This window comes from Ochotona curzoniae, unplaced genomic scaffold, assembly GCF_017591425.1.
Source record: "Ochotona curzoniae isolate NIBS_2020 unplaced genomic scaffold, NIBS_Ocur_1.0 scaffold_4701, whole genome shotgun sequence".
Lineage (NCBI taxonomy): Eukaryota > Metazoa > Chordata > Mammalia > Lagomorpha > Ochotonidae > Ochotona > Ochotona curzoniae.
In genome coordinates, this window is record NW_024467122.1 from 19,222,700 (window position 1) to 19,366,878 (window position 144,179).

Here is a 144,179-nt window from a genome sequence, read left to right on the forward strand (position 1 = left end):
AGATCAGCTCAGCTTTGGTCATTGTAGCCATTTGGGGAGTGAAACAGCAGATGGGAGATCTTCCTATCTTGTTTTCTCTCTGAAAATCTGCCTTTTCCTAATAATAATAATAATAATAAATCTTCTTGAAAAATAATAAATTGCTTTGGCAATTAATTTCAAATAATGTGTTCATTCTGCCCCATTATTAATATCCAAACACTGCCTTATAGCAATATAATGATTTCAGTTTGAACATAATAATAGGTCATTGCAGTGTTCTGGGAATTATTTTAGAACTTTAACTGCATGTACTAAAATGGGCTGGCATCATGTCACGGCAAGTTAAGCCACTGCCTGACATGCTGGCTAGTTTGAGTTGTGGTTGTTCCATTTCAATACAGCTCACTACTAAATCACTTGAAAAAGCTACAGAAGATGAACCAAGTGCTTGGGCCTCTGTGAGCCACATAGGAAACCCAAAAGAAGTCCCAGGCTCCTGGTTTTGGCCTGGCACAGCCCTAGCTGTTGTGGTTATTTGAGGAGTGAATCAGCAGGTGGGAACTCTATCTTGCTTTCCCTTCCCTTCTCCCTCTGTAGCTCTACCTTTAAAGAATATTTTGTGGGGCCTGGCGTGATAGCCTAGTGGCTGAAGTCCTCGCCTTAAATGCATCAGGATCCCATTTAGGTGCCTGTTTTAATCCCAGCTGCCCCTGCATTGCATCCAGCTTCCTGCTTGTGGCCTGGGAAGGCAGTCAAGGAGGGCCCAAAGCTTTGGGACCCAGAAGAAGCTCCTGGCTCCTAGATTCAGATCAGCTGAGCTCCAGCCATTGTGGCTGCCTGGGGAGTGAATCACTGGATGGAAGATCTTCCTCTCTTATCTCTCCTCCTCTCTGTATATCTGACTTTCCAACAAAATAAATAAATCTTTTTTAAAAAAAGAATATTTTGTGACATAGAAGTAAGCTTATGATTTAGTTGTAATATCAAATAAATAACAGGATGTAATATCAAATAAATAACATCTACCCACAATTGAAAGCTAAAAGATTCATTTATGGATATACAATAAAGCCTGGAAATAAATGCAATAAATGTTGAGGGTGATTAGCTCTAGATCGTAGAGTAATATGTGGCTTTTGTCTTCTTCTTTGTTCTTTTTCTTTATTGTCTTACGTATTGCCTTAATAATCAAGAAGCCAGAAAAGCAATCTCCACTGAATGGAACAACAGCTCTTTAGAGGGAAATGACTGAGTCCACATCTAGGGCAGCATCCACATCTCTTTGTTCCAGAATGAAAAAAACGCTCAAGGACAAATTGTGTAAGGTCAGAAGGTCACAGGAACCAAGACTCTCTCACAGGCCACGTCTGGAACAACTACTACATCAGATGTAACCATGAGTGTAACCAACCACAACATATTGAATGATATTGATGGGGAGAGTAAGAGAAGGGAGGAAGAGACAAAAAGAGGACACACTGGGTAACAGATGTGGACATGATGATAGTTAGGAAAGAAGCTGTTTGCAACTCCAACATAGTCATCCATTATGCTAAGCACCAGTAGATGCTGAAACTATCAGGTGAAAAACCAAATGAGGACCAGATAACATTACAGTATTCAAACTTATCTACTGCAGACAGGAAGTTGTTGTAACGAGGGAGAGATGTGATCTTAGCCAGGTAAGAACATAAGGTACTGAAATATTGTAAAGAAACGTAAGGGAGCTGAGAAACGTAGCCACTGGGACAGGCTCTGGGAGCTAAGGAGCGGAACCACTGGCTTAGATTTCTTATTTACAAATCTTTAAGTACTAACTTATTTAAGCATATATAAAGTATTTCTTTTAAAGAGTTAACCTAAAGAGGAGAAAATGATGAGAATTCTGTGACTACAATGGTTTTCATTGTTTGGGGTCTAAGGCTGAATTCGCTGAGGTCAGAACACTGAATACTGGTCTTCTCAAGGGCAGGTTGATCAGACTCTGGTAGGCGCAGGTTCCAAGAAACAGTGGGTGGTGGGACCAGGGGAGGGGAAGTACAGAATGGAGGAAATTCAAGAGACAGCAGGAGGGGAAATGGACTTTGCCTATGTTGTCACACAGTCATAATGGGTTTGGATGCAGTCAAGTGTTAATTCCAGTGTGGTCAAACATCCTGTGGTTTGTACTATTTTGTGTCCTCTTTAAGAAAGCAATTCCTGCCTACCTATTCTAAGCAGTATTATCAGCACTTCTGATAATACTGACATGTTGTGAGACCTTTGCGAAAGTGAAAAACTGTCACTTCAAAGATGACACGTGAATTCTCTTTTCCCTACAGCTTTCTAACTTCCTTGGACCAAAGGCCGAGTTGTTAAGAGAATACATCAATTGAGGCTTTTGTTTGTTTGTTTTGTGGTGGTGGAAAGGGAAGCTTTCTTGGGGTAATCTGAAGGAGCTTCCCAGCAAGTTGGAATGAGGGGGAAATAGTCTTGGTGTTTTGACCCAGCAATGTCTCCTTGGAGGCAAGAACAGTACAGCCCTGGTGTTTGCTGATTTGTCATGGAACTAAGGGCTAAATACCAACCCAGGGTTACAGAACACAGCACAGCTGCTTTGTCCCTTCTACTTGAATTGTGATCCACCGACCAACAGGTCAGCTCACCTGAAAACTGTCTAGTCTGTACTGGCTAGGTTAGAGTCGGCAAAGAGCATCCCAGGTAGCTGTCACATTAACTGAAGCCAGAGACGTGCAGTCTTTACCCAGGAAAAAGCCACGGCAGGGACAAACCTCAGCAACTTGACCTTCTCCAAGTGCAGCAGTTTTCCTGGTCTGTTGCCTGGCCTGTTGGATGCACCTGGAGAGCTTTTAAAACTCATTGCTGGACCCAGCGTGGTAACCTACTGGCTAAAGCCTCACCTTGAATGTGCCAGGAACCCATACGGGTACTGGTTCGTGTCCTGGCTGCTCCACTTCCCATCCAGTAAACTGTTTGTGGCCTGGGAAAGCAGTAGAGATTGGCCCAAGACCTTGGGACCCTGTATCCAAATGGGAAACCCAGAACAAGCTCCTGGCTCCTGGCTTCGGATTGGCTCAGCTTCTGCCATTGTAGCCACTTGGGAAGTGAACCAACAGACAAAAGATCTTTCTCTCTTTCTCTCCTTCTTTTTGTAAATCTGACTTTCCAATAAAAATAAATAAATCTTAAAAAAAAAAACTCATTTTGCCTCTTCCCTCCCCTATCCCCAAAGTCCTGATGTGAATAGTCTGTGGGGAAGGTTTCTTTCTTTCCTTCTTAAAAAAAAAAAAAAAAAAAAGATTTATTTTATCTTTTATTGGGAAGGCAGGTAGAGAGAGAAGGAGATAGAGAGAGAAAGATCTGTCAGTTGGTTCATACCACAAGTGGCTGTAATGGCCAGAGGTAAGCTGATATGAAGCCAGGAGCTTCTATGTCTCTCACATGGGTAGTGGGTGCAAGATCTGAAGGTCTTGGACCATCCTTTACTGCTTTCCCAGGCCACAAGCAGGAGGCTGGAGGCGAGGACTTTATCCATTAGGATATGACACCGACACCGGGCTCATGCGGGGAAGGTTTCTTTTTTTTTTTTTTTAAAGATTTATTTTTATTATTTTTTTATTGGAAAGGCGGATAGGCTGATATACAGAGAGGAAGATCTTCAGTCCGATGATTCACTCCCCAAGTGAGTGCAACGGCCAATGCTATGCTGATCCGAAGCCAGGAGACCAGAGCCTCTTCCGGCAGGGTCCCAAAGCTTTGGGCCGTCCTCGACTGCTTTCCCAGGCCACAGGTAGGGAGCTGGATGGGAAGTGGGGCTGCCGGGATTAGAACCGGCACCCATATGGTGCCGGGCGTGCAAGGCGAGGACCTTAACCACTTGCGCCACCGTGCCGGGCCCTGCGGGGAAGGTTTCTAAGGCTCCTCAGGTGATGCCATTGTTCCCTCAAGGTTGGGAAGCACATCTCTGCAGACCCTGTACATTAGTAATGGTTTCAGGCGCGTTAAGACGAATCCAAGCAATTGTGGCTTGGTAACTTGCAGTTCTCAAACTTCACTGTACAATTGATTATTTAGTGGAGAATTAAAAGAAAAAAAATCCCCATGTCCAAACTGTGTCCCAAAGGATGGTGACTTAACTGGCACAGGATGTAATTTGGTGACAGGTATTTCCAGCTTGCTTCAGCAGCTCAGTATTGTTAACCAGTACCTACTCCTTCTGTGTTCCATTGAATTCCCAGGCCCACAGCAGCTAGGCTGCCACACGCCTTAAAGCCTAAAAGAAAGTGTGTGCCATTTGGGGGTTGGCCTGTGAAATTTCTCAGGTGTGCTTCTTTGTGCTCTTTCCCTCTTCTTGGGGACCGCTCACCCCGTGAGTTCTTATTGCGGGATGTGAAGAAAACCCAACCCTAGCTGTGAGGTGAAAGCAACAATCATGAGAAGGTTTGTATTAATTGGACATTTCGCCTTTTACCCAAAGCAGGCATCAGGCACCATCTCTCTCTATGCAGCAGTGCTAATGTGCAAGCATCTTCATGTCCACTTCACAGTTGAGGGTGCTTACACATAGCAAGCTTTGCTGACTGGCCTGGCCAGTCACATAGCTAGAGGCAGAACAGATTAAAATTGGGTTTTTCTTATTTCAATCCCTGGGCTCTTAGCAACACACCACGTGTCCTCCCATAATTTTTGGAAGAATGTTCCACAGTTGGAAAAAATCAAGAGTTGGTAGAGCCTGAAGTGAAGGCAGCAAACATCTGTGCTCTGAAGCCTGGCTGTTTGATGCTGCATTCACTGGCTTGCAGCATGGTAATTTTCAATGGCATCTTTTCAGCTCAGCAATCAGGCCAGCTCCTTCTTTCTCACATCTGCTCTGCACGTCCATGCGTCTGCTCTATATGCTACTGTCATGTTGGTTTTCCTAAAAATCCATCTTTTTATGTCACCTCCATCCTCAGACAGCATCAGAGCCTCCCTAGTTAGAGTTCAGATTCCTGAAGGTCCTTCCCACCCAATCTTTTCCTACACAGTTTCCTTTTCCAACCAGATATGTTCATGCATCCATCTTCACTGAGCCATATCCTTTCAGGGTAAGAAGGAACTTTGTCAAATAATTCTATAAGCATCTGTACCAGGTAACTATACATGTCTTACACAACAAAATACCCACAAAGTGTCTTACAGCAAACTGAATTGTCATATTCCACAATTCTGGGGGTGACCAGGTGGTTCCTCATGTGGCACCATAACTATGTGCCAGGCTACACCAGAAGGCCACCAACGCCTGCCTTACATCATGAGGCTCTTTGTGCCATCAGTTGTGAAGAGTTTGTGATGTGTCTCATTCTCCTGAGGTTCTCTGCACATCGTCTCCCCTGGACTTAGTTCCCCCTGGCTTGCAAAAGGGGAGGAGCGTGAGGTATTAGCTCTCTGAAAACTTGGGCCAAAAACTAGTACACTTCTGTTATGTTCCATTGACCACAGCAAGTCACTAAGGCCAGCCAAGATGGCATACACCTCTTGAAGGGAGGATAGACAAGCAGGTTATGTTAGATTATTCCTTACAGACTTCTTTCCCATCCTCTCTCCATCTCCACCCAATATTTTTATCAGTATAGTCATGGTACAGTGGTTAAAGAGTAGGCTGTAAGGCTGCACTTCTCTAGGTTTGAATCCCAGCATTACTCCTCAGCTGCTCTTTGAACTCTAGCAAGTTACCAAATTTGTCTATGGCTCCATGGGTTCAACTGGAAATAAAGGACAAAAGTAAACCTTGCCGGATAAGGCTGTTGTATGAATTAAATGAACCAACACACAGTGTTGGAACAGGACTTTATAAATGCTATCTTTGTTAAGGTTTGGTTGATCTAATTCTTAGCTGTGCAGACCACAAAGGTGCCAGATAAGGCCTAGGGTTTAGGCTCCAGGGCCAGGACGAGTTTGGAGAAAGGATACATACAATCCCTAAGGAGTAACCCAGATCCCCAAATTCCTCGACTAAGTTGATTACATGAGGAACTGCTAGGTCAGGGTTGGGGAGCAGGTGTGTAAGTTCTTCCTCAGCTTCTGAAATGGTTCTTCTTAAGAGCAAACCCTGTATCTGTTGAGTTAGAGCCCCATGTCTTGTGCCATGTAAGGCACTCTCAGACTCTTTTGGGGTTCTACCTGGCTTAGAAGTGCTGCAGTTTCATCCTAGCAAGCCTTGAGACCCTAATACAAAAACATTTTTTTTTTCTTATCAGGACACTTTTCAATTCCAAAGAAGACATCTATAACCCCAGCTTTTCTGAGGATTCTGGATCCTGGCAGTCCTGGTCTTGGCCCAGAGCCTGCTCAGCAGTGAAGAGCAGTGATTTCCAGCACCACGACTGGGGCAGAGGCCCCAGCAGCTCCGCTACTCATGGAAGGGCACGTGGCCCAGAGCACACAGCCCACGTGGCAGCTATGAGCCGAGTGCAGAGCTCTGAGGGCCTTGCAGCTCTCCCTCTCCGATCATTAGTCATATTCTGCGGCCTCTGAGTCTTGTTTTCCAGTTTCATTTGTCTTGTTTCATGAACAGGTTAATCATTGCTCTTGCTAAGAGAGAGGAAGCAAAAACATGATTTAGGTCTACCCAGAGGCAGAGAGAAATCATACTAACACATTAGGTCAGATGTTTCTTTGGGGGCAAGATTGCTATTAGTCTGCCATAATTCATTTGAAAGTTCTGTAATAAGCTCTCCTGCCTTTATTTATTCTTTGTTTTTGCAGCATAAAAATATGCAAAGTGTGGTCTGGGAGCTGAAAGCGGTATGCAGAGCTTAGGCCTAATATTTGGAAATGAATTTAGTTTGTGTCCCTACTGGATTCAATTCGATCTGTGTATTTTTGGAGTACTGAGTATGTCTCAAGTTCTGTGATGAAGGGGATTCAGGAAAAACAAGTGCTTCCTGAGTTCAGCCTTGACAAGCCCAGATTTCTTCCAGTCCCTGGCAGGCATGGTCTTGGTCCTCAATGTCTTCTCGTAGCTCTATGAGATGGCAAGCTCCCAGACATGAGGAGGAATACATGCAAGCCTGAGACAGCCTAGTGACATGAAAGAGCACCGTGGGGTCACCATTCAGGGCAGCAATTAAGCTGTAACTAGGGATGCCTGATCCATGATATCAGAGTGCCTGGACTTGAGTGCTGGCTGTGCTTCTAATTCTTGCTTTCGGCTCATGTTCACCCTGGGGGCAGCAGGTGATGGCTCAACTTGAGTCCCTGCTGGCCATGTGGGAGAGTGAAGGTTGAATTCCAGGTTCCTGGCTTCAGTGTGGTCCAGCCTTGGCTATGGTGGACATTTGGGAAGTGAACCAGTGGAAAGAAAATCTTGCTCTGACTCTATCTCTGTCTGCCTTTCATCTAAAAAATTACTTCATGTTATTTTTTTAAAATGAAATACTCTGCAATGTGGAGAGTGGAGCTGCGCCTCAAAGATGGCGCTTGTTGATCATTGCTTCGGGCACAAAGGTGGCAAACAGTTACTGAGAAGTTACTGAGGATTGAGCCGAGCACGCAGGGAAGCTACGTGACCTAAGTCATGATTGGAGTGCTTGCCGCATGATGTGAGGAGCTGTGTATGGATTGGTTTGTGTAATGTAAAAAAAGTTGTGGGTAAAAAAGAGTTAAAAGAGGAGATTCCCCTAGCGCTAGGCTGTAGCTGCTTTCGCTTTGCTGCAATAAATCTTACAACTGTTGTAACTGTTTTGCCACTACCCTTGAAGTCACCAGTAATAAATCTTACAAAGAATCTTTACCGTATCGGGGTCTTGCTTGCGGGACAAGGGACCCCAATACTGCAAGGGGTGAGTATTAAGGTGTTGAGGTTAAGATGCTGCTCGGGATGTCTGTATCCCACACTGGAGTGCATGGTTTGAGACCTGGGCTCTGCTTCTGATCCAATTTCCTATCAATACAGAACTTAGGAGGCAGCAGGGATTGGCTCATGGACTTAGGCCCCTGCCACCTATGTGGGGGACACAGATGGAATTACAGGCTCCTATTGGGTCATTCTGACTCATTGTGGGCATTTGAGGAGTGAAACAGTAGAAGGGAGATCTCTCTGTGTCTCAATTTTTCTGTTTCTCAAAAACACTGAAATAAAACAGGAACAACCAGGCTCAGCTAGGTGTGGTGTGGCATGTACACATGTGCTCCTGCTGTCTTACCAATTTCCACAACCTGGAGGGAGCCTGGCCTGGGTTCCTTCTCAGGACTAGCTCCGCCACGCTCAGCTGTGCAACTCCAGCAACTTCCTGACAATCTGTGGTCCGGTTTCCTCATCTGTGCATGGACATGAGTTACACCCACCTCATGGCGTAGTTGTGCAGATTAAACAAAGGTGAAATTCTCAGACTCACCAGGTCATCGGTGCCATCTAAGCTCTGGCCTATAGACTTGCTGCTGTGTTGATGGATGCAGAGGGAGTAAGTGCAGCACCACCTAGGCGGTTTTATGGGAGAGGAAGAGCTCAGCCACCTGCAGGGACAAGCGGGAGCCCTTGGAGTTCTCCAGCCTCTGCTGGCTTTTCAGCCAGATGTGGCAGATGGAAGAGGAGGGACCAAAGATTTGCTTGAACCCATCTCTGCTGGCCCTGTAGACACTTGCCTGGAGTTCCAGCAGGGTTTGACTTGGTTTACCATTGTTCTTGCCAAATACTGCTTCCCTTTAAATGTAGGATAGGCAGTGCTTGGAAGGAATAGCTGGTTATTCCCTCCTCTGTGAAGGGACCTGCAGCATTCTGAACTCTTGGGGGCACTAGTTTCAAATGGCATTTTAATTTAAGAGAGAGCCCACTTCCCACCTACTGGTTCACTACCCAAATGTCCCCAACAGCCAGAACTGGGCTGAATCACCCAAAGCTGGGAGATCTGCCACTTCATACAGCTTCCATGTGAGAAGCGGGAATTTGATCTCTTGAGTCATCACTGCTGTCTCCCAGGACCTGTATATATGGGAAGCTGGAATTACATCAGATCCCCTGAGAAGGGACACTGACATCTTAACCACAAGGCCAAACACCTGCCCCTAATATTTTTTTAAATGGCTTGACTTTCTGATAACCTGGACCATGGTGTTTCCTCCTGCAGACATCATGAGTCCTCTGGGGGTACAAGCTGGGCCTTCCTTGCTTGGGATTCTATATGGTTGAAATGAGGCAAAAAGTACTTTGCTTGCATCACTGACAAATTCAGTACTTGGAAGAGCAGGCTGATACAGTCCAGATCTTGAGAATGTTACACTCTCAATCCTGAGTGGGATTTCAGGTCCTTCCAGGAACCCGATGGGAGGCCTGAGCACACAGTAAGATCTGCACACCACTCTTCATTTCAGACACTGGCACTGGGTAGGGCACAGAGGCCTCTACCTGCCTGGATGGAATGATGGCAGCCCACACTGGCTCCCTACAAAGGCACAACACTTCCTTAAGAATGTATTGATTGATTCCATGTCTGAGAGGCCATCAAGTGATGCAATGGCCTTCTCAGTCACCGAGCTGTGCCTGTAACCTGCAGCCAGGAGCAGGTGCTTCAGATGATCCTCCTGTGAGCCTATGACGCTGAGAACCGTCTCCACTTTGCTACATGAGACAGGCAATTCACCATCCCTACAGAAAATATCACAAGGAGGGGGAAGACACTCAGATCCCTCTTGGATTTAAGATCTTTCTGGAAATGTCTCTGCTTAAGCAAGTCTTGTAAGTCAACACAGAAGTCTGGAAGTAGTTTCATATTGAGAGTGTGTCATCCAGTCCTTCCTACTGCCCCAGGCCAGTGGGGATTAAGATCACAGAAAGGATTTCAGAGAAACATGAGGGACAAGACAAATCTCATTAACAAATCGAAGCATAACCCATTTGCTAAATGCTCTTTGGGGGCTGCAGGCTGCAGAGCAGTGTTGCTCAACCCTGCCTGTATGATCAGAATCCATTTTTCCTGTTTGTTTTTATTTTTACTTTTTGTTGAGATACAAGATACACCCCATGGAATGTGCTAACGTTAGGTTTGCAGCTTGCTGAATTTTTATCAGGGCACTAATCCGTGTGTACCAGGGCGTCCAGCATCTTGTGGCTCTTTTTGGAGAACTCCTTCTGACTTCTAGTCCCATGGACAAATGTTGCTTTTGAACTTCACATAAATATGAATAGAAAAGGGAGGACTTGTGTTATTTTCTAATTCCATTTTCCTATTAACCTTTTGAAATCCTCTTCATACAAAATGTGCTGTTATGTATATCTGAATGTACATTTTGATGAGTATGTCTGTGTGATTGTCAATGTTGTATATGTAAGTATAGTAGCTGCTACTTTAATATTACACACACACACACACACACACACACACACACACACACACACAATGTGCTGCATGCACTCCAAACATAGCATATATGACTGTTTCTCAGTATACCATGAGTGAACTTTTGGCTTGTTTCTCTTTTTAGCTATTATGAATAAAGCTTTTGTCAGTAATCTTGTTATATGTCTCCTGATATCCTAGACACCCAATTCTCTTGCATATATATCAAGGAGTGAAACTGCTGGGTTCTAAGAAGACACGTTTATCTTTAGTCAATATTGACATTTTCCAAAAATTGCTCTATCAATTTAAAATTCTACCAATTACATATGAATTCCAATTTGCTCACATATTCTTCTCTAATTATTGTATTATCCAACTGAAAAAAAAGAACACTTACAGAGCTTTTATAAACTTCTATGAAAGAGAGAGAGAGAGAGGGAAAGAGATGGATCTTTTTTTGTTAAAAATTTACTTATTTTTATTGGGAATTCAGATATACAGAGAGGAGGAGAGACAGAGAGGAAGATCTTCTGTCTGATGATTCACTCCCCAAGTGATTCCAACAGCCAGAGATGAGCCAGGAGCCTCCCCCAGAGTTTTCCACATGGGTACAGGGTCCCAAGGCCCTAGGCCATCCTTGGCTGCCTTCCCAGGCCACAAGCAGGGAGCTGGACAGGAAACAGGGCCACTGGGACACAACTGGAACCCATATGGAATCTTGGTGCATGCAAGATGAGAACCTCTTAGGCCACTGCTCTGAGCCTGAGAGAGATGGCTCTTACATCCACTGGTTCACTTCCCAAATGGTCACCATGGCCAGAGCTGGCCCAATCTGAAGCAAGGAGCCAAAAACTTCATCCCAGTCTCCCAGTGGGTGCAGGAGCCTAAGCACTTAGGTTATCCTCCACTGCTTTCCCATGCACATCAGCAGGAAGCTGGATCATAAGTGGTGCAGCTCAGACACCAACTGGGACCTATGTGGAATTCTGGCATCACTAGCAGCAGCTTCAACTGCCACTTCACAGTGTCATCCCCAACAACTCTGTTCATTTGCCTGCACCGTGCAAAGTCCTCCCACTAACCCAGACTGCCTGTGCCTCTTCCTAGAGGCAACTGGGCTGGTGAGTTTCATGTTTTGTGTACATCCTCCTAAAATGTTTCTGAGCATATTATACAAAGGTACTTCAGAAGCTTTGTGGAAAATTGGCATTAAAAGATAGGTTTATTTTAGTGAAAAACTATTTTGAAATCTATGCATAAATTTTATATCCTTTGCCTATGGATGCCAGTTCAAATCCAGCTGTTCTACTTATGATCTAGCTCCCTGCTAATGGCCTTGGAAGGCACAGGAGGCTATCCCAAGTGCTTGGGCCCCCATCCTTATGTGAGAGAACAGGAAGACACACTGGCTCCTGGCTTTGAATAAGCCCTTTTGGGAATGAACCACCTCTAGCTCTCTGTAATTCTTCCTTTCAAATGAAATAAAATAAATCTTTAAAAAATTGCATGCAGGGTATATTGAGTGAAGCTTTCAAAGAACCCATGTATTGATTTGGATTCTTTCTACTGCAAATGTTAGTAAACCTTTCGTATACCATCTTAAAGTTTTAAAAGAAAACATCAAAAACATTAACATTTCTATAACTAGGTCATTTAGTTCTGATTTCAGGTACAGTTAGATCCAAAACAATTAAATGCTAAGTCTTGGCTTCCTATATCTCTTAGCTCTTTTCTTATCAAGCCCATTCCTTCTATAGTAGCAAGATGCAGCATTTCTTCACCTTAACACTTTATCCCACAATACCTAAGTTGCCACTATTTTCTTCTCACCTCTCACCTTCTCAGCATTTCCTGGGATTTACCCATCTCACTGATCTGAATGGTGCGACACACACATCTTTGACATAATCAGTGTGGTCAGAGAAGATGGCAGATGTTGATCAACTCAGTCACTATCACTATAGACCAAGACTAGGCCATTTTAATAACATTCATGGCAAAACAGGTACATGAATTTCCAAGAAGAAAATCAAATGAACATTGTCCAGAGAGTATAATGATTAACAATTCATGTCCTGTGTAGTTACCAAAATCCATTCAAGAAAGCAAGTTATGGGTAGGCTTAGGGGTTACGAGTACATCCCACATTGGCAGGTCTAGATTTGAGTCCCAGCTCCACTCCCAATTCTAGCTTCTTGTTAATGAGCACCCTGGGAGGCAGCAGTGACGGCTTAAGTATCAGACATCTGTCATTCATGTGGGAGACCTGGATTGAGTTCCTGGCTTCCCCTCTGGCTGTTGATGGCATTTTGTGTATCAAAAGAAAGAGGGAAACAAGAGAAAAGAGATGGGGAAAAGAAAGAGGCAAAGAGGGCCCAGTTCAGTGGCCTAATGGCTAAAGTCCTTGCCTTGCACATGCCGGGATCCCATACGGGTGCTTGTTCAAATCCTGGAAGTCTCACTTCCCACCCAGCTCCCTGCTTGTGGCCTGGGAAAGCAGTCAAGGACGGCCCAAAGCCTTGGGACCCTGCACCTTCATGCAGACCTGGAAGAGGCTCCTGGCTCCTGGTTTCAAAATGCTCAGCTCTGGCCATTGTGGCTGCTTGGGGAGTGAATCACCATACGGAAGACCTTCCTTTTTGTCTCTCCTCTTCTTTGTATATCTGGCTTTCTAATAAAAAAATAAAATAAATCTTTAATAACAACAAAAAAGAAAGAAAGAAAAAGAGGAAAAGAGGGAGGGAAGGAAGAAAGACTAAGAGGGAGGAAGAATAGAATAGCAAGCTCCAGCCCTCTGGCTGACAGGTTTTCCCAAGGAATCTGTACTAAGCTCCCCAGGCTTGTGTAACATTTAGGGCTAATTGTCTTCCTTTCTCTGATCTTAGCAGTAAGAAAATGGAAGATACTCTTGAGGCAGCAGAGCTGGGGGTGGGGTGGGAAGGGGGTGGGAAGGATAGCTCTGAGCATGTTCTCCAAGACAAAATGCTGCCCTCCAAATCGCAGGCCTCATTCTCCAACCCAGAAACCAATCTGAGGAATGTTATTTGGTCCTTGGTTAATAGGCTCTCTGAAGCGGTGGGATTGGGCTAGCTTCCTTACTAGCTGTCCTTTGGGACCCAGACTCTAGTATGCTGTACCACCAAATTATGTTAAGGATTCCACCTGGAGTCCCATTTAGCAGAAACCAGAGAAGCTGCTGGGCACCATTTGCTAGGGCCTGTTCTCTCCAAAGGACAATCATTAGGAGATTTTGGGATCACCAGTGCTGGGTAAGATCGTGTAACTGAGCAAAGCAAAACTGGCTTGAGGTTTATCTGAAGCATCTCAGCCAGGCGTCCCTTCTTCACTCTTGGAATGGCTCTAAAACTGTAGGGAATTTACGGCTGGTCATCAAAATGGCTTCGTTCTTACTTCTATCTACCATTCATGACCATTATAATGGGTTTTTAACTAAAACTGGGGCAGAACTCCTACTGGTCTATCCAGATTGATAGATAACTTCTATTTTGGGAGAACAAAAGTGGTAATAGAATTGGAAAATGATGTGTATACTACAAACTTACGTGAAGCACACAAACTTATTTTTGTCTCAGGATATTCATGGTAGACATAACCTAATCCAATGGTCTTGACTACTATTATGGTCACTATCATGTAAATCTCTGCCTTTTTTTTTTCTACCACAAGAACAGTGTCTTCTTGTTGTCTTTTAAGAATACTTATTTATTTTGAAAGTCATAGTTACAGAGATAGATGTTTTTCATCCATTGGTCCACTTCCCAGGTGACCACAACAACTGGGGTTGGGTCAAGCTGAAGGCAGGGGCCAGGGCTTCATCTGGGTCTCCTGTGTGGGTGCACAGGCCCAAATACTTGGTTCATCCTCTACTGCTTTCCCAGATCATTAGCAGGGATCTGCCTCAGAAGCAGAGCAGCCTGAACATGAGCTGGCACCCACAGGGGATTCCAGCATCACAGGCTGGACCTCTACCCAGCCCCACTCCACTCCTATTTTTACACCAACATAGGTTTTTATAAAAGTATTGTTGCTTTCTAACAGCAGCAAAGTGTGTTCAGCCTATTGTCTATCTTGGTTTTCCTTGTCCCAGAGACCAGATCCAGGTCGTCCAAGGAGCTCTGGTTTCCTTTAGTGGAATGGGAAGGAGAGAGATGGATCAGACTATGGGAGCAATGCTTTCTTCAGGACTTAACTGTCTGCAGAAGTGACAGAACCAAAGCAAGCAAGTACCACAACTGGAGACATTTAGCAAGGCCTAGAGAAGAAATGTCACTTGTTCTGCCTGGGGTGGGAGTTGCTATTGGCAGCCAGCAGCTAGAGGCCAGGGATGTTGCAAGACATTTTGCAATTCACAGGTCAGCTACCACCACAAAGAATTACCTGCTCCAAATGTGAGCAGTGATGCCATTGGGAAACTTTGCCACAACACGTAAACTCCTGTTGAGGCTTTCCATCTACCTGCTCTCATCCCTTCTCTTGGTCTCTTTAAAATGTTTTATAACATAAGTAAGCTTCCAACCCTTTCATGCATATTCATACATGGGTTTAATATGTATGTACTGCTCTCAGCCTTGACGTGTTGTGTTGTGTATAATCTTGTGTTTGAATTACAGTGCTAGTCAGGGCTACAGATTTCAGCTCGCACTCCATTAAAGAACATTTGTGGTACACTGGTGGCTCCAGTCTCCTGGGTTTGAGTGTGACAAATAGTATCATAAGTAGAATGCAGCCATTTGGTAGAAGAACGTGCATGGAATGTGTGCTTGCCAGGGTCTCTCTCCTTCTCCTTCCTCCTTTCTACCCTCAATCACACGTCTGGCAGCGAATCCCAAACAGTGTCGAGGACTGAATGTGCTACCTGGGACTATCAGAAGGTGGCTTTCAGTTGTTTCAGTGCAGGTTATCATGAATCTACACTCAGCTAAGATTCTACACCTAAACCTACCATTTTCAACTAAATATAGGTTTAATCATTAAGCACGAGGAGGCGTACAAGACAGAGGAGGGCAGAGACACAGAAAGACACATTCACATATACACAGAAAGAATGATATTCCATCTTTTATTTCATTCTCCAAATACTTGCAATAGCCAGGACTGTACCAGGCTGAAGCCAGGAGCCAAGAACTCAGTTCAGGTCTCCAACACAATTGACATGGATGAATTAAACCCTTGGTCCACTATCCATACCCTCTAAGGTCTGCTAAAACACTTGTTTACACAGTCTTATAATGATTAATTTGATCAATATTTCAAAATTGCCTAGTACTGGAGCTGGCATGATTGCTCAACTGGCTAATCATCTACCTGCTAGTGCCAGCATCCCATATGGGTGCCAGATCATATCCCAGCTGCTCTACTTCCCTTCAAACTCCCTGTTTGTGACCCAGAAAAGCAGTAGAACAAGCTCCTAGCTCCTGGCTTCGGATTGGCTCAGCTCTGGCCATTGTAGCCACTTGAGGAGTAAAATAACAGATGGAAGATCTTTATATCTCTGAAATATCTGCCTTTCCAATAAAAATAAATAAATCTTTGAAACTGCCTAGTTCTTCCATTAATAAAGGGACACAAAGCTGCTACCTTCCCTGGCTCATGCTATAGCTCAGAGGAGCGGCAGGAAGCACTGGTCTCAGGCCCCATTTCTAAAAACTTTCAATTAACTAACCGTGGCTGGCAGGCTGCCTCTCAAACGTCTTTGCCTCCTTCTCTCTGGTTGCTTTTCCAACCCACAGGTCACTAAAGCCTGCTGTGAGACAAAAGCTATTCACTCCCTAAAAGTCAAGGGAAATATAAAAAATGAAATCAGTGATTAAGGAAAGAAGTTAATGAATACAGTCATTTTGACTTAATTATTTAAAGTCCAGTTTTTTTTTCCCCTCCAGCAACCCTGAAAACATACTATTCTTCAGCTGTCTGAATTATGCTGAGGTCTGTCATTTTTCATTGATGAATTTACATCTCTGACTTGCAGAAAGGGAAGAAATGGCAAGAATCTGGAAGGATTCATACAGGAACTAGAATGTGCTGACACACAGACTCTGCATACACTCCTTCAAGTCAGCCTCTTGAATATTAGCAGTGTGAGTTTTTTTTCCAAGCATGCAATTGTAACCATTCTTTTAAATACACAATTATCTTGATGAACAATGTTCTTAATCTTATTATTTTTTATGTCCCATTCCCCCCATTTTATCCATGTAATGCATACAGTTTATTAACAGTACATATGCCCACACTGTCATACTACCATCCCCACCATCCATCTCCAGGACTTCTTCATCTCCCTGAACTGAAACCCAGGGCCCATTTAACAGTAAATTCCAAGTACCCATCCCTGCAACCCTGGACACCCAGCATTCTCCTTTCTGACTACAAATGTCACTAATCCAGGTATTACCAATCCGAGGAATCATGCAGGATTTGTTCAACTGGGGCTGGCTTAACTCACTCAGAAAAACGTCATCAAGGTTCATTCATGTGGAAATGCCTTAGACTGCCTTCCCCCTTCACGTGGATCCATAGTCGGCTTTATGCATTCACTACAGCTTGTGTTCTCCATTCATCTGCCCGTGGACATCTGGGCTGCTTCAGTCTTTTGGTTACAGTAAATAAGGCAGCAAGAAACATGGTTGTGCAAGCATCTGCCTGAGGCTCTGCTTTCACTTCCGTTGGGTATAGACCCGGAAAGACCTAATCACAGCTAATTCCATGGCTAAGTTGTTGAGGAACTGTCACGCTGCATTTCCTCAATAATGGCACCATTTTACCTTCCCTCCAGCAACGTGCAGCATGAGCACACACTTTAAAACTCATCAGCTCTGAATAGCTTTTGTATCAATCACCCGACCTCAGAGCCTGCATCCATCTACACACGTATTTACAAATCCAGCCATCCTTAAACAACAAAGTATTTAATAGCAGGAACGGGAGACCCAAAAGAGAAACAAAAACTGGGACTTGAGAGAAAGAGAGAAACTTTTGGAAACAGTCACTGCTCCCCAAGGCAGCCATGGTCTCAGACTCAACTCCAGGCAGTAATGTTTAACTAAGTGGTTGATTCAAGGCCAATTGGTAAACTCCTTGAAGTCTTGATTTTTGCCGCTGTATCATGGAATGAACCAGCTCCTGTCAAGGTTGTCAGGAGTTCCTGCCTGTAGGCTGCTTAGCAGGTGCCCCCACGGCAGCTGCAGAAACAGAACACTCCACTCTCAGCCTCAATCCAGCAGCCACAGGATGACAAAGAAAGGAAGGAAGATGGAAAGAAGCTAAGAAAATGAGACAGAGGAGAGAAAAGTGGGGGGATGTGGGAGGAACTCTGGGCTATCCTGAGCTGCCCCAGGAGGAGCTGAGGACCCCATTAGAGCAAAGGGCAGAAGTCCTGGGGACCTGCCCCTGGTCTCTTGGGAGAAGACTTTTCTCACATAGAACAAACCACATGTTCTAGTGACTCCTGGGGTGTTAAACTTTCTGCAAAATCAAGAGAATGAATACACGTAGCTGAAATATGGGGTAATTTTCTTAAAAGCAAAAGCTCTGTGGTTTAGCAAATGAAGACTGCAGGAAAAACTAACAGGACAGACCACCCCCTCCAATTCATGCTGCCTTGTTGCTCCTCCCTTCCACTCTGCCCCGTGGGTTTTTTTTGTTTTTGTTTTTTGACAACTCTGACACCTGTTCCAAATGTGTAACCAAGTGATCTCTAAGAGGGCAGAGCAGCTGGGGCAGTACCAGATGTTCTAGTGATCACCAGCTCCCAGATTAAGGCTTACATTAAGAACCTGAGAAGCTGTCACATGTACCCTGCTCCAATGCCATAAAAACTGGCGACTTGGACATGCTCGTGGGATTTAGAATCCTGCTTCCTTCAACACACTCAAGTAGGGATAAACTCCAGAGCCAGGCTGATGCCTCCAACAACAATTCTCCCAGCAGCCATCCATGAGAAAAGCAGACAGAGTGAAGAACCACTTGCCCCCATCTGGACAAGAACCACCGCCCACCTGGAACCACCTGGACAAGAACCACCCGCCCACCTGGAACCACCTGGACAAAAACCACTGCCCTCCTGGAACCACCTGGACAAGAACCACCGCCCACCTGGAACCACCTGGAACAGCTTTCCTCGCCTTTAGGTTGCCTTTCTGTCCTGGATGCCACATATAATAACCTTCCTGCTCAGGCAAAAGGGTCCCTTTCTGGAAGTGTAAATTGACATATACTGGCTGTACAAACTTAGTAGATTGGTTTTACTGGTAGAAGAAATCTTAATTAAGCAGCTGCTTTGAAATAAGGAAGAGAAATAAATCAGTTTCCAATTTTTCACCTTCTCACCAGCCATATTGACGTCAATGAAGTAATTTTTTTTTTTTCATTTTAACAGATGCCATTAGTTTTCCCAGCAGGTGCATTTCCAAAATGTTGATGAAGTCAAGCGATGTCTCACACAGGAGATCCCTGGGAGCTTCTGCTTGGAAACACCAACACACCCCAGGTTTGGTAGCTCTGTCTGGATGAGGACATGATGGGATTTACTGGAAGTGTGTGTGTGTGTGTGTGTGTGTGTGTGTGTGTTCTGTTCAGAATGAAGAATTATACAAAAGCAACTGATATCATCCATGAGAATGAAAATTTCAGAATTTAAATACTCATGTGCAGTAACCCCGCTAATTCAGAGGATGGAGGGGCTGTCTTGGCAGTGTTTACCAAGGCAGTCACAGGAGCATGTAAGACTATTTTAAAAGGGAGGAACAGGACCATGCTCATGTCGGGCTAGCTTCAGAGAAGGCATGGGATTTGGGATCAAAAGGTCTTGGTTTGATGGTCTGCCATATCAAACTGGGATGTAACAGTTGGCATTTGACTCAAAATTCTTGCCTGAAGTAATCAAAAATTTAGAAAGAAATGAAACAACTTTTTAAAAATTCGGGCATAAGAAGGCAAAATTCTGTGACTTTGGTGGTTAAATGAAACGCGCCTCATTATCTATGTGGAGTCAACATGATCCTAAATAAAATTTCTGAAGTGTTTTTTTTTTTTTGCGTGTGGAAGTTGATGGATTTCTGGCATTTTTATATATATGAAAGGCACTGAGATTAGCCAACAAATAAACATTAAAATATAATGGCAGCTTTGAAGAGAATCTACTTGATTTTAGGACTGTATGAAGTTACATTAATCAGAAGGGTCCGAAGTGTAGCCTAGTGGCTAAATCCTTGCCTTTGCATGCCTGGGATCTCATAAGGGCACCAGTTCACATCCTGGACGCTCCACTTCCCAGCCAGCTCCCTGCTTGTGACCTGGGAAAGCAGTCAAGGACGGCCCAAAGCCTTGGGACCCTGCACCCGTGTGGGAGACCCGGAAAAAGTTCCTGGTTCCTGGCTTCGGATCAGCACAGCTTTTGCCATTGCGGCCAGTTGGGAAGTGACTCATTGGATGGAAGGTCTTCCTCTCTGTCTCTCCTCTTCTCTGTATATCTGACTTTGTAATAAAAATAAATAAATCTTTAAAAATATTTGTTGAATATCCATTCCCCAAGTACAAATACTTCCTTTTATTTAATCTTAGTTCTGTTCATTATTCTATTTGTTTATGCAAATATCATCCTTTCTGACTAATGTAGTTTTTTTTAAAGATTTATTTATTTTTATTGGAAAGTCAGATATACAGAGGGGAGGAGAGACAGAGAGGAAGATCTTCCATCCGATGATTCACTCCCCAAGTGACCACAACGGCTGGAACTGCGCCAATCCGAAGCCAGGATCCAGGAACCTCTTGTGGGTCTCCCATGTGGGTGCAGGGTTCCAAAGCTTTGGGCCATCTCGACTGCTTTCCCAGGCCACAAGCAGGGAGCTGGATGGGAAGTGGAGCTGCTGGCATTAGAACCGGCGCCCATATGGGATCCCAGCGCATTCAAGGCAAGGTCTTTAGCCACTAGGCCACGTCACCGGGCCCTCAACAAAGTTTTAAAAGAAATTCAATGGCGAGAGAACAGTCTTCAACAAATATCTGTGAAAGCTAGATAATAATTTCCAGAAAATAAAGAAAAATTAGCTTTAAAACACATAGATTAACCAATATGGAACACAGGTGTAGCTATGCAATTTCTAGAATACACAAATTACAACCTAGCTTTTGTGGGTTAGGCAAAGACCTCTTAGATATGGCAGTGAAAACATGACCCATAGGAAAAACGTTTGATAAACTGAGTTTCTTTAACATTGAGGACTTTCACTTTTCAGAAGACACCAATAAGAAAATGAGGAGCATTTTGCCTGGTGGTTGAGACACCTGCCACGATGTCTGCATCCACTTCCGGCCCCTGTGCTGCATCCTTGGCTCGGTCCCTGACTCCAGCCTCCCGCCAAAGCAGGCCCCAAGAGGCAATTGGGATGACTCAAGTCTCTTGATTCCTGTCACTCTTTGGGGGGACTTGGGTTGAGCCCCCAGATTGCAGGTGCAGCCCCAGCCCAGCCCAGGCTTTAACAGGCCAGCATATGGGAGCTTGGTTTTTGTCTGCTGCTGTCTGCCCACCATTCCTAAGCCTCTCAAATAAATACAATTTTACAAAAGAGAAAAATAGACAATCTACAGAACAAAAGGTAATTCAACTGATGAAATATATATCTAAAATGTAGATAGAACTCATAAAAATTCAATAATAAGCAAATAATCTATGTTTTAAAAATTGGCCAAAGATTTGAACAGATGCCATTTAAATAGATACATGGAAGCTAATGAACACACGAGACATTTAGCATGGTTAGTCATTCAGCAAATGCGGATTGAAACCACAATGACATCCCGGCACACAGCTGTCTGAATGTCTGAAGTGGAAGAGAATGACTGGACCAAGTGTTGGCGTGGAGGGAGAGAAACTGAGACTTCCAGGCACTGCTAATAGGTAACGTGGTGACCACTTTGGAAAAGCACTTCATACACATATGCTTATCATGTAACTGACACATTCCGTCTCTAAGTTTGTACTCCCCAAAGAAATGAAAGCTCTTCTCATCACAAATGCTGGCCTATCAGTGTTCACAGACACTTTCTCAGGATCACTCCAGAAGACAAATGCAGCCGATCTGTCAGTCGCCACAGGGCTGGTTCCAGAACCCCTCCGCCTCCCCCCAAGATACCAAATGTGCAATACTCAAATAACATTTTCATACAACTCACCCAATCCTCTCATGTCTTTTAAGTCATCTTTAAATTCAGATAGTCCCCAACATAATGCATTTGGAAAACGGCAAGGTGGAAACCATGCATTCAGCTGCAGGCAGAAGTGTGGCAGGTGTCATGGCGTTTTCCACTCACAGCTGGCAGATCTGGTGCAGAGGGAGCGCACGGTTAGGGAGGGCTGACTGTAACCCTAACAGCCACCATCAAGGGAACGGGTGAATGCCATGGCACAGCAATATGGAAAGAATATTCCTCAGAAATAAAAAAAAGGAACAGACCACCTGTACACAAAAGAACATGAATATCAGAATTATATTGCGTGAACGAAGCCAGATCAAAAGGGTACAGAGGCGTTCTGTATGTTCCTATTGCTATAACATCGTGTAAGACGAAACACAGGGACTGGTTACAGTGATTGCCTGGCAATGGAGTGCTGACGAGGCCGAAGGGAGCAGATGGGGAAAGAGGAAGTGGATGGGATAACGGATGTGTCCATTATCTGGGTTGTGGTTGTGCTTTCAGTCTTACAGTAACATGTATATGCGATTTGGTGCTTTAAATATACACAGTCCACTCTATGTCCATTGCACTTTCAATAACACTAGACAAGAAAAAGGCCTGGACTCAAGGCCTGAACGTGGCATCTCAAGCACCTTCCTTCAGGTCATGGGGCCTGAGCTCTCTCAGGGGTCAAACAGGGGCAGTTGCACTGAACATCTCCCAGGGCAGCTGGCTCAGGGGGAGACCCTGGCAGCGGTAGCTCTCTGAAGGGCAGCCCATCCAGGACATAGGGAACAGCCATCTCCCCCAACTTATGAATTCCTCTACAAAACAGCAAGGTTCTCGTCTTGCCCTCTAGGCTGTAGCTCTTGTCTTCAGAAATCAAAGCGCGTGATTTTTGAGGCTAACATTGTAAAGAGTCAGGTAGAAAAAAGGAAAAAAAAAAAAAAAAGACACATCCCTGCAGGATGCAGGGGGCATGGCTGTTGCCATGGCGGCTCTCTGGCACACGGTGGCGCACCACGCTTGTTTCAGGACAGAGGAAAGTCAGGCAGGGGGAGTGTGGGATCTGGCCTGCTTCAAATCAACTGAAAACGTGTTTATTTTACAAAGTTGCCTCCCTCACTCCTAAAATGGTAAGAATAAAGCAAAGGGCACGGAAGGAGACTCAGCAGCTGGGCGGGGGCGACTCCGGAGGGCTATTTGCAAGCTGCAGGCCTTGCTTTCTCTAGGTGTTGAGCTTGTGCACGGCTGCCTTCCTCCCGGCTCACGTTCTTGTTGGAGCTCAAAACTCCAAAAAAAAAAAAGAGCTATGCGAGAGGTGTCTGCCCTTGACCCCAAACAGGCTTTTATAATTCCCCAGTTCCTCTTCCTCCGAAACATCAACGGGCGTGGCCCTTCCCCATCGCTGCCCGCGTTCCTGGCCGTTGCATGTCCACCGCAGACCTTACTGGGGTCACCGTAAGACCAGTGTTGGGAGTGGACTTCCACCCCAACCCTCCTCGTAGTCCCACCTCTCAGCTCTGCCTCCAGGGAGCCCTCTGCTGGCGGGAGCCTTCACATTCTCTCTCAAGGAATCAGTTTACAAAGGAGGGGTATGTTACCGCAGACACGTGAAACTTAGTCTCAGAGCAGAGAACCCGGACTGGTGGTGGTGGTGGTGGCGGTGGCAGCGGTGGTGGTTTGATGGGAGGTTGAGTGCTGTGCTGTGGAGACTGGGGGGAGGCGTGCCGGTCGCCGTACGATGGGCAGTGCTAACTTTGCTAGGCGAAAGGGTGAAAAGTGGACCGACAGGTGGGGGCTCTGGAGGGCCTCGTGGCTGGTGATGCTAGCACGGGTTCTACAGCTATCATGCCATGACTTAGCAGATACGGAGCCTTGAACCAAAGATCTGATCTTTATAAGCACACAGAGTTCTTCATCTGCAAACAGCTTCCCTACTGACCGCAGCCTCCCACTCCTGGGCACCCTGGGCGAGGCGGTGATGGCTCACGTGCCACACCCCTGGGAGTCCGGGAACCAGAGCTCTGCTGCCCACTTTGGCCTGGCCTAGCGCGCCCTCTGGTGGTCATTCAGGGAATGAAGTTGCACAAAGGAGTCCGCTGTCTTTTTGCCCCTTCTCTGCCTTTCAAAAACAGGTGCAACACATGCAGGCATGCATAATGACAAGACCCTCCTTCTCTCTGTCCTTCTTCTCGTCACGTTTCCTTGGGCAAAATGCAGAAACGCAGCTACAGATTCACAGGTGGAAGGGAGCTGGCAGGATGAGCTCAGGAAAGGAGTAAGCCTGTGGGATGTGCACACATTACATGGCCTGGCAACACAGCCTGTGCAGAGTGAGGTTTATTAGGGAACAACTCACGCTCTGTCCTGCCTCTTCTCATAATCACAGTCCACCTGTCCCCAATTCTCATCCTTGCACACTCAGAAACGACTGACTTCTAACCAGCAGAGGTCAGGCTGCAGTTAGGCATGGCAGTGGCTCCAAGCAGGGCTGGGGCCACGCACACATGGCAGCCACGAAGACTCCTCCAGCCCAGCCCACGGGTAGAGACATGGCACAGCTACACCCCAGGCCATCTGCAGTTTGGTGGCATACCCAAAGGAAACCGTTCCCTATTTCATCAGCATCACGTGGCTGGATGCACAAGGGGAGCTAAGGAAAAATCTGATGCCTGGCTCTGTAGTTGCGGTGGTCCATGCTGGGGCTTGTGGGTGATGTTTGAGAATCTGCCTTTGAGGCAACTGCTGGGAGCAGTTCTGAGGCAGGTGGCACAAGCCTATCCTTGGGGTGGATGACACAGGAAACAGGCATCAAGTCCTGGGCAGTCCTGGAGCAGAGCAGTGCAGCTGTGCCTAGCCATGTAACAAACACCCCAGCCAGTGCCAAGCTGGCAGGGTCTCACTGCCCTTGGCAGGTTGAAGGCCATGGCCAGCTGGCCCTGCCGTCTGGATTCCCTTCGTGCTTGGTGTGCCTTCTGGTTGGTCCTTTCTGAACACGGGCTTTCAGATTCCACCCCGCTTTGATGTGGCTCTGTCAGCATTCTGACACTCCCCAAATGGCATCCTGAGGTAAGCCGCAGTTGAGCTGAGTGCTCGGGAGGATCCTTGCTTGTTGTCTGTTGCTGGTGCTAATACACCATCCAGGGCACAGGTGTGCCAAGCAGCTGGCTGGGAACGGTGGGGATGAACCATGACCTTTACCCTTCACGCTTAGTGTGGGCTGCAGCTGTGTCCAGAACTACTGAGAAGCACACGCCTCAGAATCGGAGCAGACCTTCTCTTCCTCCCAGCAGCTGATACAACCTCATTCATTCATCACAAATTCACCAAGGACCTGTGGTGCCCCAGCCATGTTCTCAGAGCTCTGATGAAGGGGTTCAGTGAGATGGACATGGTCCCCAAGTGCAAGGCAGGCAATCCTTGGGATAACCAGGAAATGGATTCACAGACTCAGGGGACAGGAGGTCATGACTGCTGCCGAGTGCAAGTGAGCCAGGTCATGGGGTGGCAATGGAGGAGGGCAGCTGTAGAAGCTTCACTCATCACTGCACATGGTTTGGGCATCTTTCCCATGCCAGGTGTTGTGCTGCTTCTTGGGAACCTGCCCACGTGAAGTTTACAGCCTGCACAATTCTTCAACGAGAATTTTCTGCTGATCCTCCATTTGTTAATTTCCTTGGTTTGTTGTTTCTTCTCCTCCTCCTCTCCTCCTTCTACTTCTCAGATCTCTTTTGGGTTTGGGATTGGAGCAGTCTTGGTTGGTCCCTTCTGAGCAGCAACAAGTCTGTGAGCCTTTGACCTTGGGGCTGAATCCATCACCGGTCCCCTGGCTTGCCTTTCCTGCCATCCCGAGTGCAAGATGTGCAGGTGTGTGCACCTGCTGCCTCTCACTGCCAGGCCTTGGGGTTGGTCTTCTATTCCACTTTTTGTCCTTAGTCCCCAGAGATCTGTGGCTGAAACTGGAGTCCGCTCCATCCACCCCAAGTGCCAGGTGGAGCCACTGAGTGAGTGTTTCAACAAGGCTTTGGGTTACCAGACACCCATCTGCTGGCTGCTCTCGGCGAGGAAATGGAAACCAGATCGCTCGCGTGGGGCCTGAGCCCACATCTCCCCTGTGGGTGTGGAGAAAGGCACCCTCACCTTCTGGCATCCTTGCTTCCAACAACACCCTTTCCATGAATATTCCAGCAAGCCCCTCAGAACAGCCTGTGTGCGTGGCCAGGGGGTGCCCACATCCAGAGGAACCACAGCCTCTCTCTCACCTTCCACCTCCTGAGCACCCACAGCCCTGTCCCTTCAAGACCCATTCCCTAGCCACTTCTCCCCACACAAGCTACCAGCCTCCCACTGCCACCTGCTTCCCTTCATTGGCCATTTTCTCTCCACAATTTCCAGGAACTCGGAGTTCTTAACAGGATTTCATGCTAGTGATGGAAATAATTTCTATGTTTTTATTTAAAAAGCGCGTTTTAAAAAATCAAGGTAATACATCTACACAGCTTTTGAGAAAAATAGCAATTTCCTGTCCCTTTGCTCTCTGAACATTTGCACTTTGAGGTTTTAGAAGTTTTCACATCCATATTGCTTCATAATTCCACATCCTGGCTTTCCATGCTTTTCTTGTTGGGCATATCATGTATCCTTTTTCTGTAATGAAAAATGAGCATGTGGCGTTTTCATACCCAGCCCCTCTCTTCTATTACTCTACACAGCAGTGCCTCCTCTCCTAATACTTAGCTTGTGGTGTGTGTGTGTGTGTGTGTGTGTGTGTGTGTGTGTGTGTAGTGAGGTAGAAGGGAGGTGGTCCAGAACCCCCAAGAGCAGAATTTGCTCAAGGCTCTTAGGAAAAATGGTGCCAAACCTGTACATAATCCACAGACTTTCCCTTGTATACTTAAAAAAAAAAGCAAAATGAAGATTTATTTATTTTTATTACAAAGTCAGATATACAGAGAGGAGGAGAGACAGAAAGGAAGATCTTCTGTGCAATGATTCACTCCCAAGTGATTCCAACAGCCGGCACTGCACTGATCTGAAGCTGGGAGCCAGGAGCTCTTCCTGGTCTCCCACGCGGGGTGCAGGGTCCCAAAGCTTTGGGCTGTCCTTGACTGCTTTCCCAGGCCACAAGCAGGGAGCTGGATGGCAAGCAGGGCTGCTGGGATTAGAACTGGCGACCGTGTGGGATCCCGGCGCATTCAAGGCAAGGACTTTAGCCGCTAGGCCACCGCGCCTGGCCCTCCCTTGTATACTCTTAAGCACCTTTAGGTCACTGGTTCTATGGTTGGCATAAGGAGTGTAAGCTGTTATAATTTTATACTCTTTAGGGAATACTGACAAGAAGAAAAGGTCTTGTGTGCACCCTACACAGTTCTTTTTCTTCTTTTTTTTTCCCCCAAATTATTTCCACCCATGGTTGACTGGATCTCCTGGTGCAGAATATGAGACTGGGGAGGGCTGACCAAATATGCTTTTCTTTCAGTCTTTCGTTCCCAGAGTTCTCAATGCTTGTTGGCTCAGTTTTTCTACATCATCAGTTCCCATGTGTTTCCCAAAAATCTCTCTTTTTTCAAAACAAACAAACAAACAAAAAAACCCAGAAGAGTCTGTTCTTTTTCTGTCCCATTTAAAAATTCTGCTAGGACGTGTCCTCAGCTGTCCTTATTATTAACTTTCTGGGCATTCTTTGTATTCTTTTCCAGTTTGGAAATGCATATTTTTCAGCCAGGAATTTCAGTTTGGGGAAATTTTCTTAGGAGATTTTCTTTCATTTTATCTACTGAATGACCAATGTGTCACTGAAGAAATGTGAAGAAAATAAAAAACCTTAAAGCAAGCGATGTTACTATTATGACCTATGACTCAATGAAGAAATTCCTAAGGGGGGGGGAACTTTCAAGAAATGAAAATTTAACAGTATCAAAACCCACGAGATATAGCAAAAATGGTACTGAAAAGGCTATTAATCTTGTATTTTGCATGAAGGTTGCCTTACCTCAGAGAGAGCATATATCTGTCCTTTTGGGATAAAGGTCTCTAGTTGGGATCATCTGGTTGCAAATGGTAGACTTTCATTCTTTTTAATGGTTGAGTAGTAGCATGTGTTTGACTTCATATAGTTGTAAATGTCCTATTTTTCTTCCTGTTGTTTTCTTTTATGGTTTCTCATTTAAGGAGATGTACAGTAATGGTAAAATAGAGACGAGCAGCTAAAATAGGCCTAGTGGCTAAAGTCCACGCCTTGAACCCGCCGGGATCCCATATGGGCGACGGTTCTAGTCCTGGCCGCTCCACTTCCCATCCAGCTCCCTGCTTGTGGCCTGGGAAAGCAGTCAGGATGACCCAAAGCTTTGGGACCCTGCATCCGCATGGGAGACCTGGAAGAGGCTCCTGGCTTCAGATCGGCACAGCACCGGCCGTTGTGCTCACTTGGGGAGTGAATTATCGGACGGAAGATCTTCCTCTCTGTCTCTCCTCTCTGTATATCTGACTTTGTAATAAAAAGATAAATAAATCTTTAAACAAAATAGAGACCATCATATCCAGATGTGAAGATACAAAGTAGTTTACATCTCCATTTCCAAATCAAAGGTGAACTCCCAATGAAACTGTTAAATATATGCTGACAAAAGAGTGCTGGACCCTCTGCCATTGTCCATACCTACAATGTCAGGATACACTTAAATAACAGAATGATGGACTTGGGACTGTTTATGCTACACTATTACAATGATGTGGGGAAAATCAGTGCGGGAGGAGACATGGCGAGGTAGAAAGGAAAATCTCAGAGCTTATGGACCTGATAAATAAACAAAAAATATTTTCATTTTATTTATTCAAATAAACTATTACTCTAGAATCACGTGGTAAGTGCCCACCATATACCTTTGGGAATCACTCATTGTCTTGTCTTGCCTTCCTGTTCTGTTTTCTGAGAGATTTCTTTGTCTTCGCTATCACACTTCCACAAGCTTTTACCCTTAACCCTATCACTATTCACTATTTCTATCTCTACCTCAAGCTCTAGATCTCTCATTTCTCTCTACCTTTATCTCCGTCTAACCTGCTTGCATCTCTATCTCGACCCCGTCTCTATCATTTCTCCCCAACCTTCCATCCTTATTCCCAGAGCTACTTTTAACCCTAGTTCTAGCTCTCCCAACTCTACCACCACCCGTGCCTGTCTTCGAGTCTCTCTCTCCGTATTGTTTCTAACCCCACTCCTTCCCCTCTTTATCTACACTTCTCCAAGTAGTATTCTGCAAATTCTCTGAATGTAATATTTTCTGTCTCCATGGCAATATTAAAATAGTTTTTTAAAATCCAAAACTTTCACTCTCTGTATATTCTGTTTCGCGTTTTTCCTGAGAAGCAAATACGATTTAAACAAAAAAAGGTTAAGCTAGATTTCCTCTCGTCTTTAACCACTTCCTCTTTAACGTTACTCATAGTCTGGTTTGTTTGGATGTGCTTCAAAATTGATTTTTCATGTACTTGAACATGTTTATATAGTCTTGTGTCCAGAGGCCAGTGTTGTGGTATACCAAGTTAAGCGGCCTCCTGTGTGACACTAGATCCTATTTCAGAACACTGATGTAAGAACTGACTGTTCCACTTCTGATCCAGCTCCCTGCTAATGTGCCTTGGATAGCATCGGAAAATGATCTAAGTACTTGCACCCTTGCAGCCATGTGAGGGATCCAAATGGAGTTCCTGGTTCCTGGCTTCTTCCTGGTCCAGCTTCAACTGTTGCAGCCACTTGGAGACTGAACCAGTGGATGGAAGATCTATTTCTGTCTCCTCTCTCTGTAACTCTGCCTTTCAAATAAATAACACAAAGCTTAAAGAAAAAAATGTAAAGCTAATGATGTATCTTGTCTCATACTGCATAAGGGTATTGTATTTTTTTCTTTCCTCTTTATACTTAACATATATCAGAGATACTTTAATGTTTGTGCATCCAGACTATCATTTTAAACTGTTGCACCTGCAGGCCAGCTGGGCCAGGTCAGGCTATAGCATCCCAAGGCAAAGGCCAAGACAGGGGAAGGACTATGCCAAGCTGGGTCAGAGCAACCACTGGCATGTGTGAGATCAGTGGCTAGGATCAGGTCTGGTTGGGAAGCTACTGGGATGCCTTGGTTGGGTTGTGGCTGCGTTGCACTCCCCACTGGTGAGCATGGCGGCCAGAGTTGGGGGCTGCAGTCTGGTCTGGACAAGGATGCAGTCTACTTCAGCCTGGGTGTGGACTGGTTCTGGGGCGTGCAAGACTGGGCTGACTCCAGCACCCACTGGAGCTCATGAGCACCAAGATGGGTGTAAGATGAGCTGTATGGACCAGGCTTGGCTGGGCCATACCACCGCACCCAACAGAACTGGACTGGGTGAGGGCTGGTCAGGAAAGGCCATGTTCTGGCTAGAACAGGAGGTAGACTAAGTAGGGCTGGCCCATGGACCGACTGGTGTGCGCAAGATCTGGCATTGGGAGAGGTTCTGATGGAGTGGCAACTCCTCTGTCAGGACACAGTCCCTGCAGGTGGGTGTAAGAACTAAGAGAGGGAGCAGCCCAGACCAGGCCAGGTTATGGTACCCAAGGGCTTACCTTTGGCTCAGGTCTGCGACAAGCCAGTCTGGGCCAGTTCACATCACCTGCTGGTAAATCCTAGAGCCAGAATAGCATGTGGGTCATGCCAGTTCAGACTGCAATACTAGCCAGTTCACATTAGGGCAGGGAATGGGGGCTGGCTGGGCTGGCTAGGCTGTAGTCCCCACCAGCGTGAGCTGGAACTGTGGGTAGGCTGGGCTGAGCTAGGCCTCAGCACCCACTGGCAAATGCCAAGGTGAGGTGGGCCATACCAGACTGTGCCACAGTGCACAAGCAGCAAAAATGAGATGCAGGGAGAGTGGCGTCTCTCCTTGCTGCTGAGAGCTCTACTGCTGGGCCACTATTCCCATGGTGAGTGTGAGAGCTGAGACTAGGGGCAGACCAGGCCAGGCAGGGCTAAACACCTGTTGGCCTGCATGTAAGCTGGATCGGTGACAAGTCAGGCTGGGCGGACTGTACCTACTAGTACATGCATAAGCCAGTGGGGTGAGGGTTGGTTGGGCTTTGCTGTAGCATCAGCTAGCAGATACTAGCACAGGAGGAAAATGGTCGAGCTAAACTGCAGTACCACCTGGAGAGTGCAAGATCCGTGAGTGGGGCCAGTAGGGAAACAGTGGGCACCTCCCTCTTGGATTGCCACTCTGACTGGTGAGCATGAGAGCCAGGAGTGGGACAGGCATGGCTAGACAGAGAGTGGTACCCGCCAGCACATGTGTGGGCTGGACAGTGGGACTGGTTGGGTTGAACTGGGCTTCAATGCCCACTGACATGTAGGAGAGCTGGATAGGATGTGGGATAGACTGGACCAGTCTGCTGTACATACTGGCAAGCATGGGAACCAAGGCAGAGGGGCGGGTCTAGTGGGGGTCACTGTGGGTCTCTCTGACTAGGCTACAACTCCCACTGGTTTGTGTGGGGGGTCGAGTGTCTGGTGGGTAGGACTGGGCTGGACTGTAACACCCATCAGTTTGCATAGAAGACAGGGCTGGAGACAACTGACCCAGCAATTGCAACTAACAGTGTGCGTGTAGGCTGATTTGGGCGACAAACTGTCAGATCCCGTACTGGCATGCACACACAAGAATCTGGTCTGGGATCACCTCAGATGAAATTTCTTTGGGAAACCTCTGAACCAAACCGCTGGAGTCAGAGCTCCAGCTATGGAGGAAATTGCAGGTTCCATGGTTTGACCATGGAATGCATGTGTCAGAGTTGGGCCTCCTCAGTAGCTTAAATGGAGCAGTGGACAGCATATCCAGAAGCAAATGGAGGATATGGCAGTACACTGGAGCCTGCAGAGGATGCCTGGTACCATAACAGAGGATGGAGGACAGAATAAATCAATCAACTATGCCAGCCATGTGTTGGTAGTGAATACCTGGGCAAACAGTCTCTAAGGTGGACTATGTCAGCCAGTGGAGTCTGGAGAGATTTCCTCATGATTGGAGTGGCAAGAATGGCAGCAATACAGAACTGCTGAACTATTAAAACCACATGAGCAGGACCCTCCGAGCATGCCCCACATTGGGAACCCTGGGATGGGTGGAAGGCTGGGAGTGGCTTCTCCCCTTATCTCTCCGCTCCCCCCAGAAACAGAAAGAAAAAAAGAAAGTGAAAACAATGGTCTCACCCACTTTCCTCCAGCCTTTGACCCTTTGCACCCTAATCAAATATGTTAAAATTATAAAAAATAAAATTTATACAATTAAAAAAAAATAAACTGCTGCACCTGGCACCACAGCAGACAGTACCGGATACAATGCTTCGATCACATCCTTCTTTCTTCAAGTCAATGCTTCTGAATCTTCCTATATGTGTATTTGCTTCTACTGAATAACTATGTAAAAGTAAGGTTGCTAAATAACTTGCAGATGAAATTTATTCAGGTTTTTAAAAATAAACTACCACATCACCTTACAAAATGTATTGTTTTATACCTGTATCAAAGGCTATTAAAGTGCTTATTTCTTCACTTTCTTGCAAACACTAGATGTGATCTATCATTTTAACTTTCGCCAATTTGAGGGCAAAGATGAAAGCATCTTAATGCTCATTACTTTGTTGTTGACAATACTGAATGGCCTTTTCTGAATTTACTGGTTGTTTCACAAATCTTTTTATTCAGCAGTTGGCCATTCATATCCCCAGTTTCTAATCGTGATATTTGTATTTTTCTTACTAATCTGAAGAAGCTGTTTGTATACTAAGGATACCAACGTTTTTGTCTGTTACCTCCCTTCAGGGGGTGAGTGTTTTTAAGTCATTTTTAGTACTCAAATTTATCGACCTGTGTGTATGTAAGTGTGTGGCTTATGAGTAATATTTTTACTCTAAGGAAAGTTTCTCCACCTCCAAGTTTTCTCTAGCATCCTCCCATTTACATACTATACTGTGTCTACAGCCCAGTCAGTTACACAGCTCTAATCAGAGGCTTGCAAACTACAGGCTGCCAACTGAATGCAGACTCTCGTAAGCAAGGTTTTATGGGAACACAGCCATGCTCACTTGTTTACCTGAGTTCTGCTGCTGTTTTCACCCTTCCCACAGGCGGAGTTAAGTCCTCCCAACTGAGACCATGGAGGCTTTCTAAGACTGAAATGTTTTCCTTTCACATTTTTAAGAAAAACAAGTTAGAGCTGTGGCCCTAAGCAGCTCATGTGGTCTCAGTCTCAGTTACAAAAGTTAACACAATAATGTATTTTGTATCACAGAGAAAATACATCTCCTAATGAGGTCTATGTTTGAAAATATTCTTAACTGCTTCTCATAAATGTTTTTTTGGGGGGTGAATTTTACATTTAATTTGATTACTGGTGTAGTTGGGGCGAGGGGGGCGGGCACTGTCATCGCAAGCTGAGGCAGTGCTTGAGAGGTCATGTGCCTTATTGGGGTGCCTGGTTTGAGTCCTGGCCACTCGCTTCTTCACAATGTGATCCTGGAGGCAGAAGGCGATGGTCCATGTGACTGCATCTGTCAGCACATGGGCTGAGCCAGCCCTGGCCTCTGTGAACACATGGAGGAGTGACACAGCACATGCAAGGTTTCTCTCCGCTTGTGTTTCCAATAAACATAAGTTATATTTATTTAAAAAACACAAGTGTACCAACTCCATTTCTTTTTGGATTTCTATTTATCTTTTGACCCATTTATTCCTCTGCCTTTTTGCCTCTTATGGAAATATATTTTTATAAAGATTTATTTATTTTTGTTGCCAAGTCAGATATACAGAGAGGAGGAGAAACAGAGAGGAAGATTTTCTGCCCGATGATTCACTCCCTAAGTGACCACAACGGCCAGAGCTGCGCCAATCTGAAGCCAGGTGCCTTTTCTGGGTCTCCCATGCAGGTGCAGGGTCCCAATGCTTTGGGCCATCCTCAACTGCTTTCCAAGGCCACAGTCAAGGAGATGGATGGGAAGTGGAGCTGCCAGGATTAGAACCGGAGCCCATATGGAATCCTGGCACATCCAAAGTGAGGACTTTAGCCGCTAGGCCATCACGCCAGGCCCCTATAAAAATATTTTTAATGGTTGCTTTACAGTTCATAGTGTAACTTATTATAGTTTATCTCCAACTGACATTACACTACTTTAAACACAGCATGAGAGGCTGACAACAACAAACTTTCATTTTCCCTCCCTGGTAATTATCTTATTGCAGTCATACATTGTTTACTATTTTTTTTTTTTTACAATTGTTTTTTAAGAGTTACAAAGAAAGGGACAGAGGAAGCGAAAAAGAGAGAGAGAGAGAGCGGGAGATAGACATCTTATACCTGCTGGTTCACCCCTTCCCCCCATGGTCAGATCTGGCCAAAGTCAAGAGCCAGAAACTTCTTCAAGGTCTCCCACGTGGGTGCATGGGCCCAACCGTTGGGCCATTCTCCATTGCATTAGCAGCGAGCTGGACTGGAAGTGGAATAGCTGGACCCTGAAGCAGTGCACATGAAATGCTGGCATTGCAGTGGGTAGCTTTACGTGCTATACCACAACAATGCCCCCAGACATTTCTTTTAATTTTTTATGTTGGAAAAATATTTAATGAACTCCACTTTTTTCTTTTTTAATTTTGGTTTTAAATAGTTGATTTTGTAAAAATATTTACATCTTGAAATATTTAAAATGTGAAAACAAATCTGTATTTATCCATAGCACCATTTCAGGGGCTCTCCATTCTTTGTGTGGGTTTCCTGAAAGACTTCCATGAACATTTCTCCAGAGGACTTAGGTGTGGATTTATCTTGCATATACCTGAAAAAGGACTGATTTTATCTTGTTTTTGAATGACATTTTTGCTGGGTATAGAATTCTAAAGTGATGACACTTTTATTTTAATAGTTTTCAAGATGGTTTGCTTTTGAAGCTTTCTTAGGCAGGAGCAAAGCAACTCTTCATAATGCGAGTACTTCAAAAAGTCTGTGGCAAATTAGTTAAAAGGTAAGTTTATGTTGGTACAAAATACTTCTGAAATCCATGAGTTGCCCTTTCCGCCTCCCATACTATCCATTTTCCACAAGCCTTTACCTCTTCTGATAGACGCCCAGTGGTTTAGAAGACTTTTTTCATTCCAGATGCAGGGAACTCCAGCTGTTCCCGACCCTACCCTACACAGCAGACAGCAGCTGTGGTCTAGGGTTTGGGGTGCTGATGAGCAGTAGAAACATCTGTCCTAGTGACATGGACCAGGCAAGAAGATGGGGTAGGAGTGGGTGAACTGACATTTCCACCTGCCCTGCACTTTGTCTCTGCCCACTGAGTTGCCAGTTCAGTACACCATGCTTTCCATGATGTGCGAATCTCTTCTGGGACCAGGAAGGAGACTCTATGATGGCCATGTGGATGTTGGACTCCTGGAAAGCCTGCAGCATGCTGAATTCGACCCCATTTGCATATTCAACTTGAGCACCCCCACCCCATTTCATAAAAGAGGCATGACATAGGGAGGGGCTTCTTCTGTTCTTGATCATGCCTAAAGATCCTTCTCTGGCCTTCTTCCTTTCTTCTCATAGGCAATCCTCTGGCTCACTCATGATAGGCATCTCACTGTGTGGGGTGGCTCAGGATCCCATGCAAATACATTTTGACCCTCTTCTCTCTATCAGATCAATCTTCCTCTTACTGGTGCATCTTATTAATGCTTCTGCTTTGAATTCTCATCTTTGTTGGCGTGGGGTAGGAGAGAAAGGAGCTAGAATAAAGATGGGGATACATAGGCCTGTAACACTGCAACTCCAGGATGGAAACTGGCTGAGAGCTCCTTACTCTGCTGGCCTGATTTTCTTCCCCTTCCTCTAGAAGCAAAACCTGAAGATGGAGTTATCAGTCTGAGGCAGGATGGGGTAGCAGCAGCTCTATCTGGTTGTGGGATGATTCCACCTGCCATATTTATACTGTGGGCCTCTTCTTTGACAGATGGTTAAGAATGCACACACACACACACACAAAAATCATCCCTAATAATATCCCTGTCTCACACAGGCACTTGTGGGCTACTGGGGACGTGTGTTGTAAATGTCAACCAACCAATTTAGAAGCGAACTTGGGAGTGTAATTCTGTTCTCAGCTGGGAACTGTCTGTTCCTAGGAAATCCATCTCCCCCAATAATGATAGTGATAAATAAAGGAGACCTCCACTGATGGCAATTGGCACCAGATGGGAAAACACCCACCTCAAATACTGAGGCAGTTAATTATAGCCAGCCCATGTGTACAGCCCTTTGACAAATCTCCAGAGTCTATAACTTCATCCCCTAACAAGGCTCATGGCACCAGAGCAAGACTTCTCAGGACAGGTTCCTCCACAAACTCAAAATACACACCTGAAGAACCCAAGAACTGAGGGGACTTCAGTTGCTTTGTTTTCACTATGTCTCTGTGTGGCGATCAGCCTGTGTAAAGCAGCACGGAAGGGATGAAACCGTTAAAATCATGTCAGGGAGGAGACTTGAACTATTTCACTGCTCTATAACTCCCACCTGCAGCCTGAGCCAGCCAAAGGCATGCCACACCCTCCTCTCTGAAATGGGCAGACTGACTCGCATCTGAGCTCAGCACCTTTCACAGACAGCACCGCCCCCTCTGTCTCATCAATCAAAGATGTCATTCTGATAAAATACAACATGTCCTGGTAACAATGCCCCTCCCCCATCCCTGGTGAATCACACAGATCCGGGGGCAGAGAGCCTGGCTGTACTATATTACTGAGGCTCAGCTCATACCATGAGGTCATGGTCCTGATGCACATTAGCAATATTTGGAGAACCACTGGGCAGTGTCCTGGGCATCATTTTAACTTCACCAGGTGATTCTGATGTACCATCTGGGTTGAGAACCATGGCTTATAGACTAACAGCCATGACATCCATAGTACCAATTTTTAATATCCCAAGTATTCCTGCAGAGCAGACCTAAATTCATAATACACACTGCTAGTTAACCCTAGACTTCCTAAGCACAGGAAGATGGCCTACTTCTTCAACTTGTTTAGGAGATGACAACTCCTGTGTGTGTGAAGTCTCCAGGCCTTTCATCCCTCTCCCTATGTGGCTGCTGGCTATTTGTTCTTCCTGATGTCATGGCCATAGTGGAGTTCTTCTTGCTGCTCCCTCCCAACCTTCTGCAAGCACTGGTCCACTATTTCTGAGCCTACAAAGACATGTCTTTCCTTTGGTAACTCCCTTCAGAGCTTCCCTGCTATGAAGAAAGATACAGAGCATCTTTGTCTGGGCACCCAAGGCCTTTTGGGATTAGGCTAGCCAGTGACTCAAACCAAGATACACTCTGCACACATGCAGGTCCCTACCACACTTCTCCCTGGACAGTCTGTTCCTGACAGGTGGGCCCTTCTTGCCAGTCACACCTTCTCGGATCTGCCCATTTCTCTTCCCCCATTCTGCTCAGGCCTTTTTCTGCCCCTGTGATGGAGGAATGCTGAGACAACATGCCTTGTTCATATACATCGGTACACAGTGGATGCTCAAAATGCCACTAAACCACTACATTTTATTTCACACTATGCACGCAGTCTGTCTGCTCTGTTAGTCCCTGAGCTCCCCATCCTCTGCCCCCAAAGCAGTGGGCAGCATGGTGTAGGAAGCAGAAAAAAGAAAGCTTGAAGTGGATATGGGCTTTGGTTTAAAACTCTGCTCTACCACTCTCCAGCTGGAGGATGAGTGTGTGTAGCTGTCTACTCAGCTGGGAAGTGAGGGCCACAACTCCTTGAAGGCCTGAGGCACAGACACGATATGCCTTAACACCTGACACACAGCAGGTGACCAGTAGTTCCTCCTTGGGTTCTAACCTGCATGTTACCAAGTACTATGCAAAATTCCGACCTGTGCCCCACTTGAGAGCTTTTGGTTTGGATTATATGCTTCCAAATGGCCGGAAAGCTTTACTCTATCTATGAAAGACAGTGTTAGATTCAACAGCATGCTGTACCTACTAGAGCTTATTTAATTCACTTAAGTGTCCACTGAATTCTTATCCCTTTAGATTACAGCCAAGAAAACTGATGAAATGAACGGGGTTCTCCCCAGAAGAGCTGAGGCCTCTCAGAATCCTGCTCTCTGCTCTTCTCTGCTCTTCTCACTGGACCACGGGGCTCTCAGTCAGCATCTTGATGCAAATGCAACCACTTGCTGTTTTGAAATAAAAAGTAATACTTAAACAATGAAGGCTCTAAGTATTTTGACTAAAAATATGATTCTTTAAAAGTAGAATCCTCTCAGACTTTTAAATTATGGACTGGAAGGGTGCTGACTCTGGTTCCTTCCACTCTAACTTGATAATGACAACAGTCTTTCTGGGCTGTGAAGATTAAGTGAGCTAATACATGCAATTCTCCTATGAACAAAAATGAACTTGGGCCTGGCACTGGGCTCTCCTGGGTGTGGCTCTCACCATCACCACTACAAGGCCACTCTGCTGAGAATTCCATCATACAAGATTTCTAGGGGGTTCTTTAGGAACATAAAGAAACTGAGTTAACTCTTGACAGCTGTGGCTCCAGCAAGAACTCTCATCAAAAAAGACACTTGAGAAGCAACAGCAAAAAAAAAAAAAAAAAAAAGAAACTTTATTGACCTCTAAAGTTACCATGAAACGCCTGTAAGAAATAATTACAAAAGAATGCAGTTTTTGTTTTTTTATACATACTTTCGGTATCATCCTGATAGGCTGATCCTTTCACAGAAAGGATTATTTACAGTTTGTGTGGATATAAAGCTCACTGTTGCAGATACAAATGTGGCTGTGCAGGACAATAGTACCACGCATGGAAATGTAACAAGTACAGAATAAATAACAGCTTTACACTTTTTTTTTATTTCAAACGATTTCCAAATACAAAAATGCAGACTATTCAAAGTGAATTGTCATATCTATATATGCACACAATTGTATGTGTGTGTATATATATATACATCGATATAAAATCCTGCTGCGAATAGTGGGTCAAAAAGTGAAAATGTTCTTTACCATGTTACATTTTCAAAAATCCACAAGGTTATTAATGAATTCAATTACAAACAGGGCGTGCAAAACCACCAATCATGCTGGCGAGACCCTGAAGACCTGATTCTGGCTGAAGCAAAGAAAATAAAATATAAAATGTCACCTGCTTAATTAAGCGCTTTTTCCTTTATACTTGCTAAGACACTGAGGGCTAGGGAAATTCACTGCCCTCGGGTGCAGACACCCCATGATGTGCAGATTCCCTAATAACCTGTCGGAGGGACAGTCAGTAAAGGCTCCTTTCATCCTTTCAGATAGACACCAAGATACCTTTCTTTTTTGCAAAAATACATTCTGATATCTGAAACTTTGGTTCTTTAAAAGCATTTGAAGAAAGATAATTTCATGTACATATAACGCTACAGGACTTTTTTTTTTTTTAACTAAAGTGTCAGGTGAAATCAGCTGGACACGGCTCCACGGGTGACTCTGCCCCTGCAGAGGGTGGCCCGGGGGCCCGTTCATGGTCACTGTTTGCTTCTAACACTGACTCCCAGCCACAGAGTAACACTGCTTATGTTTTGCTGTGCCGCAAATCTATTTCTTTATTACCTGAAAACATAATTTTGTACAAAAATATGACTGTTTCTTTATAAAATAATATATATATTTTTCCTTTTACTAAAACCTGGCAGATACAAAAAAATGGCATATCAAAATATGGTAAACAAATGCTGCAAAGTACTAAATCATTAAAAACATCTCCTAGAAAGACATTGTGCTATGAAGTCTCCTGAAGTGTGAGCAACATTTTCTTTCTATAGCTCCAAAAGTGATCACTCTCTTCTGACTGATTTCATCTTGTGTCTTAACAGCAGCACGCAGGATCTGTCTTAAAAATGGCCCTTTCTCACACACGGACATCTTCCATGCATGCCCACTTGAGAATCCATGAGAAAATACCCTCAGGGTCAGTGGTTTGCAGCCCTGCTGAGGTCAGCTCTACTGGGAGCCCTCTGAAAGCAAAGGCTGAGTCCCACCTGGGTCCTACCACAAGAGCCGGCTTTAATTGGTCTGGGATGAGACCAAGACACTGATTTTTTTAAAAGATGCCCAAATAACTCTATTATGCCACCAGGGCTGAGAATCATGGCCAAAGGCACATGAAGGAAGAGTCATTCTTAACTCTATATGTATCAGTTGATTGTCTTTACGTATCAGTAACTCAGCAATGCAGGCTTTATGTTAAACAGGCAATCCCACGTATACAAGACAGTCATGGAAGCTAACATGAAGAGTCCATAAGCCTTAAATACACCTCAACACACACATCCCATGTAGTTGTATGTGTAGAACACACATAGAGTTAGGATATTTTGGTTAAGCAGAAACCAGCATTATTATAAATTGTTCCTGATAATTAAAACAACACAAATAAAATATCACCAAGTCTGAACCTAAGTCTGAACATCTTCCAAGACATTTCCATAATTCTGACTGACACTGGTTTTGTAATATCCACAAGACTCATTACGACATAAACATAAGTGATCTGACACTTGGATAAGAAAATCAACTCAATGTTAGAAGTTTCAGGAGGAGCCAGCAGAAGGACATGGTGCTACCCAGGCATGAGGAAGTCCCAAGGCACCCTGGCATACAGTCTTCCCTTTAGCATCATTTACTTCTTCCCGTCTCCGAGCAATTGCTTCCATAACACACAAATCTTTGGCTTGCTTAGAATCATGTGATTCTGATCACTTTGTTCACTTGGGAACAGTCTCAGTGAGGCAGCAATGGCTGTTTCCTAGGCGACAGCCTCTCTTCTGGAGGAAGAGACCATCTTCCAGCTCTCCTCCTTTAAACCATGTGCATTTGTCTCACAAGAGAGTAGTAAAAAAAATAATGTACAGGCATACAAATAAACAACACCTTTCACTTGATGAAAACTGCAACTGAATTCAAAAGCAACAAGCGAAGAAAGCACACCATGCTCTGGCATTCCAGAGGCTTGGTAACCAGTAAAGCATATTTTCTTCCCAAGGATCCATCAACTTCTGGCACTTGTCTTGCTTTACATTCTCTGTAATGTTACTTCTGCATAATACTTAAAGTGCAATTGTCTCAAGGCTTTTGTTTCCATCACAAATATTATAAAGAAAGAGCTGTTTGGGGTGAAGAAGATATGGCACAAGGACTAGGGGAAGAACCCATAACTCCCACAGCCGCTGGCCAACAGCAGGCTGCCCACACATGGGCTTTATACAACAAACTCTGGAACTTCGTCATGAGTGAGATCCAGAGAAAAGTACTTGCTGGTTCTTTTAACTGGAAAAGCATCTTGGATGTTGACGCACTGCTGGGCCAAGCAGCTGTTGCAATACAGGCCTTCCTCATCAAGTTCATGGCCACATCCAAAAGTAAAACTCTGAGCAGTGTCCTGACACAGACCTGCAATGCGCAAGAAGTCTTTCTGGTAAAGTCTGATGTCATCAAGGCTCAAGCTATGTCGATCAGTGGAGGTCTTTGGTTTTCGACACACAGTCTGCAAAATAAGGGGAGGTTGAGACAACTTTAAGAGAATAGACTGATGTGAAAGGGCAGTGTATCTTCCTGGCAAAAGAGGCTACTGCAGAACCAGAAAAGACACTGGGAAAAAGGAAGGAACCCTTGCATGTGGGAGATGGGTGTCTTCTGGGCTTCTGCCAAAACAGACATCAACATCAGCACCAATAAGAATATCATCTAACATGCACTATTTGCCAGGCCCTGCCGTAAATGCTCAGCATGTATTAGCTCATTTAATCACTCTAACAGTTCCAGGAGATGGTGGCTATTACTGTTTCACAGACACATTACCCAAGGTACACTCATAAATACAAGAGGAACTCAACATACTCTAGCAATTCAGAAATCAATAAGCTTAAAATACGACTGTGTAAGTAATGTTCTATTTATTTATTTGTTTATTTTTCAATTTATTTGTCTTATTTGCTGCTGAGGTCTGGTTGCTATTTTAATAAAAATGGAAAAACAAAACAATTATTACACAAGAAATACATTGAAAAGAAGTGTTTTTCTAAAAGTCAGAATTCTTGCGCAGAACACAAAGTGCTGTTGGTACAGAAAGTGTTGGGAAGGAGGCACAGGACCGCAAGGCAGCTCCTGAACAGGCAGAGGCCATAAGCTGCCAAGTGCTCCACCCAGCCCGCAGCTGATACTGAGATGCCGAATCCTAAGAGGCAATCCTGAGGGAGGTGTCCGTGGGTCATAGAACACTTCAGTCAGCCAAGGCATCACTGACCTAACTTTTGCTGCCTTTCATGCTTTTGCTAGACCCAACATTTCCAAGATGACACTTTACCAGGACATGTCACATCTAAGGGACACCTCCAGCCTGTGAGGATTCCTTGAGTGCTGCTGCAGTCCTCTCAGGCTCCAGCTGGGATTCCCACTCAGAACCACTCAACCACCTCCAGAAGCCCTTGAGATAAGCACCAATTGCTCTCCCCACGCTATGGCTGTGGAACTGTAGGCCTATGGTGCTTGGCAGTGAGTGATGCAGCTGGGTACACCAAGCAGAGTGGCACAGGAGCCATCACTCAGGTAACCATGCTACACACACTATTGCTTTAGCGATTCCTGCAGTTTTCAGAAAAATCCTTCAGCCTCATTTTCACATTATGGTTACTTTAATGGAAGCAATACAAAGGAAAGACAGATGAGGAGAGAAAAGGGAGGAGGGGTTCAAAAGAAGTGGCTGGAGAGTGCAACAAGGAAATAAAAAAGAAAGCCATCAAAGGACCCAGGGACCAGGAGAGGATTCTGGACGACAGGCAGCACCAGCTGCAGGCTAGGTCCAAAGGCTGAGCCCGCAACGTTCAAGACTTTGGACCTATAGCATTTAACATTTTCAGAGTTCACCCACCATCATGGTTTGTCAAACACTTCAGCTCAGCACACTCTGGAATTTCAATCAGAATGGAATGATCAGTGTGTGGAAACACTTTTACCATGACACAACAGGCAGAATGATTGTTCTTCAGGTTGCTGAGATCAATCAGCACACATGACACTCCTACACTCCCAAGCGCACGCGCACGCGCACACACACACACACACGCTGGCTTCCTAACCATGTAAAGGTAGTAATGCATCTGAGTCAAAAGCAACTCACACAGAAATGGAACTAAGAAGGAAAAATAAAAGAAACTGAGAACACAACTATAATTTATGGGCCTGATAAGAATCATTTCTTGAGAGACTTTAACTTTCCCTCACTTGTGTAAGCATAAATGTACATGGCTAGGCAAAGTTTTCTCTAACTTCAGTTCCTAACTGCAAATGCCCCATTTCCTCAGTACCTGCGGAAGGGAATCGGTGCTCTGGCCACGCAGTTTCACCACGGTTTCTGATGAACTGGAGGTGGACGAACCAATTTCTTTCACAATCAATCCTGAGGGAAAAACAATGAACAGATGAATTTAGCCACGCTTCTGGCCTCCTTTTTTTTTTTTTTTTAAAGATTTACTTATGGAAAAGGCAGAGTGGCAGAGAAGAGGGAAAGATCTTCCATCCACAGGTTTACTCCACAAATGGCGACAATAACCAGGTCTGAGTTAAGTGAAGCCAACAACTCTACCCTGGTCTTCCAAATAGGTGCAGGGACTCAACCACTTGGGCCATCTTCTGGAGCTTTCCAAGCACATCAGCAGGGAGTCTGATCAGAAACAGAGTTGTGAGAATTCAAATGGGTGCTCGAATGGACATCTAAATATAGGATGGTGGCACCACAAGTAATGGCTTAACCCACTATACTATACTGCTGGATCTTCTTGCTACATACTCTGACATAAAAAAACTATCAGCAATGAGACATCCACTGGGGGCTGTGCAGAGGAGCCACCTGTGACTCCTGGGTGCTACATAGCCAAATGGTTTATTTTCTCCAGGAAACAGAGGACAATGAGGAAATATGGGGTCAGAGTGGGGGACAGAGCTAAGAGTCTGAACCCTATGAAGTTAGAAAGACAGACTATAGGTGTCTCATCCCTGCATCTCAAAAGCCTCACTTCCCTTCATTTGCGATCACCACTGGCATAAAGTTTATCCCATGCAGAACAGTTTCATTGTGCCTGTTGTACAGTGGACAGAACTGGGGGCTCTGGCCTCTGGTGTGAGCCAGATCTGGGCTGGACTGAGGCCCAGTACCCAGGCTGTTTCCCCAGCCTGTCTGTGTCACAAGCTCCTGTTGTTATGATGGGATGCTCACAGCACCTACTCAAGACTGCTTTAATGATAATTCAACAAGGAATGCACGAAAAGGGGTGGAATCTCTTTTTGACTGATGGGGACACAATAACACAGATTTCACTGTAGCAAGACCAAGAAAGATTCATCACTGGGTTTGGGAGATTAAGAGAGTCCCCCACTGCCTCAGCACTCAGGGCAAAGTACAATCTCACAAACAGAACTGCAGACTGACACTTCTTTCCCTAGATGTGTGCAGTATGTGGGTGAAGCACCAGGTAGTGTGGACAAGAACTGCAGTTGCAAGTGACCACCACTGCAGTGTTTTCTGGCACATGAATAGGTCAAGCTTGAGATACCACTATACAAAAAAAAAGAACTGGGGGACAAGATCTTTGTGGTTTCACTTGCTCATGGCCTACAGAAATGACTTCTTGTCTTTACTGCTTTACTGTTCAGAAATGTCTCATGATTCAGTGTACATACAACACTTACCTTATGTATATTATTTGCCCTGCATATATTATACTTTCAGTAATTACTGAGACATGAAATATGAAGCCACTTGGGGTTCACTTGTACAGTTTAAGAACTTCTCAGGTGATGTTCAAGTTTTGGGGGCTGGTACCAACTGCTTTAGTAGAGGGTGTCTCTCTAGAAAGACCATTCTCTTTATAGAGTATTAAACAGTGCATGGACCTGTGCACTGGTTGGCACCGGGTAGAGTCACTGTAGATTTCCTGCAGCTCTGCCAGTGGCCACATGCCAGTACAACCTTCACTAAAACCCTGCCTTGCCACAAGGCAAGGTGGTGTTAAGAGCCTGGTGCTCCTGACGCGGCACCGGCAAAAGGGGAGCCAGATAGGCCTGCTGTGACACTACCTCAGCTGGGCTCAGGGCTTCAGGAGCAGTGTTTACCTGCTCCACTTCAGGGAATCTAGAAAGTCAGGATGATGCAAGGCACAGATGACCTGCTACTAGGATCCAGAGAAAGCATTACTACAATTTTGCATTTTCTTCCCTTTGAGACATTTTTCTTTTCTTTGGACATAGTTTCAAATACTTCGCACTGTTTCCCTATCTTTCTTCTGCTACTACATATTCTTTGCACCTCTCTGATTTAGTGGCTGTATAATAGGCCACTGTATAGAGTATGACTTAAGCACTCGTTCTTTTCTGTTAGACTAAGGAACATTTCAATACTTTCTTGAACATATGTATCTTTTGAAACAGCTACTCTGCTAATTTATATTTTATTTCCATTTAAATTTACAAAAATGCAAAAATAACAACCTCATCACCAACATTAAATAGAGAAATACATAAAAGCATGGAGGGGATGGGATGGCCTCCCCTATCCCTCCTCATGGGCACCTCAATGTATAATTTCTACAACGTGTGAGTGGACAGAAAAAAAAAATCGATTTTGGTGCAAGGATTTTGAAAATATTGTGTAGTTTCTTTTTCCTAATGTGTATTTCCCATGAATTCCTTTTATGTGCTGGAACTGTGCTAATAACCTTAGATCTAACTGTTGTTTCTAGCCACACAGCACTTTCCTCCATAATCCACAGTTCCATCATCTGTAAAAAGGAGAATGCAGGACTGAAGGGTCTCCAAGGCCCCCACTGGATGTATCACATGATTCTATGATTTTAAGTAGTAAAGTGTAGCAACAATAAGTGAAGTGAGTAAGTGAATAGATAAAGGTCCAAACTGCAATGTACATGGTAGAAGACACTGATGCCCAGAGTGGGTACGTGGCCCCTTCACTTTCACGGAGAGAACCTGACCCTGGAGCCGAGGGCACTGATTTGGATGGTCTCTTCTTACAGGCCTGTGCCTGATGCAGAACCCCCAGCTCACTCCTGCTGTCTTCCAAGGCACCTGCTTTCCTGCCCAGCAGGAGCTCTACTGGAGAATGGTCATGCCCTCAGGAGCTCACCAGAGTGTCCATTCAGCTTCTGGGACATCAGCATGTCCTCCGTTATGTAGATGCACATGTCTGGGCTGACTTCCAGAGACTCTTCATTCATGGGCTCCAGGTCCCTGGGGTCATCGACCAACATTTCAATTTCTGACACAGAAGAAGGAAAAGACACTTAATGACCTGGAGGGGGCTGCCTATCATTTTCCCCAGCTACACTCTGGGGGTAGTCATGTAGCTACTCAGCTTTGCAAATGATTTTGTTCATGACACAATTCAGCAAGAAGCTTCAGGAACAATTCCCAGCTAGGGTGCTTCTTGTTCTCTTTTACAGAGGGTTGCAGTGTTAGCTATGTAACCCCTAATGCCAGTATCTGATGATCAACTCTTACTCTTCAAGAAGAAAGCCCCCCATGATCACGGGGTCATCTGCTGTCGATGGCCGAACAAGCTGTCAACTTGGAGGCTTTCAGTGATTTGATCTGAGAGCTGCTGAGCTGTGCAGGAGTCTAACCCACCTCCTACAATTGTTATCCTTCTCCCACACCTGAATGCCAAAGCACTAACTTTAGACAGAAAACAAAAACAAACCAACAACACCCTGGAGATAGCCCAATGCCCAGTCTGTCTGATATAGGTCACAGGTCTCTTCTCTGACACAGAGGAAGCTCCCACCTGTCAGGTGTTCCAGTGACATGGGAGGCACTGAGAGTTTACTAGTTAGCTTCAGCCTTTTGGGGGAAATTCAAGGTGCTCTTGTCACTTGTCTATGTGCTCCACACTGCTGTCCTAACCCTTGCCTTATTTCATCTGGGATTCAGAAACGCTGTTACAGACAGGAGTACAGGACTAACTCTCTACTGACATTTCATCCTGTGTTTAACTCGACCCCTGTGGCTCCAAGGATCATGACAGGGGACTGCTATGCTAACAGCAGAATATAAGCAACTCAAACAAGTCACTGGCAAGATGGCTCTGTTCTTGCTACCAGGTTGCAACCCTGACAACAGTTCTGCAGAATCAGTAACTGAGAAAGCCAAGGGGGCAAGAGCAGCAGACCAGAGATGGAAGTTGAAGGTGCCTTTACCATCGTCCTGCGAGTCCTCCTCCAGGCGGTCCTTGCCACCGCTCTCCACCCCTGAAGTGTGGGAGCTGCCGTGGCTGGTCATTGAGCTGCAAGTTTTCAGCTTGTGGTGCAGTGCACTGCTGGAACAGCTGTCCTCAGGGCCTGTGTCCCGTGGCTTGGTGTCGGCCTCAATGCCTGAGGTGTGGGAGCTGCTGTGGCTGGTGTTAGAGTGACGAGAAAGGCGCTTGTGTTTCACACTGCCAGCACTGCTCCCACTGGCTCGAGAGCGCTTCTCCAGCTGGTCCATGTCCAGGTCCAGGTTGTCACTGATGTAAGACTCCCGGTACTGCTTCTTCTCTGTGGGAGGGGGGGACAAAGCTCGTCACTGAGCTCAACTAAGACAGAAGAAAAGCTATGGGCCGCAAAACTGTACAGCCAGCATCTGGTGACTGGGAGCAGGAACTCAACTAATACAGAGTGAATAAAAATCACAATGGGCCTGTGGGAGTATTTAAGCTACCCAGAGAGTGTGGGAGTTTCAAGCCTTATGGAAGGACACTATTCCAAGCACAGTCACAAAGGATCTTCTGTATAACCTGTGATTGGTTTATGGCTCCCACCACGAACAAAGCTTGGTACGCTTAAACAAAACATTTGGCACTTCCAGAGCAATGAAGGAACAATGTGATGCTGAAGTGTATTTTGTTCCACAGCATAACTGACATTTTACATGCCTGGTGCTTCTCCATGGATAATTTTAGGAGCACTTCTCTAGGAGACTTCCATGACTGTAATTATGCCAATGGCCATTGATTTTATCAGTGCATTCATTCAGTCTGCTACCCTGCTAGCTTGGCTGTGGGCTGCTGTGAAAAAATGAAATCACTCTTCTGAGACTTTCTTTTGAAGAACATGAACTCCAGCTTAAGAATATGAAATAGTTTTTCTCTGTGCAAGCTGAACTTCATGAGGCTTCCTTGCCCACATGGCCTCTGATTGGCAAAATCATTCCTCAACATCAGTGCTGGTCTTCAACGAAGTCATGGCAGATACTACAAAGCCCCTTCCATCAAACACTAAGCGCATCCTCACACTGAGGTATAAAGCCACAACTGAGCAGCAGGTATAGAGCTGACAAAAATATTTGTTTTTGATCAGAAGTTGGAAAAAAACAGTTTAGCTTTCTTGACTTTATAATACTGATGAGAAATAACACATTAGAACAATGTTAAAAACAGTGCATTTGAGGACTGTTAACATGGTATTATTTCAGAATCTACTATTTAATGGACTAGTTGAGTTCTCAGGGGCCTGCTAATGGATCTGATTGTCTTATTTCTTGGTTAAGTAAACATACTTGCATTCCTGGTGTCTGAATCAGGCTCTGCAGTGTAATCACCATTGGCCCCCTTGGGAGGGAACAGGTGGCAGGCCAAGCAGAAGGTAACATACACTTTCCAGAATGCAAAAGGCTGCGTACAGCACTGGTCTCTAGCCCAACTTTGCCATCACTGGGATCAGGCTCAAACACAAGGCACAGCCCTACAGAAAGCAGGCTGGTCCCTGACACCAGAGCCTAATGCAGCCCTCCCTGCGCAGGGCAGACCTCTCCAACCAGTTCTCAGGGCAGGAAGGCTGCCTGCTAACAGGTGCTGCAAAACTCTCTTGTAGTGCCCACTACCAGAAGGCTCAAAGCTCAAAGGTATAGCCCTGTAGCCTTTGGAGAAAGAAAGCAAAGAGGAAAAAAGTTTAAAAAAAAAAAAAAAAGAAGGTCTATATTTCTAGAGTTCTATTTAAAATATTTTAATCTACCTATTTCATTTTATTTAAAAGAAAGGGGCAGGCAGAGACAGACGAATTCCATCATCAAATTCACTCCCCAAATGCCTGCAACAGCCAGGGCTGGACTAGGTGGAGGTTAGGAACCTATAGCATGATTCAGATCTTCATGTGGGTGTCAGGAACCCAAACACCTGAGCCGTCACCTGCTGCCTCCCAGGATGAAAGGTGAATCAGAGGTGGAGGTGCTAGGGCTAGAACCAAGAACCATGACATGGAAGACAACACTACTCCTGTGCCAAAAGCCTATTGCTGTGGTTCCAGGCAATCTAACAATCTGAAAACTTTTCTACTTCAGTATAAACAAGACCCGTTGTCCTGAACTTTCTCATACGTCAGAGCAGATCACAGTTTCCATTCGTGCCTCAGGATACTCATGAGAAAACGAGTGCTTGCCCGCCTGCTCTTGACCTAATAGGAGCTTGGTGTAAATCCCTTCTTCTGTTGACACATTGGCTGAGCCTTAGCAGCTCACGTGGTGGGCTCTGCTTCCTTCCCAGTGCTCAATCATTTGGGCCCTGTGCAAATATTTAAGAAGCTTCACATAGATACCAACAGAGGGAAGTGTTTCAGTCATTCTAAAGTTTCCTCTAAGAAACACGCTGTGCCACTTGACCTCCCCGGGTGTCAGGGGACCAATGTATTTGTGTCCTTTTCTCTCTTTGTGTCTAAAAATGCAGACGCCATGGGCGTCTCCTACATCATGCGGCTGTCACACAGTGAGAGTGCACTATAGTCCCCTGACATAGGCCTTCAGTATCCACAGCCAACATTGTAGAACAGGGGGCACAGTTTTAAATGCCACAGTGCTTGTTTCTCCCTCTCTCCTACTCCCTATGAAAGCATTGTGGGTTATTTTCCACTACAAAAGGCTAAAGTAGTATTTAAGGCAAGGTGACTCTATATGAAATTTAATGAAGAAAAATACTAACTTTTTAACGCTTTTTTTAAAATGTTAAACTAACACCAAAACAAAACGGTTTTTCTTGTCAGAACTATAAAGATCTTTAGTGTGGGTGAGGTAAGTAGATTTAGGGCAAAGTTGGCCCAGAAAAAGTTGGTCTCCAGCCATTTTCAGACTTGGTGTTACTTCTAAGTAGAGGATACTAGGCATGTTTTCTCTGGAAAGGAGAAAAGGAAGCCATTCCTCCATTTCCATCATGTAAAAGCACTCGTGTACATTTTCAGTATTTTTTTACTTTTCTCCTGCCATGGTGTAAATGCTGCCTTCCAAACTCACATTCAGGTTTAGCTGTCACTACAGCAACTTTAAGATATAGGACCTTTAAGGTGACTGGGTTGGGTTCTGTCCTCATGAATGGACTGCACTGTTGTCAGGGTGAGGCAGTAATGGGGAGAGGGGAATTCCTTCTTCTATCTCTCCAACCCTTTCCATGCCCATCTTCCTTCCACAATGGGATAATAAAGTAAGAATGTGAGATACTGGAACCTTGGTCTTGAACTTCTCAGGCTCCAGGACTGTGAGGACACAAAAATTGTTCTTCATAAATTTCCCAGTTTATGGTATTATTTTTCTATAGTAGCACAAAACAGACCAAGACATTCGTTCATGCAAGCCTTCAAATATACCTGGTTCTATGCTTGGCAGTAAGCAAAATCTTTTCCTTCCAAAAAGCAGGAATTCTTTCCAACTTCACTTTGGAACCCATAAATGAAGTTCACTAATTTGCTCAGGTTTTGAAGGGCTTCTTGTAAGGTTAGCTAAAGGAGAATTTACTGAAGCACTGAAGCCGGAGTGGGGGGGGGGTGTTGACGGAGTAAATGAACTTTGCCAAGTGCAGTGTTGGGCACCAAGAAAAGAGGCAGACTTGGCAAATGACGGGCTTTGCGCCTAAGTCAGTCACCCAGCCTTGCAGATTCCCTGGTGCTTTCTGGCTCCAACTGAATTCCTTCTAATGTTCCTGTCAGTACAGCAACGACAAACCTATGACAACGATGAGTCATCGGGGAGAAGAGCTGGCAGTCTGGCAGCAGGAGAAGCCAATACACCTGACAGTTACATCACTTCTCCTGGGGGACAGATGCAGTTCAGTGACAGGTAGATTCATGCTCTAATCGCTACTAAATTACAGGGGAACCTCCAAATGAGGTCTCATTTGGATGGAGGGACAGCTTTTCAGACAAATCAATCAGATACATAAACCTGAGGTTTGGTTTTTTTTTTTTTCCCCCCCAGGCGGACAGTTTGTTTAAGAGAGGATGAGTATTAAATTGTAGGCAAGGGGTGATCCGAATTCCCATTCAAAACTGGTCAGACATGGCCCCAGATGGACTACACTGTTTCCTCTGCATGTCAGCCAAGTCCCACAGGACTGGCTCACAAAATCCTTATCATTTATGCTGGGCCAGACTTAAAGGCCTCTCAAGTATCAACCAGAGATGTCAGAGAAACTTCTGGGACAAACCCTCACTGTCCCTTTAACGTAAGCAACACTGTGGGTAACAGCACAAGGTGGGCCAGTGTATGCACAGGGCTCTGAGACACAGGTGACACTTACCACATAGGGAGACCCTGTCCTGTTCCGTTTACAGGATGGCTTCTACCAAGTCATGTAGTGAGAAACTGGCCACCTGGGCCAAAGAAGTAGCTATGCAATACAGATGACCTCAGATACAGTGTTTAGGTGCTACAGCAGACAGAACTAAACTTGCCCCCTTGACTTCTGGCATGGTGCTGAGGTAGCAACACTAGTGCTGTTCTCACTCTAGAGGGTTCCCGTCCCCAAATTCCATTCATGATAGGCTCAGGACAGCTCCAGTGGGAGACACAATGAGCAGTAAAAGCATGGTGCACAGCCCACCCAGACAGTGTGATACCTTCATTTTCCTCCAGCTTCCGGATTTGGCGCAGGATGGGCTGCAGATTCATGTAGAGGCGGTGGCTGTTGCTCAGCAGCTGCAGCAGGTGCCTGGAGCGCAGGGGGCAACCCGTGTAGTATATGAGCTTCCTGGCAGAAGGCAGGCCATCAGGCAGAATCTCAAATCTTTTCCCCTGGGGAAGGAAAACATGAATCCAGTTCAGGAGTCAGAATCATTTGTCAAAGTTCACTTCACTTTCTATTTAGTAAGGGAAAGTACAGATTCAGAAATAGATACAGATAGCTCCATTTAAAATTCCCTGGGCTAGAGTTGGGCTTTGGTGCAGTGCTTATACTGGCCACATCCCATATTTGTGTGCCTGAGTCGGAGTCCCACATCCTGGGTCCAAGTCCTAGCTCAGAGTGAGCAGGGTGTGACGAGCACTCGGGTAAGCAGATGGCTCACATAACTGGGTACCCACACAGGTAGGTCTGTACCACATGGAAGGTCTGTACTGAATTCTGGGCTTCTGTCTTCAGTCTGGTCCAGAACCAACTATTGTGGGCATCTGAGAAGTGAGGCAGAAGATGGAAGATCTTTCTCTATCTCTGAGCTTAAAAGAGAGAGAGAAGAGAAAAACGAAAAGTTCTCTAAAAGATAAGTGACTTTTTAAATTTAAAAGGCAGATTTACAAAAAGGAGAGACAGAGAAAAAGATACTCCATCTGCCTGTTCACTCCCCAAGTAGTAGCTGCAATAGCTGGGGCTAAGCCATTCTGACACCAGGAGCTAGGAGCTTCTTCCGGGTCTCCCACGTGGGTACAGAGTCCTAAGCACCTGTGCCATCCTCTGTTGCTTTCCCAGGCCATAAGGAGCTAAATTGCAAGTGGAGCAGCTGGGACACAAACTAGTGCCTTTACGGGAAGTCTGTGCTTGAAGGTAGAGGATTAAAGTGTCAAGCCATGGCGCCAGCCTCAGGCGCAGCTTTAAAAAATGATTTCTGAACAAAGCAGGATCACCACCAGATATATGCATTACTAATCTGTCACCCTTTGAGTCCCATAAAAACATGGATAGAGGCGGCAGAGAAACAGCTGGAAAAAAAGAAACATGAATTTGCTCTAACAAAAGAGAAAGCATTATTTCTAAAAATAATAAGCCAAATAAACAATATTCTAAAATAAAAGTATTTTTCTGTTAACAACTGTAACCCTTTCTTTATAATGATGAGTTTACAAAGCTATTATTAGAAACATCTTTTTTTATATTACTTTTTATTCTTTGTTCACAAAGCAGTAACTTCACAAAGCACCAGGCAAGCCCCACACTAAAGAATCTGCCCTGTGATTACAGTCTTCTTTTGCTATTCCTTCTGCTGTGGGATGTCTGTGTGTGTGTGTGTTTGTGATAATTCCATTTGATGAACTTATCTTGTACTTTTTCCATGTTTCCTGGTTAACTATGGTAACTTAGGTGGTATGGCAGAGACCAGACAAAAATTAAAATCAGTAATTTATTTTGCTATAAGAATTCTTTGATTTTGAGTTCCCCACTGATGTTAGTGACAACAGTATATGCATAACATAAGAAAACAAATTGCTTTCAACTTCAACTTTAAAAATTACTTAAATATTTTTATCTGTTTGAAAGGCAGAGTACCAGAGGGGAAACAGAGAATTGGAGGAGACAGAGAGAGATAAAGATCTGCTATCCATTGGCTTACGTCCTGTATGTTCAAAACAGTAGGCTGGACCAGGCTGAAGTCTTGAGCCAGGAGCTCCATTTGGATTTTCTCCAAGAATGGCAGGGAGTACTTGGCCCATTCTCTGCGACTACACAAGATATGTCAGGAGGACAGTGGATTGAAGTAGAGTAGCTGGGACTAGAACGAGGAATCCTGATATGGCCTACAGGCATCCGAAGCAGCAGTAGCTTGGCCTGCAGTACCATGATGCCCACTTCAGCTTCAGCTTCTGAACAGTAACTGCCATGGAGCAGCATTCAGTATAGCAATACGTTGTCTGGGATGCTGCCATCTCTGGTTCAAGTCCTGGCCCTTGTCTGACTTCAGTTTTCTGTTGATACACACTCTGGGATGAAGTGGGTGATGGCTGAAGTAACGGGATCCTTGCCATCAGTGTAGGACACCCAGACTGAGCTCCGTTGAGCTCTGGGCTCCTAACTTCAGCTTGGCTCAGCCTCGGCTGTTGGGGCATTTGGAGAGTAAAACAATGAACAAAACTCTGTTTCCATCTGTCTATCTGCCTTTCAAATAATTACAGATTTTAAAACCTCAAGTAAGACAATATGGTTTTAAAACAAAAGACAAAAAATTAACAGAAAGAAACAATCCACGAGATGTTTAAGTCCGTTAAACTTACCACAAACACCAACTTTCCAACATTTGTCCAGGGGAAATCATAAAGTAACTGTTTCTCTTCATCTAAATTCTGTGGAAACAATTACATTCAGAGTTAACAGAAAAAAATGATAGATACTCTAAAATGGCTCAGACTTCTCTCCCAGAAAGACACAACATAGTAATTAAAATGAGAAGGCAGTCCCCAGCTCTCTTTACAAAAGTGGAGATAGTAATTAAAAGATGACTGATACAGTCCTGTAGCTTCTGCTCCTGAGTGATGGCATTAAATGGCCCTTCCAAGGCAATCATTCCTTTCAGGCCTTTGCCTCAAATAAATAAATAAATAAAACGTTGAAAAGATGAGGGCTGAGATACCACAAGGCACTCAGACTTTCACAACCAGATGTTCTGCCTGCATCTAAGTTAAGACAACCTTATATTTCCCAATGTCTCACTGAAGAAACCCTGACTCCTGCACCTGGCTATAGCACTGCATCATTTTACCTGTAAAAGATGATAGGGACTAGGAACTTGAGGCACAAGTTCTATCAGAAAAGTAAAATGGGAGTTAAAATGTCTAGCCAGAAACTTTGTATTGAAACATCATTTTTGTTTTCAGTTATAAATGCTCTACAAGTTAAAAGACACACAATGACACAAAACCAGAAATATCTGGCTATCAAAGATCTGTTAGTGATCTGTTAATGATGAGTCTGGGACAGGCTTTGGCTGCTGTCTTCTGTTACAGTGGACCTGTGACTGTGTAGGGCCAGCCTGAATCACTCCCCCCACCTTCTATTCAACCTGTGTTCGCCAGGGGCGCTGACTGACTGTGGATCTGTGGTAGGACCACACAGGCTCACTGTTTACCTAGCAAATGGTACAAACGCAGTGGGCATGTACTTTTTATTTACTAACCTGAAAAATCTGTATTCCACGCATAGTCAATCCAAGGGTGAGTGAAGCTTCAATTTCCCTTTTATCCTGTAGGAATACAATTTTATGAAAAAGCAGATTTTTCCTCTACAAGGATAATTTACCCACAATAACAAAAAACCCAGAGAAATTTTAGGATTGGAAAACTTATGACTTAAAAATAGCTTGGCTCATGTCTTTCTACATCCTTAGTCTCCCACAATATTTAAGAAAATCATGAGCACATTTTCCACCAGTGATGGCACACACGTTCTACTTTTCATTCCCCTGAAAGGTCAGAGTTTTAGTGTTTTCCACTAGAGTTACACATACTTTTATACTTGGTGATATTCTAAATACTCAGATTATCTAGAACTCCTGTAAACAAGATTATTTTTGTGCTGTTTTTGCAACATTTACCTTGGCATCTTATACTTACTCTTTTCTCATACGTTACAATTTAAGATCTACTGTCCTAGCATATTCTGAGACACATCGGTTTTTATATGTCTAAAACTGGGCAAGTCTCCCAGCTCTGGAGTGGGAACTAGAGGCAAATGACTAAACATTTAAGGTTCTTCCCTGAGGATAAATAAAAATGCTACAAAAGCTTTATATTTAGTTAGCTTAGAAATAATCACTTCAAGAGGTTATTACTTGCCCATATGATACAAATTCCACCAAAGCATAAGCTGTAAAGAATAAACCACAACCGTTAAGAAAAAAAATTGTATCATTAAAAATGCACTCTATAATTTGGATACAGGATTTAAATCCTCATCTTTTTAGCCTTATATAAGGTGTGAGGTTCAGAATAGAAGGTAAATGAAATTCCTAGGTAACTAAAATCTTTTTCTGAAGATTTCTCAATGAAACAATGAATATTCAGATTTTTGTTCAATTTCTTGTCAATTTTTCCATGAGCATGGGAAAAAACTCATCTTCACCTGGCATAAGAAAGAGGAAACGTAGCCTATTTTCAGTACTTGGGCTGTTTCTCTCCAAGGAATACACCTGTATTTTCATGTCAAGAAAATCACATACAATCTAAGGTTTAAGAGGAGTAATCATCCATCACTTGCTAGCCTCTGCCAGTTCCCCTTTTGAGACCATACTAATTCTTTTCTGAAAGAAGACTACTTCTGAGTGTGCTAGCTGTTCACTCATCAGGTGCACATGAGTGAGAAAGGGGAATCCAGCATTCTTATCAAAATGTTCCGTCTGCCTCAATTCCACATAACCATCCCCTGAATGAAGCCAGAATTAATGACTGTCCGTTGATTTCGGCAACGAACAAAAACTGCTTATCAGGTAATATTACCTATTCCCTCATTTTGCTTCCTGACATTTCCATCAAATAGCTTTAAAAAGCAGGTTAGAGTCAATTTCTGTGCAACGTAGGAAGTATCTCATTTTAAACAAATGTGAATAATTTTTACAAAAAAAAGATATACTTGGGATATCTACTCTAGTAGGAAAGTTTTTTTTTCCCAAGCGATTTATTTATTTGAAAGACAGAAAACAAGAGGGATGAAGAGAGACAGAGGGAAAGGTAGATTTAACATCCATGGGATTGTTTCCTAAATGCCCACAACAGCCAAGCTGCAGCCAAGAGCCTGGAATTCAATCTGAATCTCCCCTGTGAGGAAAAAGAACCCCAGCTCTAGAGACATTATCTTCTGCCTTCCCAAGTACACATTAGTAGAGTCAGCTCTGAGGTGGAGCCTGGACACAGACCGTTATGGAATGAAGGCAGGTGTCCCAACCAGTGTCTATACCAAATGCCTGCCCAGATTCTTAGTTTTAAATAGAAGTCTTAAAAATAGCAAACTTCCCTAGCAAATAAAGCAAGAAGCAATACACACTTCTGAGCACTTACTAATATGCCAGATATTCTACCTCATTATTTCAGACTCATTATCTCATCAAATCCTCTCAACCCTGTGACATACATTGTATCATTCCCACTGAATATTCATAAATGATTCAGGATTATAGTTACAACAACCTAAGTAGCTTACGAAACAGTGAGAAGTGACACAGGGTTTTAACAGAAACCTCATTCTAAAGGAACAGTCTTTCCGCTGTATTACTCCTTCCTTCCTTCCTTCCTTCCTTCCTTCCTTCCTTCCTTCCTTCCTTCCTCCCTCCCTCCCTCCCTCCCTCCCTCCCTCCCTCCCTCCCTTCCTTCTTTCCTCTCTCCTTCTCTCCCTTCCTTCCTTCCTTCCTTCCTGATACAGTTCCATAGGCTCCTGGTATTTCCCTTATCCCCTCTCCAATTTCCCTCCACCCACTTAGTTTCTCTATATCTTACTAAAGTATAATTCTTCATACACAGTCATATGTCCATTTTTGCAGGCATGGACAATCGCAGAGAGTCCAGCATTATATCATCAAATTAGAGTAAACAGTTTCATTGTAAGTCCATCACTGGAAGTAGAGATGCATACTACATTGTATCCTCACATCTGGATATGTTAGTCTCCATTTCACAGCTACTATACATCCCCTCAAATGAAAAGTCATAATACAAAATCAATAATAGGAAGAAAATAGAAATTTACAATGCCATGAAGTTAAATAACATGTTACTAGATATGACAGTCTCCATCATACAGCTACTATACATTCCCTTAAATGAAAGCCACAATACAAAATCAACATCAGGAAGAAAAAAGAAATTAACACCAAGAAGTTAAATAACATGCTACTAAATGCCTAACATGGAGCTGAAGAAATAAAAATCAAGAACCTTCTTGAAGAAAATGATGCTAGTGTATGATTTATGAGTCACTGAATATTTTAATAAGAAAGTGTTTTGAAGAGATGAAACTAACAGAAAATAACAAAACCCATGAGATATAGTTTCTGCTGATTTTTGTTGGTGGAAGTGTGTCTCTTCTAGAAAACAAATAGATGGGTTTTGTTTTTTAATCCAATGTACTAATATATGATGTTTGATTGAGCTTAAGCCATTTACATTCAGAGTTTAATATGTATGGGTGGTACTTTGCTCCTGTCATTTTAGGAATGGGTTGTTCATTGGTTTAGTCTTCTGTTGTCACTTTACTGGGATATTCTTCCCATTTGCCTTTGGTTTTGGTAGGTGCTATTCCTCTTCTCTGTCAAGAGAACATCTTGAAGTATCCTTTGTAGGGCAGATTTGAAAGAGACAAATTCTTTTAGCTTTTCTTGACTGTGGAAGAATTTTATTTCATTTTCAAAGACAAAAGAAAGCTTTGCAGGGTATGTTATCCTAGGCCGACAATTTTTTTCTTTTAGAATCTGGAATATGTCACTCCATTCTCTTCTTGCCTGTAGAGTTTCCTGTGTAAGATCACCTGAGTTTAATTGGCATTCCTTTATATGTCAACTGATTTTCTTCACGTGCACATTTAAGGATCTTTTCCTTATGTTCAATTAAAAGGAGCTTGATGATCATGTGTCCTGGTGAAGATCGCTTTTGATCAAGCCTGTTGGGAGTTGTGTGTCCCTCCAGGATCTTGTTTCCCAATTCTTTCTCCAGATTAGGGAAACTTTTCTTTATTATTTCATTAAATATATTTGTAAAACCAGCTTCTCTTTCTGCACCTTCTGTGACTCCCATAACTCTTAGATTTGGTCTCTTAATAGTGTCTTTCAATTCTTGAATACTTTTTTTGTCCTGATCCAGCTCTGCTTCCAGCTTTTTGTTTGCTTCCCCCTGATGACAGGAAATACCTTCCAATTCTGAGATTCTTTCTTCTGCTTACTTCATTCTATTTTGGAGACTCTCCACTGTACTTTTTGTTCTACTGTATTCTTAATTTCTGATACATCAGCCTTGATTTACTTTATTGCTGCTACTTCTTGTATAACATATTCCTCAAATTCTTTGAACTCTTGTATGTGCATCTCATTGTTGATCAGAAGCTCTAAAATGAGTTTTCTGAATTCTGTGTCCCTCATTTTCTTGATGTCTTTCTCAGCTAATTCTGAGATGGCATAGGGTTTTGCTCCTTTGCAGGGGAGTTTTCAGTAATATTCACTGGCCTTTGTCTCTTCTTTTGCTCTTGGTCATTGTACTTCTGGTTAGCAGAGTCTTCTCCTTGGGGCAGGTTTCTAAGTTCTGTCACCCACAGGTCTACAGTTTGATTTTACTTATTGCAGTTGGTACACAACTCTTTGCTTGCAGCCACTTGTGTCACCCCCTTCAGTGAGTTCCAGGTCTGGGTTCTTATGTCAGATTTCCACCAAGAACTCCGTAGCCCCAACTCCTGGCCCACCAATCTCTACCTCCTGTGATACCATGCTGAGGCTGCACTGTTGTCTGTACAACCTTTCTCCCACTTCCAGTTGGAGCAGGTCCCAGGATTAAGGAGACACCAGGTGTCCTACATAGCTAGGTTGTTGGTGGTGTTGATCTTGCCAGAACCTGTTGGATGTTAGGTCTGGGTGCCACACGGACCTATTTTTACCCGTACAATGCCACAGTTGGTATCATTTTCCTTTGGGACCAGTGCAATCCATGGAACTGAGTGAGTTCTTGCCGAGCTCAGCACATGCACAGCTCACTGTTATTCCCTGTAGTCCTAAAGCTTCTGCCACAGTGCGCAAAATGTCACCTGACGTACCACTACTAGAGTTCTTGATCTGCTGGTCATCAGGTCTGAGGGCTACCCAGACCTGTCTTGGGTGGAACCTGTAGAATGCCACATTGCTGCAGTTCATCGAGTCAGAAATGAGTTTACTCCTAGCTCAGTTTATGCTCAGTCCTTCCCCTTGCTTTTGTCTCCTTATGCAAAATGGCGCCCAATTTGGCTCTAGGGGGCTGACTGGGCTGTGAAATCAAATGGAGCAGCTGGATGGATGGTTCTTTATCTGGGTTCACCTCCGAAACTCCTAGTGAAAGTCCCTTCCCACCTGGTTGCTGGTGGAGTTCCAGCTGTTGGTGGAATTCATATTGCTGTTAGCTGAATGCTGCTGGAGTATCAGTCACTGCAATGCCACACCGTTGTGTCCGCTGCTTTCCTGTGTCTGTCAGTCTCCAGGTACCCCTCTGCTGTTGCTCTGTCCTCTCCTATTTTCTGGAATGTGTCCTCTCTGATTCATCCTGATTAAATGTTTCTCCGGCCATTTAAATGTGTCCTTACCCTATTCCGCCATCTTGATTCCGTATTACTCATTTCTAATATGTAAACTCTTTGTCAAAAATCTCAGATATTTGCTTTTTCTTATATAAAGTGAGATGTTACAAACAAAACACAACATATCAATCATTTAGGAATTTATCCATCGATGAATGAACAGATGAGGGAGCATCTCTTGGGCATGAGAAGAGTGGAAACATACACACTGACTCCTGAACTATCTGGTGTCCTAACCTGTTTAGAAAGTTGCCCAGCAGTACACTGAAACATGAGCCTGCACTGGTCTGGGTAGGCTAATCTGGCCTCAAAGAACAAGGTGACGGGAACAGACTAACAGCAATGGTCACCAGCTGCAGGCTAACAGGGAGTTCCATTGTGCTGCAACTGTCCAAACACTCTTTACCAGGAGTTCTTTTAGTCTTCCACAATCCTAAGAGGCAGATATGTTATTTTCCCCATTTAACAAGGGAAAACCAGCACAGATGGATTACATAAACTCCTGGAGTTTACACATTAGTTTTGAGAGTATCCTTCAAGAATTCTCAATAATGAATTGGCACTTGTGAACCAGGGTGGGGTGGGGAACTGGGAGGAAGTGAAAACAAGATCAAGGGCAGTGTCCATGACTGAAGACAAAGCATGGTCCCTAGCTGTTCTTTGGGTGTGCAACTCTATGTCAGGATGGCAAAAACAGACTGGGATACACAGGACACTAGAGTGATGAATTTCAGAGTGAAGCACAATGGCAGAGGTCCACAAGCTCTGTTAGCTAGAGGTCTGGACTGAACAAATCTGCCACTTATTGCCACAGTACTCCATAGGAGCTGGTGGCTCTGGTCATGATCTTATAATTAACTGATGTAGTACAGGCATGGCTTCACTTTGAGGATTATTAAGCATCATTATTAAACTAGTTACAAACATTATTCCCTGAAGCAGAAAAGCAGATGTGGGGAGGAGAAACAGAACTACTCTATAATTACTGAACACCAACTTTAAAATGTGACTTCTCTGTTAGCACCATTAACAAGTAGTCTATTCTTAATTCCAAGCCTGAGGCAAAAAACCTTGCTGCCTCCAAGACTGACCTGTGGTAACAAACATCAGCTAAAAATATGAAAATAAAGCAGCAGTTTCCCACAAAACTGAAAACCTGATGGAACTTTTACTCTCATAAGTGGCAGTGACGCACCTTGTACAATCTGTAGTAATGAACTGCGACATCATCCAGTCGGACAGCCTCTTTGATGTATTTCAGATGTGCCTCGGAAGCGGTCAGTGCAAACTGATCTTTGTGCATGTTTGGAATGTGCTTCAGGATGTAGTCCTTCCCCCTCTTGGAAACAACCTGTTGGGATAGAGGAGTATGCAATGTAACATTTGTTGGAGAGATGCAAGCACTCCCCTCGCTCCGGAAATGATGAAAGGGTAAGAATTTAAAACAGGCCACACACACTGGCTGGCTTCCACTAGACAATTCCCACTCTCACTCTGTTTTCACCATGTGTTACGTTGTGAATAGGTTGAATCAGCTAACATTGGGAACTACAAAGCAAATCTAGTTGCAGTACTCCATAAGGATCTAGGAGGAATATTCACAAGAAATGGAAAAATACTAGTAAGCTTGGCTTCAGTCAGGGGAAAGTGCTCCATGTAAATGCACATAATTTTGTAGACATCACTGATGACCATTGCAAGAATAAAGGTACTACAGAAGTCTTCTACTGCCAGTAAACCTTCAGGTTCTGGAAAAATCACTGTTTTCCCAAAATTTCAGTCATGTGTGGGAGGTTCTACACATTACTCCAGAGAGGGGAGGACATTTTGTTTCTGGCTAAGAGGATGAATTGGATGCTCTATTTGAATACTTTCAGGCATTTTCATTTAAACACTCTATGAAAACTCACTACAGTTTTGGGATTTTACTGATTTTTTTTTTCAGATTTATTTATTTTTATTGGAAAGTCAGATATATAGAAAGGAGGAGAGACAGAGAGAAAGTTCTTCCGTCCACAACCTGTGACTTCTCCAACTGCAGCTCTGTAAACTGGGCAACAAGACCTTATATAAAGTGCTGGCAAAGCAGAATTTCCATTTATGCTCATCCTTGGAATGTGCTAGCAAACACACAGAATTTATGGGGGCAACAGGCTGCAGGTCATGCTTGGAAACCTGGGCTTCACTTCAATAGGGAGCACAACCTTCTCTTAAGGAAGCTGTGGAGTTGGACTACAGCAGGCAGAGCCCCCAAAACAGCACTGCAGTACGTTTAGAGCTGGAAGTGTGGATTGGTGGAAGCAATGTATACAAAGAAAAGTAAAGGGCAAAACGAGTGGCAGAGAATTTCATTTCTCAAACCAAGTGATGGATACACACGTTGTCTGGGTTAGAGGGTGTTTTGGCTGACTGGATGGGATAAGGAGAATCACGGTAATGGAACTTTCCTTCTGAGTGTCAAGTTTCTGAGTGACTATGTGCAGGACAGAGCCACCTGTTGAGATTAGGAAGGAATGCACAGAATCCAAGTGGGAAGAAGAATCTGATGGAGGACATTTTGAGTTTATGTTGCCTACAGATGAAGAGCTACCTTACAGACATAGTGGAGAATGAAACTTGGGATTTGGCTAAAAGCATTAATTTGGATGAAGTCTTCCAAGAGGGAGGTGACAAGGGATCAAGAGCAGCGGTAGAACTCAGGCCACTGGTGGGAAAACCTGGCAGGTAGATATAGTTTAAGGAATGCCTGTGGGAAGAAGCTAGAAGAAATCCAACGTTCATGACTGTTTCATGCAGCTTTCCCATTGCAGAGAAGGCAAAAAACGACAACTCCTGGCTCCCAAGGACAGGAGAACAACAGCCAGCCATGTTCCATGTGTTCTATCTGAGGAGGACAGATAGAGAACAGGCTTGAGAACAGGCTAAAGGCTAAGTGAGACAGACATAGTAGGGATTGGAGTATGGGTGTGAAGAGAAATGGACAGGAAAGGGTGGAGAAGGTGTTTGTGAGTCACTTAAGCTGGACTAACATCGAACACCGTGCTGGAGTTCTGAAGGGAATAACGTGGAGGTCAGAGCATAGAAAAGGCTGTGAACAACCTTACCCTCAACAAGAGTAATGCTTTGCTCTCTTCATGGGGGGAACAGTATTCCAGAAAGAGCAGATGGGGAAGTTGAAGCCATGTGAATGCACAATAGGGCTGGGAAGTTCCGTATCACATCCCTTTTTCCCCTTAAGGTAGAAGCAGAATGAATGTACCAGATGGTGTCATGAAGCTTTCAGGTGTTCAGTGTCTATTTGGGCCTCAGGAAGTATTTCACTGGCTACAGAATCTCTGTGCTCCCTTTCTGGTAGCAGCACATAATGAGCCTGGACAGTGCTATAGGATGCAGCTAGGACTTGAAAACAGGACTTACCCAAGCTGGGAAGTAAGCCTCTGGCTCAAAGTATTTTCCATAGTGCTTATTCCTTTTGAAGTTCCCAAGATCAGCCTGCAGGGCAAAGGCTGCCAGCAGGAAGTAGGCCTCCTCTCGGAGCACACACTGAGAATGCAGCACTTGTTTTCTCAGGTGCCAATAATAATAGTATCTTGCAGCTCTGTCACTGGGAAAAGAAAACAGAACACACATTTTGATGAAACAATGCAATGGCACATAAACAGAATCTCTATCTTGCTCTGATCTGGTGACAACAGCCCTGTGTTTCTATGTCTCCCTCTTTGGAAAAAGAGGCAATCTCACAGTTTCTACCTGCTGACCTTACTGAGGTTGCAGGTGGTCGGAATTCCAACTCAAGACTACTCAGACAGCAGCAACAGCATTCCCCAAGACTTGATTCATTCAGAGAAGGAAACAAGATCTGAGTTACCCCACTCCAGTATGGTTATTACTTCACTGAACAAGCGTTAGAACAGAAGCCCAGGTATCTGTGCTGCCTATATTGAAATAAATTCGCTAAAATACTACACACATGACAAATCTGAGGGGTGGTCATAGCTTGAGTGTTTTGATGCCCTGTTTTGTTTCTTTTTTTTTTTTGCTGAGTACACTACAAATATCCTATGGTTCTTTGAAAAATCTTTATATGCCCTTTTAGAAAAAAGATATGCTTAACCAGAATGCTCCACTTTTTAATTTCTTTAAGAAAAATCAAATTGAAAAGCTTTCTTTAAATTTGTTTCTTATTTTCAATTTAATGGAAATGAATTTGCAGGTGCGATTTTACAGGCATGTGTCATGACCATCATGATATTCCCTATAAAAGGAAATGCTAACAGTGAATTCATTACAATCCACAAAGGTCACATATAAATACAATCCTCACTACACGTCTTGAGAGAGATGCTGACTGCGGAAAAATACGTCCAAGCTCCATAGAGGATGCTTTTATGATCAGAATAAAACTGTAAGAAAAAAAAAGTGAGCATGGATTTGTGTGTTTTGATGAGGTTATCTGATCGATTTAGTTTGCCTGTCTACCTGATAGTCATAGCTCGTTAGTGGATGATAATAAAAATACACTTAAAAAAAGAAAACCAACACCATGGTTAAACATGAAAGCTTAAACATAAGGCATTTATGTGTTCCCCCTTGCCACTCCCTTGGATCAGAGTACTTTTTGGAACATGTCTTTTAATAACACTAACCACACATTGTATATACTGGCTCATCCCTGAGAAGAAAAAGCAGAAGTTACAGGGATGAATTAAACATTTCCATCCCAGCTGGATTAATTAGTGGCTCTTTTTTTAACAACCAGGTAAGCATGGTCAAATTTATAATTTTCAGCCCTTAACAACATTTTTTTAAAAAAAAAAGATTTATTTATTCATTTACTCGAAAGGCAGAATTACAGAGAGGGACAGGCAGAAAGAAAGACCTTTTACCTGCTGGTTTAACTCAAATGTCCACAACAGCTAGGGCTAAGCTGAGCTGAAATCAGGAGCCAAGAACTCCATCTTCTTCTCCCAAGTGGGTAGCAGGAATCCAGATACTTGGGCCACTTTCTTTGCTGCTTTCCCAGGCATGATAGCAGGGAGACAGACTGGAAGTAGATTCTAACCTGGATAGCAGAAGCTGGTGTTGCCAAGTGGTAGTTTCATCTATCCTGCCACAAAACTGGCCCCTAAAAACTGTTTATAGGCTGATACATTTTGCTTTTTAATTTGCAACACAACAATATAAGTACTGCTAATTTTACATATAACTCATTAGCTACATCTTTCTATCATATAAGGCTTCTCAAAGCTTAAAAATCAATACACACAGGGGTTGGCATGGGCACTGGTTCCAGTCCTGGCTGCTCCACTTCTGATCATGCACTCTGCTTAAGGACTGGAAAGGCAGAGAAGGATGACTCAAGTCCTTGGGACCCTGAACCCATGTGGGAGACCTGGAAAAAGCTCCTGGCCCCTGGTTTTGGATTGGCTCAGCTCCATTCACTGAAGCCACTTGGGGAGCGAACCAGCAGATGTAAGACTTCTCTCTGTAAATCTGCCTTTCAAATTAAAAACATACAAATCTTTAAGAAAAATAAAACACACAGCTTCACATTTCTAATATTTTCTATCGGCCAAGAAAATCACCCAGCCAAGTTTCTAGCATAAAATTCTCCTACACAAATGACTAACTGGGCTTCTAAAATGATGAGCACTCACCAAACTTGAGAAAAAGAAAGCTACTACCTGCCCCTGTCAATCTGCAGCTAAGGTTTTCACAGGAGAGCTCCGATGGAGACCTAATCTTAGTTTTAAAGCTACTGGTAATGATAAAAACAACCCAATGTGAAAAGAAAACCAGGCTCTGTAAACACTTGTCTGTGTTCCTTTATAGGTGAGTTCCTCCCCATGTTCCATCCCCACTACTAGGAACGAATGTAATTTTTAATTTATCATTCTACTCTTCACGAACTCACAAATTCTTTCTGGAAAGAAATAATTTTTTGGTGGCTAATATTTTTATGAAAAACGTGGAGCACAGAAAATGTGTGTGAATGCTATTGCTAACATTTCCATAGAGAGTCTAACAGTATCATTCATTCATTCAACAAATACTTGAATGCCTATTGTGTACTCCTGCATTAAGGACTGAGGACACAGTGCATGCATTAAAAGACTGAAAGAAAATTTCACTTCTGTTTTAGTTTATATCAAAACAGAGGGAGACAAACAATAAATACAAGTAGCTGACTGGTGTATTTAAAAAAGCAAGCTATGGGGGAAAAGAGGCTTATAGACTTTCCTTGTCCCCTACCTGATCAATCTGCCATTTTCCACATAATACTGTACACGGAAGTGTATAATCATAGGAGGCCCAAATTGGTCAATACCCTGGAACAAAGACACACATACAAATCAAGGCATTTTCAGTTCCTTTCAAGACAGGTTACAAAGCAAGCAAAATACCATTACATGCTGGATACTTTTAAAAACACTCAGACACTTTATCTACATGTAGTGAGCAGGCTACTAGTGGGTAGACAGCTGTCCCATAAGCACACCAGGTTCTTGTAAAATCAGAAAATTACAGCCAAGAAAACACCATCCCTCTATCTGAATCTCATTCACAGCAATGCTAATCACAACATAAGGGAAGATAAAAATAAATGTCATGGAAATTTCTAGCTGAGAGCCAGCTCTCAGTTCAGCTCTGTCCCCTGTGGTGACCATTTGCTTCTCATTACAAATGTCCCCTTGTTCCTCTGACATTCCACATACCGAATTCTAATATGTTGTTTGTTTATTTAGACATTCATGTTCCCTTCTTTGTAGTTGGCTTTGAAGCAGCCTTCCCGTTTATTTCAAGAATTCTTAAACACAAATTGGAGGATCTAGGATTAGACCAAAGGGTTTTACTCCACGCTTACTAGGATAATCCTAGCAACACTTTCTTGGGTACCTTTCTTGGGACTGTTCTGCATGAACTGAATTGAGGTTCACTAAATAAAAGTACCAGTATAATAAAATAACGAGCAAAAATGTCATTGCAGTACAATTCAATCTAGAAATTACTAACTTATACAACACTGGTTTTGACAACATAGCCACAGGCATCAAGAATATGTAAGCTACAATTTATTAATAGTAAATTAAGGTGACATTTTAGAATGATTCATTTCCCTTTCTTAATTTCTAATTCATAAATACTAAGCTTTGTTCTAAAGTGTAACAGCTAAAATAATAATTTTCTTAAAAATCAAAATATTTTGCTTATAAATATAATCTCACCCAAGTGACTTCGTATTGTCGTACCTTGCTGGCCTCTTTCTTCCATTCTTTTGGACAATACTTATAAAGCTTTTGTGACAGCTCCATATACACATGTTCATTATCTGTACATTAAAAACAAGAAAAAATGCTTTAAAAGGACATATTTTTAAAAGTAAAGAATATATTAAGAAACACATTTTTTTAAGTTTCACATGAACTTACACGTTACTAAGAGAACAGAACAAAAAATATGAAAGTTCCTTGGCCTAGATATGGATCTTTTATGAATTACTTTGCTTTTACAAGACAAAACAGGTATACTTCTCTAACTGTGTAATGTTCAGAAGAAATGCCAGTCTCTAGTTTCTAAGGTCAGTATAGTTTAGTGTCTAATATGAGTGTTACTTAGTCTGAAATATGAAAACACTAGATTTCTGCTGTGAGTCACAGAAGATTGTTCTTACAGCTGCAGAATAATGAACTAGGACAGAAATGCCACCGTAAGTGCTATGGGAGGCACCAGGAACCACGGATGTGAACAGCCCATCTCCAAGGGAGAAGCCTCACACTTTGTGAAGTGGTCTTTCCTCTTGCTCTGTGTTCCCCACATCAAAGCACAACTTGACAAAATGAGAAACCACGACTAACGCTGTTTTTGGATCCAGTTTACGAAGAGAGGTATCTTACGAGAAACAAGCAAGAACAGGAAAATTTTCCCTCAGGGGAATGATGTTAATAAAGTGATCAGAGAAAAAGTCTTAAAAGTTTATTTAAAAGTAATCTAAGTGACAAGAGGCTGGCAAAAAGCCAAGAATGTCTGGATTTTTCCAAAGAGAATCTTTGTATCTCAGAGAGATTTGTATCTTGTAAGAGAGATTTTCAGCATTCCAACTGAGCACAAAGCTTTACATTTTTAAAAAAAATTTGTTTTAAAATAAACCTAGTCCTTTTTCAGTCACCAAGGGGACATGGAAAGCTCTCTGTAAAAATGCTCATTTTAGAAAGCATGTGTCTCTGACAACCTCAAGGATAAACAAACTTGGCTGCACTGCTGACTGCTGGCTGCATATGGGGGTTTGATTGGAAGAGTGCCATAACAGAACAGGAAGAGTAAAACATGCTGTGGCTATAAATGGCACATTAAGTTGATTCATTTGAATGACATGGAGAAGCAAGAGGTCCTAGAGACAAACAAGGAGATGCTACTTAAATCCAGTTATCAAGTCAACTAACTATCTCCCGTTTTCTAGTTACTGACTAAATCCAAAATGGATACAACCAAACAACTCTCCTCCTGCTTCTGATTTGTGTTTAGTTTGGGCTCCATCTGAATTAATACACGGAACAAAGGTGGGACTGCTCACTGCAGAGGCATACGGAGGTTTTCTGCAACCAATGTATCTCTACCACCTAACAGTCTGGCTAGAGCTATAGCTGAAGACATCTCAAGAACACATCAAATTTCTGCAAAGCTGGCAGATCAGCAGATTCTAGCTGACATGTGAACAGAATGGCAGGGAGAGAAATTAAGTGGTATGCCCAAAGACACCTTGCCAGGCAGTGGCAGAACCAGAATTAAAACCAGGTCATCAGATCCCATAGTCAATGTTCTTACACCATGCTACAAGCTCTCCTGCAAAACATCAACTTTAAAAACTCTTATTTTGAAACCTAAAGATCTATAAATTGGGTTTTTTAGCCCGACTTGTTGAACAACAAAGATTATCAGTCTGGATGCAGATGCAGTAGGGAGCAACTTGCAGCACATATTAACAAAGGTGACTTAACGTCCATAGCACTTCCTACTGCTCTTGGGTCCTCCCAGGAGATAATGGGCTGTGTGGAGCCTTTGTGTTCTTATTTTAGCCAAGCATCATAGGAAGAGCCAAGGGCTGATTCCTGTAGGGTCCTGACTTATTTGTTCCCTTCTCCACATTCTTGGGCAGCTTTTAGAAGGGTTACCTGACAGGGGCTCACATCTTGGAGAAGAGGTTTTGCCCATCACTTTCCAACTTGGCAGATGTGAGGACTTTATAACATTAGTCAAGTTTGTAAGACTTCTCGAGTCTTTAAAGTGAAACCAATTTCAGTGTTAAAAAACAATCCACAATCATAAACTGCAATTACATATTGCAACTATGTACATTTCACAAAGTTTCTTTAGCAAAATGAGCTTAGTAGACTAGACAAAATTAAAAACCATTTTAAAGGAAAAAAGCTGGTAAGGATGGGTTGTACTTAAGTTCTGAATTTATCTCTCACCAGACATTATGGGAGAAGAAATCTTACATGGAGTCCTATACTTGAAAATTTTTCTCCCTATAAGGAATGCAGAAGAAAACGACTCCATTGTTTCAAAATCATATAGTCTAACTGGAAAAAAAAGCAAAGAGTAAGAAAGAAAATGAAAAAATAAAGCTAAGTGAATGGAATCCATTGTTATATTACATAGTCAACAGTATAAGAACCTGAAAAGGAAAGTATATTTATTATGCTCATATTTCTTTTTAATGTCAAACTTATAAAATAAATGACTACTGTCTCCATCTATCTCCTGAATATAAGGTGAAAAAAAACAAGCTAAGCTATGTTGATTGAAACATAAAAGTGTGAGCACATGAAATCTAGTCTTCTAAAGAGAAATTGATTTTTTTTTAAGTTCAGACTATGACAGGAAACATTGTGAAAGATTTAAAAAACTTAATGTTAAATTAAAATTGAAGAAAGATTTACAGGTACTTGGACAATCAGTTTTGCAACAATATTCATGAAGTAGGTGACAGGTGTCATTTTCTCGAGGACAGTTGGCTAAATTCATCATAGATGGGCTAGGACTTACTCTGTATGACACTGAGTCCAAAGAGGTGACAGTCCTTTAGCCTGAGCAGGTCACATACCTGAACCAGCAACTGATGGCACAAAATTTTAACCTACCAGAGAAAAAAGCATATGTCAAGACAACAATTCAATCAATTCCACACATACAAGTGTGCCATAATCAGAAAATTTTAGCATTTTGTAAATATCCAACTTGAAAGGACAAGCAACCCCAGCAAAACAACCATTACTCTGTGGAAATCACTTTAATCAGTGGCTTTGCTTTAGTAATGACTATCACAACACCAATTTTTATAAATGGTGAAGTCCCAACTTGATCCTGCAGAAGAATCTTATGGTATAGGATGCATAGATAAGGATTTCAAATATTTCTGCACTTATTCAGAATAGTTGCTTTAAGCTGCCAAAACTATTCATTTGGCAATTTTTTTCTTTAAATTTCTATGTTTAACATAGTTGGTATGTGATTTGCTGGTTAAGCTGTTGCCTGCGCTTCAGCATCCCATTTGGGTGTCGGTGCATTGTTCTGGGCTGCTCCACATCTGATCCAAATCCCTGCTAATATCCTGGGACATGCAGCAGAAGATGGCCCAAATATTTGAGACTCTTCCACACCCATGAGACAATGGATGAAGCTCCTGGTTTCAGCTTAGCCTAATGCTGGCTACTGCATCATTTAGGGAGTAAACTAGTGTATGGAAGATCTATCTCTCTCTATATATCTGTAGTTTTGACTCTCAAAATAAATAAATAAATAAATAAATCTTTGAGAAGTAAATAAGTATGTTTCTATGTTTTTAACTGACAAGTAAGGATTGTATATCTTTATACTAGACAACATACTTATATATACATACATTGTGAAATGACTAAATTGAGTTAATTAACATAAGTAACTTTATAGGCCTATCTTTTTCGTTGATAGCTAAAACTCATTCTTAGCAATTCTGAAGTATGCATGTAACACAGTGTTATTTACTACGGTCACCAGGCCGCACAACAGGATTTCTTGAATTTAGTCCCCTAACTGAAATTTCACATTTGAGTAACATTTCCCCAATTTATACTCCCAGTCTCAGTTAATGATCCATTTCACTCTTTGTTACTGAGTTTGAACTCTCAGAATTCAAATATGACGTGATATAATCTTTGTCTTTCTGTGCCTTGCTGATTTCACCTAATGTTCTCAGCTCAGTCATGTTGCTGAAAACTACAGGATCTCCTTTTTTTACAAAGGCTGGATATTATTCCATTGTGTTAAGTATACACCACATTATGTATGCCCTCATGTGGATTATATGAACAATGCTGCAATGAACATAGGAATGCAGATAGCTCTTCAACACAATGTAACTCTACCTTTCAAATATAAATAAAACCTTTTTAAAATTCTGAATTAGTTAACTCTAAAAAAACCCTACCATACATTAATTTGAAATCTAAATTACAAAAGCAAAAACATGCTAGAGCCCTTGAAAATTAAAAGGGAAGCAACTTACTACTGGTGATAATTCCAACTACAGCAAGAAGAAAGCGCTTACTATTCTTTTTCACATCTGCTATTTAAGTGGCAACTGACCAGAAAAACACGCCATCCATTGGAAACAGTCAAAGACACTGAGAGCACCAACTCAGCTGCATGGAAGTACCAGGAACTCAACAGAACTAGACTAGCACCTTACTTCATATTCAAGGTATACAGTAAACACTGGGTAAATGTTTCATGCATGAAAACAAGGAATGTGTTTCCTTATGAACTCTTTATCTGTATTTTGTCTCCCGAAGGTTGATTTCTTTCCAATTCATTGAGCAAAGCATTTTATGAATGTGTACTGAGCAATACAGGAAAATATAGCAATGCAAACCTATCAATACCAATGGAGAACAGATTCGTCAATGACAATAATTATCATCGTGTTGGTGTATAGTGACCAGCCAGTTTTTTTTGTATGTCCTATGTTATTTCTAACACTCACTAAAGACTGGAATTTGAGTTCCATATTGTCATAACTTCAATGTAAGTCTAAATAAACAGAATGATAAAAAGGAGAATGCATCAAATATCACATACAATCCTTAAGTTGAACTGTATGAGGGAATTTCCAAAAGTTTATGGGGAAATGGAGTTAACAGATACTATTCATTTACTACAAACTTCTTGAAGTATCCTTATACATTACAAATGTGAGGTTTAAAATGTCTTATTTTCTATAACACCTATAATCCTTAGTTGGATTATATTTAAAAATGTCAGGCACAAAGCAACCAAAATAACCTGTAATGGAAAATTAAAATTCCAAACCACAAACTGAATGTGTACAAAATAAACTATGTGCAACTTCCAGCAACTGTTGGCCAAATCACATTGTTCCTTTCCTACATGTATCCCATGTAATTATTATTGTTGTTCTGCTAGTTTAAATCAAGTATTTGAGTTGATAAAACTCTTTAACAACTATCAAGTAGTATAGCACTGTTATTTAAAAACTATAATTAAATAAGGCTGTGGTCCTGAAGTCTTAGCTGCTATGAAAATAAGCTTGAGTTCTCTGTATCTGCACAGTATTAAATCCTTAAAGCTATATTTTAACTGACTGTGAAATTTCTCAAGTTCTTTCATCTTCAGAAGCAACAGGAATTTTAGAAAGTGCTACAAAGTATGAGGTATTGAAAAAAAAGAGTTTAGGCTTTAACCTAAAAATACACTGTATATGGAACTTTAAAGCAGCACTGGATCCTATATGTGTCAATGGTTTATTATTGTGCAAGAATGTTTCAAATATTCTCCAGGGGAAAAAAGAATTGTTCCCTCTGGTCTTAGTGAAGATGTTTAACTTTTGGCCTTAATTTTTTATCATTCAAGCTTTGAGGGTTGGCGCTAACTGCAGTGGGTTAAGGTGCCACTGCTTATTATCATCCCATATCGGAGCACTGGTTCCAATCTTGACTGTTCCACTTCCAATTGAACTTTCTGCAAATGTGCCTGGGAAAGCAGCAGATGATGGCTCAGGAAATTAGGTCTCGAGACCTATGTGGAAAACCCAAATGGGTCTTATCAGCCTTTACCTGCTTTGCTATTAACAAGGTAATCTCCATCTGTTTTTCTTGGCTTTTTCTTTGATACAACTGCTTGCTATTGGACAAGAGTCTGGCCACAGCAAAGAGCCTACATGCTGGTGCAGTAGTACACTGGCTAAGCCATCACCTGCAATGCCAGCATTCCACATGAGCACATTAGTTGGGGTCCCAGCTTCTGATCCAGCTCCCTGCTAATGCACCTGGAAAAACAGTGGAAAACGGCCCAAGTGGACATAGAAGATCCAGATGAAGCTTATTGCTTTGCCTTCAGTCTGGCCTAACCCTGGCTGTTACGACCATTTGAGGGGTGAACTAGCAAGTGACTATCTCTCCCTCTCTTTAATTCTGCTTTTCAAATAAATAAATCTTCTTTCTTTTAAAAGTCTCTATACTGTGGAAAGAGAAATTTTAAAGCCACACTGGGCTCAGGTTCTCCATTTTCATTTCATGAATAGAGTACCCTGAATAAATGAACCAACAACTCAAAAGAAAGAAATGTAAATCAAGTGCTGCTCAACACATGAGCTCAATGCACACCACATCTTTAAATCCTCTCAATTTCCCTGTGGTATGGAAATTACCCTGCTTTATAGATGAGAAAATCAAAACAAAACAAAGCAGAACAACAAAAATCCCACCATAAATAAAAAACAGCGAGGAAAATGTGTTCAACGTGCTAAGGTCATTGTGAAGGGATGTCAACCTAGGTCCCTGTAACTCTAAAACCACCTTCCTTAATCATGACATATGGCTTCATAGTCCTGTCCAGAGCAAACCAAAGAAGCATACACTTTCTCTGCCTAAGCATTGAAATGTGAATATCAGCCATTATCTTTGTGTCAGAAATTATTTTGTGTGATAACTTGAATTCTGTCACCATGTAGCACAAGTATTACTCCCACATAAGAAGTGAAAACACTAAAGCTGAAAGCAGTTTAATTAACTTACCCAAAGCCATTAAACCACGGCATGTGAATTCAGGGTAGCATGTTTTAAGTGTGTCAGTATCTCCTCATTGCTACATTGCTTAATTTATCCTTCACAAAGAAAGGAAACTAATACAAATTTAGGACTCACTATGCACAAGTACTAGATAAATTGATTTATGAATGAAAAAGGTCGGTGAGTTAAGCAATCTGTCCAGGATCAGAAACCTAGTAATCTATATCATCAAAGTAAGAATAATATTATAACTATGATGTAGATAATCATATTACTAACAAAGATCAATATTTGCTCTGTGCTTACTATGCATCATGTACTGTCCTAAGGGTCAGGGCACTGATAGATGCCAAAAACCACAACCTCATAAAGAGAGTTCTGGAAAGTTAAACAACGTGGTGCTGGTATCCAGGTCTCTTACCTGTCTGGGTAAAGACTCTAGATTATCCATGGTCCCTGATTAGGGATCTTGCTTACTGCAGATGCCCATATCCTACCCTAAACTTACCACATGAGCATTTTCAATGAAAATGTTCAACAATTCTTCACAAGCTCTTTCAGATAATCCTGATGTATACTCAAGATCTGAAGTTACAGATCTGTAGGCCTAAACAGACTAGGCATCCTCTTGTCTGCTCCCCAAAGTAATTTCCTTCAGCTCAGATTTTAGTGCAAACTGATTTTCCAAAAACTCAGTCACTTTATAGTGACTGCTCACTAAGCAGTTATTACTCTTCCCAACTGGTCTACAGTTAGAGATTTTGTTCGATGGCTTACATGTCAGCATACACTGAGCTGGGTGAAAAACCACCAATGGAGAAATGATTCATAAATGTTCATGCTATGTGCCCTGTAAGAAGAATTTATAGTTTTTGATGGGATTATACTTAATAGAACTGTAAAAAAGAATTCAAAGAGCATATCCATGCATACAGAACTATATTTTGGTTTCTTTTCCCAGTTTTCACACTAAAATGTTGCCAATTTTTATATGTTATAATTAAACGTTGCAAAATTAACAGCCTGCCATTTCACCCTCCTTGAAACAATTTGTCTAAACTTCCTAATGATGCTATCATGCTATCTAAGTGTTACACTTATTCAGTATAATATTTAGAAGCATTTTGTTACATGGCTATTGCACTGAAAATATTGTAGTATTATAGCAAAGAAACTTATTTCAAGGTATGTATTATTGCAGTTTCCCTCTAATTTAATCAAAATACTATCAAGTTAAAGAAATAAAATGGGGCCCGGCGCGGTGGCGCAGTGGTTAAGGTCCTCGTCTTGCACGCCCGGGATCCCATATGGATGCCGGTTCAATCCCGGCAGCCCTGCTTCCCTTCCAGCTCCCTGCCTGTGGCCCGGGAAAGCAGTCGAGGACGGCCCAAGGCTTTGGGACCCTGCACCCATATGGGAGACCCGGAAGAGGCTCCTGGCTTCAGGACCGGCATAGCATTGGCCCGTTGCACTCACTTGGGGAGTGAATCATTGGACGGAAGATCTTCCTCTCTGTCTCTCCTCTCTGTATATCCGCCTTTCCAATAAAAAATAATAAAAATAAATCTTTTAAAAAAAAGAAATAAAATGAAAGTTGATAATACAGAGAAAGGCTAAAAAATGTTAGGCATGATGTTTGGTGGTGAGGCCAGTATGGTAGCTCAACAGGCTAATCCTACCTGTGGTCCTGCCATCCCATTTGAGTGCCAGTTCATGTCCCAATTGCTCCCCCTTCGTGCTAGCTCCCTACTTATGGTCTGAGATAGACAGAGGAGGACGGCTCAAGTCCTTGCGCTCCTGCAATCATATGAGAGACCCAGAAGGGAGCTCCTGGCTCCTGGCTTCAGATCAGCTCAATCAGCTCAGCTCCAGCCATTGTGGCCATTTGGGAAGTGAACCAGAGGTTGGAGGATCTCTCTCATTCTCTCCTTCTCTGTAAATCTGCCTTTCTAACAAAAATAAATAAATCTTTACAAAAAATGTTTGGTATGTATACCAAGGCAAAACAGAAGTATACCCAATGATTCAGAGACCCATTGTTTGGTATTAACCTAGAAAACACACACACACACACATATCTGCATATAAATATTTATAACAGATCCACTCACAATACTCTAAATCCAAGAAGAAATCAAGAAATACTTGAGATTATTCTTACAATAATGAAAAAGGATGAACTACTATCATATACAGTAGCATAAATAAATTTGTTGTGCCAAATGTTGAATAAAAGAATTAAGGCACAAAAGACAGTATTATCATATACTTTTAGTTGTATGAAGTACAGAAACAAGCACAACTAGTCTATTCCAATGGTTTCAGAGGTCAGAGTGGATGTTAGCTTTTACATGGAGGTTAATGACTATAACAGGCCAAAAAGAATCTTTCCAGAATACTGTTAAGCTTGTACCTCAAGCTGGGTGATGGTTACTTGGGATTATATATAGGATTAAAAATTCATTGAGCTGCAACTTAATATTTCCATACTTAGTAGTATGTAAATTATAACTCAACTTTTAAAAGTTAAAAAATATATATATAGTGTCATGCTCCTCAATGTCCAGGTTAACCAAATGGGGTGACTGTTAACTAAAGAACAGGGGGAAACACTTAGGGACGCAAATGCACAGCCTATACCCCTCGTCCTTGAAACTGGCTAGATGCAGACTATTATTAAAACAACTAAGTTGCTTATTAAAAACTTAGAAATGATTGCCAGTTCTTGTGTGTGGGTCACAACTTTTAAGCATATAAAACAAATGGTCATACACTTCAATAGGAAGTTTAAAAACAGTGTTTGCATTTAATACTGCACCCTTAATTCTCTAGTTTACCCTAGGAGAGAGAAAGTTGAAGGCAGCTGCACTTAAATGATACTGTTATGTGTTATACCTGGTTAGCCTTCTGAACCAATGGTGCTGCATTATTGCTGTTGTTCTGTAATTATTTCACCCTTAACCAAACGGAGACTTAAATATGGTCACTGGTGAGAACTCTGTTTAAACATTTCTAAAACTGGATCTACTCACATTTATGATGATGTTCAGAGATTCATCATTGGGAAGGAAAATGCACACACTCCTGCGGTCTTGCATGACTCTGTTGTTATGGAAGTTCAATTTGTTCATTGTGTTGTGGGCTCTCTAGTGGTCAGGGCTGGGCTCCAAGTCCTCGGCGATGCCTCAGGTTCCCAGCGCTCCAAAGCCAAACTCTCTTCCTCATCACACATCGGACAGCAGAAGCATTGTGGGGCTTGACTATGTAGGTTTCATAGCTGTTAAAACAAACAACCAAGCAAATGCTTAATTAGAGGCTCCGGAAGAGAAGCAGCAAGATTTTGGTGAGGGCACATCTGGGAGACCAGAACAGGCGCAGCTAACCTGGGGTACAAGGAAGGCACAAGGTCTCAAGCAAGGGTAGCCCTACATTCTCTCAATTTTTACAATGATTCACTCTTCAACCACCCCCGCCCTTTATCAATATGGCTCTGCCAAAGGAAGCTAGTGAACTCCAAAACATTCACTGCATTTGCTCTCTCTGCAGCATTTACCGTGGCTATTAGGCCCTCCTTACAACATTCTTTCCCTTAGTTTTTATGATACTGCTCTCTCAGCATTCTCTAATCTGATGAATCCATACAAATAACAAGAGTTTATATGAACTTGTCTGAAGATAAAGGTACTGTAAATTGGGATCTCATTCATATTTAATTGGTTTTATTAAACATTTTTAAAACCTTGGATTTGACTACTTATTTATATAAAATGTAAATTTATATATGACACCCATTTAGATAAAAATGAACAGGTTTTATGTATTTCATGATACAGACTTAGGAACAGAGTAGTATATCCCCACCCACCATCCTCCTTACTTATGTTTCTTTTTCCTATTTTTTACAATGGCATTCTTTCTTTTCCTCCCCCTGCTGTTTCATTTTTAATCTTACGACAGAATTCCATAGGCTCTGGGATTTTCCCTTACTCCCTTTCCAAACTCCCTCCCCTCCCACTGATTTCCCCCATATTACTACGACAGTATAGTCCTTCATAAGAAGTTGAAAGTCCATCATTTTACTATTTAAGAATAACCTGATACTGCGGATACAGACAATGGCAGACAGTCCAGCATCTTATTGTCAAGATATATCCAACAGTTTCATTGGGAGTCCATATTTGATTTGGAAGTAGAGATATATACTGCATCATATCTTCATGTCTGAATATAATAGTCTCTGTTACACAGCTTCTATTCATTTCCGTAAATGAAAAGCCATAAAACAAAATCAATAACAGAAATAAAGTAAAAAGAAAAAAAGTGTACAACACCATGGAGTTAAATAACATGGTACTCCTCTTTGGATGGGCATCTGGAGTGTTTCCATGTCTTTGCTATTGTAGATTGTGCTGCTGTAAATACAGGATCACAAATCCCTTTCTCATATGCAGATTTCATTTCCTTTGGATATATTCCTAGGAGCACGATAGCTGGATCATATGGCAGGTTTATTTGCAATTCTCTCAACACTCTCCATACTGACTTTCATAGTGGTTGTACTAGCCTACACTCCCATCAAGAGTGAAGAAAGGTGCCTTTCTCCCCACATCCATGCCAGTAGGTATTGTTAGTAGAGTTCTGACTGTAGGCCATTCTCACTGGAGTTAAGTGGAATCGCCATGTGGTTTTCACTTGTATCTCCCTGATGGCTAGGGAGCCCGAGCATCTTTACATATTCATGTCTAGCCATTTGAATTTGTTCTTTTGAAAAATGTCTTTTGGGCCTGTTGTGATGGCGCAGTGGTTAAGGTCCTTGCCTTGCACGCCCGGGATCCCATATGGGCGCCAGTTCTAATCCCAGCAGCCCCGCTTCCCATCCAGCTCCCCGCTTGTGGCCCGGGAAAGCAGTCGAGGACGGCCCAAAGCTTTGGGACCCTGCACCCGCGTGGGAGACCCGGAAGAGGCTCCTGGCTTCAGGATCGGCATAGTATTGGCCCGTTGCACTCACTTGGGGAGTGAATCATTGGACGGAAGATCTTCCTCTCTGTCTCTCCTCTCTGTATATCTGCCTTTCCAATAAAAATAAAAAATAAATCTTAAAAAAAAAAAAAGAAAAATGTCTTTTCATTTCCTTCGACAATGGTATACTTTCATTTTATTTCACAATTGTGGGTTTAACACTCCATCAGGTAAAGAGTCAAACACACAGCAAGTAGAAAAACAAACTCCACCACCATAAAAAAAAAAAAAAAAAAGACCTGCAATTCCTCAGGAGTATAAAAGCAGTAAAAATAATCCAATCCCAGAATGTCAATCTTGCTCATATAAACTCTGTTTTTTTGTATTAGTTATCACAGGTCAAAAAAACTATGTGTTTGTCTTTTTTGGAACTGGTTTATTTTTCTTGGCATATGATTTTCAATTGCTGCCATTTAGTTGCAAACAATATTTTCATTCTTTTTGATAGCTGAGTAGTGCTCCATGGTGTATATACCATTTTCTTTATCCAGGCATCGATTGATGAGCATCTGCTTTGGTTCTCTATTGTAACTATTGTAAATTTAACTGCTATAAACATGGGGTTACTGATAAACTTTCTTATACATTGATTTCATTTCATTTGGATAAATTCCCAGGAGTAGAATAGGTAGGTCATCACAGCAGGCCTGTTTTCAGATTTCTGAGGAATCTGCACACTGTCTTCCCTAAGGGTACATTCCCACTAACAGTGGATTAGGGTACCTTTTCCCTGACATCCTTGTTGGCATTTATTGTACAAACCTTGTTTATACATAAAAGAACTATAACTATTTAATTGGTTTATTAAATGTATTTTTAAGACTTCTCAGATTTAAAGTACACATTGTTTTTGCAATTAATCAAAACCTTATCTCTAATTTTCAACAACCAAACATTTTATTTGTTTCATGCTTCACTGCAATTAGCAAGATCTTGGACAATAATTTAAAAAGCTATAGATACTTCCTATTTTAATGAGTGTTTGTTGCACTTCATTATTACTGTCAATTGAATGCAGCAAGGTAGAGAAATCCACCACGGGGAGAGGGTTCGGGGAGGGGTGGGGGGAATCCCAGTGCCCATAACACTGTGTCACATAATGCAATGCAATTAATAAAAAAAAAAAAAACTTGGTTACCACAGAATACACATGTGGACTTTAATTATCAGGTTCCAATACTGGGTCATTAGTTGTGACAAACATCCCGTAATTGTGTAAAGTCTTAACGATAGGGGAAACCAGATATGCAAAGGATACATGAGATCTAAACTATCTTAATTTTTCTAGACTCTTCTAAAATTTTCTAGAATTTCTAAAATTCTAAAAGATCTAAACCTTTCTATAAATCTGAAACTACTCTAAAATATTAAAATGTTTGTTTTTTTAAAAATGTAGAACACCAGAAATTTCCTATCCACATGATACAGTTTCATTTTGAATGGAGGCAGAGAAACAGTCTTGACTCTAGGGATTGTCTCTTCAAAATGTAAAAAGATGACAGGATGCTATGATGGAAGTAAGGCTAATAATAAGAAAACTTCACAGAGAACTGATTTTCTAATTCAATAATTACATATTTTAAAAGGTCATAATACAATACAATATTATAATATTTATTGCTGTAAAACAAAATATAAAAGCAATGGAAGATGTTCATCAGTTCACCATCTGCTTAAAGATGTCACCGCCAAGAGGTTTGAGCTGAGGATATTGTCCCTGATTCCTAAGAACACACAGTATCTGATAGGCAAGTCTCATACCGACTTCAAGCAGGAGATTTAATAGATGACAGCATTAACGTATTGCATAGATCAATGAAATGCATGAATACTATGGCTACAATCATTCTGGAACAAAGGCATATTACTTTAAAATGTAATATCAAAGTATCTTCGGTAAAATGGATTGCAGACTTTTTACTCATTTATTAATCCATTTAACAGTAGGTACTGAACATTTTATCAGGCTTTATTGTAAGTGCTGAGAAGGCAGCACTGAATAAAACATATACCTTACTCTAATAGAGATAGACAATAGGTATATGTTCACTAGATGTTAATTGCTTTATTATACAGGTCCTAGAAAAGCAATGTCCTACAGTAAGGGCTCCTATTCTTGGTACTAGGGACATTCTGGGCCAAATACTCTTTGTAGCAGGGGTTGTCGTGTGCCTTGTAGGAAGCTCAGCAACAGCCCTGGCCTCAATACACTGGTTGCCAGGAACTTCGCATCATCCATTCTAACCACTCAAAATGTTTATACACACCTTAACATGGCTGCCAAGGGCAAGATCACTGTAGTTGTGAACCAATGCTCTCCAGGTCTCCATGAAAATTTTAAGGGCTACTACCACTAGCCAATTGATTTCTTCTTTCTTTCTTTCTTTTTTTAAAATAATACCATTCTCACTAAATATCTATTGCTAAGTAAAAGTCAACAACTGAGTTCCAATCTTAGATCTGGCTTACACCTCAGAGTCAAATTGTTCATCCTCTTGAATGTGTATGATCTCTGGTTTTGGAACAGCTTTACAGTTCAGCCTTCTCAAAAGTTAGGTTTTAGGGCAGTGTCCTGCTAACCTTCTCACTTAAAGACACTTCTGTTGTTACTATAGTTTGATACTGACATTTGAAAGTGATGTGAAAATAGTGAAGCCCAGTTTCAACTTGTTATACTGTAGAAAGTATAAAGACTAAAAAACAGAATTATTTTTCTTAATTTCAGAGTAATTGAACACTTTCTGTTTCAAGGCCAGTTTTTCAGTTACTATTTTCCCTAAAAAGAAAATGGCAGATATCTCTCAACAATCTGAAGCAAAGTATCTAGAAAGATAATCAGATTCTTGTTTCTGTTGCTTTGTCACCTTGCAATTACTGCTCTGGGAGAGACAAAGTGCTATGGAAACACTAACATCATTTATCACATTGGTGAACTTCAGGTGTTTATAGATAATGTGAACAGCATATTTATTAAGAAGATAGGTTTAACCTTCTGGTCAAACCTACATCCTAATTCGGATTCCACAATACTAACCACATGACCTTGGACAAGTAACCTAACGCCTGAACCCAACTCTTCATTTATAAAATACATGGGATGTTGGTCTCTTAAATTACCGGAAGGGTTAAAAGAAATACCACATAAAGTTTTATGTATCAGATTGTTTGATGGGAGGAATTTTTACTAAAACAGTAGACACAAGTTGCCAGCTCATGAGAAGGAATGTCTGCAATTGATCAACAATTATAAAAATATAGAGAGAGCCACATCTTGGAGCCAGATACAACAATTGGAATAAAGTTTGGGAGACTGACTTTAGGTTGAGGAAATTAAGTGCACACTCTGTTGTAAATGGTATGGTGGCCTTGTAGAAGGTTAACCTCTTATGGGATTTTATGTATGAAACAAGAGAGTACACGTGATGTGTGGTGGCTAACCAAAGGATAGGACATAGAGGAATCAATGTTTTAACCTGTTTGGCTTCCCTATAGTCCCAGATGTTTCCAGTGTGGATATCAAGGTCAATACGGTCTTTACCCTAGAAAGGTGGTACAGGGTACAGATGTGATCCAAAGCTGGCCAAACAAGACATCCCATTCTCAAACTACAGCTTGGTCTAATAATGAACACACAAACCCGGCAAAGCTACTTTTCCATTATGAATTCTGTTACATAAATGCTAGGGATGGAGAGTGCTGCTCTTCTCCTTGGACAGCTATCTGGGAGAAGCTTACAAACCTGGAACTGCTGGCAATGAAGTTAGATGTCACATGACATGAACTTTCCAACAAGGATGCTATCCCAGGGAAAGAGAAGCTCAAAGAGAATCCTGACTGCATCACTTGTACTGCTGTATCCAGGTGTGTCTGCAGTCAGAAACCAGCCACAGGAATTGCCAGTGAGTCAAAAGATTATCTCTTCTAAGCTAATTCTGTCGCTTGCAAAATACAAACAAGAAGCTGATTGCTTCATGCATTTATTTGTTGGTTAATTCATTTGTTAATGCACTGAGTGTTTATTACCTCTGGCCACACCAACACCAATATTTGCTTTACTTGACAAACATTGCTGTAAGTTTTAAACCTGCTTCACTTCTAAAACAAAGACGATTCAATATGATGGACATTCATCAAGAGCATGGAAAACCTAGAAGATGGAAAGAATCCAATAAACATTTAGGTGATTGCATTGCTGTTCAGAAGCTAACATTCTTATGAGTACCACATGCAGCAAGTCATTTATGGGAATAATGCATAAATGCACTTAAGACAAAGTATAATGGAAAAATAATTTGTAAGAGTAATTATGAGCAATAAAAATAGCTTGAATATTAATGTATGGGTAAATATCCCTATCTCATTAAGATCACAAAATATTTTAACAAAAGCTTACTGAATACATTTTTCTTGCATTTTCCATGTCTAATAAATTAATCAAGCTGCAAGAAATTTTTCTACAAAGTAAATGGAAAGCATGGTTAATACGTAACTTGGAAACCTATTCATAATTGCAAATTGAGTAAATACTTAATAGTTTCTGACATATTTTACAAATATGTAAGGGAAAGCCATAAAGCAAGCTAATATAATCTAACATTACTACCATATAAGTGACTGCACATCACTCTAAATGCAGGCTACTTACAGGATAAATGGGCAGGTGAAGTTTGGAAGAGACTATGGCACCAGGCAGCATAATGTTTGGCTCAAGAGTTTGGTCTTTGGAGCTGGCCTGTTTGAATTTGAGCCTCGGCTCTGACAATTACGACCCTGGATGGCTGCGGGCAACTTTCTTATCAGCGTCAGCTTCTTCCATTCTGGAAGACAGCTAAGCTCACCAGTATGCATGCCATTGATGCCCTTCAACTTTTCTCATGTTGGCCATGAGACTATTGGGAAGATTATTAAATATGTCATCAGACGTAAAATATCGAAAACAGAGCTGGATATAGAATACGTGCTATTTACTACCAAGAAATAAAACTGGCTTCCTGTCACGGACAGCAGGTAGAAGTATTACTTTTTGTTAATACATGGTGGCCACTGTACTTGTTATAAATCATATTTTCATATTTAAAAGAAATTGCACAAATTAAATATCACAGATATTTAATTTCTATATTTAACAAATGACATTTGCTATACCTTGGAATTAGGAATGAGAAAGAATCTTACAATTAAAATGCATTTCAAATGACAACACGTAATTCTCCTAACACTCTAATAAGACGGAGTTGTTGACTACAGAAAAGAGAATATAAGAAAGACAGGTGAAGAGCTTTATATTGTAAAGGGAAAAATTAGTGAAGACGACATACTCAATAGCCGTGGTTAATAATGTAAATCACAATAATCAGTATGGTTTTCTCCATATAAAGCCATAACAATGTTTATACCTTTTGACATGGTAATCCTGCTTCTGGGGAATGTCTATGAAATAATTTAGCCAAAGCATATTATACTTATCATCAACAAAGATATTAATTTTTCAAGCTGAAAGAAAGAATGGTTAGGGCCAAGCACAATGGCCTAGTGGCTGAAGTACTCGCTTAGCAAGCACCGGGATCCCATACGGGCGTTGGTTTGTATCCCAGTTGTTGCACTTCCTTTCCAGCTCCCTGCTTGTGGCTGGAAAAGCAGTAGGAGATGGTCCAAAGCCCTGGGACCCTGCACCCACGTGGAAGACCTGGAAGAAGCTCCTGACTCTGCATCAGTTCAGCTCCGGCTGTTGCAGCTACTTGGGAAGTGAACTACGGGATGGAAGATCTTTCTCTCTGTCTCTCCTTCTCTCTGTAAATGACTTTGCAATAAAAATAAAATACAAATATGTCTTTTTAAAAAAGAAGGAAATAATGGTGAGGGTGGGAAGCAACATCAGTAAGTACCTGGGGAGAGGCAGAAGACAGGTCTGAATCCTGCTAAGGGCCCACGTGGCTAACCTGTGCAAATTCAGACTGTGGAGATGAGAAATCACGTTACAGAATTTCCCTGAAATTTAAGGCATTTTCTTTAGTTCCTTGAGAGCATCAGACCAGATTCAAGGCAAGAGCACTCAGTATGATACTGTGGCCTGTTCTCCAGAGTTTTGCTTATGTGAACTTAACCAATCACTTCTTCTAGCTTTTACAATAGTTTTGGAACCTGACTTTGCTATTCTGACTACTACTCTGCAATGGGAGCTCACTCAACTACGTGGATCCATACCACCTACATGGGACACCCAGGCTGAGTGCTTGATTGCTGGTATAATATTAGCCTAGCCCTGGCTGTTATATTTGCAAACTGAACCAGCAAATGGGAGATCTCTCTCCATCTGTCTTTTTTCTCAGCCTTTCAAATAAAATGGAAATAAATAAATAACAATCTAAGGGGAATTTATGTGGCACAGCACTTAAGAAGAATGTCTCCATCTCATCCCTCTGCTTCAGATTCACCTTGCTGCTGATTTGTGCCCACCGAGGCAGGCAATAACAGCTCAAGTAATGCAGTCCCTGACATGCGGAAGGAAGAACAGACTGGATTTCTTTATCCTTCTCTCTCTCTGTTTCTCTCGCTCAAGAATCTTCACCTAGCCTGTCTGTGAACATGGCTCGCTCTCTGTTACTACATTTTCAAATACATGAATAAAACTTCAAAAAATTCATCCAAGGCACAATTCTGTTATACTCTCGCTCCTCGTTCCCGCAACTGAATAGTAATTAGCTTAATCCTGTTAACTAACTCATACAGATGGTTCTATCCTGGAGTCAGAAAAGCAATGGGATCTTTAAATATCTCAAGATGTTTGACAGAAATGGCGTATTGGCTCATGGTAACATCTCAAGGGAAATTAAAAGATCATTTAGGTAACATGAACTACATTTTAAAAGTGTTTATTTTGGGACAGTACACTTATACATACCCAAGTGAAAAAATGGAAACAAATGACTTAATTTGTTTTGATAGACAAGCTTTCCAAATTTAAGGCCCAAGGAAAGTGGGTGAGAGGAAGTGTAACAGAAGCTATCCACAATGACTGAAGGCTGAGAAAGATTCTGTTGCTCGCTTGCTCGCTCTCTCTCTCTCTAGACATATATACAGATTTAATTCAGAAGTAATCTTACCAAGAAAAAAATTCCTTCCTTCTGTCTAGTCTATTTTTTAAAGATTTATTTATTTTTTTAATTGGAAATTCAGATTTACAGACAGGATAGAGAGAAAGATTTTCTGTTTTCTGGTTCGCTCCTCAAGTAGTTGCAATGGCTGGAGCTGAGCCAATCCGAAGCCAGGAGCTTTTTCTGGATCTTTCATGAGGGTCCCAAAGCTTTGGGTCATCCTCTACTGCTTTCCCAAGCCACAAGCAGGGAGCTAAAGGGGAAGTGGGGCAGCCAGGATACGAATTGGTGCCCATATGGGACACCAGCATATGCAAGGTGAGGACTCTAGCCACTAGGCTACTGCGCTGAGCCCTGTCTAGTCTATCTTAACAGCTTTCTCTACTGTATACCCCTGCTGCATTCTTTGGTGGAGTCTTAAACAATGGCTGTCCTATTTTGTTCCTTAAACCCATTCCCTTTAATATTGTCAGAGTGAACCCATTATTCTGTGGAATCTGGCTGTGCCCATCACAGCCCTGCACACATTCCTCAGGATATCACATAGATGCTGTGCCCAGCCACCTCTTCCTACTGAGGCCCATTGGTCCTCAGGGACAGCCGGAGCACTGCAGCTCCTCTCCTCCAGCCTCCCTCCCCTCAGCTCCTCTCTCTGCTTTTTCTGCTTCTGGCCTTGCTGTGCCCTCTGCCTGCAATGCCTCCTTTTAGATTCCATCCACCCACTCCCCAAAGAATGTAAGTTTCTTTAGTCTCCCTGAAATAATCAAGACATGGGGTGTGCAGCACATGTCTACAACCGTGCAGGGCTGTGAGCTGCTGCCCCTTTGCCCCACAGAGGACTGGAGTCCCCACAAAGATGATTCTGTCGGCATCTCTATGTCACTAATGCCTAGTGTGATGCTGACTCTTTAACAGGAAAGTGCTAGAGCTCTGGAAGAAATTATTCATTCATCAGAAACAAGAATCAATTCCCTAGCAATTACAATTAAAATCTGTTCTTTAACACTCCCAGCATTCCCCCAGCACTCCAAAAAGGCCAGTGTTGGTTATCACATTTTCCTGCACATCAGTTATAGGAAAAAAGATTTGTATTTTTCTTGTCCATAAAGTAAGTGAAAAAATACCTGTGAGAACACTGTTCCTAGACAGTGTCAACAAAATAACATCTAGAAAAATTCTCCATGTGTTTTAGGTCACAAGCAACTTATAAAATGACATGCTGGGTGGGATGCACTAAATTGAAAATACTAAAAATATTCATGTCAAATGTGGATTCCAGAATCAAGTTTCCTGGATCTGTTGGTTCCCAATTATGCCCTTCCTGTACGATCTTGAGCAAGCCTCTTCACCTGTCTATGTTAGCTTCCATGTCTGCAAAACGGAAATGATGAGAGAACACATCTCTGCTGGATGCAAGGTGTGTGGTAAGCAGGTACATATGTAAAGTACCAGTAGTGAGGCAGGACTAGTTCATGATTTAAGGGGAATTTATAAATAAAGTACCTGTGAGTCTGCGAGGGAGGATGGGCAGATTTAAGATGGCTTTTTGTTTTAGTTTACAGCATCTTCTAGGCCCTAATGCCTTCCTGCATCTTGGAATCAGCTCCATCTTTAAGGCAAGCATTTCTGAGTAAACCAGGTTGTGGAAGCATATGAGAATCCCAGCACTCCTCATGACAGGTCAGAAGTCCCCCTTTCCTCACTTGGCAGAGGCAAGCTCAACTCTGGATCTGGGAGAGAGATCACTTTCCCATGAGGTTCACAGTTCATGTACACTAGAAACAAAACAGGGGTACCTTCGGGAAGCTGGGGGAACAAAGGGAGAGGCTGTCCAGGAAACCAGCAAGAACAAAGAAGAGGTAAAATTCATGGATTCTAAGCCATGAAAAACTTTTTCATAGTCATCTGTATTCGAAAGTCATATCAGGTTTTGCAACCAGGCACAAAAATTCCTTTCAACCACGATGAATTTCTTGCATGACATCGCCAACAGAAAAGTGCTGTTCTCAGGGAAAACCCTCCAGCCCAGAAACATCTGCTTCTAATTTTCACAATGAAATCTCTGATTCCTTCATTCACAGGACTTGCATTCAAATCTCTTCAACACAGGAACTGCAGTTCTCTATGTGAGCATTTTGCTGAGAAATTCTCATTACCTGGTAACAAATATATTGAGTCTTACTGTTGGTTTCACTTTCCTTGCCCCTCAAGCACTTTCTTCTTAAAAAAGTATTACTTAACACAGACTGACATCAACATTTGCAATGTTCTTAGCTTTTTTGTAACATTGCATAACAGCTTTCATGTCATGAAATATCTCATAACAATAATAACATGGACCAGCCAGAGATGGGAGAGTCCAAGGACACAGAATAGACAAATGTGATTTACTAAAACAACTCAGCAATAAAAATTAATGAACACCTACACATTAACAAAGATGATTCTCAAAAAATAGCAAAAGAATAAGAAGAATACACAAATGAGTCTAGTTTTCTGAGTAGAAAGTTCAAAAATGTGCAAAAACAAACAAGGATTTACGATGGGGCATTTGAAGAACTTCAAAAAGTTTTGCAGAGATTAAATAGTTTTCTTCAACAAAATAAACTTGCCTTTCAGTTCCAATTCTCTACAATTTTTTCAAATAGCCTCATATACACAAGCATGTATTACAAAGGTTATAAATGATTAACTCAAAATTATAATGGCAGTGTTGGGGTGGTCCTGGGATTGGGGGAATTTTTGGAAACGGGGAGGAAGCTTCACAAGTTCTGTAAAATATGTTTTCTTAATCTTGATAGCGAATTCAATGATGTCCTTGCCTCACTATTAGTGCACTTACATAGAAATTACAAATGCTTTTCAATGTGTACATATCAGTTTCAAAAGTAAAATAAACCAGAGTTACTGATGTTTAAAATGCTGTGAGTGATCAATGTTTGGCAATTACATTTTTTTTTTTAACTTGAGTTATGGCAGTTGGAGTGGGGAGTGGGACAAAGAGATCTCCCACTTGCTGCTTCACTCCTTAAATGACCGATGTGAAGCTGGGAGCCAGGAGCTTCCTCTGGGTCTCCCATGTAGGTTCAGGGACCCAAGGCCTTGGGATTTCCTCCATTTCTTCCCAGGCCATTAGCAGGGAGCTTGGTTGGAAGTGGAGCACTGAGATTCAAACTTGTGCCCATATGGGATACCAGTGCCACAGGTGTAGGATTAGCATGCTATGTCACTGGGTTGGCCTTGGTGACTACATTTTAAACAGGAATATAAGGCATGGGAATGATGAGGTTCTGCCACATCTGCCTGCTGCCGTTAACAGAATTCATGCAGGACCCCTCCTATAGTTAACCAGATACTGAAACAAGTATCATTCCACCTACTACACAGTAGTCTTCAAAGCTTTGAAAATAACTAAAAAAGAAAAAAACATCCTTAGGGCTTCTAATCTTGTTGCTGAACTTTCATAGACAGTTTTGTGATTTATTTATGACACATGCAGATTAATTTCTATCTACTACTTAATGGAAAAAATGGAGCAGGGTATCATCAGGTGAAATTTTTACTACTGTATCAGCTCTCAGAGAGCTGATTAATTTTAGAGATCAATAAAATTGACATCTTGAAAGAATGACCTGGCCAAGATGTGTCACGTCAGTTTTAGGTCCTAGGCACATATATTCCCTGTGGGGATTTTAATTCTCTAAGTTCTATTTTAAAACTCTCAGGGGCAAGACACTACTTATTCTACTTTCTTTATAGAAAGTTCATGTTTTTAAAATAATTTACATAGAAAGTTGAGGGATATACTAAAATGACTTACTAAATTAAACATACCCAAATGCTAATAAAATTTGCTTCTTACTCTGATGTATAAAGATTGCATTAGAAAAATGAGAAGGCAGTAAGATGCTATGAGTGCTAGGGATCAAAGTTACAGATCTCTGCCCATAAATCATGAGGATGAGTTTACTGTTACCAGACACACCTCAATGAGCAGCATCTGCACTACAAGACGCTTTCACAAGTGCACACATACAGGACATGTGCAGAATGGTGCAAAATGAGACTTATGGGGCCACTCTTCAGTAAAGAAAAGATCAAAAGCACAGTCTACAGACTTCAAAGTAAGAGATTTCTCTGGACACTGTGACATGGCTTTACACAACTATAAAAGTCCTTCTGTGATGCCTTACCCCTCTACCCTCCACTCCTGGAGTGAATCTGCTGCAAATACAATGATAAAGCCATTATAAACTCTAAAAACACAGAATTCTAATTTATAGTTCTAGAAGCTATCACAGGAAATGATAAGAAAACATTCATTTTATAGATGGCTTCTTAATATAGCTTTAAAATGTTATCATCCTTGTTATTGTCATATAGAGATTCCATCTCTAACACATCAAAAAACAATTCTGGCCTACTAAAACCTTCCTTAACTGGAGAGTGACGCTGCAGATTATAAGCAATCACACTTCTGCTGGATGTCACCAAATCTTCAATCAACCTGTTCAGAAAAGACTGAGGTGGCCTATGTTATTCTGGAGCAACACAAACCCAGGACTGTCAAGCAAACTGCAGGGAATGTCACTAGAAGCCAGAACTTACATGTTTTTGTCAGAGAGGTCAACCAAAAGTCAGTACTTGTCTATGTGTCACCCATGATTTAATTCTCTTAGTTTTCTTCTAGATGCTAACTTCCACGAATTTGCCAGTCCACCAGTGAATTCTCATTTTCAAGTGGCATTCACCTATTTATATTTAGTACATTCTGTTTCCCATATGTCAATTCATACACCATATTTCTGTTAACTCCTTTTTACTGGTGTTTTGAAATAACATACAAACCAGGTCAATTCAATTATTTTCCATGTGTTTTAAAGAGAAGAACAATAGGGCCTTAGCAGGAGCTCTCTAGTGTGTGAAATCAACAACATTCAAGATTGAGTCACCAAACAACCCACTCCAAGTCATCTCCATCTCACCTACCTATTCACTGGATTGTCAGAGATGTGTGTTGCCTTCCATATTGCTAAAAGAAAGAATTCTTTATATAGTAATCATCCTCAGATGCTTTCACAGAGACTTAAAGTCTGGTGTTTACAGGGTGTGGAGGAAGGAAATTAAAATTAAACTTTATCCTACATGAACATGGTTAATCTTCCATGAAAAAATAAAGTATATTTCAACCTGATGGCTGGAGCTTGAAAGTAGCAACAAAACAGCCACATCATACCAATTAAACCACAAAAAACCACCCTACCTCTGCTAAGTACTGCTTTCTCAAGATAGCTTCAGTCACAGTGCCCAGGCACCCAGTTCTCAGACTGCCCCACATGTTTCAATCCTGGAGTAACCTGATGAGCAGCCTACTATGAAGTCAGCCATGCTCGTCAGGACCCACTGCCCCAAACCAATCCTGAAATACTAATCCTTCAATCCTACCTCCACCCACGAGACTATAAATTGCCATCTCTAATCTAGAAGCAAAGCCATTTAAGACAAAGCTGTTTCACTGGGGAGGCTATTTGGTCTAGCAGCTAAGATGCCACTTGGCATGCACACATCCCAAATCCAGTGTCTAGGTTTGAAAGCTGGCTTTCCTGACTACAGCTTCCTGCTAATGAGCACCCTGGGTGGTAGCAGTGACAGCTCAGAGTTACGCTACCCATAGGAGAGACCCAGACTGAGCTCAATCAGACCCAGGTCCAGTTCTTACAGAAATTTGTGACCATCTATGCCTCCCAATTTAACAAGAAGTATTCATTAAGAGGGCTACCCATTTTCCTTCACTGCCTTCACATCTGGAAGAATGAAAATTGAAACAAGAAATCATGGTGCTGAACTTAGTAATTGATACTCTAGGATAAACTGGGTTAAGTATCTTCTTTCTCTGATCAAAGACCTAAAAAGCATTTAAATCATCTACTGGATTCACCTTCAATACATGTCACAATAGTTTAAAAGAAAAATCACTAAATTCCCTCTAAAGTCTTTCTTGCAAAAGCATCATCTAATTAAAAGCAAACTTTATAGAATTTGGGAATAATATGCTCCCAGAATATAAATGTTGACAGTTGCTTAAGCAGCCATGTACATAAATACAAAGACAGCTGAGCTCTAAATTACTCATCTTAGTGAATTAAACCATTAAGAGCAAAGATTCCAGAAATACAAAAAATATATATTTCTTTTCAGAGTTTCATCACCTGCTTCACATGCTATTACAACATAACACATACAAGCAACTACTTCTAGGAACTATGTCTGAGAATCAATGTTCCACACAAAATTAAGCAAAAAACAAAGCAAACCAACACCAAAATAAAGATATTTCCATATTCCGTCTCCCTTCATCCTCCTTTTACCAGTAAGACACAGAGAAATACTTTCTATGTGCTGGGTTACTCCCCACATGCTTGCAATACAACTCAATCTAGGTTTCCCACATGAATGGCAAGGACCCACTACTTGAGCCATAATTGGCTGTCTTTCTGACTATGCATTAGTAGGAAGCTAGAAATGAAGTGGAGCTGGAATTCAAACCTCAGCACTCAATATGGTATGCAGATGTCCCAAGTGAATGTAATCATTACACCAAACACCCTTCTCTTCTCTGTACTACTTCTTTCCACGTTTTCCCAAGTATTTCTTCCAATTTTCAACAGTTAAAGGAAAAAAATAACTAGCTATATCAAGGAATTTTCTGGATCCAGATAGAAATTCAACCTTTAAAGGAGGAGGCAGTTGGACATTTGTGTGGGAGCCTAATGGGACAAAGAGAAATCCAAGGGTCTACAGTAGGGTTTCCTCAAATCACTGGCTAACTACCAACCTGCACGTCTGTGAAATACTCTATAAGGTAAGGGAAAAAATACTGGAAGGCAATTTGCCAAATAATTTCTGGACTTCTCATCGGGCCCAGAACAGTTCTCAACTAATACTGACCAGACAGAAGAAACCGTGCAAGACTTAAGGCATCAGATGGCTTACTCTGCAGGGATTTACCACGGAGAAGTTGCTGTAGTCTGGAGGTTGCTCTGGACTCAATCCACTAAGGTTTAGAAGCAAATTATGACAGAGGCAAACTGTAAGCAACTTAGAATAAAGTTCATATTCCCAAACTGCAGTACTCAGTGGAAACATTACAAAAAAAAAAAATTAAGTACATTCATTCAACAACACAGATGAAGTGGTAATCTTTTTCAGGGACAAAAATTACTGAAAATTTTCAAGAAGAAACAGATCAAGTGAATAACATGTGTTCAACAAATCCAATTCTTACTCTAAAATCCTCTTATAAAGAAAACTCCAGGGGCCCGGCACTGTGGCATGGTGGGTAAACCCATTACAGGCAGCGCCAGTGTCCCATATAGTGCCTGCTTGAGTCCCAGCTGGTCCACTTCTGATCCAGTTCCTGGTGACGCTCCTGGGAAAGCAGCAGCAGGTGGACCAAGTACTAGGGTCCCAGATACCCACACAGGAATGTAGATGTCCCAAGATATCTGGCTCATAGGAGATCTGGAAGTCCTGGCTCCTGGCTTTGGAAAAGCCCAACTTGGACTATTATGCCAATTTGATGATACAAAATTCTCTCTCTCTGTAGTTCTTTCCTTTCAAATAAATAAGTGCTTACAAAACAAATATGGTCACCTTATGTAAATAATCTACAAAAATACTTAAAGAAAATTTTATCTTTAAAACTCAAACTATTTCACTGGTGAAATTAATTTCATTTAAAGAAAAAAATAATATTAATTCTACACAAAATTTCCCATAATACTGAAGAGAATATTTTTCAACTTTTTCAGTTGGGTAAGTATTTCCCAAAACTGAGCAACATAATGATTTTTTAAAAGACAATACTTTTTAAGAATGTCCCTTAATAAGACGTAGTTTATTGAACCCTGCAATAAAGAGTATCATCATCAAGACAGTGTAATAGCCTTAGGATAAACCTAGCAATGAAGGTTGACAGTATAAGAAAGCCAGAAATAATGAAAGGAACAGTCTAGAAATAAAATTATATATATAGTCATCCAAATGTGTGTGTGTGTAACAATGCTGCCCAAGTAAGCCAATGAAGGAGTGAATGTGAAACAAATGCTGCTGAAGTAATGAGACATCTAAATGGAAAACAACTTATTTCAACACTTAAACAGAAACTAACTCTAAATGAATTGCATATCCAAACTGGAATGTTAAAACATCAGGACTTACAGAAAACTTTTAGGAGATAATCTTTGTGATTTTGGCTTTCTTGGTAATATAGTATATGAGTCACAAACAAAACAAAAAACTAATTCTTCCTGTTGAAAGTTACCTGACAATACAAGGGATTCTCAGCGTGGGAAAAACATTTTAAAAACTATATATGTATTACAGATGTAAATGAATAACTTTTATAATGTAAAAAGAAAAAAAATCTAAAAATATGCTCAAAACCTTAAAATACATCACTAAAAAAAGACATACAAATGGCAAATCAGCATGTAAAATAACGGCAAGCATTAGAAAAAGAAAACCAAAATAAAAATCACAGACATCACTATGCATCTGCTAGAATGCCTAAAATTAAAAAGACAGACAATACCAAGTGTTGGTGTGAATTTGTAACAAGAACATTCAAAGACTCATGCTAAAGACTATTAAATGGTTTAGTCACTTCGGAAAAAAAATTGATCTTTTTTTTCTTTTAACAAAGTTAAACCCTTGGGTTAGCATGGTGGCCTAGTGGCTATAAGTCCTCGCTTTGCACATGCTGGGATCCTATATGGGTGTCAGTTTATATCTTGGCTGCTCCACTTCCCATCCAGTTCCCTGCCTGTGGCCTGGGAAAACAATCGACGACGGCCCAAAGCCTTGGGACCCTGCACCTACAAGGGAGATCTGGAAGAAGTTCTAAGCTCCTGGATTTGGACTGGCTCAGCTCTGATCCTTGCAGCCACTTGGGAAGTAAACCACCAGATGGAGGATCTTAGTCTCTCCTTCTGTCTGTAAATCTGCCTTTCCAATAAAAAAAATATAAATCTTGTTTTTTAAGTTAAACCCTTACTTACCATGGCACTCAGAAAGGAAGACATGTTCAACTGAGATTTCTACATGAATGTTCATGTAATTATATTTATAATAGCCACAAATGGAAACAATCCAAATGCTTATGAAGCAAGTGAACAATCAAATTCTGACACTTGAACATAACTCAGCTATGTGTGTGACAGGATGGGCGAAACACATCATGGCAAACAAAAAAGCCAGACAAGAAAGTCAGGAAAGGTGAGAAAGCAGTAAACTGACTAAACAGGGGCTGTGGAGAATCAGCGGCCCTTACAAAAATGTTCAAAATCCTTTCTGGGGTGTTTGATTATACACAACTGGAAAAACACACTAAGTAACCCACTTAAAATCTATATAATTTTTATTGTAATTTATCTTCTTTAAAAATTAATGGATCTCTGGCTTTGTATTTAAGGAGATGTATAATAGAAGTAAAGTGGAGACTGATATGATCAGATGTGGAGATACAGTGCAGTATGCATCTTTGCATCTAGACCAAAGATGTTACCAAGCACTTTACAAAAAGAAAGGCACAAACAAAATAACATGATACAAATTAGCTAAGCTGGTCAGACTCAAGGATTCGGACAATTTAAGCTACACACTGTAATTAAAATGCAGGAAATCACAATGATTTGGAAAATAAGACCATCCTTTTTTTATGTTTGTAAGGAGCGTTTTATTCATTTTTATTGAAAAGGTAGATTTACGGAGAGAAGAGGCAAAGTATCTTCCACTGGTTTACTCCCCAAATTGCCAGAACTGCTGGACCCAAGCCGATGTGAATCCAGGAGCCAGGGGCTTCCTTCAGGTCTTCCACACAGGTGCAGGGTCGCAAGGTTTTGGGCTGTCCTAGACCACTTTCCTAGGCCACAAGCAGGGAGCTGGATGGGAAGTGGAGCTGCCAGGGTACATGAACCAGTGCCCACATAGTATCCTGGTACTTCGCAAGGAGAAGATGAGCCAATTGAGCCACTGTGCCAAGCCCAAGACTATACTTTTCAACACCACTCAACAGAACCAAAACTGGTCTCCCATGTTTGCTAAAGCATTACCTAGTAAGAAAGCTTGAGATACAGAACATTTCTTGTTAAAAACCAGAAAGAGAATCTTAAACAGGCACTATTTCACTTGTGACACGGTTTAACTGCTTCCTTGTTTCTCTGAGTTAGCTGTAATTTAGCCTTTTGTCTCATGATTTGCTCATCACTAAATTGCCAACAAAGCACCTGGCACATAAATGATTGAATGAAAAAATGCAAATATTGTGCTAAATTTGATTTTGTGAGTAAACTTCCTGTAAAAAGGCTTATATCAGATTTGTTTCCATAAATCAACAGGAATATTTCACTGGAACTTTGTAACTTCTTCATTCCAACCTAAAGTTTATAAACTTGCAGAGTAAATCAAGCCACCTTCTTTATGTCTCACCCTTAAATATAATTATGCAATCATTCCAAAACACTGATTTTAATTTTCCTTTTCTAACCAATCCCACAAACAGAATTTTCCAAGGTAACTGCTACTCTAAAACATGACTGACAGTATGATACTCTGTATGCATCCTGCTTGTGACAGAGAAAATCTAATGAGGTCTATTCTGGTGTCAAGTGAAATTATTTCATGGGAAGAGAAATATGCTTGAAAAGATGATTTTGCACAGTTCAGATTCACACAGAACTTTCTTATGAAAAAAAATCAACATGTGCGAATGAAGAATACAAGCTGATTCAGCATCTGGTTCAAAACTAAAACTGACTGGAAAAGGTATCAAAAGGCAGACAAGGAATAAAGATGTGGCACCAGAACCTGGCAAAGACTTCAAAAGCGTTTCACTGACAGACCACAGTAGCAACACAACACAGTACAGGTCTGGGCGTTAAAAAGAGCACTGTGTCCTAATTCTATCAATCTCTCAGGCAAAGAGGGGTCAGATGATTCACATTTTAATCTCTTTGTTAAACAGACTGCTACCTCAAGGACCAAATAAAATCATTGAAGTAAAAAATCCAGCTGAAACTACAAAATGTCACATAAAGTAGTACAATGTTAGAAAATCTCACAGAAGGAAACAGATGCTCACCTCCCTTTAATTTCTAAGGGAAAGATCTATGTAATTCATGGTGCTTAATCTTTACTAGGCTCTAGCCCTCTTGGGTGGACTGACAAAAGCTGTGTGCAATGGTCCTTTTATTCAGTTAATTCGGCAGTAAGACATAGATGCCTGGAAAAGCGTTATTTTGGATTCTATCTCTGGGGGCATTTCCAGGCGCGATTAATATGAGTCTGAGTGGCCTAGGTGGAAAAACCCAACCTCAACATGGTGACATCATGGGCAGGAGGATCTACAGAGAACAAATGCATAAGATAAACTGTTCTCTCACTAACAGTCAGGACATGCCTGGCTCCTGACTTGGACATTAATTGCTGCCCTTTGTAATCAGGGCTTGGATACCTCAGAAGCCCAGAGGCTGGCACTCAGTCTTTTGGCCTTGAACTGAGAAATACCATTTTGGACTGTCATGGTTCTGAGACCCGCTGACTTGAGCTGAGCTGTGCTACGAGCATCCAGGTCTCCATCCTGCCAATGATCCTCTGCAGGAATTTTCAGCTGCCATTTTTACATGATTCAATTCCTCCAACAACCCCTCCTATACATATCTAAATGCACATCCCATCAACTCTATTGTGCTAGGAAATCCTGACTGCAAATGCTTATGCTACAAATGTGCATTTATGCATGTCCACACGACTACCTGGGTATGGTTTCAGAGGAGCAGAATCTCTTCCCATGATCTGAAACCCAAAGAAAGCAGCTGTGCAGTAGACTGGCACTCCAACAAATTCTCTATTCTTTTGTCTCTTATTGACAGTAATCAGCAGTCAATTAACATGTAGGTTACTGTGACACATCCCATACCCTGGCTCTGCTTCAAGTTCCAGCTTCCTGTTGGAAGGTGTGTACTCTGGAAAGCAGGAGGTGATGACTAAGAGACTGTGCTCCTGTCCCCCAAGCAGGAGTCCTGGACTGAGTTCCTGGTCCCTCACTTCATCCTGGCCCAGCTCTGGCTGTGCAGGCATTCTGACACTGGATCAGTGGATGGAAGATCTCTGTGTCTGCCTCTCTCAAAGTTTTCTTTTTCTTTTTCTTTTTTAAATAGTTCAACAAAATATCTGCAGGGTTTTAAAAAAAATTCCTTATGGACCTGATCAATGACATCTTGATTTGCTTCTTTGTGGAAAATGTGCTGCATTATATTACACTGGTAAAACAAAAACTCAATTTCTATGTGTTAAGTAATTTTATTTTTAACACATGTAAACACTACCATGAAAAGAATTATGTTGTGCTCACATGTCAGACTTGGAGGACATACAGGTGGGCTTTCATAAATACTCTTAATAGTTAATATTTTCCTGAGCTAAACTTCTCACTGATTCGCTGAAGGTTTAATGCATGCAGCTATATTTACAGTGTAACTTTATTAATATTCTTAGAGGAAACACACAGAGAAATCACGTTTTCTTTACAAATTATGAAGGGCAAAGAATTTCCACACATTTTAGTGAATTTTCTACTAGCCCCTTGCTCTCAATATAGGCCATACCACAGACATTTTTTCTCAACCTATACTAGAAAAGACACAGGCATTCAGCTAAAGAAGAGACAGAAGATGGAAGAGAGCTGAGGAATAGAAGTCAGGGGAAGCTGATACAAAGATCTCCCAACAAGCCAAGGATGCAGTGGAGAAGATGGCTGGCAAAGCAGCATAAGACTTTCATTTAGAAACAATCTCAGCCCTTTCATCTTTTCCTCCTCTTAACTGAAAAAAAAAAAAAAAGATTAACATAAAACTCAGGTATAACAAAAAACAGTATCTGTTACCATTTTATTTTCAGGCCACAGGGCCAAGCCCATCAGGTCAAATGGACAAAGGTCTATGTTAAGTTAAGAAAATGTACAGCTCAACAACAAAAGGCGGCAAACCTTAGTGATGGTTGAATCAGGATTTCCAGTGAGTGCCCTGGCCAGCCTCAGGAAAGCAAAAGAAATGTCTGCACAGCAGACCTAACAGACCTTCGATACACTCTCAGAAACCTCGCGGTTAAGGAACCAAAAAGGATCCTCCAATGGCGACAAGGAAGAAATCCCCAACTAAGGCATGTCAAGCTCTTTCTCCTTCTTGCACTGAGAAATCACTGATAATTTCTATTGCCACACACTGCTGGTAATTTTAAGAACTTTATTGTAACTGTCTTTTAGAATTTAAGGAACACCATTTGTGTTTTCAGGAACAGGAATTGTGCAGTGAGTTAATCAGTCAGCAACAAATGTATTCCATTTCAGAGTACCTGCATCGTGCCCTGGTTACTCTGAGCTTCCAATCCAGTTTCCTGCTAATGTGCCTGGGAAGATAGCCGATGATCGCCTGAGTATTTGTGTTCCTACCAAATGAATGGAATTCTCAGTTGCTGGCTTTGGTCCATCTAGCTCTGAATGTGGTGAGCATTTAGGGGATAAATTAGATGATGAACAGCTGTCTCCAATCCCTGCTCTCCCCAATCATTCTTTCAAATAACTGAATAATTGTAAAATTTTACATGTTCTATAATCTTGGGAATTTATATATACAATACACATAAACACACACACAGACACCAATGCCAACATGAAAGCTGGAAACTCATCACTGTTACGGGAAGAATTACATTTTATACCAGTATTAGACATGTGAGAGGGGCATGGGATTTTCATTAACATGTTTCAGATTTTTCACAGTACATCAAGTCATACCTGGCTTGATGAAGGTTTACATTCAGATAACATTCATACCCTTTACCCTGCACAGATCAGAAAAAAATAAAGCTGTGACACTGTTGCGTTTTTATCAAGAGCCAATGATGTTCTAGGTACCATAAAGAATTGTGAGAGAAGTATAAACAAACAACCTGTCTGTCTTCAAGTCTGTCCTCACTGGATACCTGTCAAGACAGGAAAAACTGACAACCACTTCTAACATGGACAGCATCAGATGAGAAGACACCACCACGGGGAACCACAGCAGCACATCCTGCTCCTCAGGCAGCAGGCACTGGGAAATGCAATTCAGCTCACACTAAGGAACCAGCAAAAGCTGCAACAAAATTTCTACCCTTTCCCATCCCCTTGGCAATTTAAAATATATTCCAGAGTCTCCTTAACAGAAAATATATTATAATGAAAACACACATAAAGAAGTAAATAAAGAAATTTGTATTATACCACAAAAAGGGAAATGTCACTAAGTTCTCCCTGTTAGATTTTATTCCATAACAGCCAAGAACCACTTGGCTGGAGGAGGATCGCTGCTGGGTGCTGGGTACTGAAGTGGTGGGATGGGCTGGCAGAATATATACCTAATGTAAAGTAGGTAGGTTACTCCAACAGATCACGGCCAGGCCTTTCATGTCAAGAGTTAGGCACACAGTTCTTTTTTTTGTAGTGCAAAATGCCTTGATTTTTAAATGTTGGCAAATAAATATTTTCAACATTGTATTAAAACAAACACAAGAGGCCGGCATGGTGATAAAGCAGTGTAATCTTCTGCTGGTGGCCCTGGCATCCTCTATGGTTTTAGTCCTGTCTGCTCCACTTCTGACCCAGCTCCCTGCTAATGCCCTGGGAAAACAGCAGTGGATGGCCAAAAGTTGTGGGCCCCTTCCTCCATGTGGAGAATAGAAAGAAGCTCCTGGCTCCCAGCTTTGGATTGTGGCGTGAAACAATGGATGGAAGATCTTTCCCTCTATTTCTGTCTCTTCCTCTTGTTCATGTAAAATTTTACTCTCAAGTAAAATAAATATATCTTTTAAAAAAGATTTATTTTTATAGACATTTATGTACATAATTATATAGATTAAACATATTTATATTTTGAAGATATATTAAAATATATCTTTAAATGTATATTAAAAGATATATTGATTTTTATTGGGAAGACAGATATACAGAAAGGAGAGAGACAGAGAGGACCATCTTCTGTCCACTAGTTCACTCCCTAAGTGGCCGCAACCCACAGAGCTGAGCCAATCTGAAGCCAAGAGCTAGGAACCTCCTTTAGGTCTCCCATGCAGGTGCAGGGCCCCAAGGCTTTGGACCATCCTCAACTGCTTTCTCAGGTCACAAACAGGGAGCTGGATGGGAAGTGGGGCTGTCAGGACACAAACTGGCACACATATGGGACCCTGGCGTGTGCAAGGTGAGGACTTTAGCCACTAGGCTACTGCGCAGGGCCCCTCAAGTAAAATAAATATCTCTTTAAAAACAAAACAAGTCCATATGTAACCAATCTTGCTGGTGGGTCACAGGCTTGGAACTTTGGTTTGTTATGGTGGATTCCATGCTGAGAGATTGGGACTTCTTCCTGGAGTCACTGACTTCACAGACCCAGCACTGGTTTAAAAATTTGCTTAGTGTAATACTTCTACACACTGTGCTATCTATCATGGAACACCAAACACTGCCAAACCATTTCACATTGGCCTTCTGTGAGTGCTTCTCCGTTACAAGCCAATTACATTCATGCAACTAACTACAGAATGACTTATAAGTTGCAGCTGAAAAAACATTCAAAATGACACCAATAAAACAGTGCTGACATAGTTGTAGCTAAGAGAATGCTGACATTATGTGTGCATGCCATAACCCACTAGACACACACATAATAAACGGAGCTCTACTTCTCAGAAAACATGTGCCATAGCCCACCACAAGCAAAATCTCCTTGCTCTCTCCTGCATTTTCCCATAATTAGGAACTTTCTGAAGACTAATACTAGACTTTTTTGTACCAAACAACACTCAAACATGTGTAACACAATTTCAATTCTACCAATAGTTCTAAGCTTTTAATGACCCAAAAACATTACTTAGGTATTAAAGGCCTAAGTGTTAGCATTTTAATAAGCTTACAGAGGGAAAAGATAATTAGTATCAGAGGGAGACCTGTTGATTCATTTTGATGATAGTATTACAGAGAGCTAGCATTAGAATTCAAAGGTACTATCCAGAAGAGAAAATTCTAGGTGCATAATTATGATATAAGACACAGAACTATGAAAATTACTTAATCACATGCTTTGAAATCTTTCACGATGAAAGTCATCAACAAAGTTCAGTCATCCCTGGGTATCCCAGGGGCACTGGCTCCAGGACCCCCCACAGTTACCAACCTTGGAGGACTCTCCACGCAGACATAAAATGGCCTGGTATTTGCATATAACCTCCAGAGTGCCTCCTATTTAAATTACATCTAAATTACTTGGAATATCTGATATAATGCAAACGCTATGTGAATAGCTGTTGGACTGTACTATGTAAGAAACAATGACTAGACAAGTCACATATGTTCATTACTGATAAAATTTTTTCCTCAAACATTCCCAATCTGTAATTAGCTGAACTAATAGGCACATGAAGGGTTAAATGTACAGAGAAGTATTAAAGAAGCATTTTTTCCCATTAATTTTCTCTGATTATTGATAACTCTTCTTATGAGACAACCACTCTTTGCATGACTGTTTTTAGATCATGAGAGCACTTCACGGTGTGGCCCAGTCACCTTGACTGCTACCATCACTGAAAAAAGGTACAGATTGCACTATATTGACAACTTCAAGGGAATGTCTCACTTTCCACACAAAAAAGATAAACAGACTGCATTAAAAAAGCACATCATCCTCATGAGAACCAAAAGGATTAACTTATTGATCTATCTGAAAGGCAGAGTTACAGAGAGAGAGAGAGAATATCAGGATATATCTTCTATAGGTTGATTCACTCCCCAAATGTCCATAACAACTTGCCAAAGCTACGAGCTTCTTCCCACTTGGGCCATTCTCCACTGCTTTCTCAGGTGCAGCAGCAGGATGCTGGAAAGGAAGTAGAACAGCTAGTACTCAAACTAGTGCCCATATGGGATGCCTGCTATGCCATAGCGCCAGCCCCAAGAAAAATGTCTTAACACAAGTGCAGGAGTTTTCAGGGCATTGTTCTTAGGTAAAGACATTCAAACACTGTATTAGAAGTCCTGTTCAATTTCAAAATAAACAGACTGCGATATGCACATTAGTGCCTTGCCAATGTCAAGGGGGTAGCTTGAAGGCTTCCATTCCTAACAGAGCCTGTTGAAGACCCTCAGGGCCATGACATTCTACATTACAATGTTCCACCCATATCCTATCATACATATTAAACTGTATAAACATCCCATATTAAATAGTTGTAATAGAAAAAAATGAAATTGCAAGGAAGTTACATTTCATACACTTTTCAACTACTTCTGAACCCACTGCACCCAGCTTTTTCCTCCACCCAACTGCCCAGAGAAAGCAGAAAAGACTAGATCCAGCGAGCTGCGCTTAGTCCTCACCAGACTCAGCCTCTCACAGCACGGCACAATGCTGTGGATTCACTTCTGAGGCTCTCTGACTTCACTTCAGCGACACTCTGTAAATGTCCCCCATTCTTTTGGTTTCCCTCCTACTTCCTTACAACTCAACCTCTAAACTGCCAGGGAGGGAAACACCTGGCTAGCAGGCTGAATAAAGCCAAGAAAACAATTTGGTCCGGCCCTGCCAAGAAAATCACAGTCACAACTTGAAATCTGATAAATCTATAGCAGGCTAAGTTTTAGCTGATAATCTTGTATGGCCCATAAAATGATGTTATAAATTTCCAAACAGCTCTGACAGAAAAACGGTTCGCTCCACCCCTACCAAACATTAAACAACTTTAGTTTAGTTCAATACCAGCATCAAAATCAGAACAATTTGAAGTTCCCTCCTTTTACAGAGTTAACACTATCTTCTAACAATAATGCTGCTCCCTCAAGGAATGGAGACAATTAACTGGATTCACTATGTGGAAATACATGCCTGAATTCCTTTGGCCTAAAATACTTTGTTGCATTACTTGAAACATCTCTTCTCCACACACTGTAAACACTGTTATGCCCCAACTGGATCCATGGACCTCTTTCTCTGCCTGTGAACTCATTCTCTGCTGCCAACTCCCAAATTTGTGTCCCCCATTATTTGGAGCTCCTCCCTAACCTCCAGATTCCTACAGCCAACTGTTTACTCCAGTACTCCACTTAGCAGTCAAACACATGTCCCTGGGGATTTCTCACCATCTTCTCCATCACTTAACATTTGCATCACTTGGGTCCCTATTTCGTTTTCATTTTCCTATTCCCAACATAGCAGCCAGTTATTTTACTGAAACGCAGTCTGACCACCTCACCCTGGTCTTCCAGTTTCCAGTGCTCCCATTTCCTTCAGAGTGAAACCAAAGGCCTTCTATCAGTTCAGATGGGCCACCCACATGTGCCCTCCAGCTAACTGTGCCCTGCAGGGCCTGGGGAGCCACCTCTAACTCCTTTGCAGGAACATACTTTCCCAGCCTCCAGGGACTCCCTCCTTCAAGAAGGATCCTTAGTAAGCCCTTGCTCCTAACATCCATTAGCCTGCTCCATTCCTCCTTCTGCCAATCACACTTAGTACCTTCCAAAAGGCTACTGAATTTACTTTGTTAGCTTTGTTGTCTGCTAACAGAAAATAAGCTATAAGGAAGCAGGACTTCTTTATTTTTTTCATTAATGTATGAACATTACACTAAGCACAGGTTATGTTGAATGAACAAGCAAAATGAATTATAATAATTGCAGCTTCATATTAATGATTGTTTTAATCTCTGAAACTTTTCAGTTGATCTTGAGCATATCTGTTGCTTTTAAACAAGCTCTTCTGTACTTGACTGATGGAAAGAACTTAGCCTGACTGTACTAATAGCCCAGGCAGGTTAGGGACACCTTAACCTTTAGCCCTCACTGATTTTGTACCCTAAAACCAGGGTTCAGTTCAACACTGACATCTAACACCTCTAGCACACATGTATTCTGTCTCCCTGTCCAGACATTGAATGCTTTGGCAGGAACTGTACAAAGTATCATCATAGTACACTTCAAAAAGACATAAAATCTGTTTTTGGCAGACTTTGGAAACTGCTTAATGTATTAGGTTTAGGTTTACTAAGTTCAAGATCTCACACACTCATCAGCAACAGGGAACAGGGTCATCTGGGGTACCCTCTCCTTTAATGAATGGATCTCAAAGATGCAGCCTGATTCTTCCAAAGGACCCCATGCCTATTTTGGCAGAGCTGGTAATTACACTGTTTATATGTAAATGTCTTCTTAATGTGCTTAAGTGTAGTTTTTTTTTTTTTTCTTTTAATGCTCCCTTTGAAACTTTCAGACTATTAATTTACTTTAAACAAATGGGTTAAAATCTTAAACCTTGGGCCTCATGACGGCAACTCCTAAAGGGGTCTGACCCACACATTATGTAAACTGGGCCAAAACTGGGGGAGTGGGTCTGGGAGGAATAGACAATTGCCTCATACCAGCAACAGTGGCTTTCTTCAAAAGCACTCATAAAACTACAGGATACAAGAGCAGAAACACTTGCGATACTGGTACTCTTTAACAGTACTTTACACAACATCAATCACTCTAAGTCTGTAGATTTGCTTTTAGGCATCTACAAAGAAACAATTATATAGTAGGCCGAAGCTAGGAACTGAGATGGCTGGAAACCAGCAGCAAATCTTGAAGAGTAACTCTATCAATTAGCGATCACTAGGACAGGCCAGCTGTTCCTAGTGCAGCAACATCAACTGCCCAATACCCATAACTGAAAAAACCCTAGGGTATGTTGCCTGCTTAGTGTCATCTCTCTCTGCATATAATAAAATCCTACACATTGCTTATGAGCAAAGGCTCAAGGATCACCAAGGAAGCTCTAAGCCTTATACCATTTCTGTTTGTCTTATGCAACAGTTAACATTACGTCACTACCTACCACATGCTAAAGACTGTACTAATTGTTTTACACATACTATTCACAAGGTTGTTTTATTACCTTGCAGTTTACACATGAGGAAAAGGAGATTCAGAGTGTTAATTCCTTTCCCTTAGGTTACCTGTGGCGAATTATGAAGCCTGGATCTGGAGTAGCAAGGACTGCCCTCAAAGACCTCACCATCAGTCCACACTGCATGCACTAACTCTGTCAGTGCTGTCTTCTTTTCTGAGTAACTTAATTCTTCTGAGTAACTCATTAGGGTTATGCATCGATGCCAAGCATATTTTAGTTTCTAAACCTAAATTTTTCTCTTACACACAGTATCTCATTTATTCAAACAGTATATATTTATTATATACATACAAAATCTCTACAATTTTATCTTCATCTTTTTAATAACTCAAAACTCTGAATCTTTTCTTAAACCAGAAAAATGTCCTTCAAATTCTTCAAGGGATCACGAAAAGAACGTATCAGTAGTTTTTCTTTGCAAACACTTTGTTTTATCCAGTCTATCTGTCAGCAAAACCATAATCGCACATTTTACTATGAGTGCTTCCTGGGGACTGCCACAGACTTCCTGCATTCGAATTTCATTCATGTTTTCAGTAGGTAGAACTAATATTTTCAAGGATACTTAAGGAAATAAACTTAACTGGTAGAGGAAGCAGGTGGGAAAAAACAGAAAAAAAGGAAATGTTTAGACGGGGGGGGGACATAAAGGCAGGAGGAGTCCTCAAAAATCTTGGAATATTTTCATAAGAATAAATTATTCTTATGAAAACAATCAGCAATAATTTGAAAATAAGGCCCATCTTAGATTATTTATGAGAAATGAAACAAATCCAAAGGACCTGCAAGTTACCACCTATAGTCCTGACCCAAGACTCAAATCCTAACAGCTATGTACGGAGGGCAGAGGGAGAGCAGGCAGAACTCAGCCCAGTGGGCTACAGATTCACTTCGTAAGTCTAAGGCAAGTCTAATTCCATCTGAACAGAGCCAGGGCTGCCTCGGTGTGATTCAGTGACATCCCAGTGGGTTAACTGCTTAGTTGACAGAGTAGCTTCTGCATTTCAGGCCCTAAGCTCCCTACAACACAGAGGGAGGCCTGTCCTGATCTGCACTCCTCTCTCTCTCTTGCAAGCAGAGGGCATTAGAAGAGACAAGGCCAAGTCAGAAGCAACAGCCATTCTTGGGAATTCCTTCAGCTGGGAGAGACAATCAGACACACGGCCTCAGGGCCTCCTGGTCAGATATTTAGCCTCCTGGTTGACATGCATATACCCCTGTGTCCCACATTGGAGTAACTGGATATAATTCTTGCTCTGGCTCCTCATTCTAGCTCCCCTGCCACTGCAGATCCTGGAAGGCAGCAATGATGGCTCTGAATAATTGGATTTCTGCTAGGCAGGTGAAAGAACTACTTTACTTCATGTCTGGCCTGCCATTAACATCTGAGGAGTTCGCTTTGTCTCTGAGTGCCTTTCTCTCTGTTTCTCAGACAAAAGATAAACATATTCTTAAAAAATGAGGCCTGCAGAGGTGTAACCTAAGAATGCTTCTCTCATCCTAGTTCTCCATGAAATTTCAGAACGCCTAGTGGCCATATTCCGAACTGGATCCCTGAGATTCCGGGACTGAGGAGAACCTTTGGTATTTTTGTGATAGCACTTTTTCTTTCACATCATATTTCTGAAGTCATTTTTTCCTCTTCTTTTTTTAAAGATCTATTTATTTTTATTGGAAAGTCAGATATACAGAGAGGAGGAAAGACAGAGAAGATCTTCTGTCCGATGATTCACTCCCCAAGTGAGCACTACGGCCAGTGCTGCGCCGATCCGAAGCCAGGATCCAGGAACTCTTCCTGGTCTCCCACATGGGTGCAGGGTCCCAAAGCTTTGGGCCGTCCTCGACTGCTTTCCCAGGCCACAAGCAGGGAGCTGGATGGGAAGTGGAGCTGCCGGGATTAGAACTGGCAACCATATGGGATCCTGGCACATTCAAGGCGAGGACTTTAGCCGTTAGGTCACGCTGCCAGGCCCCATTTTTTCCTCTTTTAATCTTAAAGTTATACTCTCAACCCCAAAGTGCCCAACATCATTTAGGGTCATAAAAAGGTTACTTATGCATATTATCAGGCCCACATTACCCAAATGTCCATCAACAAAATGGATAAACAGGGCATACTCATTCACAGAAATAAGAATGAAAGGAACTACTATTACCTTTACCAGTCTAGATACACAATTTTTAAAAGTTGCAAGTGATGGCATTTAAATGTAGTCTGAGGACAGAATAAAATTAATTTATGAAAACTGAAGTCAGAACAGAGCTGACTCTAAGAAGAGGCTTCTGGGGTTGGGTAGTTCTGTTTCTTGACTAGAATGTTAGCTGCCCAGATGTGATCACTTATCTGATGCGTGCATTTTTCAGACTGTAAGTAATAATTTGGTAACAAGTTCAAAGAAACAAAGCCAAAGGAACTAAAAGGGAAAACAGCTATCCACTGCACTAGTACGGCATAGCTGCTGCCACATGTGGGAGACAATTAACTACATCTCAGTCAATGTGTCCAGACAGAAAAACCACCTAGAACAATAAGTGAGAAATTTCACCGGGTTTCTTAAAAGTTTTACTCCAAAATTTGCTTATTTTTAATGGGGATTTCCTCCTTCACTCATATGAAATTGGCTATGAATTAACATAAAACACTGTTATATATTACTTTTGAGAAAGTCTGAAGACCTCAGAATGACCCACTTGGAGTACTAAGAATTTCAAAAAGACTCTGGATCAGAATTGTTCTTGTTACCCAATTCATGTGAGGATCTGCATATTAACCACATCTCCATCTAGATCCTTGGCTGTCCAGATGGAGCCCTGCCGGCTATAGCTATACAGGCAGGGGAGGGCCATCCAGGGAGAGGCTGGGATGCAGACTACTCCACCTTGCCTTCTCCTAGGAACCATATGGGATCCACCTGGGAAGGTGCTTCCAGCCATCTTGCTCCTCCAGGAGCTGTCAGGGGATGAGTTGTTTCCTATCCTCACCTCAGAGGTCTCTAATCCCTCTTTGATCGGTATGCTACCCTGCAGGACTTCTCCATTTGATACGCGTAGCAGTGACAGTGTACTAATGGGCATTTGTAGCAATTACTGCACTAAACCACTTTAAACATCATAAGGCACATTGCTTATTGTTACCCACAACTTCCCACTAACTTTCAGCTATTACTATTAAAGAGCCCCTTGCATCCCAGTACTGGAGGCAGGCTTCCGTACTTTCTCCATACATGGGGGACTAATGAGACATTTGTAGGACCATTAGCACTTAAACAAAAAATGTTCTCAGTCTTTGAAGGAGGAAGCAGCTCCTGGGAGAACCCAGAGTGCGGTGGGGGGAGCTCTACTAAGCATCCAGCCCCTGCACATTATTTAGCATTCCACTAGTGGTCCTACATCCAGGAAGGCAAGGGTTCCAGCATGATTATCAAGCAGGCTTAAGAGGGAACCTTAAATTTAATCACTGTAATTCTTTCTTCTTAGCAAAAAAAAAAGATCCTATTCTATAATTTCCTTTTGAATAAAAAGTTTTCCCTCTCAGCCATGTTTTAAATATTTACCCTTCTAAACTTACATATTCCAGGCATTTTAATGCCCAGTCTCCTACTTCCTCCCGCCTTTCAAATCATCCCTTTAACCTGTTTCTGCTTATTTTTAAAGCTACCCTCTATTCCCCAGTCTCTTCCTCAGGATAAGGTGAGATTCAAGAGAGCCCTCTCAACTAGGTCCTTTATCAAGGTTTAACCACAGAGGCCAACAATGCTAATTCTCCTTCTTGGGTTTTAGGGAAGGCATATTATAAAATAGCTAAAACTTTATTACTCGTGAGACTCCTTCACTAATTCTTTCCTATTCCTCCCTGTCTAGGCTTGACTATTTTGTACATAATCATAATGTAGCAAATTCCCAAAATGCAGAATCAATTACACTAAGACTTTTCCAAAGTGTACTATTTTAAGTGTGCAACAAGGATTCTTCTTAGTTCTAGTGTTGGAAATCCAGCAGTTGTGTTTGCTGTGACCTGGTAGCAGACGGGCAGAGGACAAGGAGTCTCACACAGGAACTCGCTGCTACACCTGAAACCACGAAGTGAGTTACACCAGGATGCCATTGAAGACTGTAATCACAACCAAAACTAAAGTTAAGAAAGCCCAAACTTCTGTGCTTTGCCAGTAAGGGAATTCAATACCAAATAGCTCCTGCTTTCCCATTTATGAACAGGTTTCCTCAACTACACAGAAGCATTTTGGAGGTTTGCATCAATAAGAAAAAAAATAATTTCTGCATAAATTCAGAAAACTTCCTACCCATTAGATACTATTAAAATGATAAGGGAAAGCCATGAAATTGGGTTCTCAGCTCTGAAACTATCTAAGGGATAATTTGTGAATGCCATCTGGAATCCAGGCAGCCTCATCAACAGAAGGGAAAACTTGTTGAGATCATCCAAATTTAAAATTCACATACATTTTTACATCTGGATTGGATTAATCTTTTCTTGGTACTAGCCTTCATGTAATAAAATAATTGTTTGCAGGTTTTATTTTTTTAACCCACATCTTCAGAAATCAAACATGCAACAGCAAAGATGAAAACGACAAAGAAGTGCTTTATCAAAAAAAAAAAAAGTTAGTGTAGAGATAAGAGACTCCTTTAACCTAGGTCTGAATCTGACAGCTCAGTCAAAAACAATTCTGCGAATCCTTCATTCTCAGCAACTGCCACAAAAGGTTACATAGTCTATTATGTCATAAATTCTAAAAGCCAAAAGCTTTATAAACACAGTTAAGCGTGGAAACATGGAAGCAAACTCCAGAAACTAGAAAATGCTCTACCAAGTGCCCTCTCCAGTCCCTCAATTCTGCCAGCCCAGGTGAATGACAGTATTTAAAGAACTTGTAGCTAAAAAACTACCCCAGCACTTCTTTGCATTTTCTTTGCGAAGGCAGTGTCTTCTCCTGGGCCTGTTGTGGTTTTTGGCACTTCCCTGTATGCAGAGCCAGGGGCATCTGAAAGCTGCAAATTCCAATGATGTACTTGGAGCTGGCAGCCTACCCCTGCTGCCCTCAAAAAGGAGGGGCTGGGAACACAGGAAGATCTGCCCCACAAACACGCTGAGGGACAGCTTATTACCAAGGCCCTTCAGAGTCAGAGGGCCAGGGTTCCTACAAGCAATTCAAAGGGTGGAAAATTAGTTCAAATTACAGTCAGTCTGCCTTCTGCAGAAGATATCCGGCAGATAAATGGATATTAGATATCCCCCGGGGGACCATTTGCATCCAATAATTCCTACCAAAGGGTCATTTTTATATGAAACATGAACCCTCTCTGTTTACCAACATACTGAAAACAGCATTCAACCGTCAGTTCAATCATATTGCCCAAATGTTTTCATTTTCAACATACAACTCCAGTTTCTCAAAACCACGCCCCAAGAAAATGATGAGGTGTTAGAAGTTTCTGCTACAAAGGACAACAGCGAAGGAAGGCATCTGTTTTCCTGCCTCTTCTGGTCCTCCACCCTCCCCCACTCTCCATCCCCAGACCATTTGTACGTCTTGCTTGCTACAACTACTTTTCACCATAGTCTCCTGATGGTCCAGAATCTGAAAAGATTTGCTTGTCCCTTAACAGGGCTGAGCCTGCACGTAATACAACACTTCAAGAAGGAAACTCAAAAGTCACATGGCTTTCTAATGACAGATATATTATGCAAAAATTACCCTACCAAGTTCTGATGCTGTGAAGTATCAACTCCCTGAAATCACAGAAAGGAAATGACTTACATTCCTGGAAAATGAAGCCACTAGCAGCTTTCTCCAACAGCGTTCTCTAATTCCTAAACCGCATCCCTGTGGCAACAGGGCACATCTCCTGCAAAAACCTGAATTCAAAGAGATGCTTCTCAAACCAATTAGAACAAAACAAAACCACCGCCATGTCCCAGAGAAGGGAAAGACACATCTATGGAAAAATCCAGCAAAAAAGACAATTTTCTTTTCACATTCTTCTTGGAGTATGTACGTTTAAAGTTAAAGGCAACCTGCAACGCTGGCTAAAGTTTTCCTCCCAGGCTGTGGGCAGGGCACAGCTCGGGAGAGACACACTGGCAGAAACATATTTTTGTTACACTAAACCAACAAGGGGCGGGGGCGGCGGTAAAGGACCTGGAATGTCTTTGGGACAATGTCTACACATCATCGCATGGTCTGAAAACAAATCTGCCGGCTTTCATTTCAACTTTAAAATATGCCCGTTTTGACAGCTTGCCACCTTTTCATGCCTTAAGAAAACACCCATTAGGCTACACTGTCCGGGGACGCCAGGCGGGGTTCAAATCCTCGCACTCCTCAAGGTTTGTGGGGGGACCCTAGGTGTCCTTCCCGACAGAGCCCAGAGCAGACGCTGGTGGTCTCTTCTGCTTGGCGTTCTGCCTGAGCGTGGTGGAACCCAAATTCTGCAGGCCGTGCCCCCTACCGGGGTACACCGAGGCCCCTTCGGGCGCCGACGAGACTCAGCTCACCCCCCAGCCGAGCCTCGCGGCTGGGCACTTTTCAGGGACCAAGGGGGCAGACGCAGCGCTGCGCTCAGGTCCCTGCCCACGCGCGCGCACCCACAGGCGCCCCGGGAACGCGGGGCTCGGGTGCTGGCTCCGGCGTCCGGGCGGACACGGGCAGGCACCCCCGGGAAACGCCAGGGAGCTCCTAAATTCGGAGGACAGGGACCCGGCGCGGAGCGGCCCCCCACCCTCGCCGCACAGGCGGCCCCGGAGCTCCGCGCCTCCCCCGCTGCCGGGCTCCGCTGCCCTGGGGCCCCGTCCTCCCGCCTCGGCGTGGGCGAGCTCCGACTCGCGGCCAGGCGACCTGCCCGCCCGCCCGCTGCCCGACGCCCAGCGCAGGGCGAAGGCGAAGAAAGACGCCGAGAGGGGAGCTGTGCCTTGCCGGGACTCCCGACTTTGGAAACCCTCCCCGAATCCCGTCCAGCCACCGCCGCCGCCGTCGCCGTCGCGTGGCCGGCAGGGGGCACAGCGGGCTGCCCGAGAGCCCTGGCCCGGCGACAAGGAGTCCAGGTAGACCCCAGGCGCCGGGTTCTGCTCGTACCTCGCAGAAAGTCCCGCAACACCCGGCTCTGGACTCGCCTCAGCCCCCAGCGTCTTCCTGCCGGCGCCGAACCCTCCACAGCTCCCCTCAGCGCCTCGGCCGGGGAAGCCAGCCGAACGCCCCGGCCCGGCCCCGCCCCGCAGCCCCGCCCCTCCCCGGCCCCGCCCCCGCCCCCGCCCCCGCAGCTCCGCCCCCGCCCCGCCCCGGTTCCGCCCACCCGAGGCTCCGCCCCTTCCCGCCCCGAGGTGGCGGTGGAGGCTGCGGAGCCGCTGGAGCGCTCGGCCGCACGTGCAGCGCCTGCCAGGCCTGCTCCGGACCCAACCAAGCGTACTGCGGCGAGGAGGGGGGAGGGAAATGCGGAGCGTCGGGCGGGAGCTAACGGAGGAAGCCCCAACTCCAGGGTCCTGAGCAAAAAGAAGAGCCTCAGGCTTGGTGTGGGCTGTGGCGGGGTAGGCCTTGCCCCGTACGACGGAGCTGGGGCACGAAGGGACACTGTTGGCTCGCCACCCCCGCCGCCCTTTGGCCGGATGGTGTGTTCTTCGTGGGGCCCCAGCCCCTCAGGGACGCCCTGGAAGCGGCTGTTTGACCTGTGTTTGGTTTGACTAATTCTGAAGGACTGAGAGGTGGCCCCTTCCGAGAGGAAGCAGAGGAGGCTTCCCGACACCTCTCTTCCCTCGCACCCACCTGTGCAGCCAGCCCTGGGGCCGCCGCGCCTTGCGGGTTTGGGCGGAGGGGCGCCGCCGAGGAAGCCCTACCTTCCCGGCTGTCCCTGGCTTCTCCAGCCGGTTAGTTAGCTACAGCCCCTGTCTGTGACTCTGGCCCCCTCAGAAATGAGTCCCCTGTGATCGTCCTGAGAATCAAGCCAGGAAAAGTTCAGTCGGGTTTGGAGCAAGGGACAAGCTACGCCTGCTCCTGGGGACTGGACACGGCCCCTCTGGCTCACAGAGCTCCTGCCCTCCCAGGGCGTCCACTGACATTGCTGACCCAGTGACCCCTAGGCAGGGTGACAGAAACGCCCCCACCGGGCCAGTTATGGCGCGTGCGTGCGTGCGTGCGTGTGTGTGTGTGTGTGTGTGTGTGTTGCTTCGGCAGTTAGCTGAGAAGAGGCAGATGAGCACCTGAGAAGGCACGTGATCCAAAACCTGACTGCCACCAAAGGAAGCCAACTTCAAAACTGCCCTGCTCTTGAGCATTAAACAACAAAACAAAAACAACTGTTGCTATTGGCTGAAAGTGTGCCCCCCATGCCTTGTGTCACCACAATTTTGTATTCATTACAGCTTGAAGTGCACTTCAAGTGACTGCCCCACTTAAGCCTTTTGTTAGAATCAAAGATGAGAACTCCTCTTTTGCCTTCACCACTGATAATTCTTTTACAATTTTTTTTTTTCCGTAAAGGTAGGCAGTTCATAAGGATGCTACCCTTGGGATTCGATGTCATGCTTCTTTTCTGGAAAGCAGAACACCAAGTGTGTTTCAGGGACTGTCTTTTAAATGAGCTGCACCTAGTATACTAAAACACCAAGATTGGTGAACAGTAATCTTTCACATTGTAGTCATTTACAAGTGGGGGGCTACACTATTGTAACTTTCATCTTTTAAATGCATCAGAATAAATGCATATGGAATATTAGTTGCTAAGTAATAAATTAGTTTAATGAGCATTAATGAGTTAATCCAGCAATTCATGTGTTAAATTAACAAGAAAAACGTGCCTCCAAAAGTTTGTGGGGAGATGGAACGAAACTATTTTGATGCAAAAAAAAAAAAAAACCTTTGGAATTCATGCATTTGTTTTTATTGGACGCATTTTCCATTGCCTTTTTGAACAACTCTTACAGGAATGGATTTTCATTTCTTTGCACCAAATGAACTTAGCTCTTCACTCTGGTTTTCCACAAACTTTTTGAAGCACCCTTGCATGTTACTATCTTGGAAGAGGTTCCTAAATCTGATACATTTTAAAGTTTCACTCATCAAAATGTAGCAGAAAAAAGATTGTGAAACATTGTTATAGATATAAATTAAGTAATATAAACAGAAAAATATTTTAAACATTTTCAAAAAACATGCATTTGAGTTTATTTTCTAGTATACAGCATACCAAAATTCATGTAAATATTTTTGATATAAGTAAATTTTACATAAACACTTTTATATTATTTAAATACTTTAAATTCTTCCAACTAGTTTTATAAACCACTATAACTTCATAAAATGCTGAATAAGTTTATTTGGAAAACTACAAAAGCTACAAAAGATGGAAGAGGTACTGAGGAAAGATGGTTGTTTTAGATATTTCTTATCAGAGAAAATGTGTCTTCGATGTTTACTTCAGAATTAAGTTTTGTAGATAACTCACAGTTACATTTAATGATTACTTTTGGTATTGGGATGTACTTTTGTTTTCGCTGTTACACTGGCTACCAATGTAACATCGCCCTGAACATCTAAAACTACTACTTTTCCCACGGCATTTAAATATTGATACAAGTATGTATTTTTCTTGGAAAAAAAAAAAAGATTAATCCCATGAATGTCTAGGTGACCTCCATGTACCAGGGCAAAGGTTAGAGCCAGGAATTCAAAGTTAAAAATTCTCTTGACTCAAGGGATAGACATTTGGAGTTCCTGGGATTGATACCTGGCTCCCTCACCCAGCTTCCTAAAAGTATAGATCCTGGGATGGCAGTGGACATGGCTCAAGCAATTGGTTTTCTATCATCCACATGTGAGTTCCTGGCTTCTATCCTGTCTGGTCTAGTTTCTGCTCTTGTACACATTTGTGGAGTAAGCCAGCAGATGGGAGTTTTCTCTCTGTCTCAAAGAAAGAAAGATATTGAAAACACTCTTGAATCTTAGAGTGTATTGGAAGAATACATATACAAATAAACAGTTAAAGCATACAGAGACAGTGGGAGGGCAGGTGAGAGAGAAACAGAGAGAAACAGAGATGGACAGACAGAAGGAGCTCCCACTTCCTGGCTCACTCTTCAGGTGTCTGCAGTGGGTGGGACTGGACTGGATTGGGCAGAAGCCAGGAAATCAAGCCAGGTCTCCCATGTGGGTGGCATGGCTGGCATTCGTTCTCTTATAATGTTTCCACACACTAGGATAATATGTCGACAATTAAGAGTAGTTTACTATATTAGAAAAATAATTTTTTAAATGCAGGGTCATTTGGGATTCTGACTATGTTTTAATATTGAAAAATAATTTCCAGTGCAACAAAGAAGTCCATGTTTGACATAATGGCTTTTAAAGTATTCTTTACTAAAATTAAATACTGTTCATCATTCTGGCTGAAGGTCATAATAAAGAAATTGGGCTCATTTTTCTTTCTGGTAATTACTGAGATTCATTCTAAAGCAAAACAAAATGCACAACAAACAAACATTAAATTCTACTCTAAGATGTTAATTGTCCATGTAACTAATAAAAGACAAAGAATCACACAGAGAATCTTAAATAGTATTGTAACAATCTTGTTTTTTGTTGCCTAACATTTAAAATGCCCTCATTCTTCTAAGCTGGCATACCACTGTGTTCTGTAAAATCAACACATCTAGAGATCTCTGTGCTCAAGGAGAGTCAGCAAAATTGACTATTAGTCACTAAATCGATTGGCTAATTATCATACACCAGGAACCACAACCAGGAATACAAATATAGATGGACCTTTAGTGATTTGGCTTGGGATTTTCCAACTTGGTGGTGTGAAGGCAAGATATAGCCTCTGTGCTTTTTAATCTTGAATTCTGGCCACTTCCTGTACTAGCAATCTGTTCCTCCATGCTGGGGCAGCAGTGGGTCAACACCAGTTTGCTATCTGAGCTCTTCAACACCACTGTAAAACAGCCTTCATGTTGATGCTTTTGGCCCACTGTAGGGTGAATGTGAGCAATGCAAGCATGTTCGAGGTGGGCTAGGTTAAGCTACAATGGTCAGTAGGTGAAGGTGTATTCCAGGCATTTTCAACTTAGGAGTTTATTGGGCCATAACTCCACTGAAGTCAAGAAGTACTGACTGACTTGCAGAGGCAGCATGGCCCATGGGTTAATATTTATGTAGATTTATGTAGCAATCCAACTCAAGAAGACTTAAGTCCTATAAATTCTGCTGTGGTGCCCCCTTTTTGAGAAAATATTTAAAAGCAGAATATGTGGTCATCTAAGGACAGTGCAATTTTACACAGCATGGAAAAGTTTGCAGGGGATATATTTAAAGGGCTGCTTGATTTCCATTCTTTTATCATCTTCATTCCACAACAAGATTCCCTTTGTATTTCCTTAAGAGCACACATACTTGAACACTGCAGATACATGCCCAAAGATGAGACAAGGCTCCAAAGGCCAGACCCTGTCCTTCACTCTTGTGAGAAGGTGCTGGTTATGGAAGGTGGGACAACACAATATCAAGAACCCCATTGAAGTCTAGGAGTTGAAAGGCAGAGTGGTAGGGGCAGTGCCAGCCAAAGGGATGCTGCTGCTCACTGAAATGCAGGCTTAGAAATTAAAATGGGACTGCGGCATATCACAGAGACAGACTGAGGGTAAGAAGAAAGGCTCTCTCCAAAAGAGAGGCGAAGGAAGATGCCCAGCAATTTAAAAAGTACAGAAAACAGTCCGCGTGCCTTCTGCGTCTTTATCTAAGGGGTTCTCAAAGGTCCAGAGTGGTTGAGCAAATGTGCTCCCCTTCCCTCCTACAGATGGACAGAGAGAAGCTAAGGGAGGTAGCAGGTGCACCTGTGGCCGTCAGGTGCAGACAGAGCCATTCTCTTTATCCAAGCTGGTACTCCAGCAGGAACCACTTCTAAACACAGAGAATAACATTACAAGTGTCAGGGGCCACTGAGACTCTTCAGTGTTCAGGACATCCTGATTGTGTACCTGAGACAGCAGGGAACTGGAAGAGGTGATGACAACAATCAGCTTCCAGAACATGTATTTCCAGCCTGGCTGCTGTCGGCTTTGTTGCAAAAAGCCAACACAATTTCCATTCAGGAGCAGGATGTAGGAAATCTTCCCAGCCTGTTTCAATTTGGTCACCTTGAGATGATAAGCACTACACATGTGCCCTTAAACATGTTTTTAGGGTTTATGTTGTTGTTGAAGAAGGATAAACAAAAGTGCAAATAAGGTAATTCTCTTCCTGCAACTCCATGGAAGTGCACTCAGGCTAAAGGACTCAGGGTTGGTAGACCTTCAAGAGACATGTTACTTGCTGGCAAGGGTGGGTAGCATTCTGATTAGAAAAAGTAAGGTCATGGTATGCTGGTTATACCGGCTGCTGGATTAAAGGGAGTAAATGTTTGAGGACTTCTATTCAGAGCCTTGTTTTTCTTCTCACCATATCCTAGATTGGAAACAAAATATGCATTCTCTTGTGCAGTCTTGGCTGAAGAACAAATATCCCTGAAATATGCAGATGGTCTTCTATAGGTAGATCTCTGGGGATGCACCTGCTGCTGAGCATAGTTCACTAAATCGTTCTATGAGCCTGAACAGAACTCTTACATTCTAGTTTTTCAGGGACAAAATGTGGGTAATTAGACCATGGGGTCTGAACTAGAAATCCCAGATCATGATATTGATCTTGCAAGATCTCAGATATAGATAATTCAGTTTCGACAGAATGGGGGAAAGTCCTGAACATTCTTTTTTTTTTTTTTTGAAAGATTTGTTTTATTTTTACTGGAAAGTCAGATACACAGAGAGGAGGAGAGACAGAAAGAAAGATCACCCATCCGTTATTCATTCCTCAAGAGTAGCTGCAATGGCTGGAACTGAGCCAGTCCAAAGCCAGGAGCCAGGAACTTCTCCGGGTTTCCCACGTGGGTGCAGGGTCCCAAGGCTTTGGGCTGTCCTCCACTGCTTTCCCAGGCCACAGGCAGGGAACTGAATGAAAGTGGGGCTGATGGGATTAGAACCGGCGCCCATACGGGATCCCAGCGTGTGCAAGGCGAGGACATTAGCCACTAGACCACCCTGCTGGGCCCAGTCCTGAACATTCTGAACCAGATCATCTGTGCAGATAAGATTCTCAATGTGTAGGCACTTCTTACACTTACTCCTTGTTAAAACTTTATTATGTATTTGTGATTCACGGATAATGCAATCAAGCATTCTAAAACTCAGTAAACAACTGATTTTCTGTTCCATTCACAGTTCTTAGTGGAAAAATAATTTTTGTCATTTATGTCTCAATTTCTTCCAGGGTAATGAGGATCTATGCCTAAGATGACAATTTCACATACAATACAACTCACTACACAAATCAGTATCAAATATGTTAATCACATAGCTTATGGTTTTCATCACTTGAAATTATTAGTGAATATGTTTACTTGTTTATCTCCTTTTAGAATTTAACCTTGTGGCCTGCATGATGGCACAATGTGTTAAACTGCTGACTGCAACATTAGCATCTCCTATTGGACTGCTGGTTCAAGTCCCAGGTGCTCTACTAAACCAGCTTCCTGCTAATGCACCTGGAAACGTAACAGAAAATGTCTCATCTCCTTGCACCCCTGTCACCCACAGGGGAGACCAAGAAGGAGTTTCTTGCTTTGTCTTAACCCAGTCCTAGCTGTTGTGTGGATTTGGGGAGTGAACCATAAGATGGAACATTTCTCTCACTATATTTCTCCCTCTCTTTCATTTTGCCTTTCAGAAGAAGGAGAAACAAACTTAAGCTTCATGTGAGCACAGAACCAACCTCTCTAACAGTTGTGGCCTCAGCATTTAGGAAAATTTTTGACACATATTTGTTGGCTGCAAGAATCCCATAGCAGAGAGCTTGTGTTCATATAATGTATATGTGTGTTTTGTAGATGTAGTGGAAAGAAGAAAGACATTGGAAAGAGGAAGGATTGATAGTTTTTTGAGATGTTTCTTGGGCAGATACAGCAGACCCTGATGAGAAAGTATTCCTGAAAATCTTCTGGTTGATTTGAATGGAAAATTTATATAGAGGATCTTCTAAAAGCCTGGGTGAAAAATGCATGTTGAAAAACAACATCACCAGGGTTCCAATTTTGTTTTTGCATGAAGATAAGCATTTTAAATTTCATTTTCCCACAAACTTTTTGAAGTTGTCTTCCAGTCTACTTTATATCCATTTTGTTCCAAGCACAAATATGTGATACAAAATCAGTATTCCGTATCTGTGTTCCTTACTGTATGTTTTCTTTCTATTTTCAGCATGTCTCTGCCTTTGCTTACTCACCCAGCAGCCTTTACAGATTAAGTGTGTTAGAGGGATTTCATGAGAGTGGATACTCATTATTGAATTCCTTGCCAATGAAACATTTTGACAAGATACCCTTAGCAACAGAGTGGTTGCGGTTCAGTACAGGGGAAATGTGATTCAGTTCAGTGTGTCCTCCCTTCTACACGAGAGGTTTAACTGTACCTTCTGTCACCTTGAGGGACTGTACCAGTGATGGAGCTGCAGATAGAAGTGGCTTTGTGTCCCACATCCTTTTACTTCTCCCTCCTGTCGTTTCCTGTCATCTGAGCTAGACTTTCAGTCTCCAGACCCCTCCCAATTATTTGAGTTTATTAGCTGGTTTTGGCTTTACTTCTTCCTTTTTTTTTCCCCCTGTTTAATCCCTGGGGTAGCCTCGCGTCCCAATCCCCTTGATCTTCTAAGCCAGCTTTCTTAACAATTCCAAAATTCAGGTCAACTCAGTCATTCGTTTGCTTTCATTTTGCTTTCAAGTCACAGAGGAAGCCCAAAGAAAATCAAGTAAGCAAGTTGATTAGTCATATCACCAAAGCAACAGTTCTTCCAGCAGCAGCCTTGCGGGTGCCTGGTCAGTTTTTCTCATGCCTGCACAGCTGGCCTCAGTGGCCAGGCAGATGCTCATGCCTCCCTAACATGCCCCACTACACCCTGAAAGCCTGCTGCTTTCAACAGTCCACCTAGCCTCTGGTTCTGCTGGTCACAGATGCAAGAGGTGTATAAGTATTCAATTTTGTGCAATCCTTACAACAGCCCTGTGAGGGGTATACTATTGTGATCCTTGGTTTATAGATGCCCGAGGTCTTAACAAAAAGCAGGTTGTGGTGCCTGAATCTAAGTCCAGGAAGCCTTACTCTTGCCTCTTGATCTTAGTTCCTAATCTATCTCGCTTCTCAAGCTGTTGGTCATGGATTTTCTTGTTCAGGTTTTAGTTCTCTCCGCACAAGACTTCCCTGTATCTTCTTTCCCAGGCCATTCTCTTCACTATCTCCAACTCCCAAACTCCTCTAGGACCATCCTTATCACTCATTTGTAGGTTCATTTAACAGGTACTTGAGGACCTATTATGTATGGGACACACAGTTTAAAGAAGAGAAGCCCCAAAACCCAATCTTCTATGCTAGAACTTCAAACTTGAATGATTTAAGTATTCAACATCTCCTAACGTCTCCTCTCCATCATCTGATGGGCTGATGTCACAGTGTGGTAGATACTTCCTCTAACAACACTTGACAAGGTGCTGGGTACAGATGGATGAGTGACTCTAGGGGAAGGAATCAAGCTTTGGATATTTGTTCTTAGTGCCTGGTCCATTTTTTAAAAAAGATTAGTTGCCCACTTACAGTGTTGCACACCCCTTGTTTCTTATCACTTCCCCTCTGAGGAGACCTAAGAAGGTTCTGCAAACCACCCATTTACTGTTATTAACCAACCAGTTGCAATTGAGCTGAAACATATTCCCACCAAAGTTACCAAGCTGGCACCTTTAGTTTAAGCCTTTGAATCGTGGCTTCTGGAAAGTTAAAAGCCTATGAGTTTTATTAAAGAAACAACAGCATCTCTAAGGCAGAGGCTATTTGAAGGCATCTTTAAACCCTTCCTGTGTCATTTCTAGTGGTCTTCAAGTAGGGGGGTTGACTGTCAGCTGAGGAGTGCTTGGAAATGATCAGAGCTCTATCAGGCTGCCGTAGCTTCAGGGTGTTGGGACTTGGGCTGTACTCCTGGTGTGGAGATGGTTTAGGCCAAGGATGCTGCACATATCCTACAGTTCAGGGAATGATACATCACCACAGAGCATCACTGCCCCAGGTTGAGGACAATGGACCAAGGGGTAACCTGATTGGAACATTTAGGGGCCCGATGAATTAAGGTGGGCAGTGGGTCCCAAGCAGGGATGCTTATTGAGACTGCGAGCATCCATGGAAAAGAATTGCTGGAGGTGAGATATCCACAGGGTGGGTGTCTGGGCTCAGTTTCTGTCTCAGCTGTCCCTCTAACTTAGACTTCTCATAAGCCCCAAACGCAATGCAGTTTATGTTGTCCTATACTGCTTTCCTTTTTTTAAAAGATTATAATAATTTTCAAGAGGAAAGGATGACTCCTTTATGTGATAAAGGCATCCATTTTTACATTGATATAATTTCTATCACTAACAACAAAATTCATGATATGCCAGAACACATCCTTGTCAACAGAGATGGGAAAGGGTTTATCTCAGTCTCAGTTCAATGTTAATGAGGCCAAAGCAAAGAAAGGTTGGAAATACAAGCTTTTTATTTGCCAATAACAGAATCAACTTACTGAAATTAGTCTCAAAGGAAAACAGTTATGTTAATACATCATGGATTCTAAAATGTAATCAGTATGAGTGGACATATTAGCTCTTAAAATGGATAATTATTAAATATAATATGTAAATATTTTAATTTTAGGTAATATAGTAGGAATATATTTAATAGATTAAACTATGTTTTCAACAAACAGCCACTGCCAAATATATGGACTTCAACTTCGATATGATTATTAGAGCTATCAAAAATTGTTTGTATTGATCATGCTGATCACAATAATAAAGACAAAGCTATTTTTTTTGTTCCTAAATAGCCATTGTTCATCATGATATGGTCAGTTGTAATAAGAAAATCATTATGTGATCAAATACATCCAAATCCTCATGAAAGCAAAACCCAAGAAGTGCAATTATAAAAGCAGATCATTAAGTACCTTTTTCACATTATCTGAGTCCTAGGTAACCTTATTAGCTAGCATATTTCAGACAGTAATTTCCAAATTTGGTAAAGTACCGGAACCATTTAGAACCAGTGACAGGGCTGACAAACTAGACTTAACAGCAGCAAACCTCAAAGGGTTCAGACACTCATTCATGAGCACAGGGGCAGGAGTCCTGATGATGCTTACACTGAAGAGAATCATGTACTAAAAATGTCTGAAGTCCCCAATTGCTTTAGGTACTGTTGTTTCCCCACTTCATTCCAATGAACAAACACATGTGGGGAAAGGGGGATGAACTACGATATGATTAGCAACCTTTTTTATAAGCACATTGACATCAGCACATCTAATTTATGTTGGGAAAGATTTTGCTAATTTTAATCTTTTTGTGATGTGTATAGAGTAACTAAAACTGTGATTATTAATTTGGTCAATAAGAAGGCATTCAACTGAAGACAAAGCAATGGAAACCACCAGTCTTAGTGAATAACATAATTGCATCCAGTCCCCTAGAAATGTCCACATCAATCTAATAGTGTATAAATGAATCATAGCCTAATTACCATTTCCATAATTATTCTGAGAGGCAGTTCTGAGAAAAAAATGGAATTTAGACTAACAGGATATAGAAGCAGTTCCAATGCCTATTTCTTTTCTGCTTTATAGATTTTACTCTTTAGATACTATCTTATGAACATCTATATATCCCTTTATATCCATAGGAATAAATTTCATCCATGCTGCACTAACTTATTCAGGACTTTGGAAGGTGACATCTCATAAATAAATACCAGGTGGTGTGAATAGATAATATTTTGTTATACAAATGACAAGTACAAAGCGGTGCTTTCTGGGGATGCAGGACATTTAAAATAATGATGGCTGCTTTATTAACCACTGTGTTCTAGGTACTGTGCCAAGTTTAAATTTATTATCTCACTTAATCATAATAGCAACACTGTAAGATAGTTACCATCATAATTCCTATTTCACACATAAGGAAAACAGGGTGCAGGCAAGTTGCTTAAAATTAAATAGCACATTAGTAAGGGAGTTTTTAAAGAAAGTTATTCAGGAAAAATATCCACAAAGTGCTGTGAGAAAAGAAGTAAGGACATAATTCCAAAGAAAAGAAGTCTGCTTTCTTGGCAGAGAGCATCTGATTTTTAGATAGCAAGCCTTGCATGAGAACACTGGGAGACATACTCAAGATGTGTTCCCACTCACACCGATCCAAACCCAGATTTATATATGGAACACAAAGGGCTAGAAACAAAACTCTCAACCACTTCCAGTGAGTAGACCTATTTAAAAATGACGATAAAGAATAGCATGAGGTCACATGGCCTGAAGAAGTCAGTAGGATCATGCGGATGACACCCTTCTCTCTCCCATCTCTCAGCTTAAGCCTGAGAAGGTCCTCAAGCGATCAGCTAAGGGACCAGTGCCTGGGGTCCTCAGGTTACTCACTACAGCCCTCCCTATTTCCTCTGCGACTCAGTCTCTCTCCTTCAGTTCTTTCATTGTTTTGTTTGAGCCATATATACAGTCCGAGGGGGAAAGTCAGGTAGTTCAGGTTACAAATGGGAGATTGACTGGCAGATCCCGGGACCATTTGCCTTCAGTCCCTGTGATTTTATTCAGCATTGCTGAAACCAGGTTGTAAAATCTAGCCTGTGACAAGAACTGTGACTTCCAGAGCAGTGGCCAAGCCATGAGTCCCCAGGAGGAATGTAAACAATGCAGAAGTATTCAGAGCTGGCGGCTCCCTGTCTGAACCGAATGGTGGAAACCCAGCCACTGTCCCCCTGGCACGGGGAGCTGGCACCAACCCACCACTCACTCAGCTCATTACTGGTGGAAAGAATTTAGCACTCTTAGCTTATTGGAGAACTCATTAGTAAATAATCTTGATTTTTGAGAAGAGATACCAATTAAGATCTTTGGATGAGTCAAATGGTGATGGATTTATGGATTACATACGTGCAAATGTGAAAATACAAATTCATAAATTGAATATCCTTCCTTTGGGGTCAGTGTTGTGGTGTGTGGGGTAAAGTCAATGCCTGTGACACTGGCTTCCCAGATGGGCACTGGTTTGAGTCCCAGTTGCTCCACTTCTGACTCAGCTCCCTGCTAATGTACCTAGGGGAAGCAGCAGCAGATAGCACAAGTGCTCTGCCCCTATACCCAATACCTATAGGTGAAAAACCCAAAAGACACTTCTGGTTCCTGGCGTCAGCCTCGTCCAGCCTTAGCCATTGCAGCCATTTGTGGAATTAATCAGTGAACGAAGATCTCTCTTTTCTCTATGACTGGGCCTTTCAAATAAACAAAACTAATCTTTTTTTTTTTTTTTAAAGAATATCCTCACTTTTTCAACAGTGCCCCACCAATTGTAATGCCTACTTCCAAATGTAATTCCTTCAAAAGGCCTGTGATTCATTATACTAAGAACAGGGGACAAAACATTTTTCCCTTTTATTCACTCCCATGGTTTTAGATACAGGGCATTGCAAGTACCTATGAGGGTAAACTATTGCTGCTAGTTGTACTATGCTGTGCTGATAACATGCCATTTGCTTTAGATCAGTCCCCTCTCCCTTGCAGCTATTTCTAGCCAGCGATATCTCTCTTGCTATTCTTTAAAATATATATATACACACACATGCACACATACAAGTGTGTGTATACATCTTTATATTGCAAAGCTGCGGCCCCAAAATAAGGTATGATACATATATGAAATATACTTGACATAATACATATATGAGATCTACTTGACACATATTTGATATAATTCATTTATATACTAAACAGAAGCATGTCAGCTTATTACAGAGTAAAGTAGGTTTTAAAGAATTGTGATATAATGGCCTTTAAAAGGTTTATTCTTTCCCTGAAATGGGAGACAGCCCAACAAATTGGATTTCCTGCTGGTCATTTTTAAAGAAAAACATATGAAACTCCATTGTTTAAAAGATGACTACTGTCTATAGAATGTTCGTGAACATGAGATGGTTCAGAATGGATCAGGTCCTCTCTTCTCCACAGGGGCCTTGTCTCTCAGCCTTTTGGCAGGGGAACTCTCACTGTCCCACAAGAGCTTCTGCCCCCTGTGCACAAATAAAAACATCCAAACAGCAGCGCCAGACCCATGAGAAATGTGCACTGTACCTGAGATATGACAGACCTGCAAGGGTTCACGTGCCACAGTCTTGCTTTTGCCCTCTAGAGTTGATCCTTAAGTTGGATCTCACAGGGAGTAAGTTTCAATATGGACCTCACTGCACAGTTTGCAACAAGAAGCAGTGATCTTCTGGGTCTTGCGAAGCAGAATATGTCAATTGGGCAGGGACTTCCCTAGCCACCTTCAGTATGAGACACCATTTCACATTGCTTTGTCCTATGGTTGCCCAGGATGGACCCAGAGCACGTGTCCAGATAGAAAAATAATCAACTGGAAGCAGATCTGATGCACTGACCAAAGTGACTTCGTGAGCAGCAGACAGCAATGGGCCTTGTGGGCAGGGGAGAGAAGAAGCAGTGAGGCCACAGTCTTCCCCTGCTTTAGTAGTTCACAGAACCATGTTTAGGGGTTGTTAAGGCTCAGCATCTGGCTGCTGCTCTTCCTGATGAGCATACTGCAGACTGAAAGAGCTATAGGCGGGTTCTGCACACTTATGCCACGGCACTCAAGAACTACATGGTACGGATTTATGAAAGTACCCATGGTCTGGAATGACTCCGTGGATTCTGAAGGTGCTATGGTTCTTTGTTCATCACTGCATCTTTTGAAAAGATGCACCAACCTCAAGACTTCATAGTCCTTTAGCATGAAGCATAATACACATTTTTATTATACTAGTCATAAATATCTCATTGTCTCCGAAGAGCTTATTTTTAGGTATAAATGTTGGATGTTGATGAGAGTTGTTATTTGTGCTGTTTGGTTTAACATGCTTTATTTGTAAAGCACAGCATTGCTTTTTCTTATCATTTACAGTTATCTCTTCATTTTGGCAAATAGTTCATTTACTTTCTCATTTGTAAGTCAAAGATGTGCAGCTGTGTTTGTATTACAAACAGTAAACATCAAAACTAATCAGCAACAACAAGCCATGCTACACTTATGTAATGAGATGGTTGATCTAAGTAGCATCTGCAGCATCAACCTGCGTATCCGGGCAATACTTAGGGACTGATTGTAGGCTTGTTTGTTCATTTGTTTGGTTTTTGGTATATTTTGACTAGCTCACATACCTATATCACTGCTTTGGGAGGTCTGGGCTGTGAATGACTGAGTAAGGTGTAAAGGCTATACTGGACCAGAGGCAAGCAGCATCTGATTTCCTGACTAAAAAATTCTGATAGTACATTTAAACAAAATCAGCGAGTGGAGGAGATAAACATAGTGGAACCCAAGTCCAATGTCCAGAGCCTTTGTTTGATAGCTTTGAAGCTAAAAATCCTGTGTTTAAAGCTTTTCATACTGAAAAAAAGTATATAGAAAAAGGTCATAAAAATCCTTATATTCTTGATTATTTAGCGTTAACAGTTTGTTAACATCTGCCCTATTTGCCTCATTCATCCAACTTCTGAAGTAGTTAAAAGAAATTCTAAACATTCGGTATTTCACTGGATCTTTTTTTTTTTAAGATTGTATTTACTTTTATTAGAAAGACTAATTTATAGAGACAAGGAGAGACAAAGAAAGATAGATCTTCCATCTGCTGGTTTGCTCCCCAAATAGCTGCCATGGCTGGAGTTGATCTAATCTGAAGTCAGGAGCCAGGAACCTCTTCTGTATCTCTCATGTGGGAACAGGGGCCCAAAGACTTGGGCCTTTCTCCATTGCTTTAGCAGAGTATAAGCAGGGAGCTGGATGGGAAGTGGAATAGCTGGGACAAAAACCTGTGCCCATATGGGATGCTGGTGCTTTTAGGTGGAGGATTAGGCAGTTGAGCTATCCTGCCAGCCCCAAGTATATGTGTCTTTTAATAAATGATACTTTAGTATAAATTCAGATACCATGATCATACCTAACAAAATTAAGAATTCCTTGACATCTCCAAGTTTGCATGCCTTCTGCCAGTCACTGCGTTAGAATCCAGGGCCAGACAGGTTCTGTGCATTGCATTTAAGTATCAGATAAGAATCTGCCTTTCATCTGAAATGACCCTTAAACCAGTACTTTACTGAGGCCGGCCTGCTGGGCTCCTAGAAGACAGTTCAGAGGCAGAGAAGGCTGTAGAGCTCAATTCTCCTTTCAACCAGTCCCTTTCTCTGACTCCTTTGTGGAGGAATTTAGGAAGAGAGAACAGTGATGATGGAACAGGCACCTGGCTGGGAGAACTTGAGCGAGAGAGGAAGTCACATCCCTAAAGCACACTGCACAGTGCCCATCCCACCTTTCCCCCACTGTCGGATGATAGGTTTTTGAGATGGGAAGGTTTTCCTTTGTGAGCAGTCAGGCAGTGTGCCTTGCTGGAAGGCTACTGGTGTGCGTTTCATACACTGAAGACTGATGGTCCCCAAAGAAATTGGATTCAGGAATCCTCAAAGAGACATTCCACAGAACTGGTTGCTTCCCACCCCCACGTCACCCCTTCCTATCACCTGTTATAGTTGATCTCCACTACCATTATTATTCCTCTAAGAGATACATCAAGAAGACATGCTCTGGTAAAATGCCTTGGGGTCACTTCTGTGACTTTTCTCTCTTCCTGTTGGACCCTGTGGTGTTTCTTGGTATTTTTATTCCTACCAGAAGGTGAATGCCATTAAGGACATCGAGTGAGCCAATAATACCCTGTGGCCAGAGTTAGGGGTTCATCGGAGCCCTTACAATTTGGAGATACAAACAGGAAAAATCCAAAGTGATCCCCAGTTGTGACAGTATCTGTTGGCTGTCAGGAAGAAATACCATGATTTGTATTCTTACCACCCAGCCCCTGTTCCTCTCATGACAACCCTAAACCCAAGCCTGAGCTACCTTGAACTAGATTCTGTAAGAAATAGGCGAACTCATGAAACTCATCAGCCTCAAGATAACACACCATGATGACCCTGTAAACAGTTGTCAAAAAACAAAAACAGTGGGGGAGGGGGACACATGGACACATGGACCAGATGCTTCCCTAACCATAGGCTAAGCAGGCAGGTGCAGAGAGTCCAAGTCTGAGACAACAGCTCCCTCTGAATACTCCCCTTCTGCTCTCTGCTGCTCTGGCTGCCGCCACACAGAGATGCCAGGTGGTGGTGGGTGGCAATGACATCAGTAGAGATTCCTTTTGCCCGAGAGAAGCAGAACTATTACTCAAAAAAAAAAAGTACCAGTTTAATTCTGGCAATTCTCACCTTGGGGTGGTAAAAATGTTCCTGTGATTTTCTCTGCCATATCTGGGCAAGTACTCAGAACACTCTTGTCTTAACTGCGAGAAAAACCACAACGCCTTTTTGGTCGGCAGGAGTCCCTCTTTTCTACAGACCTCCTGAGGCCTGGGCTCTGAGTTTTCTCAGATGTTATCAGACACCAATGTGTAGAGATGTGCGGAAGCCCTGAACTGGGAGGTAACTGCTGGTCGTCAATAATTCGCATATAACAACTGGCCTTTATAGCATCTGCTTACTAGCTAACATTGATGTTACTCCCCTTGCCCCACTGTTTACAAATTCCAGCCTCCATTTGTTTGGCATAGTAAAGTAAAATCCACTTGCAAGTAGATGACGTAGACTGGCATCCCTGCCTCACTACTGCTGTATTCTGTGTCTGTACTTTATTGCCTGTGTCATGGTGATTATAAAACTATTTCAAGCACTTCGCAACTCGTGATATTAAAAAATTTATAAAATTGCTTATTTTGTGGCCAGGAAGCAGGCATTTAATGAAAGTTGGGCACTTTGCTTTCTTTCCTTTTACATGCCTAATTTATCACCCAAACCCATCATTTTTGAGAAGAAAATAAAGAATAAGAAATTCTATAAGTTAATTTGTTTTCTTTGAAATAGAACCATGGGCCACAAGAGGCTCGCCCTAAAGGAATCCACATCCTGGAATAGAGGGGAGTAGAGGACGAGTTTTACATAGCAAAAGCACCTGGCCCCTTGACAACACTGTCAGCATGGAGCCACTGCACCTGCCCACATCAGATGTGCAGCTCCTTCTGTATTTGTTTTATTTCTTTGACTAAAAAAAAAAGGACCACTCAACTTCTTTTCTGCTCTACAGACAAGCAACGGGTCCATTTCAAGTTGGCAAGAGGATACTGGGCATTGCAGCATCCTTAGGGACCCAGGGGATGGATATAATTTAAGTAACAGACAGCAAGAAGGATTGGCAGGGACATGGACCAATTGAAATTTGGAAATGCTGCTGGTGGGAATTTTACATTTTGCAAAATAATTTGGCTGCTAGGAATATCCAAGGGAGTTTAAAACATGTATCTGTAAGAAGACATATGTGTGAACATTTATGGCAGCATTACACTTAAAAACAAATGGAAAGGAAACTGTTAAATATATCTCAACAATAGGATGCTGGATTCATTGCCATTGTCTACACCTACAATGTCAGGATACATTTAAATAGCAGAATGATGGATTTATGACTATTTATGAAGGACTATACTATTGTAAGAATATAGGCGAAATGAGTGGGGGGAGGGACTTTGGGGAGGTGGTAAGGAAAATCCTAGAACCTATAGAACTGTATTATAAAATAATAAATAAAAATGGAGAGAAGTCTCTATCCATTGGTCCATGAACCACAGGCTACAACTTGGCAACAAAACATAACAAACTATTGATATACCCTACAGAATGGATGGGCTTCAAAAACACACTACATGAAAGAAGTCAGGCACAAACCACTCATTGTATACTTCCACTTCAATAGAAAACCTGTAGGGTAAGAAAGTGTATTAGTGGTCCCTCAAGGTTGGGGATAGGAAAAGGAATTGACTGAAATAAACATGAGAGTTCTTTGGAGGATATTTGAAAGGGTAATGCTTACACAGGATACTTGTGGTAATGCTTACACAGACCTAAAAAATTAGCAAGTCATTTAACTGAACATTTAAAATGAATATCTTTCACGATATGTCAAATATACCTTGAGTTTCAAAAATACTTATGTAATTTATGACATGATCTTCTCCATATAAAGTGTCATGGAAAATATTATAATCCAGCTGCCATCTTGGATACAGGCACATTTCTGTCTTTCCATTCTGTCTTTCCATTCCCTGTGCAGTGGCTAGTGGTAAAATGCCCTCATAGACTGCCTTTCTATTCGAGCCCAGGGGAGTTGCAGTGTGGGTGATGGAAAAGCCTAAGAGAGGACACTGAAGGAGGATAAGCAGATCCTGAGCCACTTCCGTTCTGCACCATCAGGAATGGCGTTGGCAGAGCACCTGCCTGGCTTGGCCTTTTAAGAACCAGTAACCCACACATGCAGCCCACTGTCTCCTGTCTCGGCCCTGCAGTCTTTCTGTGTCCTGACCTCTTGCTTGTTGGGTTTGTCTTGACTTCTGATTTCCTCTGGCTGAGCTTCTCCATCTGCTGTGCCATCAGTCAGCCATGCAAAGGGTGTCCTGTCTGGCAAGACCTTCCAGTAGTGACTTGGTCTAATCCTCATCTGTAACATTTTAAGCCTAGAAAAATGCTGCCTGTTAATTGCTATTTTCCAGGTACTTATAATTTACTAGATCTTATGCACAAACACAGAAAGTACTTGAAAATGTACATGGAAAATGGAATTGAGAGGGGGTTTGTTTGTAAGAAAGAAGATTAAATCTGTCCGGTTTTATCTCTAATACGTATTTTCCATGAACTTTTTTGAAGACCCCATATATAGTCGAGAAGCTTGAATGACTGATTTGCAATTTACGGAACTGAAGGAAAAAAGTGTGACATGGAATATCACAGAAATTTGGCTACCTTAAAACCTGGTACTATTGCTCTCTTTTATTTTCATTCGGTTCTGGTATCTCAGAGTTAGATTACCAAGAGAGAGGGAGCCCTGTGTCACACAGAACACCGTACAATTCCAAAGGCATGCAAAAAATAAGCAGAGGGGCCCAGTGTAGTAGCCTAGTGGCTAAAGCCCTTGCCTTGCAACAGCCTGGATCCCATATGGGCATCACTTTGTGTCCCGGCTGCTCTACTTCCTATCCAACTCCCTGCTTATGGCCTGGAAAAGCAGTGGAGGACAACCAAAAATTCTTGGAAGCCTGCAGCTGTGTGGGAGACCTGCAAGTAGTTTCTGGCTTTGGAGCAGCTCTGTTTTGGCTGTTGTGCCACTTGGAGAGTGAATCAGCGGATAGAAGATCTTTCTCTCTCTCTTTCCTTCTCTGCAAATATGACTTTTTCATAAAAAATATAATAATAATAATCAGAGATTTTGTAAACTGACTGAATATCAGATCATTTGGCATATTGTGCCCCTTTTTAAAGGCAACTGAAATTTTGCTTAAAAATGAAAATGCCCTCAAATACCTGTCTGCTGATTAAATAGCTTAGATTTTTAATTAAATGAGTTTTCCCCCAATAAGATGCTTACAGTAACTTCTAAACGATGGCTAATTATTGAGTACTTGCAATGTTTCAGGCACTGTAATTAATCCTGACAATGACCTGATGAACTAAGTACAATTTTATAGGTGAGAAAAGTGTGAAATAAAGAGATTTTCTGCCTGTAGAGGCAGCTGATAAGTAGCACAATCAGATATCTTAGACTGAAAAAGCCAGTGCCTTCAAGTCCTGCACTTTACATCTGAACAGATCTCCTGATAATAAATAGCTTTCAAAGATGTCACTCTTGTGGACCAGAGCCCTGGTACAGTAGATAAAGCCGCTACGTAAAATATCTTTACCTCATATGGGCCCTGGTTTGAATCCTGGCTGCCTCACTTCCAATCAGGCTCCCTTTCATTGCACCCAGGGATGCAATGGAAGATGCCTCAAGTCTTTAAGCCCCTGCACCCATGTGAGAGACCTGGAAGAAGTTCCTGGCTCCTGGCTTTGGACTGGCCCAACTCCAGCTGTTGTGGCCACTTGGAGAATGAACCAACAGATTGAAAATCTCTCTGTCTCTCCTTTTCTCTCTGTGACTCTGCCCTCCCAATAAATAAACAAATCTGTTTGTTTGTTTTAAAGAAAGACAGTCACCCTCACATTCATAATCAGGTAGCCATATATGTATATGCCATACATGTGTCTATATGGTTAGGCAACTAGTTAGTTCTTTGTAGATCCTCCCCGCCCCAGCCCCTCCGGAGCCACCTGGGCCCTTGCTCCAGGGCTTTATGAGTGTTCAGCAGGCTGGAACAGAACTTTGGTGTACAGGGCACTCACCTATGCTATGCAAGCTACTGGATCTCCACACAGCCACAACACCTGACACTCTTCATCTGTTGTGAATCACTGAAGTTGCTGAAAATAAAAAGATCATCTGTGTGTAGGATACTAGGCAACAAGCGCTGATTAAGTAGCATTTGTGTTTGGTTTATATTGAACTCAAAGCCTTTGGCATCAGAGCCTCTGAGGAAAAGAGAAGGGGGATTACTCATCAAGAATATTATCCCACGGCAAATATAAGGGCACTGTAAAATATCTGCAGAAAAGTAGAATTCAAAGCCTAAGTTTATTATGGTGCCAAGAAAAATATGGTGTGCAAAAAATTTTGTCATAATACATGGAAAATGTATATAATAAAACCATGCATTTTCTCTCAAGCCAGTTCTCTGTTAGTGTGCTTGGGAAAGCAGTGGAGAACAGTTCAAGTCCTGGGGTCCCTGAACTCACATAGGAGACCTCCTAGCTTCAAATTGGCCCAGCTCTGACCATAGCAGACATCTGGAGAATAAACCAGTGGATGAAAAATCTTCTCTGTCTCCCCCCTCTCTGTAAATCTGCCTTTCCAATGATATATATAAAAACCATGCATTTTCAAAAAAGGTTTCTTGACTCCAAATAAAGCCATTTTCCATTTTTCTGTGAACTTTCGGAAGTTCCTGCATATGTGCAAATATTTTAAGGAACTAAATCTAGCTCACCGACTGAAGTTAAATTATTACTTATTATATTCCCTTTAGATCTCCCTTTGAATGTTTTGGGAATCTTTATCTTGCTCATACGGGATGTGGTAAGAGTGGCAGGTAGGACAGAGAAATCCTGAGAACGGAATGATTTTTATACGAATAGGCCTTGGATCCTTTCATTACGAAGGTGTAGCTTATACTATACTCATCGTATGGAAAACCCCAGGCCTGGCCTCAATGATAACTTATTAAGAAAAAATTAGCACAGGCAGACCCATAGCATCATGCAATCTTTTCCATTCCCTTTCTAAAGTTCCCTGGTCTTGCATTCAAACAATGTGACTTAATTATTTTTCCCCTCAATAAGAAAAATCTCAACATTCTTTCATTCTTCTGCCAAACAAAGCAGTTGATATCCCATATCTTGATGAGTAAAATAATAATAACCACCATTTATATCACCTGCCATATGAAGGCATTATGCTTGCCATTTCACATTTTCCATTTCTAATTCTGATAACTTGGCAAAGTCTATTTTTATCCCTATTTACAGGAAAAAAGCTCCCCCCCCCCAACACACACGAATCTGGGGCGAAAGAAGATTAGAAAATTCATCCTGACTTGAAATCCATGTGCTTTCCATCACACTATCTTGCCTTTCAATCAAACCTTGGAGTACTACCAAGGATTAGATGATTTTTTTGATGCCTGAACAAATATTTATCTTGCTTATTTAATGCCTTGCATGAAGTGAAGATATGACAGCCCTTCAAAACAAGGTATGGCCCTCAGTCTTTAGGATCTCACAATTCAGTAAAGAGAAAGCAAGAGTACCATCAGTTGGGGGAACTTAGAGCAAGGCACAGTTAGCCTGTGTGGAAGAGAATGTGGGATATTTCCTGGAATGATGTGACTCTTGGAGGATCTGACAGAAGACAAGATTTGGATGACCAGAAGAGAGGGAAAAACATTCTCCAAAGAGCTGGAACTAGAAGCGAGCAGTCTGTAGCAAAGGATCACTAGGACTCCCTCAGGGTTGGAATGATAGAATTTGTGACAGGGAACACAAAAAAGTTTGAAGTCCACTCTAATTTTTATAGAGTTCACTCTGATGGTAGAGAAATTCAGATCCGGTCAGCATCCAGATATATTGCTTCCATCATGGGTAGAAAAAGGTCAACTGTTTTTAGCCATCCTTAACGACAACAATAACAAAAGTAAGGGGGGATCCCAGAAAAACCATGGGACATACATAGCTTTAGAAATCAGAACTTTTAGGTTCTGTTTTCAGTTTCAATCATTTGTTTTCAGAAAAGACAATTACAGAATTGTTATAGCTTTTCTGAATTAGTTCTGCTAAGTGATAAAAATAAGTAGCCTTCCCCTATTATAACCACCACTCACCACACACACACACACACACACACACACACACACACACACACACACACATCTCATTCAAAATTCTCACTGTAGATACCAGGTGTTCACAATACTGGTTTTGCTCATGAAGGTGTCTTCAGACTGCTCTGCTCTACTCCTTCTGGTTCATACTCTGCTGGAGACAGGGCAGAAAGTACATGATGTTGTTGGAAGATTATGCTCACGGGTAGTGTTTGGCCTAGAGGGTAAGATGCTTTTGTCCCACACCACAGGGCCTGGGGTTATTCAATATCTGGCCCTGACCTCTGACCCCAGCTTCCTGCCAGTGCAGATCAAGGAAGGCACTGGAGATGGCTCAGTTGAGCAAGTCTTTGTCACTGGTATAGGAGATCTGGATTGGATTCCCAGATGCTGGCTTTGGACCCTGGTTGTGGGCTTTGGAGATAAAATCAACAGATGGGAACACTTTCTCCCCAATAATTACATCAAAATTAAAAAGTATAGTAATGTCTCTTTTACTATACCAGGAGAGACAATGTTAATTGCTTTTCCATTCTCAGGCTATACAGCATTACTTTATTATTAATACAATTTCCCTACCACCTGGATACCTTTCCAGTGTGTTTAATTACCATGGTTTGTAATTTGTGCCAGACTGGAATGGGCCATTACTTCTGTGAATTTTAGGAAGGCAAGTAATCCTTCCAGACAAATTTTCCCAAGCTGCCTCAGCTCTCATCAGGACTTAATTCATTTTACTAACTTGGGGAGCATGATGTTTTGCTGTTTCAGCACTGTTTAGAAGGATGTGTGGACAACATCCCACTGGGCTCCTGGCACTGTGCTGAAATGGTTCCAGATGATATTCTCATCCACTGGCTGAACAGGGCCCAGGTTGTTTCATAATAGAACCACGGCATAGACATGGGAGTATTCATTCCACAATGGGATAACACACCCACACATGTTTACCCTGAAATTTAGTTCATCTTGCTTTGGTGAAGGGAGCAACATGTAAGATCAGGGATGAAAAAGGAGGAGAGTGCAGAAACTAGAAGGTCCAATTTACTCTTTCATCTCTCACTTGGAGTTCCCAAATCCTAGGAATGTTTCTTTATCCCAGTGCTCTTGGAGAGGGGCACAGATTCTAAGGTGAGAAAGCACCAAGATAAGGTCCATACGAAATACTCTGAATCTCTTTCCAGGGCCACTAAATGGCTATGTGTGCCTCATAAATGCCAGGCCATGTTTTTCTGTGTTCATTCATTTCCTCATTTACTCAATGCTCATTGGGTGCCCACTCAAACTACAATGAACACAATTTGAACATTCAGATTGCTCACTGCTTAGTGGGAGAGACAGATAATACAATGTGCTGACACAGCACACACCACTGTGATAGAACCAGGAAACAGGTGCTCCCAGTGAGGGGAAGGGGCTGCAGTGGTCAGAAGATTGTCAGGATTCAGTGATTTCTGGTGCTGCTGAAGGATGATGAGGTGTCATTCAAGCTGGGACAATGTAAGGAGCCTTTCTCCTCAGATTATCAGCGTGTCCAGAGGCAGGAAAGCAAGAAAAATGCATGTGACCTTTGCAAAAATAGGCAATGTGATGGAGCTAGAAGGGGGCTGAGTGATTCACAGACTTAGAGCTTTTGAAGTAACTGAGCAGCTGTCTACTTAAAAAAAAAATGAATGTATCAGAGCACGTGGACCTGTGAAATTCAGGAGCCTACTTTACAGACCATCTCTTTGATAGGTATAAGGGAGACTTGATAGTAGACTGGTTTAAAATTCACCTCATATTGACGAAGCATATCCACAATGTGAGGATCTCCTTGCATTTTCAAAAATAGAACCAAGAATTCTACCATCATTTTTGACTTGTTTGTTTTGTTTCAAAAACTCCCTTTTTCACATTCCATACATTAAGGTGTTGGTATTTTTCAACGTGTACAAAACTAATTTTAAAAATTGAGCTCTATTTTTTAAGGATCAGGTATTATTTCTTTTTGTAGTGCATTAAAAAAAGTAAAATGATAATACCATACAAGGATTCAGAGCAAAGAATGAGATTGAAGGTCTCCTAAAGCTTTGTTTGAGATTAATCTTTGGGGTACTGTAAATAGAAGGGAAAACTCAGGAACCAGACTTGAACTTGTACTGTCTGTGAGTTGGGGGCTGGCCAGGGATTGACTCAAGAGCAAAGCCCCAGGGCAGAAAGATATTCTTCCAGTCGACACTACGAACGCACTTCACTCTCACAATCATGTGATGAGCCATTTTCTTCTATTTTTCTTCCTTTGACCTAGAGTAGGAGTCAGCATCACTGTTAGCTTTTTGATTTCATCTCAGTACTCAGCTGCTGCTGGTAGACTGGGCTTCTCTGGAACTGCGTTCAGGGATCATTTTAACCTCATTTCCTTGGCATAAATATGGTGGTGAGAGTCAGAACCAGCTTGACCAGCACTCTGTTGGGATGGAGCAGATTCCTACTTCTTTCCAGACTGCCCTACCTAGCCAGGCCCCTTACCCCAAGTGTGGAGGGAGGCTGAACCTTACACAATTTGGCTGGGTTCAGAGAGCAAACAACAGGATATTTTCCTTCCAGCAAATGGTTGAAAAAAAATCATGTATGCAAAACTATTTTTAAAGATAAACTTTAGAACAAGGAAAGACAGAGCTACAGGTGACTAAAGCATGAGAGAGTCAAGACTTCTCTTAAATTCCTTTTGAGCAGCTACCAAGAAATTGCAATACTTTCAGATTGATATCTAGCTGTTACATTGAAGCTGAGACACTACAAGCTCCAGGCCACACCAAGCACGCACAGGACACCAGGGGCTTCATGTGTCACCTAGACAAGTAACCACTGATGGTGGCTGCAAGGAAATGTTTTAGAGGTAACAGCAGGTTTGCCACAACAGTTGCAAGTATGACCTATTCTCTACATTTTAATAATTTCCTCCTTGTTTTAAAAAAGCTCTGGCTTGCATGATAAATGATAAGTTTACCCCTGTGGATGTTGGCTCCTTTTGTGATCACACAAGCTGGTTCCAAATGGAGAGCTTCCAGGTCTAACATAAGCTAACTTCACTGGCTTTCCACCTCGGCAGAGCTATGTAGAATCTGTTGCCCAATATTGAAGTGGCAGGCAATTTACATTGATCTAATTACTGTAGGATACAAGGAAGGTTCTGTTGTGTTTTCCTATCTCTTTGAAAAGCACTGTTCTGATATTATACAAATTAAGACTTTTAAAGCAAAAACCAGCCCCTGGTGTTTGTAGCGGGCACTTCTTTCCTTGAGATGGGCTAAAAACCAGATGCAATGGCATTCAATCCAGGCACTTCTGCTTGCACACTGGTCCAACCTGCACCTGGAGGGCTGCGGGGTGGAACTGTAGGATCTTTGGGTCTGGTCAAACAGATCAGCTACGTGCCTGTCCTCGGGGTGAATATGGCATCTGAATTTGCTGGTGGAAGCCAGGGGAGTGCCCAGTTTTAACTTGGCTTTCTGGGCTCCTGTTGTGTCAATTTACCCCTGTCAGAAAAAGGCAGGCAACCAGCCAACGCCCAAGCAACCCCTAGGCGTAGCAGCTTTTTCGCAGGTAGGGCTGACCCATGGGAACATCAGGCCAGGGACTCAATGCCACTGCTTCAAAGCCTCTGAGTCATACTGCTAAGCACAAAAAAACTGCCAAAGTCACGTGTGATGTGAAGTGACATCAAAAAGGTTAAGGCTTAAAAGGCAGTTTCCTCTGGGTGCTGATCCGGGTACATAAACAACAGCGTGGTCAAATGCCACTCTGTGTTTAAAGTAATTACACTGCAGCCTTGAAATGTGGCGATGCAAAAGCCCTGTCACAGCCAACAGGCTTGGTTCTACTAGAGCTGTGTGTCCTGTAGAACTTACTACTTCCTGCCCAGGCACTGCCCCTGGCAACCACAGAACTTGAAGACAAGTATGGGTGCCTGCCCTGCTGTCTCAGGCTGGTACCGGCTTGCAACTAGCAACACATCCGCAACACAGCTGAGGGACCTGGCTCATGGCTCTGAAGTCACTCATGCTCAGAGAAGCCCTTGAGTAATAGAGGAGACCCACAAGAGTTGGTCCTGGAGGTCTTGGTTTCTGCATTTCTGTGCCTTGCCAGATTCTGTCCCTCCTCAACAAGACAAAGCAATCCATCCCAGAGCAAGGCTGGTGGGTAGGGCGAGATTTTTGAGTGGAGACACCACTGCGAGTCAAGCAATTACTCTAGTTGGCTGCCAGCTCAGGGGTTCAACGTCTGATTGATGTCATCTAACTTCCTTTTAACAGAATGTCATGGAGGGCATTTAATCTATCTCCACATTGGAATGATGCCTTTTTTAGAAGCAAGGGACTCAATGGCCTTTCCTCTACTATCACCTGGAGCCCAGTTTCCCCACCAGATTTCAACTCAGTGGAACGTTTTTTGAGATCTGGGAGAACTCCTTCCCTTTATCCTTACAGAACTCCTTCCTTCTCTAAGCTACTCCTGGCAGCTATATTTGTGCTAATTAGCTGCCCTGGATGGATTTATTTCATCCAGTTGTAAAGTTTAGAGATGATGTTCCCAGGCCAAATTAAAAGTAGAATTTACAGAACAAGGCTGAGTGGAAACCAGGCTTGGATGACCTCTACCTAGCCAGTCCAGGGTGTTGGAACACGCATTTCCACGGAAACAAGTCAAAGTCATTGCACAGATCTAGAAGGAACAGCACTACATCCTTCCCTTGATTTCACAAGTAATACAAGTAGTTCATGCAGATGAACTAGCTTGTCTAATGACACAGCTTGCTGCAACAAGAGGGGTAAAAGACACTATAGAATACTGGAAAAGCTTCTGATTGTCCTGGACAGTTGTCCCAAGGAAAGGCCTTGTCCATTATTCTCAGGTTCATCTTTCTTGTCACCTTCTAACTCTGCCTCCCAGGGAGCAGTATCATACCCTTACAGAAAACACAAGGAATCCAGCTGTTGGGATATTGCAGCTATTCCAAAAAGCATATGAAGTAGCTGACATAATTTTGGTAGCTGCAGCATGCCAGCTGCTAGAAAACACAGTCCTTCTCCTGAACATCTGGATGGATCTTTACCATTGGTGCAATCACACACTATCCCTTAGCTGCAAGCTTTTATGAATAGTCTCTGATTCCCCATCTGGCTCTGGCAAGTTCTGTGAGGAACTAATGGTAAGGCCATTGCTTCACAAAGCACTCAGGAAAATTTTTTCTTGTTCTATTGATGGCAACTCTTCCAAATGCTAGTTTGCCTCATATTCACTACAGAAGAAAATTAGGATATTTTTTCTTTCTGTTCTCGTTTTTAATTGCTTCTTCTTTCTTTTCCTCTTTCTTATCTTTTTTCTTTTTAAGATTTATTAATTTTTATCAGAAAAGGTAGATTTTACATAGAGAAAGGGAGACAGAAAGTTTTCATCTGCTGAATTATTCCCCAAGTGGCTGCAACAGCTGGAGCTGAGCCAATCCAAACAAGTAGCCAGTAGCCTCCTCTGGGTCTTTCACATGGTGCAGGGTCCCAAGGTCTTAGGACAGCCTCCACTGCTTTCTCAGACCACAAGCAGGGACCTGGATGAGAAGTGAAGCAGCCAGGACATGAACCAGTGCCCATATGGGATCCTGGTGCTCGTAGACAGAGGATTAGACAATTGAGCCATTGCACTGGGCCCTTTTTCCTCTCTATTAGTCTTCCTCCTCTTGCCTCCTGTCTCAAAGTCTGATGATTTCAACAAAAGGACAGGCACCCATACTTAATGCTTTGGCAAGGGAGACAATATCAGCCAGTCACTTGTTGGTTCTTGGCTTCCTGGACATTTATTAAAAGTGGAAGTGTCTTCAAATTGCTCGGCTTCACTATAGATGTATTCTCATGTTTTAAAACAAATACAAGAAGATCCTTCATTTTATTGAATCAAGACCAGGAAATTAGTATGGAACTTCTGTTATGAGAAGTTCTGTTATCTACAGAGCAATAAGCTCCCAGAATAGCAGTCAATAACCACAATAACCACCTGGTGACTGATTACATTTTTGCCTCAATTTCTAGAAATCCTTTAAATTTGCAGAGCCCAAGGATTATCTATACAATTTCTTTCATACCATGTGCGTGCAGGTATGTTCTGCATCAAATAAAACTTTGTCGATTCTTCAGAAAAAGCACTTATAGTATAGCAATTATTTACTGAATGCAATAGATGAAGATAATTTTCATTTCAACTAAGTGTTTCTGAAAGCAAATAACTGATCATCATTTTCCCAACTGAGGCTATTTCTCTTATAGCTGTCCTCACTGCAGTCCATGGTTGCCCAAGCTCCCAAACCCCAAGGCTAGAACATGAGAAGTCATTCTTGACACTTCTGCTTTCACATTCATATTCAAACTATAACCAAGCCCTGGCTATTTCACTTTCACCCAAATAGTATTCCAAAGCAAACATAATTTCTTTGTTGGACTCTCATTAATAGTTTTCCAACTTGTCTCTCCTTCCATACTGGTCTCTTTCTGGTTTCTCCTACTCAAAGAGAAGGCCTGCACTCCATGGACTGACCGCAGATCCTGCAATTCTCCCCATGGTTGGAGCTCTGAGTCCAGTGATTTAGCTGGGAGTATCCCCGCAGAAACCTTACCTGAGGTGATCCCAGACCTGACTCCTGTGCGTACTTGCAGCACAGTGCCTGGCTCAGTCTGTCAACCATATCAGCCTAAGTACACACATTGGTATTTGCAATTACTGGGTCAATTTTATCTCCAACCCCATCTCTTATGCAAACCAATGGATGCTGTGGCACAACCCAACCCTACACACTACACATTTGGCCCTCATGTGCACCAGTGGGAACTGCAGCCTAGTTAGAGTTACCCCCAGTAATCCCTGCCATGCCTGCACCCAGTCCTGGTTCCTGTGCTTGCCAGAATGTGTAGCAGACTGGCCTAGCCTGTCCCTTATCCCATTCAGCTCTCATATACATCAATGGGCACTGAAATCTAGCTCAACCCAACTGACCCCCCTATCCAGTCCGTACTCATGCTGTGGATGCCACTGCCTATCTAGCCAAGTCCACCCTAAGCCCTGGTTCTCATGTTTACCAGTGGGAGTTAAAACCCATCAGAGAGGTGCTCATAGTTTTTCTATGGGGCCCACTCTGAGTCCCAGCTGTTACACTCTTCATATGATTCCAGGGTCTTGCTTGATAGGAGTTGCCCCCAGTCTCAGCACTGGAGAGCAAAATCCAACCAGCCTGCACTTACTCTGGCTCATAACTGCACCATTGGATATAGCTGGTTGGCCCAGCCTGGCTCTCCCCCAACCCAGTTCATATGTAGATCAATACTCTTAACTGAAGGTAAATCGTTGCAGAAGTTTTTCTCCCAAATAAAGGTATGATAATTTACCCACAAAATGCTATTATCAAATATAACTCTGGGTTCTTCTTTTCAAAATCCTTGTCAAAATTGTGAATAAATGCTTCTTAACATTGCATGCAATATATGTTAATACTATACTTCGCCAAAGACTGTAAGCCCTATGAAGGTACATACCACATGTGTTCTGTCCCAGGGAACTCTGAGACAGAAAATATTATAACCATTGCTTATTATAGATAATGAAATGGAGGCACAGGGAGGTTAGGTAACTGGTTCAAGGTACCAAACACAGGAGGGGTGTTGAAAAAACTTGTGGATGAAATTAAAAGATATGTTTATTTCACAGTTTTTTGCAAAATACTGTGAAACCCATGCTTGACCTTTTTTTTTTTTTTTTTTTTTTAGAATACACATTTGAACTGAATTGTTCAAAGCTCCCTTGTATCTGTGGCAATATGTCACATCAGCATATTTTACATCATAAGTACATACCTGTGCTTGTTATGTCACTGTAATGCAATTTTAGCTTATTAAGCTTTTTCAATCAGTACAGGTGGAAGAATGACTTCTGGTTCTTCTTGTTTATCATTCTCTTTCTTCTCTCCACTCTCCTGCCTTCACTGCCCATATCCTGCTTCTGCCCTCTGTTAAGTAAAGAATTCTCAGACAGAGCTACTTTTCTGCCAGGCTATCATATATGAGGTCAGTGTTCCCACATTCCAAAGGTAGGTCAAAATGCATGTGGAGAGCAAGGAATTTTTCCAGAACAATGAGTCACTGTGTACATGCAAACGGTTCAATAGTAGGTCACTTCCTTAGCAAGAGTGTTGCTGCCTGTGCCTGTGGAAGAAAGGGGGCTGCCACCCCAGCACTCTGAAAGATTTCAGAGAAAATGCTTCAGACGAATGAGAAGGCAATGCCATTATTTCTTGGGCACAAAAGGTGAAATTCCAAAAGGAATGGGGATGAAATGCAGCTTTTTGTGTGTAACATCATAATATTTGTAATAACTGGTTTCTTTGGTTGTCCTAGTCATTGGCTTATTGTTTTGGTTCGTGTTCCTGCTTATTAGGAGTTTGATTAGTGGAACAACACAGGATTTGGGTAGAACTGGGATGGCTGCTCCCTGCCTTGACCTCTTCCAAGCCCAGCCTAGGCTCTTCAGAGATATCCTAAAGCCACTCTCACATCCCTGGAGCCTGCGTTC

The 144,179-nt window shown here is 42.3% G+C and overlaps 1 protein-coding gene across 4 annotated transcripts; it reads right to left on the minus strand.

Moving 5' to 3' along the window:
- Positions 1–21,549: 21,549 nt before the first annotated feature.
- FRMD6 (FERM domain containing 6) lies at positions 21,550–113,229 on the minus strand. 4 transcript variants are annotated; one of them, XM_040969898.1, is made up of 14 exons: positions 113,161–113,229; positions 76,956–77,200; positions 69,905–69,995; positions 67,084–67,187; positions 66,110–66,186; positions 63,275–63,461; positions 61,053–61,208; positions 54,735–54,800; positions 53,836–53,904; positions 51,474–51,648; positions 46,818–47,153; positions 45,749–45,880; positions 42,918–43,009; positions 21,550–21,643 (listed from the first exon to the last, which is right to left on the minus strand). In XM_040969898.1, the coding sequence occupies exons 2-14, from the start codon at positions 77,052–77,054 to the stop codon at positions 21,629–21,631; spliced, it is 1,599 nt and encodes a 532-aa protein (XP_040825832.1). In that variant the 5' UTR covers positions 77,055–77,200; positions 113,161–113,229; the 3' UTR covers positions 21,550–21,628. The 4 variants fall into 4 exon arrangements, with proteins under 4 accessions (XP_040825832.1, XP_040825831.1, XP_040825829.1 ...); XM_040969897.1 differs by lacking the exon at positions 21,550–21,643 and adding an exon at positions 38,158–41,098 and having other exon boundaries at positions 67,108–67,187; XM_040969895.1 differs by lacking the exon at positions 21,550–21,643 and adding an exon at positions 38,158–41,098.
- Between the last annotated feature and the right edge of the window lie 30,950 nt (positions 113,230–144,179).

Excerpts from the sequence above, each read along its gene's own strand:
- FRMD6 (XM_040969895.1), bottom strand. The coding sequence starts at position 77,054 with ATGAACAAATTGAACTTCCATAACAACAGAGTCATGCAAGACCGCAGG. Across the intron at positions 61,209-63,274 it reads AGGCTTACTTCCCAGCTTGG|GTTGTTTCCAAGAGGGGGAA; the intron begins GTAAGTCCTGTT and ends CTATCCCAACAG. Across the intron at positions 41,099-42,917 it reads GCACCGATTCCCTTCCGCAG|ACTGTGTGTCGAAAACCAAA; the intron begins GTACTGAGGAAA and ends CTTATTTTGCAG.